A 144,179-nucleotide genomic window follows, 5' to 3' on the forward strand; every position below is an offset into this window, starting at 1 on the left:
TGGCTTTTAATAAATACTAAGTTTTTCACTGTATAATGGCTCCAAATAATGATGAAAAAATTTGAGCATATTTCCTAATGCTGAATAGTATCAGTTATGAAAAGTGCAACTCAAGATTAACTCCCTTCTTAGTCTCTTTTTTGTAGTTCAGGTTTAAAATTCATACATGTCTCTTTAGAATTCTCTTGTGACTTTTGTGTTACCTGTAGATAAAAGAACTCAGGTAATAAAAATTTTCACAAAGGACGCTTTGAGCTGGCAAAACGATTGCAGATGCCTTCTTTGTGTGTAACTTGCTGTCTCTAGACAGTACTGCTAGCAGCAGAAGATTTTTTTCATTGGTAAATCAGTGTTGCAAAAGATTTGGGAGTGAGAAGTTCATTTGTTTGGACACCCTGTTTGTGATGAAGAAAGAAAGGTCTTAACCTGCATAAAGAATGGCTCATTGTGTTTGGTCATATCCCTGCTTGTACAAAACAGAAGAAACCAGTAGTATGAGAAATTTCCAGATAGTGAGTATGCAAAATGTTTGAATGCTGGGAGAAAGAAATTGTTGAAGTAAAGTTGATGATTATTTATTTTCTTCAGAGAATCTTAAATGGCTTTTCTCTATTATGTAAATTTCTCTATTATGTGAATTGAAAGTTGAGGTCTATAGTGAATTCTTACATTAGGATATATGAGAGAAAATAACTCAGGAAGGTAATGGAACACCTTGATGAGGAGTGATAGACAAATGGCAGTAATATGGGTATACATATAGGTGAACAGTTCATTGTGTTAATCCCATATCTCAAAGGATAATTGACTAACAACCTGAAGTTCTTTATTAGCATTGACATGAAGACTGCATTTTTACAGAAATGTAGCCTCTTCTGCTAGCATATACTGTGATTAAATCTACCCAAAAGTATCTATTAGTTGACTTCATACAACTTACTGTGAAGGCCAGGTCATATGATTAATTTGTCTGGAATAACCTGAGCCATTCTAATTTTTAAATTTCTCGTATTAAAAATAAATTGTGAGATAATTTGATTGCACTGGGCATTTAAAGGGAAAATTTTGAAGCGTATTAGAAAATGATGAATGTGAGTGATTTGTTTGTCTCCACTGAAGAGCAGGGAGGTGACAAATCAGAGTGCAAGCAGTTCAGTGGCTATGGTAGGCCAAAAGTGCTGCCAAGTTTAGATATGCATGAAATAGGATCAAGACATTATTCCAATAAATCAAAAATATAAAAAGGTATGGGTTATATAAATACAAATATGTGTAATAGGTACATACATACTTGGGCAACGTAGTTACTTTCTAATTTAAATCTAATAAATACATATTTCTGTAATGTTGTTTGCCTGGGGTTGAAGTAGGTCATAAGTGATTGTGCCATGACTTGGACTGTCATAGAGTAGGTGTTTATTTTGCTGTGGGGTTTTTTTGTGTGTGGTGTTTGTTTGTTGGGGGGTTTTGTTTGTTTTTGGTTTTCCATTACTAACTGTAAGCATGAAAAATAAATAAATGCAAAGGCTTTTAATAAAATAAATAAATGCAAGGCAAAAATAAATGCAAGGCTTTTTCATAATGGGTTCCTTGTGTATCATTGTTTTTTGTGGCGTATCTCAAATTCATCCCTGGAAATAGTCATTAGTGTTTCTCACATGCGGGAGAAAAATCTGCGCGAAAATAGAAGTTGCCATCATCTATTCCTGTGTCAGGCTTCATCGTTGAGCAAAGAAAATGGAGCTACCCACAGGTTTTCTTCTGTCTGAGAGCAGGAAACAGCTGATTTAGGGCTCTGCATGTTTCTGTAGGACCGTATGACAAACACTGTGACAGTGGTGACGTTGATGCATCATGTGAATGTTATATACATCGGCATGCATTGATTAAAGGATGCCGAAGATAGGGCATTGTAGCAGTGCTTTAACTTAGCTGGGGGATGGGGATTGGACAGAAATGAAACAAGTAATCTGAAGGGATAGGTCTTTCCAGGTTAGAAGAATGTTAAACGTTGGAGAAAAGCAGGCATTTCATTTATGCTATGTTTTAAGCAAACTGTATTTTTCAGAAATGGTTTTATTTGTTTCAGAAGTGATTTATTGCAGCCATTATGCTGTTTGAGATGTGTCTGATTGCAAGATGGTGTCAATAGCTCAGCAAGGTAGAAGCTGCACTGTTGGTGCAGGTCTGACCTGCTGTGGGGCTTGCACTTGATTCAGTACCCTGTTGAAAACAGAATTGTTTGATTCCTTCCTATAGGCAAAGCAAGAAATAGGATGGGAAATACAAATACCATTATCCCCTCTGATAAAATACCTCTGTAGGGCATTTTGTTTTGAGAAATATTTTAAAAGAAAATGCAGCTGTGTTAGGTTGTTAGCACAAACTCCTGGCTTTCCTTTGGTCTTGGAATCATTAAAATACTTGGTTTTTGTAACTAAATCTGATTCCTGTGGCCTTTTGTTTTGCACGCTGCTTGCAGGGATTGGGTTGTTTATTAATCTGCTGGCTGCCCTGTGCACTGATTCTGGCTGCACAACCACCTTCTCAGCAAATCGTATCCCGTGTGTTCCTCAGCTGCTGCCATCCTTAACACATGCAGGAAATGTCTCCTGGCTGGCTGAACACAAATTCCAGCTGGCATCACCTCATGGCTGAGCAAACCTGGCAGTGTTGCAGCCGCACCAGCTGTGTGCCTCAGTTGCTGTGTCTCAAGGCCAAGGTGTGGGGCTGCAGCAGAGATTGGAGGGCTGAGGCCGCGGGGATGCTGCTCCTGCCCACAGAACGTGAGCGTGGGGCACGAGGGGGTGTGTGCCTGGAGCAGGGTGGTGAGTGGGTGAATGGAAATAACAGCTCCCTCTTATCTTCATCCAAGATGATACTTGCCAAGTGCCGAGTTAACAGCAGTGATGGGTTTAATGATTGACCTCGCTATTGTTTTGCCCTCAGAAAACTTGTTCTGTTAAACTACTTCTGAGTTCTTGTACAAAGCTTACTGGTTCAATTAAATAAAATTATTATAAAATATTTTGTACTTAGCAGTTCTAGTTCACCATTTCTAAACCATTATGACTATTAGGCTTGTTCTTTAAAATAGCACTTGCAGTAGTCCCATTATTGTCAGTGTTCTGTAATGACATTTTTATTTCCTTAAAAATAATCTGAGAAGTTGTTTTGCTACCACACTCCTAATAGGAGACTCTTTTCTGACTCTGTGCTCTATGGGTTTCTGCTGGTTTGCAAAATTGATGATACTGGGAGTAGTTCTGGTGTTTGCAGAAAAATTACTTATGTATCACATAGAAGAAAGAGGAAGCATAAAATTACTTGCCTGCTGTGATGCTGAAACATTCTAAAGCTAGGCAAATATTGTGTAGAAAAATGAGAGAACAGATGAAAATTCACAGCATGTCAGCTATTTGTTTTCTGAATTATGAGTACTCATTTTTGTCAGAAGATCTCAAGATTCTACTTCCTTCATCAGGGTTTTGTAAGGCAGATTCCAGCATCATGGAGTTCTGCCTTTACCGATTGTGTGTTGTGAAGCTGTTAGGCTTTCTTCTTTTTGTTTTTAAGTGCTCTATACTATTGTCAACTTTTTGAAATGCAAAGGTCGGACTTGGTGTTCTTATCTGCATTGTTTACCGTTATACTTTCAAGTGATTGCAGAAATAGGGGTTGATATGACACAATATGGTTTTTCAAGTGAGAAAGAACTTAGGTGACCCCTCATATCTCATCTCAGTTTAACATTAAATTTTGGACATAGTCAACTTCAGCTCTCAGCTTTGAGTTTTTTAGGGGGACAAATATTTTTTTTCCCACTTTCCTAGTTCTGTGTTCCTTTTGGAGTCTTACAGGAAGAATGAATCACACAATATGTGTCTTCCATTCCAGGGAAGACATGAAAGCACCCTCCCTCCTGCCTGTCTTCTCTTTTAGATGATATTTCTCTCATTTATGAGAGTCTGGAGCTGGTCTCCTTGTCCTTGAGATGTTCCAGAATTGAAGGGAGCAGGGGGAGAGCAAGAGAATGTAACGTTAGGGAGCACATGGAAGATCTGAAGTGGTTTTGCACGCGTTTTTGACAAGAATATCTGTGTTGCATTTGTCATGTATTAATGTTGCATTTGGAATATGGCCTGCAGCTATTACTGGAATGATCATTTAATTTAGCTTGGTAAAGATTTACTTTCCCAAACCATTATGTTGCCATTATGTAGCAAAACATCAAAATACATTAGTCAAGTGATAATGTCAGCAGCAGATCTGCAGTAAACAAACAGCCAAGCCACCACCAATGGTTCTGGGAGAATTGAGCTGATGAATCCTCGTGTGCCCAGCCTTGTGTGTCTGTTTGGATGAGGGCTGGATGGGGTTTGCCCTGTGGCTGAGCAAAACCCGCCGTGGGCCCTGGGACAGGCAGGCCAGGCCAGGCTGCTGGGCTGGGGCCGCCCTCCTGCCCGGGTGGTGTCGGGCTGCTGTTGGATCTGAATGTTGGACAACTCTGTCCACTTGTTAAATTTGCTTTAAAATGGCTGTCAGACCCAAAAATCTTCATCTTGGGATGAAGATGGGTTGGAAATGGGCAGAATGTGATAGATTGCTTATTACCAAAGCATGATGGTATGGATGCTTTTCTGGAAATGGGCTCATGGCAGCCTGCTTTTGTCTTTTGATTTGTTGTTTATTTCAATGCATATTGGATTTCCACTTGAAGTAATCAGAAGGGACAGATTAGTGTGTGAATCAGAAGCTTCTGAGTGGGCAAAAGGATTATTATTGCTTGTATTTTAGAGGCACACACACTCTGAGGCTGTTATTGTTTACATCATAAAACTGATCTGTTTCCTAAGAAATACCAATTATGTATGTCAATAGCGCATACATTAAGAAATTATAAATAGGCAACTCTTTTTGGTGTAAAAAAAGCAGATTGAGCAGAGTAGCTTACCTTGAGGCTGTCACATAGTCAAAACTAAGCTAATTCTAAGCAGTATTTCTGTTGGCTTGTGATGGATGATTGCAGAATTAGATGTTTAGCTTTGACACTTTGGACTTTTTGTTGATGTACATTTTTCCCTTTTGAAGTTTTTAAAGCAAATATTGTATGTTCTAATTGCACAGAATTGAATTTATCTATGTGAACAATGCAAACCGATTATGATAATTAGAATTTAAAAATTAATATAGCTGGATTTTAATAATAATTTCGTTCTGACCCTAGAGGAAAGAATTTAATTTTTTTTTTTTTAATTTATCATAATCTGTAGAAAAACAAGCAAGCAAACCCATGCAGCAGCTTTCAGCACAGGGCTTGGGAAAGCTCAGAGGCTATTCTGTCACCTTTTCTAAAAATCAATGCAGTATAATGTTACGTGGTGTCTAGGCCTGCCTTTTGAAATGGAATAATTACACATTTAAAGAAAAAAAAAGTACTTTTTCTTAGCATAGTGGAAGAAGTAGATCTTGACTGGACATGAAGCCTTTATTTCAAGGCTAAATCTGTAGTATGTGCCAACTAGCTGGTAAAAAAGCACTCTGTGTTGATTGGTTTATTTAACTTTCTTCCAGCAAAATAGCAAATTGTGCTGTTGTCCTTCTACTGCATGAGAAGAGCCTGAAATAACAGAAGCTGTTATGACATCTCTCAAAGCCTGCCTTTGTCAAGGTCACAGTTCTATTTTTGCTGCATTTTGTGCAAACAGAGATAGGTACAGTAGGAATGTACATTTTATAACTAAGATGCTGAGTCCCCCAAAAGTGTAAAATGAAAATGCACCTCCCACACTTTGTTATGCAAAAACATAACATACATTGGCTGATTGTTAGCCTGGATCTGTGTGCTGCTCAGCTGGCTCATCGGCAGAGACAAAGCTCTAGAATTAACCTGTGCATGTTCTTTCTTGACTAGCAACCCAAAATTTTTGAGGAACACAGGTAAAAGATGGGAGTTCTGCCTTTAAACCACATATGTAATATTTATATTCTTAAATGTGTGGAAGCTTTATATAAGTGGGTTCTGCTGGCTCATTCAGTTCTACCAAATTTGTGTGTGGTTATGCTGAATATGTTGAGATTAAGAGCTCTTTCTCAAGTGTATTTGGAGCAACAGAGGGTGATAAAGATGAGGGTGTGCTTTGGAGCCAGAAGTTGATAGAGGTATAGTATGCTGAGCGTTATTAAACACGTGGGTAGTGTGTTTGAATCTGGGTGTGTGCTGATGGTTTGAGTGTGGGAGAACACTGGGAAGCAACTTCTGTGCTTGTTCTGCCCATCTGCATTCCTGGGCGTCAGTGAGCTCCTCCTGTGGGGAGGACAAAGTTCTGGATCCTGGGCTAGATGGACACTTTGTCTGAGCCTTATGGACATAAGGACTCCTGTTACATGGGATGTGCTGGGCAGGATGGCTGCTGGATGTCCTGCTTTTGACTGGGACAATGTTATTTTCTTCCTAGTAGCTGGTGCGTTGCTGTGCTTGGGATTTGGTATGAGAATAGTGTTGATAACACACTGACATGTTGGTTGTGGCTAGGTAATGCTTGCTGTAAGTCAGATGCATGCCAGTTTCCCATGCTCTGCCAGTGAGGAGGTGCACAAGAAGCTGTGAGGAAGCATGGCCAGGACAGCTGACCTGAGCTGGCTAAAGGGATATTCCATGCCATAGAGTGACATGGTCACTGTATAAACTGGGGGGAGTTACCTGGAAGGGGACTGATCTGCTCCTCAGTAAGCAGGTGATGAGAAATTGTGCTGTGCATCTCTTTTCTCTTGGGTTCTATTACTTGTTTTTCCTCTCCTTGTAATTTCAATTATTATTATCAGTAATAGCATATTTATTATTATGCTATCTATTTGCACTTATTAAATTGTGCTTATCTCAGCCCATGAGGTTCACCTTTTCTTTCTACTCCTCCCTTTCCCAGTGGGTGGTGGGTGCATGGTGGGAGCAGTGAGGGAGTGGTTGCCAGCTGCAGTTAGACCACGATGCTGTGTCATGTGGAGTGAAATTGTAAAGTGACAATGGATAAAAATGCTTTACCTGTAGGAAAAAAAAATCAACTGTTCAAACAAAATCCAACCACTTTACACTGAAGTGAGCAATGCTGTTGTGAATGTTGTGTTGGCTGTGCTAAACTTGTGGGGACAGTAAAAAAGAGGGGTACAGAGAGGAGATTGAAGTTTTCTGCATTAGCAGAAATGGTGTTTAAGGAGTCATTCTATGTAATGTTAGCAGCAGAAAGAGTAATAGGAAATGTATATCAAATTCCATCAGGATGTTTGGAGCCTAGAAGAAAGTTCATGTAATGGGAAGGAACCAAACCCTGTATATCTGTGTGTGTGTGTGTGTATACATATCTATATCTATGTAGATATATATATATATATGTTGAGATATATATATATATATATATCTCTGTATATATACACACACATATAGATAGAATGATGCTTTTTGGTTTTACATGTATACATGCAGGTGAAAATTCCTGATATGTATGTTGCTTAATGTTAGTTGTCAAAGCATGACTAGACAAAAAATAATGAATAGGACAATGTATTTTATTTGCTAATAAGAGATCAATTTGCCTTTTTTAAAAAAATAGAATTAAACAGATGTTCTCTTGATGAACATCTTCTGTAAAGAAGTACTTGGAGAGGCTGCTTACTTAGAATTTTCTATATATTGTAATATTTATGTGTATAGTTAAGGTACTTCATTTATAATATGCTAGAATATACTTCTAAAAAACATTGGGTAGTTTACTTGATACATTTATTTTTAAAGGAAAGATACAATTTTATGGGTAAAACATATTGCATACTGTTTTTAGTGTTCTGAGATGCTAAAAATTGCAAGGAATTGAAATATTATATTAAATACCTGTACAAGAAAAGCCCTTATGTATAACAGGCTATCCAGTATTGTTTGCTTAATTTTTTTCTTCTTTTTTTTTTTTTAACTTTTAATAGGGAGTTAAAAATATCACTGTGTTCTACTTTCTGGTACATGCTCTAGTGTCTCCCAGATATGTCTGAATTTGGTGCATCTGTTGATAGATAAAGTAAGGTTGTATTGACAAAGATCCTGGGAATTAGTCTCAGACATATTTTAAATTAATGTCTTTGTGTCTTTCTGTTAGGTAATACAGTATTCATTGCAGGTCAGTTTGTCTAAAAGTTACTTGTAGTAATAACCATGTTGTGACTTGCTTGTAGCTGTTCATGTTCAGTGTGAAATACTTTCATCTTTCTGCTCACAAGAACATTATACAGTGAGAAGCAAGTATAGAGCAACATTGGCTTTTAAGACCAATTGCTTTTCTACTGGTGGAGAAACTTGGGTAAAACTGTTGCATTTGTTTGAAGCTTGTGATTAGCTTTATAGTTGGGTAAAACTTGATGTGGTTGAGCTCTGCAAAACTTCACTCAATTTTCTGATCTAAGGGTTGGTGAGTGAATCATTGAAGAGAGTAAGAAACATGTAGTAAGAGTGCTCTAGAAAGTTCTCAAAACATTTTCAGATCTTATCTGATTTTTTTTAACAAAAGATGGATTTACATGAGAATTAGGATGACCAGCAAGTTGCACGACAAACCTGCAGAAGAAACAATAGGAATGATGCAAGCTGTCCTAAGTCTTTTTAAGTTTCTTTAGGGGAGAACATATTGCCGTACTTTGCCTGGTGAAATGACATTTCTCATGAACAAGGGATGTGATGTGGCATGACTAATGTGCAGAGATGCAGTTGGAAGTTGAAAAGCATTGTATGGGTTGCAAGTTCCTATGTTTTACTCATCAATTAAAAATTTTCAGTCTTCCAGTCTGTGTGTAACTTGGAACTGTGGCTGACATAGCTGGAAGATGGTTATGATTCGTAGTTGTGTTTGAGTGCAACAGCAGCAAATTTCACTGCTCTGTCAGAAGACAGCTTTTGTTTCAGACTGAAATTTGGAATCAAATCAAGAAACTTAAGGAGTTTTGTTTTTCTTTCTTCCATTTCTGTACGTAACTTCAGTGTGGGTATTAACTGAATGTTGTGAGAAACCCCTACCATGTTGGTCATGATGACTGTTGTTTATTTCATAGAATTGTGGATTAGTTTGAATTGAATTTTAAAGGATATCTAGTCCACCCTGCAAAGAACATCTGCAACTAGATCAGGTTGTTCAGAGCGCTATTCAACCTGACCATGAATGTTTCCAGGGATGAGGCATCTGTCACCTCTCTGGGCAGCCTGTGCCAGTGTATTCTTCCTATAAGCACCTTTGTACCACTTCGTCTCCCAGTATAATACTGTTTCTGGATTATGAGTGTTAATGAAAATACAAAATAAACTATTGCTAAAACAGACCCTCTAATTTTTTTTTGTCACCAAAACACATGTAATTTAATGGTATATAAGGTAATCTGTAATTTCAAAGTTGGATGCTTTAAAATATACACTGGTTTATATATAGCACATTTTTCAGTTCAAGGTTAAACTGCAAATGTCAGATTGAAGAATAATTTCTAAGACCTTAGATTTTCTTAACAAATTTTTGCAAAATATTTATCTGGAAAAGAAAGTCATATTGCAAAATTGTCTTGCAGTGTCTCTCACTAGTTCACCTACATTCAGTCCTGGCTGTGATTTTCAGTTTGTTGAATGAATATTTTCATTCTAATTGGGTTTTGGATGCATTATGCAGTCTGCAGCAGGGATTGCACATCAGTCTTGTGAACATGAAATAAAGATGGTACAGTTCCTACATTAAACTCCTAAAGGATTAGTTAAGTTCCTGCTGGCATTCACTGTCCATTTGGACTTCAAAGAATATCTGGCAGATTATGTGAGGTGTATTGGCAAATCAGTTCTCACTAGTGTGTTGTTGTGAAAATGGTATGTAAAACTAGTTTTCGGTATGTAATAACACTTTCATAGTTCATCTAGTTATAATGTTGGAACACTTTTATAGTTTGTGTATGTGTTTTTTCTTACCTTTGCTCGAATCAGCTTAATAGTGGACAAAAGGTGTCCTGTTCCTTTTACACTCAGCTATGTTTTAATATGTGTATTTGAAAATTACTTGCCTTTTTCAGTTCCTTTGAAAACAGCAGCAATACAATTGGTGGTACTGAATTTTGAATACATAGCAGTACATGCAATGGAAAGTATTTGATGTATCATTTTCCAAACTTCTGTGCTCATAAAGACAAAAATTAGCTCTGAACTACAAAAAAAAAAAAAAGAGAAAAAAAATCAACCTTAGCAGATTAATTTTCTCTTTATAGGACTTGCAGTTTTTACAGTGGTGTTTACAATTGTAAATTCTAGGCTTTATTTATGTGAACAAGTATTCTGGCTACTGACAGTAGAATTTATATGGTTGAACTGCACACTTTCAAATAAAAAAGTATGTGTTTGCATAGAATAAACATTGCAAAAAAACCCTCAGGCAGAATAAAAGTGTAATTACAGATTCCTGTTATGTAATATTTTGTAGAAATAATTGGAGATTAAACTCTATTGAAATGGTACTTTATTCATTGGAGAAATGCTTATGATTTTTAATTGAATTTTTTTTCCCATTTTCTTTCCAGGTATTGCTTTGTTTTTGCTTTAGGATACCTCACTGTGTGCCAAATTACTAGGGTCTATATCTTTGATTATGGACAGTATTCTGCTGATTTTTCTGGGTAAGGAGAAAAATAATCTTCCTATCTTTTCCTGCTAAGTGGTACTGTATCTGTTGTTGTTGGGGATTTTTTATTGGTTGCCCAATATTAATTGTGTCAACCTTTAAAACTTTGGGAGAAAGCTGAGCATGTATGTGCATATTGGCACACATGCAAATATATGAGTAACTGTGCTTTAATCATACAAACTGAGAATTTTTGTGAACAATTGTTCTTGTTAGAACCACCAATGTGTTATCTATTGCCTCTTGTTCCTGAGTGGCATAAAGGATTTGGTGGCTATGGGAATTTTTTCTCTTTGATTTTTCCATTAAAGTGTCTGCTACCATCCTTGAGACATGATGAACCTTGAAGTGTGTCTGGTGTACTTGGTTGCCTGGCACAGTCTAATACCACTTTTTGAGGAAAATCTGAACGTTTTATGGAATTTAACTTTTAGTTTCTTTCTTTTTTTCTTTTTATGTTAGATGTTCCAGAAGGAGAAAGCTAAGGAGACAGGCCCCTGGGTGTTGAGGTAGTCACAGAGAGCTTGGAAACAGAAAGGTTTTGTCTCTGTGTGCCCTCATTATCTCATGAACTTATACCTATATTCGACTTGAACTGTATAGGAGCAAAACAGAATTAAATGGGCAAAAAAAAACCCCCAAAACCCACCATATTGGTAATTCTTCTTTCTGTGCAGACACAGAGAAGTGAAGTACAGCATTTCTTAAAAACAAGTTTGTTGCTGTGATAGTGCTTTTGTTAATTTAAAGGAGAGTGTGTATTCTGGACGGGAAAAAAAAGAGATGAGGAGTATTTGCTAGTCTGCTTGAAATAACGCATTAAGTTCTTTCCAGGGATGCTGTGAGTGGCAGTGGTCTCTGTAGTTTAGCATAACCTTTGATGGAATTGTACTTGTTAGCCTTGTTACTTCTCAGTCTTTATTGGTAACAGGCCTGTAGTCCAGAAAATTAACTTGTAGGCTGAAGCCAAAAGCTTTTATGGTTGAGTTCATCTTTTCTGTCATCTTTATCTTCTTACCTTCTAAAACATCTTTCTACATTTGTCTTACATCCAAGTGTCTGCCTTCAAGCCAGATATCCAAGTTCCAATTGTAGTTAGCAGAGATGTGATCGGTGTGGACAGTGGAGGCTGGAGGGCGTTTCAGCTGACCCACCACTAAGTGTGTACCTGAGCGTGAACTGGGTCACTTGTCAGATGCCCCTGACTCTGGAATCCATCTCCACTGGCTGTAATGAGAGCTTGCAGCACAGTCATGTGCATAAAAACACTGGATTTACTGATGTTGAACTTAATTTCACCACTACTAGTGAAACTGTAATCCAGATGCTGTCCCTTCCAGTTCACTGTAGGGCCAGAGTGTACAAGCCTGGCAGTGATCAAAGTTCTGAACTGACTGTGCAATTGCACTTCGTCGTTCTCATTCTCAAAACAATTGGTAGAGCTTTAGCACGCCATTGCTCAGATGGGACTGTACTGCTTTCAGACGTGGCTCTGATGGTTTGGTGGTAGCTCAGAGATTTCTGTTAGGTCTAAACACATCCGAATATTCCCACATCCCATCCCTGGAGAAGTTTAAGGCCAGATTGGATGAAGCAACCTGATCTAATTGAAGGTGTCTGCTCAGGGCAGGGATGATGGAGGTAGATGATTTTCAAGGTCCCTTCCAACCCAAACCATTCTATGATTTATGAGCTCTGTGCTCTGGACAGAACTGTTCTGAAGCCTAGATCCAACTCTCTGTATGTTTGAGATGGTAGATTTAAACCACTCTTTCATGTACCAGTTTGGGAGCTTGATGTATGCATATCACATTAAATCTTTGGCATACACTGGATGTGCTCCCTTGATGCAAGACAGAGATTACTTCCAAAACAGGAGAGAAAGAAAACTTTCTCTGGTTCTGGGAGAACAGAGTAAGCTCAAAAAAACCATAAAGTTGTCTAACTAGCTGCTGAGCTTTAGTATGAGCAAGTTCTTCTAAAGATGTTAGCATGAATTTGTATAGTGGTTAGCCCCAAAAGAGCTTTAATGTGTGTTTACTTAGATATTTCTCCTAGCATGCAGTGCTTGCCTGAGGTGGCCAAGCTGAGAAAATCTGCTCAAAATGTGAAGAAAGGTCTCAGTGCACTGACAGTGGAGGAAGATGGGGACACCTCATGCTAGAGATGCAATTGCTTGTGCAGAGCTCTGTGGTCCTGGCTGCAGTACTAACAGATCCCAGCTGCCTCCTTTGCCTTTCTGCCAGCACCTAAAAGGGATTGTTAAAATCCTGCTTCACAGCCTCACTGTGCCAGGAAAGACTCTTCCTCTTTTAGTGTCTAGATTTTTGCTTTTCGGCCAAATATTTGATGATACTGGAATAGCCGCTTCAGGAGAAAAAAAAAAAAAAGAATACCAGGGTCTGCTATGATAACAATGACAGATTTATCAGCTGGAATTAATGTAAGGGCTGACTGAGTTCCTCCTGGACTCCATCCTTCCACCAGGCAGGACCCATGCTGTCACATGTCTGCTTATAGAAGCAAAACCCATTATGTTTAGAGTCAGTTGGGGATTTCTGCCAGCACCAGGCAGGCCTACAGATTAAATGCTAGAAAAAGGTATGAGGGATTTACCAGACTATCTGTTCCTGTTTAGTCTTCTTCCTTTATGACCCTCATGTGTCACTCTAGTCTTGATATCAGGATTTTGGGGCACTGGTAGTACCACAGAATTTTTTTCCCCTGATTGTATTTTGAGGACTGGAAATAACTGTGTGCTTTGAAACCATTTTAGTCATTCCCTAAAAGGAAAATCAATTTGATGGACTGAACCATATGGCAAAATACTGGTGTAGCCCTATTAAGGAAGGAGGATTTGATGGCTTTTGGATTTGTGTTTCTGTGCCAATTTAATATATTATAAAAATGCCAAGTGCACTCAAGATGTGAACAAAACTAAGTGTCCATTGTACAGCATTATTATTTTATTGTGAGGGGTTTTTGGTTTTTGTTGCTTGTTTTTGGTTTGGTTTTTTTTTGTCTCCAGCTCAGATACTTCTAGGTAAATTCAACCCCTGATGTGTTTTTTGAGATCTGTTTTCCAAATTAAATTTCTAAATTGTAGTAGTTTACTTTATGCATTCCCCATTGCTTCCCTACCCCAGGGAGGTGGTTCATAATGTTGAGATTCACATCAGGCAAAAGCTCTTAGATACTATGAAAATGGTACAATTTCCTGGTACAAAACTGACTTGGCTAGCCAGGGCAGAATATTTCTTGGACAGCTGAAGATTCACTCAAGTGTTCTAAATTCAGAACAAAGTGAACTCTGTTTGAGCCAGCATAATTTTGCTGGGTTTTTGTTTTGCTAGGTATGTTTACTTGGAGCAAATTATAACTCTTGATGGAAAAATCAAAGATAGAATCAGGTGTTAGTAGAAACCATGGAAGTGGTCTGCATAGCTAAATAACTTATTTTAATTTTCAAAAAGTTTAATATTCAACTTTGTTATAATTTTCTTGTCCTTTGCTTACTGCTGCTGTATCTTTTAATGAATATAATTGCTTTGTCCTTTCTTCTTTACTCTTTTCCCTGTAAAAAAAATAAACTATGTTAGTAAAAAATAGATAAGAAACACTTCAGCTGTATTTGTGGAACCTAATGCAGCAATAAAAAACAGGCGTTATCAAATACTGCATTTAAGGCTTGAATTCTTCTCATTGCATTGAAAACTCTGCAATGGTTTGAGTGAATAAACTAAACACTTTGTTCTTGCATTGAAGATGTTCTAGCTTAGAGTAGTTAACCTGGACTCCTAATATAAACTTCCCCTGGTATTTATAAGTGAACGAAAATCCTGAATTTGTATCTGAATTGTTCTTCTTCCCTTTTTTTTTTCTTGACAGTCCAATGATGATAATTACACAGAAGATCACTAGTTTGGCATTTGAGATTCATGATGGTAAGATTTCTTTACTGTGTTTAATTTTCCATACAAAATAAATTTTACCAAAGTTCATTGTGAGTCAGTGAATTACTTTGGACCAATTTTGTGTTTCAAGGCCAAATAAATTTCTGTGTCTCAGTTGTTTCACTGATGCTTATTAATGAAAGGCCTGAGAAATGTTGCTTGGACTCTACAGAAGCTCTAAAAATGCTGACACTGTGCAGAAGATATGACTTATCAGAAGACCAGTGACACTTCTGCAGTCAGTGTCTAAAGAGCAATGATATTCTTTTGGGCTGGGGTATTGACTGTGAGAGTTAACTAAAGAACTTCCAGATTCAGAGACCTCCGTTGCTGACAGATGGATAGAAAAAGCACATGTCATTTCAGTTGTTGAGCACCTTTTGTTTTAAAATGCTAATTCTTGAGCACTTCCCTTGTTTGTGCCATATATGCTGATTTTTATAAAACCTTTGTGTGTTTCATTTTGTTTAGTATCATAATTACACTCACAGTTAACAGATTGCTGTAGAGATTATCTAATTATGTTTATGTCTTCTGTCAGACATATCTATCAGATAAGTAGGCCCTGGTTGTGACAATGAATCCTAATGTTGGCTTTTATGGGTAGGATACTGGGTTTTTAGTTACCTCAAAATTCAAAGGAGTAATTTTCATTTTCAAGTTTGAAAATGTCATCTCATAAATCCGTCCAATTAGCTTGAATCACTTTGGAGCTACAGATGTCAGCTGAAGATTTGGGAGTGTAGACACCTGGATGAAGCCACCTGCTGTTCTGATATTGTTTATTAACATCGTGCATGAAGTTCAATGTGTTTCTGTCTCAAATGCACCCTGGCTTTAGTGCTCTTGGTGTTTAGTTTTTTTTCTCTTCCTGTTAAGTGGCACTGTCTAGAGAAGCCTGTGGGCAAAAACTTTCAGGAATATGAAAAGTTGGGAAAAGACCTTTATAAAGTATCTTTGTATGAATGAAACTAAATAATGCTGGGCTTATTTAGTTGGTCAAAGACATTGATGTTCACCTTCCAGAGAAAATATATTCAGAAGTAGTAATTTTGCAATCTATAATCAGCTGAAGTACAGAGAACACAAGTTAGTGGAAGCAGGTTATTATAAGGAAGTAATAGTTCTAGTATCAAGCATGAATGCTTCCTCTTACTATTATTTTGGTAGGGGAAAGAGCTATTCTGAATTTGCTGACATCATGCACAAATAGTGGAGTGGTGGTGTGGAACAAGCATGTGAGTGTTCCTGGCAATCTTGAGACACATGTTTCATTTAGTCAGCTCTATTCTTAACTTTCATCATGAACTAGACTAGATTTTTTTCCTACTTAAATTAATTCAGATAATTTGTATTTTCTTCTGGATTTCTTTATGCACTGATTTTTTAGTGTAAGTCTTGACATTTTGTTGCTCATTGACCTCTAAATTCTTTGTCAGCCTTTGAGTAGTAACTAGCAGTATATTGGAAAAATTTCTCTGGTTGTGTCTGCAGTTTAGCAGATTCCTTGAGTTGGATGATCACAGTTGCAGTTGTGAACATGACTTTCAAAAGTTGATGTGACCAGTGTGAGTTCAGAAGCAGCTGATAGTCTGGTGTCATGAGATGATGAGAAAATATGTGCAGGGGAGACTAAAACTGCATTAAAGCAAAATTTTTAAATCTTAGACAACCTAAAAGGGATCCTTCATGAAAAATTAATGAAACAGGCCCTGCTGTCAGTGGGCTTTTGTTCACTGTACAAAAGTACATGCTTCCACTGGAAATTACTTAGAGATATAGGGACAGGAGAGGAGATAATGTTACAAATAATTTTAAGTGATTAATGGCACTCTGAGCCTCTAGTCACATCAGCTTGGCTATATTCAACACCAGTTACTTTATTTTCTTCCCTTATTTTTTACCAGTACATTCAAGGAGTGTAATGAAAATAAACAGCCAGAAAAAAATGTTGCTGTGTTGGAAGTTGCTGGTAAACTTCAAGATTCCAGTGGTAGCTAGGTTGGTTTTTGGTAAAGGCCAGTCTTCTGGACTTGATCTTTCCATGGCAGCCAGTTTGTTGTCTTCAGCTGGTTTCATTTGAAGGTCCTGGAGTGAAATGAGTGTAGCCACAAAGACCACTCACTTGTACTGCATATTCAAGTGTCTGTCTAGCTAAGTGGATATGCTTGATTCCAAGCTGAAAACTAAGTACCCCTATAACTGTTATACCCTTTGCTCTTACTGTGAGGAATTTTTTAAGCAGGGAAATAAAATGCAAATTGCATGCAATTTGGATTTGATGATCCTTGGGGGTCCCTTCCATTTCAGCCTATTCTGTGGTACTGTACTTCAAGTTTGCTGTATAATACAAACATTCCAGAAGTTTGCATGGATCACATACTTACACCTGAAGAGATTTGGAGTATGCCTTTCATGTATTCTGATTTACGTTTTGAACTTCAACCTTTGATAGTTCTTACCTTGCAGTTCCTTGTCACTCAAATGAGCAATGCCAAAAATGAGTAGTCAGTGTGTTAACATTTGCTTTGCATTTTTTGCTGATTACCCCTGGCATCTCACAAGTATATTCTAAAGGCAGAAATGTTTTTTATGTAATTTGGAAACTGCTGATGTCCATATTAATTCTTTATGGCAAGATTTAGATTTATTTATGCAACACTTCAGGCAAATAACAGAGTTAAGGGAGAAAAAGGAATTTTATTTTTATTAGAATAAAAAATTTGCAGCTGTTTAACAAAAAACATTGCTTTCTAATATTTCTGTTAATTATATCAGCGAAACTGCCGTGGTGTGGTGCTGTTTTCGGGTTTTTATTTGGTAACTTGTTGCTTTCTTATTATGGTTAGGATTTCCTTTTAATGCTCTGTCTCCATCTACCTCTTGATTTTCATTTATTTTTTTAATGTGCTCTCTGTTATGATAGTGACAGTATGGTGATTGTTTCAGTATCAGTTACCAAATTTTTTTTTTTATAGTATGTGTCCTTAGCAGTTAAAGGAATTATATTGTATTTTTCCCCTTCTAAGTTTTCAAGTATAGTTTTGTGCCTGTGTTTTGCTTGTATGTCTCTCTGGATATGAAGACTTGTAAATTTTCTTGCTTTTTTTGTAGGTTTTTTCAATTTTACTCAGTGGGCATTCTACCTATTTGCCTTTGTTGCTGCCAGTGTGGCAATAACAACTAAAACTATTATTGTCTGTTTTTGGATCTTAAAATGTTTTAATGACAACAAGAATTTGGGCTCAGCTGGTGATGCATTTCAGAACTACAAAAATTGACTATAATTGCAACAGAGCCTGTGATTGGATCTATGTTTATTATTAATATATAATCCTATGTCTAGGCATTTTTAGTTACTGATTAGCCAGATTTCCATAGAAATACAAAAGTGGGTAAGTTTAACCACAAAGCTGGGGTGATGTATTTGTAAACACTGTTGTAGTGAGAGCTCAGAAGCAGTCATGATATCCTATAATAAAGTCTGTGTGGCAGGACAGTGGTGTGTGCCTAAGGGTTTGTTACCATTAGCATATGGGCTCTTGAGAAGGAATGTAAAGACTCAACTTCCTCATGATGTAGACCACTTGGGAAATTTTTTTTTTACTGATGATTTACGTAATTCTTTTACCAAGGAAGGAACATAGGAGTATTTCCTGCTTTACAGATGAGTAGATGGAGTTCCAGTTGCTGAGTGACTAAATTGCTTCACCTGTCTAACAGATGTTCAATAAAACCCATTTTCTCTAATCTCTGCTGTGTGATTTGGTAGTAAGAAGGACTTGCAGTTGTTGTGGTAGTACCTTGCTTTAGGACAGAAGAAAGAATTCTTAAAATCCCCAGAGGAAGGCTACAAAACCTCATGAGTTCCCTAGCAGCAGTGTGCTGATGAAGTGGGAGTTCTTCATCTCCAGTGTGTAGTAGGTAGAGAACAGCTGTGGTTTATCAGGTCTGTGTTCCCATGGGCCTGGGAAGTAGTCATTGTGTATTCATTAATTCATCTCATATTGAATAAGCAGCCATGGAAGAGCACCTTTTCCATGTTTATTTTCTGTGATTCAAAAAATCTTAATGGTAGCTTCCTGAAAGCTTTCAAGAGTATGACAGAGATGATCATGTTCTTGCATGCTGTGCTAAGATGATAAATGGGCCTTCAAGGCACTCGGAAGGCATTTTAAAAAAAAAAAAAAAAAAACAACAAAATGGGAAATCCACTAACCTGACCTCAAAGAATCTGCTGGCTGGAGGAAAACCTTTGTGAGATAGGGAAATGAAAAATTAGTGGAGGTGCACTTGGATGCAGTATGTTTTAGACAGCAAGTGCATTGCTCACAAAGTTATTTGGACCTTAAATAACTTCGTATGTATGTATGTACATAACTAAAACCTGTTCTAAATAGACCATTTCTTTCCTTCTACCTCTCCAAAACCACGGATCATATTTCAGTGATTAGATTAATCTCTTTCAGGTTTGAGGTTCTTTCCTCCTTTTTTGTCACACATTTGCAATATGAAATATTTCATTTGACTAATTACCTTTATTTAATGACTAATCTGGCTTTATGCAAGTTCATTTGGATCGCTTCCTCTTTCTGACTTCAGGGTAGAATACTTATGTGGAATATAATGGCAAAGGAGGCTCCTGCTCCAGTCAGTTTACATTGTGTGGGCTGTGAGAGACTGAAGGCTCTGTATGAGACAATTCACTAGCTATGTGGTGGGATCTACATCCATCCATAGGTGTCTTTGTGTTAAATTTCTGTTTGTATTAAATTCAGAGATTCACTACCTGGGAACTGTAATATTATGGCCTTACAGGTTACAGAATCTTTCAAAATGCTGCTTCCACATTTTTTATTCAGTACCTTTATCAGCATAAAAGTTGTTGCTACAGAACCAAGGAGAAGATTTGAAAAGGAAATGATGAGGAAGAGAAGGTGATGCCTTGTGAAGGCTGACCTAGAAGAGAGGCTAGACAGAGCTAAAGAATGAAGTAGGTATTTATTAGAACGCCTCAGTGGTTACACCCTGGGCAGCACAAGAGCCCAGCCAGGGCTACACCCAAGATGAACCCAAAATGGTCACACAATGGACAACCGGGCACGGGGTCTCACACTTTTATAAGTTCTGGTCCATTAGCATATTGGAGTTAATTTTCCAATTACAGCTTTAGCCCATTAAGTCCCTTCTTGTTTTTCTCTCTTCAGTCCATCGCTCTCAGGCCTGAGATCTGGGTTGGCTGTCCTTGGTCCCCAGTTAGAGAAGGAATTGTTTTGTCTCCCTACTCTGTGAAGAGAGCTTACCATCCCCTAATATGAAGCCCAGACCCACACACTAAAGAAGCACAGAATCTGGAAAATAGAAAAGCTAAAACCTCAGGCATCAAAGGTGTGCATGAAGTTAGGGGGTGATAATTTGTTCTTCAGTTTCTTGCCTTGAATGAGTCTGAATGAAGATAACTTTTGACTGTGAAGGATCAGGACCAAGGAAGGCATTTTCCCAGGCCATATTGAAAGAGAGGAGGTGGCAAGTTGGTAACTCCCTCTGTAGTCTCAGCTTCGTTGAAGACTTAAAGTGTGGTTTTGAAGTCATAAGTGTGTGTAAATCATGGCCACACTGGAGTCACACACTAAGACAACAGAATTTCCTTCTTTGTAGACAGCAAGTGTTTCCATGAGTCATAGAATTAAATTAGCTTTTACTTGCCCTCAGCTCCTCAATCTTTTTTTTTTGTCACAAGGCTGACTGATTTTGATATCTAAAAAAAACCTGGCTCCAGTTGAAACTTACCTTGGATCAAGTATAAGGGCTCCCCTCTGTGGATTTTACTAGCATCAAGCATTGAGTGGGATTGAAGGCAACCTTTCTATGACAGGAGGACTGTCTTCTATAGAAACACCTATTTTTATAAAGCACATTAGGATTTCATATTTATATTGCCCTGCTCTTTTGTCAAACTTGATTAGAAATTGGCTGCTGGGTTTTAAGCACTGCTGTGGAGGAAGATAATTGAAGTGTGATCCCATAAATTTGATTTGCTTTAGGAAGCTATGAGGATAAAGTTTTTAGTACTTGCATTGGCAAAGAAAAAATGCACATATGAACAGCAGGAAATGGCTGCATGTGGGAATGTCTGAGCCACTAGAGAAGGCTGCAGGAGGAGCTGAAGTGGTCATTCTGGCAGGCAGGGATGGCTGGTATTAGTCAGGGCTGTCTGAAGGAGAGAGCTCTTACTTTTTTTGTTCCCCTGAATTGGTGTGTTTCATAGTAAATGAAATGTTGAAAGTCTTATTTTTTACTTTTCTCTTTCACAAGAGTACAGATTTTGAAGACTATTTTTTAGGATAGGTTGCCAGCATTTCAGAAATAGCCAGTATGGCAAGAAGGTAAACTCACTCTGGATGCTGAACTTAGACTTGGACTGCCCCCTTCTGCTAGCAGGGGTTAGAACTTGTTGTTAGTGCTCAGGAAAAAGGCTGTGGCACCCTTTACTGCCTTACCTGCTTCACTGGAGCTTGGTCACAGCCTTTACTTGCAGCGCAAATCTGTTCTTGAGGTCTGCTGTAAGTTTCCAATTGCTGAAATATCTCTTGGACTGGGTTCGTTTTATGCATTGAAACTGCAGTGACTATGGCTATGACAATGGCTATGTTTTGGGGCTTGTCCTGTTTCCAGAATTGGAAATAAAGGGTTTTAAAACCTGTAGACTTTGAAGTCTATTTGAATTAATGTAGGAGAATTGTTTTTTGTTAACACTTTGAGTTGTCTTAATGCTTTCCTGAAATCCACGTGATTTCACATTTAGACACTGCTGGATATAACTGAACATATGAGAGTTTGTAATTTTCTCAGTAAGAATTGTTTGATCTCACTCCAGCAAAAATGTTATGTGACATAATAGCTCTGAAATTGCTTGAGGCATTGAGAAATTACATTGCAGCATGAGGCTTGTTCTGCTGACTAAAATGTGGGGGGATTTAGCTTTTCTTTATTTTTTTCTTTTTCTTGTCCTCTTCCCTAGGAATGTTTCGGAAAAATGAAGACTTGACTCCATCACAGAGGTGTTTGGCTGTAAGGTAGGCTTTCAGACATTCTGCTTTGGGGATGTTTTGTGTATTTTCTTAATGCTCTGTGCAGTTTCTATGGCTCAGGTTCAAGACAGAGTTTACAAGCTCATGTAACAGATCCATGTTTTTATATATTTTTAGTTTAATTTGTACACCTGTTCTTCTGAAAAATATCACTAAGGAGTAGATTTTGTAGTTATTCAGGAAAAAAATATTCTAAGTTCTATGCAGTGTATGCAAATGAATGCCTTATCAGATAGGAGGCTAGTAAACAGTACACATATGAAGTAGCTGGTGAAGAAACATTGTTAAATTCGGTTTTTCACTATTTAACTTGCCTTTTCTCAGTTTTTTTATTCAGGACACTTGAAAATAGTATGTTGCTTTGGGAAAGAGAATGTTGAGACATTTGCTTTAATTGAAATTATTGCCAGTTAACCCAGACCTTTGTTTATTGATTCAATTGTTGAGGGAAAAATAGAGAACTTTATACAGTTGAACACTTAGGAAAACAGCCTTCCCTTTCCTTCCTCGGGCTCAGCTTCAGTCAAACACCTCTGCTGGGCAAGGAGAGACTCAGTAGAGTTCAGGAGGTCTGTCTCAAAATGCCCAGTATGGACTGGAAAGAAATGCTGTGTGTAGAATGTTTCAAACTGTGATTCCAAAAGACAGACAAACTGCTCTTGTCCATGTGGTTTTTACTGCAGTTAGAGGGAGCAATGGCATGGAGTATGACTTTTCCTACTGTGGAAATCCTGAAGAACTACACAATCCATCTCACGAGTTGCTTGTCTTTGAATTACAGACGCATGCCAAGTCTACTGGAGTATTTAAGTTACAACTGTAATTTCATGGGTATCCTGGCAGGCCCGTTATGCTCTTACAAAGACTATATTACTTTCATTGAAGGCAGATCATACCAACTGCAACAGTCTGAAGCAAATGGGAAGGAAGATACAAAGTATGAACAAACGGATCCTTCCCCAAATGTAAGATGTATGACTCTTGCAGTGCTGATGCTTATGGAATCATTGCATGGAAAGCTTGGTTTGCACTCTTCATTTACAGGCGTAACTGCTGAGCTGAATCTGGAGTTCATTCATCAACGGAATAGTTCCCTGTTCAAAAAGTTATATGCTTATTTTTTAAAGGCAGGTTTTCTACATGGATTCCAGTCTCAATCTTGTGGATAAAAGCAGATTAATTTGGAGCTTCCTAACAAGCTTATGTGGTAAAAAGCCATCTTTAAATTAAAACTGTTCATGCATGTTCACTTCAAAGCATATACTGTGCATAAAAAACCAGTCATATGTAACAAATTGAAAAAGTCATAGAAATAGTTTCATTTTTCATGCTTGCAGTCATGTAGTGAGGTATTAAAGGAGGATTTTGATCTGAAGGTGTAGTGAAAGATGTACTAGCCATAACACTATGAACAATACTTCAAGACACATAAGTCTTTTTTTTTCCTTTGGTTTATTATTGGAGAAGAGACCAAATGCATAGAGAAGATAATCCAGTTGATCATGCCTTACAGGAGAGATTGTATGACCTGAATTTAAATCAAAAGCTCACAAACTTGTTACTTTTAAAATTTAGTCCAATTAGGTTAATGCCCAGAGTATTGAATATTATTTTTTCACTCTTTTCATATTGTCTTAAATAGTAATGTATCAGGCATTTAAATTTACATGTGCCTAAGATAATTCTTACTTCACATAAGAGGCAGAATTATCATGGGGTCAGTTGGAACATTTCACATGGATGGCTTTTGCTAATTCCAGCTCCAGTTGCCCTTGTTCTGCTTATCTTGTGAGAACAGCTGTTGCTGGAGCAGATGGAGGCGTTCCCACATGTAGCTGCTTGTCTTGTCCTACCATCAGAGGTTATGGCCCCACAGCTGGGCCAGCAGGGAGTGCATCCTAATCACTTGGGGCATCTCCAACCACTTCCATCCTTGGAAAGTGGGTGAGGACTCTTTGCATGTTCCGTTCTACCCATCTTGTGTGATTGTGGTAACTTGCACAGCTGGAATCTAAACTCATGGCTAGAGGATGATAACACTTGAAGGAGCTCCACAAATTGACAGAGCATATGAGCTCACACAAGTGAGCTGTGAAACATAGGAAGGGTGAAAGACACAGAGAATTCCTTGTGTAGATCAGCATCACATGGCCCATGCTGTGCTTTGATGTGTTGTATTGACAAAGTCACAGGCACTTCTGTTTCTAAACATTGTTTTGGCCCAGTAAAGTCTTGTGTACTAAAATCCTATTTCTGCAGAAAAGTGTTATGTAGTAAAATTATTGCAAATGAATGGAGGTAAACCAGACCTGCTTGTATCAGTACTTCTGGACACACACCCACTGATTGCCTGATAGGACTTCCTGGCTTTTTACCACATAATCTTGCTAGTAATATGGACAAGGTCAATAGAAATAAATATATACCTATGATGGCTTCTTCTTTCAGGTAAGTAGTTTTCCTTAAAATTATTTGCTCTTAAGATGCTTGAAACTTTTGCAATTTATGCTGCATTAGCTTTTGACATAAAAACAAAGAGAAGCTGTTTATGCTCCTGATACTTCATCTCCCAACTGGTGTTAGAGAAATCTGGCTGCATTTTATAACACCAGTGAGTATTGTGTGCTTTTGGAGAAAGATGAATGACACAATTTTACTGCATTTGCTGTATCAATTAAAATACTCTTTGTCTTGTTCTAGAAGAGTGTTTAAATACCATTGACTTTATATTAGTACTTTAAATTTGTTATTATTTCAAGAAAAATAAATTTTTAGGTAACTCAAAAATTTGAAATGTAGTGGGGATCAGCAAATGTTAATGTCATAAATAAAAAAGAACTCTTGAGCTGAGTTACAGTAAGTTTCATTTCTTGTTAAATACAATTACATAACTGAAGTAGTTCATGCCAGCCTCCTCCTCTATACTGTGTGTTCACTGCATGATGTTAACTTGGATTAGTACTTTTGCTGTGTTCATTGCATGTTAAATGAATCAAGTCACCGTATTAAAACTTACTTCTTATATCCCTCCTATTGTGCCTTTTTGCAAGCTATCAGTTGTTGGTGCTCAAAGTGGTGTCAACTCTCAGAAATTAATATCTGTCTTTGTAAGTTTCTTTTTATTATGGCTACCCTTAAAATACAAGATTCCTGTCAGCAGATTCTGCTTTCTTGCTTATTATGCAGAATCTTCCTACAGGTTATAATGTTCTTGCTTAAATATCTGTAGTTTTTGTCTGAGGTACCAACCTCTCCAGAATAATGTGCTTTAATACGGTTCAAAATTATGTATTATGTACTGATTATTTATCAAATCAAGAACAAGCTCATTCAAATAAAATTTTTGAAGATTCGTCTCTACTTTTTTAAATCTATTTTTATATGTTATACATGTTCATGCAGTAACTTATTGCTAAAATTTCTGAGCTCTGTGAGTGTTTTACATTTATTTCTTCAATTAGAATGCTGCTCCTGAGCCCCTTTCTCCAATTAGGTATCTAGCTTTCAACCTAATTATATTCCCATCTAATTTTTTCACATCTAGTTTTGTCCTGGCACTGTCTTCTAGTTTAAGTACCTCCTTCCCTTCCCAGTGTTGATCATATTTCATATTTTTATACAGATATGCCCAGTTGTTTATCAAAACTGGATGAGACAGGTCTTTTTACCTTTTTGTTGTAAAATAATTTGTATTTTGTGCTTCTTCTGAAGTCAAAGTTATCTTGCATCTTATTGTCTTTTAATTCCTTAGCAGAACAGTTATTTTGCTATGTTGAAAACTTAAAAGAGTAAATGAAATGAAACTTCAAATTTCTTCATCCTTGTAAAAATCGACCGACCCTCCTACGTGACTGCATTTCAGTGATTTCCCATTTATGCCTTGGCAAAGGAAGGTTAATTAAGTAATAGGAAGTGAATTAATGTTTTACCAAATGCATTTCAATAGGTAATTGAAAAATTGAACAATGATTTTGTTGGTTTCAGTAGTTTGAGTCAGATAATTTGATTAGTCTGAAAATAACTTGTCATGAAAAAACAAAACAAAAAACCACCAAAGCCTACCAAACATACCACCACACCTTCCCACCAAAAAAATTTCCAAACAACAAATGCCTCCCCTCAAAATGCCAAAAAATTAGGTTTTGATCTGATTTGTTTCTCTAATCTGACTCAGCCTAAGGAGCACGAGCCAAACCTGCAGGGAAGGAGTGGAGCGAGGGCAGGACTCCTTTGCATTGCAGCCTGTGTTTGGCTTGGCCTTCAGAAACTCTGCTTAAACCAGTCTGGAAACAGCAGCTCCCCAGCTTTGTAGAGGTGGGAGATTTATTTCCACCACAGTTTTCCAAGGACACTGTTATCCCTGATTCTGATCCCTGTAAGTGCTATTAGCAAGCTGGGATTTATAATTATTGAGTGAAGTAGTGCAGTTAAAAAAAAAAAAAGTCGTGTTTATGGCAGAGTACTGTATGAGTTCATTTTTTTTTCTTAAAATAAATTTTCTTTAAACCCTGATGCTCTTTTGTAAAAGAGGTGTTTTCAACTCCACAATTTAGTTAAGAACCTTCAGAGAAATACAAAGTATATTTGGTGTTGAATAGGCAGGTGAGTGCCATCTAACAGTTTGCTAACAGAAAAATTGGCAAATAGAAGCAGTGGCACAAAGCAGGTCTTTGAACAGAGATAACATTATAAGTGGCCAAAACATTTTTTGAGACTTTGTGGTCATCTTCAGATGGAAAGAACCTATTTTATGTATTCATACTTAGGTTTTAATTTACATGTTACTGCTACCAGCTTATAAGTATTGTTCCTCTTGCAGAATTGAACACGACTTGCAATTATAACTTAGGCCTTAAAATTAAATCCTTGCAAATGTCTTCAGAACTTGGGGTGATGCCTTCTGATATTTACAGATACCAGATTTTTGCATTTGTCAGATACTGCATACCAGAATTAAAGATTCATTACTTGTAGTAGTAACTGATTTTATGAACATACATTTCTATTGAAGATCCTGAAGGTGTTAAGCCAACTGAACTTTCCTGCTGCTGTAGCAAAGAGAGAGATTATTAATAGTTCTGGAATAACAAAGGAACACTTAGAAAATTAATGCTCTTCACATTAAACTCTTGTAATAGAATAAAGTATTAAAATGAAGTTAATTAGAAAGCAAGTAGAAACAAATAATTAAGCACTAGCTTTAACCATTAATAGGTAGTTGCCTTCTGAATTATCTGGCTGATGTTTCATTTTAAATCGCTGGGATTCCTGATCCTCTCTGAGATGAGCCAAGTGAAATATATGCAATATCCAAAAATACCCTCACTGTTTTACAGCTTTTCCAAGTCTAATTCTTTAATCAATTTGTACCACTTCTTACATCTGTGCAAGTGGGTGAATCTTTGATACTGTGTGTCTTGCCAAAGTGTGTGCTTTCAGCTGGACATTTACTGCCCCATTCTGTATCATGGAAAAAAATTGCCCTTTATTTTGGAACTAGATGTTGAGCTGAACTCTCAGTGAAGCAGGATGTTATCTTTAAAAGTTTGGGTGGGTGTACTGGAAGCAGCACAGACAGATTCTGGTTATATTTTTGTTCAGATGCTTCAAAAAAAAGTAGATTGATTGTTTTCTTGTCAAGTTTAGTATCTGTATAATTGTAATGTAAAATAAAACAGTAATGTTTAAATATTGAGATTACATAAAATAAAAGCTTGAAAATTACATTTCAATGAATTAGCTCTCAAGCTTCTCTTGTTGGTGCTTGCTTTAGTGTGTTACTGGGGTCTTTCACAAAACATGGTGTCTGCCCTTCAGATGTGGATCAGACTAGTGACTTGGAGCAGCCAGTGTCAGGCATATATTGCTCTGTATATTTTATAACAGAACCTTAGAAAAGTTCTACTGAAGATACATACTCTTTCCTGTGGTGGTTATAGCAAAGCTGAGTTTTGAGAGAATTTGAGTAGGTCCTGTCTGAACAACACACTTGGACATATCTGTGAGCATATTATTTGTACCATTGGAGCTTGATCACTCTGATTGGGAAAACAGGTCTATCTAGAACTGATTGGCTGAACTTTGGGCTGAAATTCATAAATCATTTCAGTATTTTAGTTGGTTTAAAATTTAGATGCTTTGATAACGTAACAGAGATGAGTGATGTATTGAGTTGGGCAGAAATTGAACACCTGCATTATGCCAAAGGGTCCTGAAAAGCAACTGAAGTTTTGCCATTGTTCTGGAATCTCTGCAGTAATAATCTTACTTTGTCCTAGATTATATGTTTTGTGTTATGATGTCTTAACAATTTAATTGCTTCAGTAATTTGACAAGAAAATAAGAAAAAAAACCCTGACTTGCAACAGGTGCTATGGTTATTAAAAGGACTTTTAGAGACTCACTGTAGTCAGACTGGATTTATTGTGTTGACCATGGGAAGTGATGCTCACAACTTAATCAATATAACAATATTCCTTAAGTCGCTATAAAACAGATTTTTTAATAAACTATTTTAAAGTTGCTAGTATATATATTACTGAAAAATTAACATATGTATATGTTATAACTTTCCTTTATTTCCAAAAGATAAACAAAAAAAAGAAGCTTACAGAATCTCCCTTAAATTTTCAGATAGCTGTGGCACAGAAACTCTTGATCTGTGGGCTGTCCTTACTCTTCCACATGACTATTACAAAAACTTTGCCTGTGGAATACAACATTGATGATAACTTCAGAGCTACAGCATCATGGCCTGTAAGGTTTTTCTACCTGTATGTGTCTCTTATGGCTGCCAGACCCAAGTATTATTTTGCATGGACTTTAGGTAAGTACATGCTTAAAAATATAATAATAACCAAAAGAGTATTGATGAGTATCAAAGAGTACTGAGTCATCTGAGATGTGCACACTTAAGTGTGTATTAAAAAGTGCCAGTGCCCTCTTGAGGCCTTAGGAAAACCTGATTGCATTTAAGTCTTTCAAGGTGTTAAGTACATTGAATAGTGTCTCTCATTTTCAGAAACGATCACTCTCTTTTTGGCGAGTGATAGTGTTTCAATGACAAGTAACTTTAAAAAAAGAAAAAATAGTAGTAAATCTAGTCTGATGTATAATCCTTCTTTTTGTTTGTGTTTTTTAAAAACTTATTTTGATACCTTTATTTTTTGGCATATCTTCAAAGATAATTTTAACCTCTTTCTGTGGTTAGTTATCAGTAATTTTCTTGATGTTATTCAATCACAAAGGAAAATGAATACTTTGGAATTCAGGTACATGATACTGTTGTAATAGTAGGTGGCATTTTCAGAATTTGATGGGTGACACTTCAGTTTTAGCCTTTGTTTACTAAAAGTTTGAATGACTGGTGGGATAACATGCTTAGTAACTTATTTAAGACACTTGAACAGTTTAAAGAATATGTTGCATTTCCGTTCATGTTGCTTGTAAAAAAACAACGTGTACAACAGGAAGATGTTTTATTTCAGTAAGCTGACATCTTGAAAGTGGCTCACACAACAGATTTCATCAGCTTCCTCCTCCTCTCCAGTTTTACATATTAGTCTGATAGTTCTTTTGAGAGAAAATCTGTGGGAACAATGCAATAAAGAAAGCTTTAGGGTAGCAGAGCAGCATGACTCATTTACAGCTGCTGGTTTCATTCCTGGTCAATGAATTAAATGCTTTCAGCTTGTCTGGATAGAGTAGTTCTGGGGCTTGCTGTGGAAATAAATACTTTTGAATATTGTGCTCTTATACACCCATATCATCATCTATAAATAGTAGTTGTCATCTGAAAAGCGAATAATTTCAGTTGAGCTTTTTTTTGCCTTTAATACTTCAGGTGGATTCCTCTTTGTGCGCTTGCTAGCAGTGTAGAGCTAGCATTCCTCTGGTAAATACCAAAGAAAATAAACGATGCCAACTCTGTACTTCTAGTTTGTTAGCCTTCTTTCTTCCACTTGTCACATCTAAACTTGTAATGGTAGGAGTAGAATGTGACGGGCTTTAACAGTTTTACTGGATGTCACACCTTTGAGTTGTACATTTCTATTCTTTACACTTAAAAAAAATGTTAATGAAATTAATTGCTTAAAATGAATACTAAAATGCTGGTTAATAAAATGAGCACTTAATCTAGTTACAGTCTTTGCATTCTAGCTTGCAAAAGATGATGGAGTTTGTGTTTCCAGCTGTTTCTAATTGAGCGTGAAACTATTGCCCAGTATTTGAAGTTGGCATAGCAACATCAGATGTAAGGCAGCAAATTTTGTTACTTTCAAAGATGTTTTTAAAAGAAATTTCAAAAGGAAGTAAAAATATTATAAATTCAAAGACATGTCATTTCCTTGTGTGTGGCCATCCTAATTTGGAAAATACAGTTGAGGAAATGTTAGTGTCTGAACTAACAAAGCTCAGACAAAGCTGATGAGTGACGCTGACAGGCAGTAGAGATCCCTTGTATTTTCATGCATAGTCCAGATGACAGTAGCAGCTTTTTCTCCTTGGGAAAAATATTGTTTGCTTGGAACGTCTGACCTTTGACATGCACTGTAAACACTTCACATTCAAAGGTGTTGTAACAGTGGCCTTGTGCCATTAGTGGAAGTTTGACGAGCTCTGCATTCCTTAGAAAATTACTGGTTTTGTCTGTTAGGTTTGTGCTGCTCTCCGTGGGGTGCTGTGAATGTGCACCTGCATGGAGGGAATCACACAATTTAATCTTTATGCTTTAAGCATCACTGTTGCTGCATAATGAAGACCAAAGACATGCATGTGAACATTGAGCTGCTGTTTCAAATCATTACAACCAGCTACTGTTTTGTAGTCTTGATGCATCTCATTGAGTTTGTTTTTCTGTCTGATTGCTCAAGCAAGTCTAAGTAGGTGGTATGGGAGACAGGGAACATCTGTACTGTGAAGTAGCTAGTGCTACCTCTCATTCTTATGCTTTTGTGCAAGTTTTTGAATTGGAGTCTAGTGTTGCTTGGATTTGCTTCTGTTTGTTCAAGTGATCCTCAATATTTAAGAGAAAAAATAAATGTATTCTTTAAAACACGATAAATGTTTTTAACAAACTACACGTTGTGTGATGCACAATTTGTAATACAGACAGTTTATAATTAATTTGTTTCTTCCTGTCTTATTGCAGCAGATGCAATTAATAATGCAGCGGGGTTTGGCTTTAGAGGCTACGATAAAAATGGAGGTACACGTTGGGATCTAATATCAAACCTGAGAATCCAGCAAATAGAGGTTTGTTTCTGGTTCTTTAAAAAAAACCCACATGCCCATGTAGGTAGTTACTCTTAATTTCAGTAACTTTTCCTACATATTTGTTCCTTTAGATAGTGAATATGTTCTAAGTCAAAAATTATGTGTTCACACCTTTATAAAAGGGTGGAAATAGTCTGTTTTGAACATGTTCTACTTGTCAATTGACTTCCAGAATATTCTGTGCTTAGAAGTAGTTGAGTAAATAACTTCTTCAACTCATCAAATATGGGTGGGAGGATTTATAATTTATACACAAGAATTATGAAACACATTGTGATACACGGCAATTATGGAAATAATTAGTTTGTTTTACTTTACAGTTTTCCACAAGTTTCAAGATGTTTCTTGATAACTGGAATATCCAAACAGCTCTTTGGCTCAAAAGGTATTTATTTCTTAAAGGAATTTTTTTTCCACTGAAGTTTCTGAGATAAATATTTCTTTGAAGATGGTATAACATTTGAAGCTAACTCCCACAAAATTTCACTTGTGGAGGAGATTCTTCTTGTAATACTTGAAGTAAAGCCTCTGAGTTTAGGACTTCTCTCTAAGTGTAAACTATCAGGTTATGATAGAATCTGTTTTTCTTCATGTGCCATAGAGAACCTAAAACTGTTAATCTGTGGAGGTGTCTTTTATCCCTCCCTTAGCATTCAGCCAGTGCATGTTGCTGAGAGCAGCAGGCAAAGTGTCCATCTCAGCCTCTGAAGGCTCTGCATGATTTTTAGCCACAGAGTGATACAGGAATTTCCGTATGTTCTGTGAGAGAACTTTCTGTGCTCCTTCCATTATGAATGTATGACAGACATCAAACCCTACAATGTGCTGTCAGCAAAAATTCCAAATGACTTTCTCCCAGCTGCACTCTTTTTCCTTGTCTGGGGCCAGGTACAGTGCCCTGTGAATTACATCATTCTGCTTCTTTGTGGTAAGGAGAAAGTAGCAGTGTTCTTGAGTAGCTCATGGGTGTTGTTTCCCTTCTTCCAGTCAGACAGTTGAGTTTTCTCCTATCCACAGGTGCAAATTTAACTGAAACCCCTATCTTGGAATTTACCTCTTATTCTAGGATAGCTGACAACTGGATGTCTCTTCCATAAAATTTCTTCATAGTATTTTCTCTTTCTTCCATAATTTCATCCCTAAATATTTTGCTCACCCAGTTTAAAAAAGAAATTGAATTTTATGTGATTATTCTGGTTGGCTCAATAGTCAGTGGAATCTATTGCTAGGACAGTCAACAAAAAATTGAATGTCTGCAGGTATTGAAATGTAACATTTCAGAAACGGAATATGTAATTTAGCTGTTTTGATTTAGTTAGAGAACAGAAGTTTAACAGTATTAAAACATAATAGGACTTTCAAATCTCCTAAACAGAATGATTTTAAACAAAAATTATTAGTGAAGAAGCATAATATTTCTGTTAAAAATCAAAAGAAAAAAATGCAAGTCAATTGCTCAGGGTGATGATAAAAGAAGATGTGAAGAAAATTAAAGCATCTCTTTTAATAAGTATTTTTAAAACAATAATAATAGAATACTTGGGGATGGTGTAAATTTATTCTGTCAAAGTGAAAGGGTGTGGAAAGGTGGATGTTCTGTGAAAGTTTTGTTGCAAGTAAAATAGGTCCATAAACATCGGTAGAGAATGTATACTTGTTGAATGTATACTTTGTTACTAATCATTTGGTTAGTTGCAATGCTCCAACAATTTGCATAGAGGACAAACTCATGGATTACTTTAAACATCCACTTTTAATAACTCACTTTTTTTACCCTTTATAGAAGTACCTAAAACTTCAGCCATTTATCTCACATGAAAACCAGACATTAGCATTTTTTCTGTTCTTTTCTGAAAATCGTAGAAACAGAACCATCAGAACCAGCCGTTAAAGCCTGATTGTGGTAAAAAACAAACTTGTAAAAAACACAGTTAATGGAGCTACAGATGACAAAGAGGTTTAGTAAATATTTAATGTAGATCATGGTATACAGCAATTTAAAGGCATTATTGTTACAAGCATGTAAGCTAAAATAGATATTTATATAGTAGCATATATCAACAATATATAGCATTAAAATGTTTCCTGCCTGGGAAAGCTGTTATGTTCCCCTCAGCCTGTTCTTTCTCTTTTCCAAAGAAACCATCTCATCCCATTTGTCTTTGGTCATGTTTGCAAAACCTCTGTGGTTCTTGTTGCTCAATTCTGACAAACCTCCTGTCTTCTTAGAGTAGATGTAGTACTTCTGCTAAGACCTTCAAGATTTTTCCCTGGCTTTTTAGGGGCAGAGAAGATTAATTTGAGTGGATTAGTTATAATTATTTTCTTTGGGTAATATTGTGATGTATCAGAAAGGGTGTTACCTGTCTTTTTTACAGCAGCAATCTACTGTTGATTCATGCTTAGCTGATACTCAGTGTTTCATACTGTTGATCCATATTCATACTCAGCTACACTTTTTGAGTAATGTTACAGGAATGGTATTGGTTTGTGTCTTCCACTTTTCTTGTTAGATGTTCTATGCTTTGGACTTCATCTTGTTGATTTCAGAACATCCTTCAAGTCTGCCAGGATCATTTTGAATTCTAGTGCTCTCTACTAAGAAAACAATGCCAATCTCATCCATCCCACCTTCCACCTCAAAAAAGGAAGGGAAGACAAGGTGGAAGAAATACTTCTCAGTCTACCACCTAAGTTAGTAAATACATCATAAAACCAGACTGCAGACAGTACCTTGCTGAACAGTTGATGCATCTTACCACTTATAGAGCATTATGGATAACCTGAACCACCTATATTTGAATAGATTTTCTCAACCTGTTGTGATGACCATATTTCCTTCATTTGTTTCTAGGATTGTCAAATGAAGTATTTGAACATGATTTATTATTGCTAAATCCATGGGAGCATTTAAGTTTACTTTTTACTCTTTGAAATTGAAATCTGAGGAATTTTTTTGTACTGTTTTACCTCACTTGCATTGATACAGCTGAAATTTGGTTAGTTAATTTAGTGAGTTTTGTTTGCTCCTGAATGCTTTCCAGGGATAATTTCAGTACTTTAAATCACATAAAGATTGAAGACATATATCACTTTATTAATGAGGTGTAATTAGCCACCAGTCATAAACATTTAGAATTAATAGCAGTATTAGAACACATAACATTTCATTTCATTTAGTGCTTTGGTGTAATAGACATTTTTAAACACTCTTCTGCAACTAATCTCAAGCAGATTAAAAAGCACACATGTATGTACACAATTACATGTGAACTGCACCTTCTCTTCTGAGGATGGATGGGATACAAAACCCTGCTTGCATGCACTGCCTTTGGGAGATGTGGGTGCTCCAGCTTGGTGTGAATCTGGTGATTTCACATGCCCCCTAGAAAAGCCTGGCACAAATCCATGTGCCTGCAGCTGACAGGGATGAGACACTGGCATGATGCACTGCACTGACAGGCCCCTGTCTGGATGCAGCTACTCTGTGTCTACCAGGGATGCTCTGTCTTGGCCAAGACAGAGGTCATTGTGTTGGTGGGGTGACTTCTGGCAGTGTCAGCTGAGGTTTTGATGAAAAGTATTTTGCTCTAAGATGTCTCTGACTCGGTGCACATTTTCCCAATGCTTTGCTACTCCTGAGGCTGATAGATTCATTGTCCAAAATGTCTCGATTTACTATTCAGCCTGGCCAATGTGGCTTTTCTCTTTAAGGTGTTTTGAGCAAATGACCTCAGACAGTTTTAAGTATTAGGCCAGCCCCATGTTCTCATCTTAATTGCCACTGTGAGTGAAGCCCTTTAGCAAGAGGGGGTTGTGCACATATCCCACTGAAGATCTCATAAGATAAAACTTACCACATCTATTTGACTGAAATAAACTAAATTAGGAAATTACACTTTTAATCTTCCCCTATTCAGATCTTGTCTTTTTGCCTTCTGTTCTTCAACACAGACTACATCAATAGGTTTCAGTATTCTTTATGTGGAAGTTGCAGTAGTTAGATTGGTAGTGGATGTTGTGGCTCTTGGTATCATTAGCTTGTCATCTTTGAATAACAGATGTGCATTCTCTTCTCTCTCTCTGTTACTTGCTGTGTGGTTATAAAACCTTTTTACATATTCATGTCTATAGCCTTTTTAGTTAAAACTCATTTTTGTATGTTAGCCATAGATTTGTGCTCATGCATGCTAGTGGTGTTTATTTTTGCTTTGTTAGTTTGTATCTGTTTCCATATTTCCTATTGCTTTTTTGGTTTTCAGATCATTAAAGGCATTAAAGAACTCTTGATGAAGCCATATCAGGACTTTACCATGTTTCCTATCATTCTTCCACATCATGATGGTTTGTCATTGTGTCACATAATGTTGTCTTCTAGAAACCACCTTTCTTGGATTCCTTTTTCCCTTCTTCCTTCTAGAATTCCTTATTATAGGATGTTGCCTAGTAATTCAGTCTCAATTTTAAAATAACAGAGTTCAGCATTCTCCTTATTTAATACTCTCTCAGCACTAGAGAATTTATTACAATTTCATTGTCATGCTCACCTAATTGTGTCACACAGACACTTTTTCAACTGTAGTTTCTTTATTATTCAAAATTGAAGGTAGTTATTTGTTTTCCCCTGTTCCTATAAGCTGCTCTTATTTCATGGAAAACATACCTGACTCATCCCAAGAATCTGGCAGTGGTTTGTGCCTTCCAGTGCAGCTTTTCAAACACATTCTTTGATGGCTCAAGATCCCTTATTAATGCCAAAACTCATCTTTAGATGCTTGTGTATCACTTCATTAGGAATAAGGACAATGTGTGATGGCACTGAGCACAAGTTTAGCACTGAGGGCTGGAATCAGGAGCTGTGAATAGCTTTAAGTATTTTTTTAAGCCATAATATAGTGACAACACCATTAAATAATAGAAAACTGCAATTGCATTGAAACTTCTTTGTTGGAGATGAAACTGGTAAAAGTATAAATGATAGCTGGGAAGACTGGGTGATTTGTTTCATGTTACTTATCTTGATTTGTTTCTGACTTGCTAGAGTGTGCTATGAGCGAGCCACCTTCAGCCCAACGATCCAAACCTTCATTCTTTCTGCCATCTGGCATGGGGTTTATCCAGGATATTATTTAACATTTTTAACAGGAGTACTAATGACATTAGCAGCACGAGCTGTAAGTACCAACCAAGTATCTTCTTAAATAATAAGTTTTGTAAAAGCAAATTGATCATGTTCATTGCTCCAAAGATGCCCTTTACTGTTGATACACAATCTGTCTGATAGTGGTGTTTACTTTTTTTGCTTATGAGAACAATGGGAATGATTAATGAAAAGGAGGACTTGATTGGTGGAAGCAAACAAGACTATACACAGCCTATAACATTTTTGTGGCACCTTTGTATCTTTTGTGGAAGCTCTTCCTCTGTATTAACTGTTAGCATGGTACTGTTAGCATGCTGAACAGGTTGATGTTAACTAAAATAATTTTGAAAAAATCAGTGATGATGAGTAGCTTATTTGGTTGTCAATGCTATATATTTCTAGGGTCTGCCTCATCCCTAATTTCTCTCCAGTACTATTGTAAGGATGATAACTAAAGAATGTTTCCCCTCAAGCAGCACATAAAAATCTCCAGTGCAGTTACTATTTCAAGTTGGTCAGCCAGTAGTGCAGCCACATTAACAAGCTTTTGCAGTTGCTATTCACAACCATATGGAGACAGCAAATCTGCCAAGAAATCTCTCACTGTTCTGCCTGAGAAAGCTGTGTAAGAACAGAGACAGGTTTATCAGTCAGTCAGTGGAAAAGAGGAGCAAATTGCACATCAGATCAGAGCAGCATAACAGCACTTTTTTTGTTGTAAGAACCAGGAGAGTGAGAAATGAAGCAGACTGCTCTGTGGTTGCTGTAATAGCTAGGGGAAGGTTGTGCTTCAGATTTAGATTGCTACTACATCAATAAAACAAATGCTTCTCTTTTTTTCACGAGATATGGGTATAGTCCTTGTTTGACAGAACTGACTCCTTTCTTTACAATAGATACAGCTTTCTTCTTCTTCCAGATCTATCACAGGGAACTTTTGACATTTTTTGACATTTGTCAGCCAGGGGCTGGAGCAAAAGCCAAGGTTCTGGGACAGTTCACAGATAAAACTTGTTTACTTAGTGAGATGAGTCCAGTAAATTGGAGTGCTCACTGCCCTTCATCCTGGGCTAGACTATATTGTATTCATGTTTCCTAAGTATCTATCAATAGGCTAGTAAAAAAACGTTTTCAGTTTCTGTACCAACAGATACTTAATATTAACTAAGATATGTTAGAGCATATTTGTTATTTAACTCTACTAGCCTTTAACTGCAAAGTTTGGCAACAGTGATCCACACTTTGTTCTGTTATGCCTAAGCATGTATCCAACTTATTTTACTGCCTTTAATCATTACAGATTTCATAACTGGGTGTTTACTAGTGGCAGCCATAGATTTGTGTTAAAAGTTGTTTTCCAAGTCCTAAAATACAAGATTAGAAGCAATTTTGTGAAGCTTCATCTGGGTTCCACAGAACTCAGGAACAAGTCCTTGCATGTGACCATAGGAATAACTAGAGGGAGATGGCAGAATGAAGGGTATGTAGCTAGAATTACTTGTTTGACTTAGCTTAACTAAGAAAAGACTGAGTGGGAATGTGGTATCTACAGGGCAATTAGAAGAGGAAGAATAACTAGAAGAGTCAAAAAGAGTTTTTTATGTAAATAATTAAATCAGCAGGATCTAGCTACGGATATGTTCTTTGGAACGAGGAGTTCTAAAGAAACTGAGGGTTAAGGAAGCTGAACAGTGTACTCTGGTGTGCAGCTTTTTTACAGAGAGCACTGCTTCAGTGCAGGTGACTGGGAGGTGGCAACTGTGATATCAAGTTGGGGTCAAAGGCTGAACTGAGCCCATCTTGGTTTGTCAGCATGTAAGAGTGTGAGCAAGGATAACAGTTCAGTCAAAGGAAAGAGAGGCAAAGATTTACTGATGTCTTTACAATTATAGACTTAAATAAAACTGAACCCAACCCTATGTGGGATTTGGAATTGGGTCTTTTAAATACTTCTGGTATTAAACCTTTTGAGCAGAATTTTAGAACAAAAGAAGATTCAGCATAGAAATTTGAGTAATTTTGTAACAATCCCACTTAATTGATCCCACTTAACTTGAAGTTAAGAATCCTGAAATACGTAATTAGAACTGATATTTTGTATATTCTGATATATACCCTACTTTCCTTAAAATATATTTTATTAACAAGTGTATGAAAATGACTTACTATGTAGAAGCTTTTGTCAGAAACATTCTGGCCTTCACTTACTGCAACCCTCTATATTTACAGAATGGCTTGATAGAATACAATGTCTTCCTCATTCAGACAAGCAGTGCAAATTTGCATTGGATTTAGTGTAGGATTAATTTACTTAAATTCTGTTTCAATTAATAAATGCTTAAATTCCCATGCTGAATGAATTGCAGGGAATTTGAGCCTATTCTTCTTGAAGTTGATAGGCATTTTGAATAGTTCAAAGATATTTGACCAAACTGTAGCACGTAAATTCATCCTATGACTTTTGTGTCAATGCAACAAATTGAGCTCTCAGGGTTTATTCCTCAGCTAACTTAGTATTACCTGCTTTTTCAGATAAGAAACAATATCAGACACTATTTTGTTGAATCTCCTGCTGTTAAACTATGTTATGATATTGTAACATGGATGGCAACTCAAGCAGCAATAAGTTACACAGTTGTGCCATTTGTACTGCTCTCTGTAAAACCCTCTTTCACCTTTTACAGGTAAGCACATTCTACCTGTTTCCTTTTCTTTCACTTGGAATAGAAGTATTTTCAGTGGCAGAGGATTTCTAAAGCTATTTTAGTGATACGATTCTAAGATTGATTTGTAGCTGAGTGAACTGTATTTCTAGTGCTTGAACAGTGTGTCTTGTGCTGCTCACACTTTCTTGTCATAACAGACTTATTTTTCAGGGGTAGGGGAAAAAACCCAGACAAAAACAAAACCAGAGGATACCTTTGAAATTACTATTTGCCCTTGAACTATTTCATAGCAAGACTAGATATTAACTTCCCAGAAATAGCTTGTGAAAAAAGTTGAAAGCAGACTTCTGTTCACTTTATACCTTGTTACAGTCCTAAATAATGTGAGAGGAGACTTAATTTCTAATTTTCTCCGTATTTTACTTTTCTTAAATGAAATACTAATGTTTTCATATCTTATGTGCAAAAGTATATCTGTTAGAGTGGCTACAGTTTCATTGATTTATTATTTCTGTTTGTTTTTTAGCTCCTGCTATTTCTGTCTTCATATTGCCAGCATCCTGGTGTTGTTGGTATTTCCATTGAAAAGAACTCAAAAAGGAAGTAAAAAGCATGAAGGTGTCCAGCCTGTGTGGTCCAGAAAACTAGAAGAAGAAAGTCTTTTGCAAAAGAACAATTATTCCACAACAAATAATAGTTTCAGTCAGAAAGAAGAAATAACCTGCAGATATCAAGCATTAAAACAGTGATTGAGGAAATACTATGATGAATATATTTTGTATGTTTTCAGAAACCCATTTTTAGCACCTTTTAAAGGGGTTTGTATTTGTTTGCAAAGATATTTAGTAAGAAAAGAATGCATTACCTAGGAAAATCACATACAATAGCAAGACTGGAAACAAAACAAATTAACCCCTCCCATGCCATGTCCCTGTGGGTCACGCCTTATATGAAGATATTACCATTATTTCAATGGGCACTCAGGACTTGCAACGTATGTCCATAGGGTCATATGTGTGCCCTTTGCTGAATGTACGTTGTGTATCCCAAGGCACTGATGGGGTGGAATAAAATTGTGTCAGTCTAGGATTAACAAATGGAAATTAATTTTTCCAACTGAATGACTTGCCTTAAACCCTCTATTTACTGAAATATTGTTTCTAAGTGGGTATTTCAAGTTTGATTTTATGTGGAAAGTATTTCAAATATATAACACTATGTGCTATAAAGAAGATAATGAGAGGAAATGCAAAGTCACTAGAAGACTTTGGAGTCTTTCAAAGGGAATTGCAATAAGCATCTCAGTATTTGGAGGGTTTTCTTATCTCAAACCTTTAGAGTACATTACAGAACTGTAAACATTGATGCCAAATTATAGTTAGGTTTCTTTGATAAAGAGTATAATTACTCTGAGTGGATTTAAATGGCCCTTCTGAATGGATTAAAAACACCTAAAGAGTTACCTTTTCCATGGATTGATAGCTCTAATGTAGGTTTCTTTTACTTTAAAGTACCTAAACCCAATAATACACTGCCAAGCGGGCTTTGCAGCCAAAGGGGGAAAGACAGCCACAAGGCATGGAAGACAATGTGCAAGCACTGGGATTTCAATGAAAGTGCAGTTTTGCCCTTAAATACCATAAATACTTGTTCTAGAATAGAACTGTTTTACAAAAAGTAATTTTTAATACTTAAAGTTATTTTGAATTTTCAGGCATCAGTTAGTTGATGATGCTTTCAGTATAAAATAGCAAAATTACCTTGAAGCTCCAGCACACTGGTAGTCAAACATGAAATGACTATCACAACCAATTTCTATATGCTTGATAATTGATAAATCTTTATCCAAAGAAGTGTGTGAATTTGAGGAAAAGCTTTTTCTTTGAATTAGAATTTTAGATGCAAATTTCATGTCATATTTCTGGGTAACAGAATGAAAGAAAGAAATCCTTCAGAACATCTGACTGTCTGAATTATGGAAGTGTGTCAAGGAAACAATGTAGTGGTTATATCTATTTCCAATCATTCATCGTGATGATGGTTAGTGCTAGAGTACTACTGTTAAAGGGCTACATTTTAATTGCATATATTCTGTATTTTCCTATAATTTTTTTAAGTAAACACAAGATGTTTATCCATGTGGGGTTTATTCTTAATTTTAAACCAGATACAAAATAATACCAGAGAAAAATAATGCAGCTGGTTGATTAATAACTAACAAATAATTGAGAAAATTTTGTCATAATATTTTGAAACCTAAAGTTTTAATCAAATATCTAGCTCCAGTTGAATGAGTATTCTTACTGCCATAAGTGCAATGATGGTCCTCAGCTTTGGGGATATTGCCACATAAAAAGCTTCACAGTACTCCTTGGAGAACCAGACCATAAGTTAGGTCAGAGTTGTTTCCTTGCTGTCATAATTCTCTGGCCCTTGGCTCCTCGCCTAAAACTCCAGGAGGAAGAGAAGATAACTTCCCATATGTGTAGGTTAGCACTAATTAATCTACTCAGAAAGGGGGAACTGAATACGAAATGAGAGTGGATGAGTCTGTTTAGGTGAGGAGGGATGTTCATTGTTTCAGTGACAGCTGTATTATCTTCAAGATAAAATAATCTGACTTCTAAATCCTTACTTTGATTGCCCAGGTAGACTTTCCCTTACGTGGGGTTGTGGTTGTCATACACTTCTTTGACACCACATTATGGTTTTCTTTTTGTTACTAAATAAGGGTATGCTAGTTTGTTTGATCATCCTTGTTAGACACAGAATCAGGAAAGACATTTTTTTGCATTCTGTACTTGAAGGGACATTTACATAAAACAACAGAAAAAGATTTGCACATTTCTGGGTGGATAAGTAGAAATAGGGTTGATTTTTTTAGCATTTGTTACTCTGGAACTTAAAATTCTTCTTATTGGTGCAGTCTCCAAATCTATTTTAAAAAACCACTTTTGGATGCCAGTACAATGTGCTGTTTTCCTATTTATGTTCTCATACTCTTGATTTACTGTTTTGGCATGTGTGCCCATGTGTGCTGTGGAGGCTTACTAAGTCTTCTTAATGAAATATGGAAAGGGCTGTAAAGGCTCCCGTAAAATAAGGTTTAGGGTAGTGCAGTCTGGTACTTCAACATGAGTGAATTCAGAGGTACAGTTTTGTTCAGAACTTCTGTATGTAGGGAAGTTGAAATAACTAAGAAAATACATGCATGCTTTCATTGAGCACAGGTGGCAAAATACAGGTTTCAAAATTGGACATGACTTTTTTCTTTATGATTTGAACTCATTAAATAATTGCAAGAAAATTGACAATTAATTAATTCTGCACAGAATTTAAGTATAGTGTCCTAGAATTTACCCTTTAAATGCCATTGTTAAATATAAAAGTACTTTGAACAAAAATCTGCTCTTCACAAGAATGAATTCTCTTGAGGATAATGGAAAGAACTGTTTTATTTTAATGGCAGCACCCTGATTTTAGTCAGTCTGGGGTTTTGATGTTTCTTTCCTGCTGCTTTACTAATTTTCTACCTTCCTATTACACTGGATCCTTTTTATCCATTCGGTCAGAAAGTCAAGAGCAGCCAGCCCTCATGCTTTAGATAATTTTTAGATTTTGCACACATCATTTGATAATACTGAATTTGAAAGGATGGCAGTGATTTTTATTGCTCTTCCTGACAAAAATTGTAGAAAGTATATTTCCTATAAATGTTTTGGACATGAAGGAAACATGGTTTTAAAAGTATTATTTCACTTATTAAATAATGTATATCCAAAAGGTAAAAGTGTTTCCTGTATTGCAGATCAGCACACTATGAAAAGTAAATGCAACATATCATTCATAATTTTACGGTGCTTTGCAAATATTTGCCTATTGTGAACAGTTCATTCAGGCACTTAATGTTAGTTAGTAAATGTAGTCACCCCAATAGTAACTATTTGCTTGCTTAGCATTTTTTAACATTTATGATTCTGTATTAATGAGAGAGATATATATTACATATTTAAATAATACTTTCAGTGGTGCCCACTACTGTTGTAATCAAAAAGGCTTTATTAGCTTTGCAGTTACAGATATGCCCTTCTTATTCAGGAAACTTATTCTTCCCTGGCCATTCCTTAAGTTGACATGTAGACAAGATTTCAGTAATTGGTGACATTTGAAGATGTATTACATGTAAAAATATTGGTATGCATTTCAATATGCTCTTGATTACAAATCACACTTTAGTGAGAAGGTCATGAAGAGACCTTGGTGTATTCCCTGCTCTACACTGACTTATGATATAAGTTTTACCAATATAGTAAATTATTTATTAGGGGAATTTTACACTTGAAGAACTTGTTCTGTTTCCCCCAGGGGAATAAGTGATATTAATATAAATGCTAGACTTGTATGACAGGATGCACACTAGGTAGTTTTGCCTCTTTTGATGGCATTGATTTGGATAGTGGTAAAATGTCTTCTGATGCAGAGGAGATGTTTGAGATCATCACCTCCTGTCTAATTAATATCAAAAGTAATTTTAACAAAATCTAGATTTTTTTTTTTTTCTCAGAAGCTTTGCAAACAAATTGTTGACAATTTGCTTAAATACATGGTCAAATGTGTCTTCATGTTTGCATAAAAATATGTAACTTGCATATATGTAAACTTTCACATGTTCAACTTCATAAGTTGGCCTTGAAAGATAAAGAAATTTAAAAGCACAAGTTACTGTAATTTGGGCTTTCATTTCCCTTTAATTCTTTCACTTTGTTATTCTCATTGAATTCTGAAATCAGGCTTGAGAATTTAATTTTCATTGAAAATTTTGAAATACTACCATCTATGTAGAAAAGTGATCAGTGCTAGAAAAACAGATGGAAATAAATTTGATGCAGACTATGTATAAAAAAATACACCTTAATTATGTGCCGATTCATGACAGCATTTCACTACATGATTAACCTTTATGTATTTATTTAGACCCAATAATACTCTGAACTGCACTTGGTGTATTTTTTAATTTTCCTGTTTAAAAATCAATTGACAATAAGTACTTCAATAAGTATTTAAATGCTGCTCTAAATAAGTAAGCAGGCATGCTAGTGAATTGAGCCTACTCTCATAAGATTACCAGGTCTGTCTGCATCTCAGCTAGTTTGCGCTGAAGTCGAACTTCATCCTCAGAGTCCTGGTGGAAAAGGATGGCAGTGGAGGAGTCTCTGGTCAGAACGTGTCCCATCTGTGGCTGGAAGGGTTTGCCACAATTCCCACAGGGAGCTAACCCTGTGTGCAGAGCTTGGCAGAGGTTCTACTTGCTTGTGACCCGGGCTGCAGCTGCTCTATACTACATCTGGCTGGATTTTTGACATGTTTGCTGACTTAATCTAGACTTTCTGCAAACACCATGACATCCAGGCATCCACAAACTCACCCTGCAAAGTTACAATTACAAATACTGCAACACTTGTTTGTTATGGTGAAAGCTAAATGAAAAAAAGATTTCTTAACTTATTTCAGAATGGGCTTTTTGTAGGTTTTTTACAAAACCTAACCTCAAGTGTATCCATTTTCATCACATTAAATATTTAAACCACTGTTTTGCTCGCTTTAGGTATACAAATGTGCAAAAGCAAATGTTGCCACTTTATCATCATTTGTGCATTAGCTGTGTGTCCAGTGACTTAGACCTGGTCTTGGTTGTAGATGGTTTTAGATTTTCTGAACCCATGTGCATATCCATATAAACATTGCATAAATTTTGAATTGAAAAGCTGTGTGACTTCAGACTGAGATCTGAGGTAGGGCTACTTCTGGAGGAAGGTTTTTGTCTTGCTAGTGACTCAGTCCAGCACCTTATTCCAAACAAATCTCTTGGCAAAAGAGACCTCTGCACAATCTTCTTCCTTCCTTTTGTTCTCTAAGGGGAAGGAACCCCAGGCTGGATTTTCATTTAGGTTTCATATGAATAGATAGCTGGGGTCCATGCTCTAGCCAGATCAGACTTGAAAACTGGGACAGTGTAATTTGAAACAAAAAAAAAATAGAGAAAATAGGGTGCTTAGAGATTGGTAATCAGAAAGTGCAGCACTGCTTATTAAAGGTGCAACAATTACTACAATAATTTAAGGAGCATTTGCCTATGCATCTTTTGCCTTTCTCTGTGTTTTTCAGTTCTCTTTACATCTTTTCTTTGTACCTTCTTTTGTCCAGTGGTGTTGACTATTTCTGTGGAGAATCTGCTGGTGTGTCTTACTGTGACAAAGGTGTCAAAATGCTACAATAGTAATTAGGTAGTTACTCTTAAATCCCAGACCTCAGATGTGTTCTAGATCAGTTAGAAGAGAACATTCAAAATGTATTGGATGAAAAATAGTGTAAGATGGGTAACATAGCATTATTCAAATATGTTGTAATAAGTTATTCAATTTAAGAATTTAAAATATGGAACTTTATTCTTTCCTGCCTTGGTTACACATTCAAAGGAATAGTTTTACCTCAATGCAGAAGTAGTTATGCCTCCAACCACCCGTATGTTAAAGTGAGAGAATACCCCTAAAAGTGGATAGCTACAGTATTCCTAAATTTGACTTTCCTGGTTCAGATTATAATACATTGTCAGTGAATTTCATTTTTATTATTCCAAAATATATATTTTTTAAAAAGTGTTATTTTTCAACAGATCCATGAACTAAGTGTTGGTGTATGGTAAAATTAAAATACCACTGTTAGTTACACTGTGATTGTGATATTTTAATAATTACTTATTTCTAATTTGTCTCAGCAGTGCTGCAGAAGCAGCATGCTGTTATGTTTTAAAGGTGTTTTTAACTTGCCTATAAATGTTCTTTTCTAATTTGTGTCTTTAAATCTGATTAAACTGTAGTTTAAAAAAAGTGAACTTGTTTTTCTAAATTCTTTGCTGTCTGTCTTTAATGAGTGGTGAAGAACAAAATTATTTTAATGCAGTTTCTCCTTTTAGATTGCTAAATATACATTGCATGCATTTACACTGTTATTTGGAATGTTCTAGTTCAAAATTGCATTTATTTAGTTTGTTTTCTAGAGTTTATATACAAGTATATGCATATAATTATTTTTCAGTAGAGCTAGTAAACAGAATTTTGAGTCTAGCCTCTTGTTACTTAGGAAAGATGCTAAAGCAATTTAAACCCTCCATCTCAGAGCATATTGCTACCCGATGAGCACTACTTCTGGATATGACAACTGTGGTGGTTTTAGTTTGAGAAATGGAAACCTCATAACTGAGAAATCAAATTCGGTGCTTTGAAGAAGGTGTTGCTTTAATTGCTGGCTCCAAAGAAGCAGGGCTAAATGTGTACCATACCTGCTTTTTTTGTTTGTTTGGTTCTTTGGGGTGGTGGGTTTTTTTGGGTTTTTTTTGGTTTTTTTTTTTTGTTTTGTTTTGTTTTGTTTTGTTGTGTTTTTGAAACTCAGCTACCAGGACTCTGATAAGGCAGTTTCTGTTGGCTGGTGACAGTATGTCAAAGCTGGCTGAGACTCCTGGACCTGCAGGTTTTTACTGTGTGAGCTTAGATTGTTGGAGAAAATAAGAGATATTAGGTGTCACCACTAAAGAGGAGCTGTTTCTATCACTTCCTGTCTCACAATGAATCATTTTCTCTCTGTGTTTTGGATTCTCTTTCAGCAAGCAGTATCACAGGAGATGAAAATACTTGCCATTCCAACACAAAGGACTACAGATACAATTTTAGGTCTGGTGTTGTCATTTTAACCAGAAGTTAGTCTGCAATGGAAATTGCCTTCTCAAATAACACATTCACAACAGAGTTAGTCAGGAGTATGAAGTGTCCTCATGAACTAAACATTGCTGCATTTAGAGAAAAACTAATTTGAAGAGAATAAAATAAAACACAGCTTTCTGCTACTAAGTGTTGTAAATTGTTAAGTTGCTGCACAGAAGGAGTCATAATTGAGAACATCCTGGACCCAGCAGATATTTTCTTGTGCCTGTAACTAACTTAGTTCTATCTCAGTAACTTCCTGATAACATGCAGGATGTTTCAGTATAGAATACAGAAGTAGTTCTAGGGGGAGATGTCTTCAACCTAATTACTAGGTGAGAGTTGGAGATCTGTCCAGAGTTTGGCAACCAGAGCTCTTCCTAAGGTGGTCATATATAGAAGCAAAGGAGTTATTTCTCCATGGGGGCTGCATATGATCTTTCCAAACTGAATAAATAACAATTGTGCCATGTTTCACTGCCTATGTGAATTAGTCACTGGTGGGAAAGTGTTGCTCCTAATCTAAGCATAGGGTAAAATTTAGAAGAGCACAAGGATGTCAGGAGCTGGATCCATCTGTAGCAAAAGTGGATGATAGTGAAGGACCATACAGAAAACTGCTTTTTCTGCCTCCATATTCACAGTGTTTGGACAGTTCCTTTTTATGCAGGAGGGAAGGAGCTACTGTTTCTGTCTGAAATTTGTAACTACATGGTGAGAACACAGCTAACACCTGATGAGTGGGAACACGGGAATGAGGATTTGGGTGATGGGAGATTATGAAGTGAGATACTAATACACATTTTTGTATAAAGTGTGAAAAAAGAGTAATACCTTGAAAGTATTTTAAAATCTGTAAACCTTAAGAGACTAACACAGGCAGTCTCGTAAGACTGTGGTTTCTCTTAGGTACACAAGATTATATGGGTGCCTGAAGCATCAGGACCACTCCTCCTTACGTAGTGGCCCTTATGGATATGTTCAGGTTGGCACTGAGAGCCCTTTTCAGCCCCACACTAACTGCAGGGACTCATCCTCCACTTGTTCACATTTCATTTCTGGAAATAACTGTAAAGAAGGAGAATGTGTTTTATGTTCTTAATTTTTCCCAGTTTTTCAGCTGAACCAATGTTTTGGTGCAAGATTAAGTGGATTTAGCTTTTGAATTTCACTGCTTGTGCCTTTGCTTTGTATGAACAACTTTAGAGCAGGTAAGGAAGCTGTGTATTTTATCAGGGTGTGAAGACTTCCAAGGTCATTGGAGAATTCATGCTTAAAAAAATGAGCAAAGCCCTTGCTGCATGGTTTCTGGTTTATAAGTATTTGGGATATAGAGGAAGACCTGTCAGATGTTTCTTTAAGAAGGAAACAGTCATGGTTCTTTACTGAGATTGAAAATCTCAGTGTTGTAAAGAATTATATCAATGCTTTGACCCTTGAAACTCAGTAACCTTAGAAACAAGCAGTATTGTGGGAACTGTGCTCCTTTCCCTGGCTGGTTTGTTGCCATCTTTGGTTTGTGCAAGGTTCTGTGATCTCCTGGGGAGATAGTATTGCTGTAGTCATCAGAGGTCATCTCTCATCCAGTTGTCCAGATGAATGAAACACATCCATTATCGTGGATTTGGACTGTGCAGAAGATGGAAGTTTTCAAAATACCCATGAAGTTGCTTGGACATCTGGGCTGTGGGGGAGTCTGAGAGAAGCTGGTGGGTCTCAAGGCATGTGGTGGTGTTGCAAAATGTGCATTATGTCAAAATTATCTTAATCAGGATGTACTTGATATTTGGTCTTTATATACTTTCAAGTCTACTCAGCTAGAAAGGAGACGTAATCAGTAGAACAGATAGCAGCTAGCATCCCTTAGTCAGGACATCTGAAGCTAACAAGCTGAAAGGATGAAGTATATCAAGATGTTGATGTATGTCTATGTTGCCACCTTGGCAAAAGAGTCAAGGTCCATAGATCCTATAGTTGGTCTATCTTCATTATTATACTAAAAATCACTCATGAAGGTCAAAAAGACCCTGCCCATGTGAAGACCCTTCCCCTGAGCATGCACAGAAGTCAGCTGGGGTTATGTAACTTCTATGAAAATTACAACCCAGCCATAAAGGAGGAGCTGCACTTGGGAGGTTACTGACACAACCTCTGTGTACAAACCACAGAAACATTAAATGTTTTGAGTTGGAAGAGACCCATTGGAATGATCAAGTTCAAGTCCTGGCTAGAAAACCCCAGGAGTCACACCATGGGCCTGAGAGCATTGCCCAAACACTTCTTGAACTCTGTCAGCCTTGGTGCTGATAACTCCCCTGGAGAGCTGGTTCTAGTGCCAACCACCCTGTGGGTGAAGAACCTTTTTCTAACATTCAGCCTCCCGACTCAGCTTCATGCTTTCCCTCAGGTCCTGTCACTGTCACCACAGAGAAGAGATCAGAGCCTGCCCCTCCTCTTTCCCACATGAGGAAGCTGTAACTGCAATGAGGCCTCGCCTCACTCTTCTCCAGACTGAACACAAGGGACCTCAGCCACTCCTCGCATTTCCTCGGCTCAAGGCCCTTCAGAACCTTCGTTGCCCTCCTTTGGACGCTCTCTAACAGCTCAATGTCTTTCTTATACCGCGGTGCCCGAAACTGCCCCCAGGGCTCAAGGCGAGGTCCCTTTCCGCGGCGCTGCTTTCCAGCCTCTCGATCCCCAGTCCGTCCGTACATCAAGCACCGATTATTCACTACCCTTTCCCCCCTTCTTTTCTATCAGAAAGCACCCGGGGGGTGAGTGCTGGTGGCTCTCCAGGGCGGTGCCACCCTCTGGGCTGCCCAGCGCTGCGCTCCGGCTCAGCCAGGCCCGCCGGGCGCCGCCGGGCCCAGCTGAGCAGCGCTCGGGGCCGCCGCCTCCCTCCGTGTCAGGCTCCTGCTGGGCCCGGGCAGCCGCCGCAGGGGCCGAGTGCGCCGGCCGTGGGGTGAGTAGCGGCGGGAAGGCGGGGGGCACGGGCCGGCGGCGGAAGGGCAGGGGAAGGGCACGGGCTGTGGTGGAGGCGGCGCTCCCGCTGCCAAACAAAGGGCGCCGCGGGGCCGCTCCGGCGGGGCCCCGGGGGAGCGCTGCGCTCGGGCGGTTCGTGGCCGCCGTGGCTCGGGGGCCTGGTCCCCTCATGCCCCCATCCCCTCAGTGAAGGGCCGCGGGTCGGGAGCGGCGGCGCGCCCGCTCCGTTTTGCCCGGGGTATCCCTGGGCTCCGGCGGTGCCGTGACCGCGCTCGCTGTGCGGGTGCCGGGGGCACCGCCCCGTGGGTGAAGCGTTCCGCAGGTGCCACGGGCACGGCCTGGCGTCCCTGTCACCCCTGTCCCGGGGATGGAGGAGCCTCTTGTGCCGTGTTTCTCTCTTGCTGGCTTGGAAAGGTAGATAAGGGTTCGACTCGTCGGGAAAGTTTTTAACATCGAGTTTCTAAGGTAAAGAATGACAGAACGACTGAGGGTGGGAGGAACCTCCCCGGGTCATAGGGTCCAGTCCTTCTCCTCGAATAGGGACAGCAAGAGTGGATCTCCCGGACCGTGCCCAGAGGACTTTGGTGTGTCTCCAAGGAAGGAGACTCGGCAACTCTCTGGGCAGCTTGTGCCAGTGCTTGTTCACCCTCTCAGTAACAAAGTGTTTCCTGATGTTCAGGCAGAGACTCCTTTGAGTGCAGAGAAGGGCAGCGAAACTGAAGGGTCTGGAGCACAAGTCCTGTGAGGAGAGTTTGAGAGATTGTGGGGGATGTTTAGCCTGGAAGAGGAGGCTGGAGGTGACCTTATCACTCTCTACAACTACCTGAAAGGAGGCTGTAGCCAAGTGGGGATCGGCCTCTTCTCCCAGGTAACAAGTGATAGGACAAGAGAATGTAGCCTCAAGCTGTGTAGGAGGACGTTTGGGTTGGATATTAGGAAGAATTTCTTCTCAGAAAGAGTGGTTAGACATTGCAATGGACTGTCCAGGGGGATGCTGGAGTCACTGACTCTGGAGGTGGTTAAGGAAAGACCACTTAGTGCCATGGTCTAGGTGACATAGTGGTGTTCAATCACGGGTTAGACTCAATGATTTCTCAGAGGTCTTTTCCAGCTTAACTGATTCTGTGTTTCAGTTTCTGCCCATTGCTTTAGGTCCTGCCACAGGATATCACTGTCTTAAAGGTGGTGGGGGCTTTGCCACTTTGCTTAAAAATTGGTTGGAAAAGTGATTTCCTCTCTATAATTTTGGTAAAGGATTAATGATGGAGTAATGTAGTAACATGTCTTTTGCTTGAAAAATGTTTGAATTGTTACCTGATTAATTACCTGCCACTCCTCCCCCCCCCCATCAAGTAGTAAAGAAATTGACACAAAAACAGAAGATATTTTTTTGAGATCAGAACATTTAAGAAAACCCATCTTTTTGTCTACTGGATAGCCACCTATTCTTTGTTCTGCCACAGTGTTTATTTAAAACAAATTGCTTATTAAGAAATTAATATCTGCTTGAAATTCTATGTGACAGCTTATGAAATGATGCCATATTAGTTTAAAGTTCCACATCACACCATTCACTCTTTTTAAGTGGAAACACTCCGAAAGTTAGATTTTTTTTGTCATATAACTTGTGTCTGTGACTAACATGCCCTTGGATTTGTGATACAGAGAAACGTGTTGGCCATATGAGACTGTGTAAGATGACATTGCAGACTTTCTTGTGCTTTTGTGTATTTTATACAAATTTTGACAATTGATTTGTGTTGCTTGGCATAATTTTAAGAAACCCCTTAATATTGTTAACTTTCTGTTTGCTTTCTTTTATATGATGTATTTAAAACCTGAAATAGTGATTTGTGGGCCTGAGCACCTTGTATTTTGTTTAGGAATTGAATTTTGTCTTAGAATTCAGATGTTCTTAGCAATATGTTGCTGTTCATTGACCATATTTAAATTTCATCTTGAAGGTGGACAGATTCCTCTGATAAAGTATAAATCCTGTTGTCAGCTACTTCACACATTATTTTAACTGATTTTTTAACCAGGGTGGAACATAGGCATGTCTGATAGTTGCTGTCGTCTGACAACCAGCCCTGCATTTTAAATATAGATTTACATTTTTCCAGTCTTTTATGTGTAATCCCCAGCCTCTTTTGTTTTATTAAAACGAACAAAAAAGTCCATCACTACAATATTTGGAAATGGCCATTGCCTTGAGTGCATAAGATAGAAAAGAAGGACTTGTGTATTTCCAATTTTTCCTGCTTCTTACTGTGTGCAGTTTTGATGGTTACAGTAGAGACCTCCTTTTATGCAAATTTTTTTTAGTTATATTAGTTTCAGGTTTCAAAAGAAGAATGTCTGTGTGTCTAGCTGTAGTTCACTTTTTGTCTCTTTTGGTATTTTAGAGTTACATAATTTTGTTCTTTATGAGAAAGTAACAAAAAATAAGGTCATTTAAAAAAAATCTTTTCACCTGGATAACAGAAATGTGGTTAAGAGAAGTAGAATAAATGTTCCCAGACATATAGAGAAAAGCAGAAATGCAGCATAAGGTCATTAGTCACACTGGAATTTCAGACACTGGAGAAGAAGTGTGGGTGTTGACTACTTATGGAAACTTAGATTTGTTATTTCTCTCTGACTCTGGATACCAGCAATTAATATTTTTAGAGACTCATTTCAGCTGTTCTGAAAATTTCTTATTTAAACAGAATCCTGGTTGACTCAGTCCCAATAGAAAGAATATTTTAAAATATTTGCCACTTCGTGTGATGCCTGACTTTTGTTCTCTTCATGTTTAGGAAGTATATCAGTTTAGGAAGGGATTACAGTAAGGTGTCGTAAAGGCTGAGCAATCCTTTTGTTAGTAAGATCCTGTGTGCTGTAAGTAAAGGTGATGTTTCAGCATGGTATTAATTCCTTTATGCCATCATAAAGCATAAAAATGTGTGGGAATATGAAACTGGCTTATGTTCGTTTTTTATAATAAATTTCATGTGTACAGTTCTTACGTTTTAAATTTTAATTTGAAAAGATGGCATTTCCAGTTCTTAAGGGTGAAATGCTGTGCATTTACACATTGGAGTTGTACGTGCTCAGATTTCAGCAGCATAGTAATTATTTCCTTTTATAGTTGGCTGAAAGATCTGCCACAGTGTTGCATGTTGGGAAGGTGGCTTTTGTGTCTGGAAAAGGAAGGAGGAATTAAAAAGTAGGCAACAGTTTTTTCATTGTACGATGAAAAGTACGAATTTAATGTCATTACTGTCTTGACTTTTTCTTTTTTTGTTTTCAATAGGTATTCTCAATAATGCTAGAGTTGTTGACCAGTTCTGATATTTATTCATAAAAGATCACTGTTTGCACAATAAAAAAAAAAATGCAGAAGTTCTATGTAAAAATTGTGATAGTTGGAAAATTTAGTGAGTAATATTTCTTATATAGTTAGGAACTGATAAGAGGTTCTGAGGATACGTAAAATACCTGCAGATTTGAGTTATCAGGACCTCTGCTGTCAATACTGGTGCTGTTGAGAGAAACTATTTTTTTAAAATTGACAAATTTTTGCAGTCTTTCCAAAACAGTGATAATGTTTGTCTGCTTCAGCTCAGGATGCAAGAGCCTTACAAAAACAGGTTAATCCTGTGCAAACATTGCCTTCACCTGAGCATTTGTGCACTTTATATGATTTCATAGTTCTTGGTGTGTTGTTAGTCTTGTAAAATACCAGGATTTGCTGCGCAAGGTCATTGTGAGATTTTCAAGCTTGAAAGTTTGGATTGTGAATGAAGAGCAGGTTTTTGCACTGGAAATTAGCTCATTTAGATGGGAGAGAAAAATAACAGCATTTATCCTTATTGGAAAGGGGATTGGTTTCCAAATAGAATCCTGGTTTTAACTTAAATTTTTGTTATAGGTCGTGAAAATACTTCTGCTGTGTCAAAGAAAGTAAATGTGTTAATTGAGCAATTAAGGACCATTTATGTATAGGGTGATACTGGTTTTGCACTGTATTTCTGAAGTTTGTCGGGGATTAAGTTCTCATCCTTTAATGTGGTCAAGAGTAAGCCTTAGTTTTCTTTTTATTCCGGGGTTGTTTGAAAAATATATCAATATGTATTTCAGGAGCTTTTTTCATTAGAGGAACCAGAGTAGAATTACTTCTCTAGCCAGAGATTGTTCCTCAGAGTCTTGCTTCAGTTTTTATGATTATTTAAAAGAAATCTGAAGCATTGGAAGAAATCACACTTTAGTGACCAGCACTCCTGTGAACTTTGAGTACAATGCCTGATTTTCATAACATAGTAACATACATTTTGTTTAATAAAAGGGTGGACTGTGACTGTATTCAGCTGATGTTGAGTTGCTGTCATGAGTGTATCATGAACAGACCCAGTCAGGCTTATTTCAGGCATGTGCTTTGTTCTTGGTGGGGAAGAAATAAAGCAAAATCTCCAAAAACCTTAATACCACCATTTTTAAATTTATCTTTGTTTCTGGAGTGGTGGGGAGAGTTTTGTTTGTTTGGTGGTAGTTGTTATCCCTAAACTGCTTTCCTAGTGCCCTCCAGTGATGTTAATCTTTAGGATGCTCTAAGAAGCTTGCCTGAAAAAGGGCAAATAAAAGCATGAGGGTATAAAATGCGTAGTTATAGTATTTGATCTTGTGATTCTTGTTTTTATCAAGTAGACCGTTACTCATTCTAAGAAGGGATGTTTTGTGACAGTGAAGCATAGGGGATAAGAAATATTAATATTCTTGGACATGTTTCACTAGTACAAATCTTTTATGATTTATAAAGGTAATATTAACATGGAGTTTATAAACACATCTCTAGATGTGTTCACTGACATCAGGTGTTTTGCTGTTAGTCAGAGGTTTAAGCTGTCCCTAAGGATTCAGCTCTGCATGGAGGCAGAAGGTGCAGTCACCAACTAGGATTTCTGAAGCAGGATGCTTATCTACAGTGCAGCAGGGCTGCCTCTGCCTTTTGGAAATATTCCCATAGGAAGATGAAGGGAAGAATCGTACTTTGAGGAAAAAGCAATGCTGTGTTTTCTTTCTTTTCACACTAGCTAAGAATTAATTGGTGAAGTTTGGATAGCAACTGCAGAGTATAAATCATTTGGTGAGACATTTTTAGTCATGCTTTGGGGATGTTCTTAATACAGTTTTCAAATTTAATATTTGGTATGGAAAATAGCATGGGGATTGAAGGTAAAACTGCAGGAGAGAAGCTGGGAGATAGCACAGGAAAAGCAAAAAATGCCTGTGGTGTCGGTGGGGCTAGCAGCAAATCACATTTCATGGATTTCTTTTGTCATATGTAAAAAATAATGGGAGGAATACAGGTGTGTGTCAATATCTAATGTCATTTAGGTGCCTGAGAATATCTGAGACACCTGCATAAGGCTGTAAGATGCTGCTGTAGGCTGTAAGGGAGGTGGGCTGTCCTGGACTGGCAGCTGGATGCCAGGCAAGATGCTAACTTTCCTGGTATTTTTAGTGTCTGAAATGGCAAATAGGAGCCAATGTGTCCACACTGAGTCAGTAAAATGGCCATTTCTTTTCAAACCTTTTGTATTTTGTGTGGATTAGTGGGTTTTCTGTTTTTAAGTTTGCAACCTCTCAATTGGCTCTTCCTCCTACTGAAAAAAATGGAGACAAAAATATAGCACCACTGTTGTGCTGCTCACCCCCTTTGATGGTAATTTAACTGTATGGTAAACGTGGCAGACCTTTTGTGTTCTTAGTTTATTTATAGCTTTCTTGTGGGACAGACTGGCTGCTTGGGCAGTGCCTAGGAAAACTGCTGCTGGGCTTTATGTATCAAATCTAGATTGTTTTTCTTACTGGTTTTAGGTGTGGGTTTTAAACAATGTCTGTAGTTTCTTTTGTCACTGGACATTCATGTGCCCCTGAATTTCATTTGCACATACAGAGAGCTGCTGTCATCTTAACTGGGGTATCAACTGGCCTTATTTTGAACAAGGCATTTCTGTATGTGAGTCATCTGATGGCTGCAGTGCTGTAGGTGAGCTCAGGTAGTATCTAACATACCTTGACAACAGTGTGTATGACTATATATTCTTGCTTGGTAAAGGAGAAAGGATGGTGTTACAGACTATGTAAGCAATTTAAAGTGGAGCTGGATTATTTGATTTAAATCTTCAAATCTAAACTAACTTCTCTGTGCTAAGCACATTGAAGTTCTTGCCGGCTTCTTCTCATCTCTTTTTTTCTACTTCATTTGGAAGCACAGAAAAATTCATTGTCTGCTTTGATTTGAAAATAAAAGTAAGTATATTTTCCTGGGAAACCACTAGTCTTTGGCTTCTCCCTGGGAGAGAATAGCCTAAGCAGTGGACTTTAGCTAACACTAAACTGGAGGTTTTCCTCTGCTGTTACAAGAAGCAGCCAGAGAGCATGATCATGTCAGCCACTGGTGAGGAGAAAGGTGTGAAGGGATGGTGGAGTCTTGTATTTAGCCCCATGACCTCTTCTGCTTCCAGTGAAACTTAAATTTTGACTCAGCTTCTGTCCCTGTGTGTGTGTAAATTTGGCACAGTAGTACTACTGGTGCTGTGAATTACTGGGCACAGCTTTTTAGGAAGTCTGAAATGGTTCTTAGTGGTTGCCTTAAGAAAGAAAAACCTTTGCTGTCTTGCATATTAGAAGTTAAAAACATAATCAGTTAACAGAAGCCATGTTATGTTTGACTCTTGAGTTAACAACATGCCATCACATGCAGGCATGTCTGCATAAAGTTGGTGATAACTGATTAGTAAGTCGTGTTTCTCAGAGTTCCATATGGCTGCAGTTTAGATAGCATCACTGTATTTTGTAATGCTGATTAGTCTCAATGCTCTTCTTATACACATCAAGGATAAGGATTATATTTAAATAATTAGTATATATAAAGTATGTAGCATATACAGATATTCCTATAATAATGTATATACTTATGTATATGCATTCCATTCAAAATATTTATTTAGACAACACAAAACAGTTAGAATAATTTCTGTGATTTTCTAAGAATTAGAGAGAGTTAAGACTTTTCATGGAGAAGTAGTGCCTTTTAATGCACATCTCTAAAGTGTTTTGTTGAAGAGAATGGCAGGTGTTTGTACCCAGCCAATAACTTAGTAGCATATGCAATTCATGCTTTCTAATGTCAAATGTCATAGCTGTTACTTATGCTTTGCTGTTTTTTCTCTTTCCTGAAATACAGGCAAGCTTTGTTATCTAGAAGCCCTTTAAATAGTGTGTGAAGATGGCGAGTCTGATGAGTCAGAGTCTGTTGACCTACGTAGAAGAAGGAAATGTTCCTGCTCTGAAAGCACTTCTTGAGAAATGCAGGGATGTTGATGAGAGAAATGAGGTAAGATGATTTTTGAAAAAGTCAGTTTCACATTGCAGTTTATTAGCTGTAGAATGAATAATCAGTGAGATCACACTGGCTATTTAATATACAAATTTCAGTTTTGTTTTGAAGTGATTGCTTACCTTTACATAACCTGAACACTGTGTGTTTAGTCTCTGACAACACCTCAAGCATCTTTCATAGTATTTGCTTTCTGGAGTGTTCTTCTGAGCTGGAAAATGCAGCTCTATCCTTGCTTTGTGAATGGAGTTTATACCTGTATTTCTCTGGCTAAGAATTGTTTCTTAGTTCACAGATCCAACTGCATATGCCCTGTTCATGTTGTGATGAAACCTGGTATGATGATAACCCTTGCCTTACATCGTGGTTTTAAGTCAAGAGATACTTTGTTTTACAAAATAAAGAGCTTGTATTGCAACTCAGATGAGCATGTGCGCATCTAGGTGAAAAATAGGTATCCAAGAGGCAAGTCTAGAGTTTACCAGGAGTACAAAAAACTTGTGAAATAGGGAGTTTATATGACAGTTATTCAGAATCTGTTATTTTGCTAGATATTTCAAATCTGCATAAGATGGAAAGAATTTTTTTTGGAAAGAAGTTCAATAGCATATATTTCTCAAACCCAAAAAACATCATGCAAATGTGACAACAATGTACAGAATTTAGCCTTACTGTCGTTATTAGATCTGGTTTCAGTTAAGACAGTTTTCTTTCATTGTTGGCACATTCATTCCATGCTGTGTGTGCACATATGCTGAGGCATTTCAGATGAGAGAATTTTTAAGTTTCAGAGCATACACGTGAACCTCACCACCTGGCATGTAGCATATCTGAGAAGCGGAATGTCTGTTTCCTGTGCTGGCAGTTCCTTTCAGCAACATGGCCGAAATCAGACAGATCGTACTGATTTTATCAAGTGTCACTGCCTTCATCTTCTTTTCTAAATTTTTCTTCACTTTTTGGTGGGACTAAATGTAGTCCTGGGTTTCATTAGCTGCCTTTTTTGCAGAGATCAGTTCCCCGATACCTATTGTTTTCAGTCGTTTTATCTGTTGCATTGGGGAAGGTCATTTGTGCAGACAGACGTGTGTGGTTTGCATCAGTTTCAAACCCCTTGCGGGCATGCTCTGTATGTATAATGAGAGAAATTTGTTTAAATGATAGCTCTTCCTTGGAAATCAGTGGCTTTGAGTGCTGTTCAGTTTCCAGTTTTGGACCTGCCAAGACATCTTTTCTTCTTGGGTAAAAAGAAAATACCAAAAGGAGAGTGCCTTTGGAGATCTAAAAAGATTGCTGGCAAGCTGAGGTTTGCTAATGCCAGGACCTCCCAGGCTGCAGTGACTTGTGACTTGGTAGGATCACCCACATTGTTACCAACCCTTTTTATCTCCACTGTGGTCAGTTGCCAGAAAAGCTTGGATGTCCCAGTCAGTTTGTGTGTGGATAGTTTTATTGCATTAACACCACCAGTTTCAGTTAAGTGGAGCAAGTCTCAGCCTCTCTGCCTTTCCTCTGCACATCCTTCCGCTTATGTGATTTTTTTCTCTCTCATACCAGACACATGAATTAACAGCTAATGATAGAAGTGTGATGCCTTTCTTTGTGTGATGCAGTTTGATCCTAATAGCCTCCATTTTCCCTTGATGTGCCTTTCTTTCTGCTCTTGGTACTGAAGGAGCTTCTGCATGTTCAGTTCTGAATCGTCTGTTCTCTCACGGGTTGTGAGAGCCCTAACCTGTAAGGTGACACTACTAATTGATTTCCCCAAAAAGATGCAGTTGTGCTCCTTTTTAATTTGATTATTCCAGCACTTACACTGAGCTGTGATGTACAGATAGACAGTACTTGATGTGTGTGAGAGAAATATGAGCTTTTAGTTGTTGTGGAGTGTCTAGATTCTGAGACAACTTTTGAGAATTAATCTGGAGGTCACAGATACAATAATTATCTTTTGTTTCTGTGTTGGTGAAATCTTTGTGATGGTTGCTAAAGCCTTGTAACATTATAACATTATAATATAACATTATAACATTATAATATAACATTATAACATTATAAACCTTATAACATTATTTACTTACATTTGAGAGTCATTTAACAAAAAGAGAAGGATATTTTCAGTGCCCCTATAGAAAATTTTACATCTGTCTCAGAAAACTAAAGCCAGTCTGCAACTGTATGACACTTTTTACAGAAGGGAATAATTTTACTATCCACGGCCTCTTCTTATCCAGACATACTTTTATTTGGAATGTATTATCCTTTTGTGTTACCCACTTGTGGAAGACAATCAGTGTGATAACAATAGTAACTGGTGAGAAGGAGGTGAGAAGAATGGTCAGGCTAAAATAGGGGGTTTTGCCAAAGCACTTCTTGGAAGGAATCCTGGGAGATTACCTAGTTCTGTGTCCTGACGTGGGTTGGTTGGAGCCGGCTGGAATTGCCTGTGTCTGATGCAGGACAGTCCCAGCCTCTCTTCACAAAGATTCAGTGCAGTTCCCTGTGGACATCCCAACCAGACACCTGTACTCGGAGCAGTAAGGTTGCTGTCTGCCCAGCCTGTCAGTGCCCTCTGGATAGCAGCACAAGCTGCTCTCAGCCACTCCTCCCAACTTTCTCCAGGCTGCGAAGGTGCTGCGGGTGCACTCTGTGCCATTGCCCCAGTCCTTCATGAAAGGGTTAAATAGGATCCCACTATTGATTCCCTGCACTAATGACTGGCCTCCAGCTGGACTTTGTACTGCTGATCCCAGTGCTCTGAGCTCAGCACTGCAGCCAGTTTCAGTCCACCTCACTATCCATGTGTCTAGCTTGTACTTCATTAGTGTCCCTGGTTGTTGTGGGAGACAGTGTTGAAATCCTTGCTAGATATGGCATAAACAATGTCTCAGCTCTGCATCCACTGACCAGTGATGTTATCACAGAAGGAAGAGTGGTCAGTCAGGATTTCTGTTTTCTCCTCCAAAGAGAGCTGTTCTTTTCTAAAAAGTAGCATCTTATTTTCTCTTGATTTTTTTGAGCATTTTAATTCCTTTTTTTTAATGACCAGACATGAAACTACTTCGTGTTGATACAAAATATAATTTAGGATCTAAAAGAAATGGTGTCCTTTTGAATGTATACAATGTATAGTAATAACAACATAAACTTACAGAGGGCATAATTTTTCTTTGTGAAAAATTACCTTATAAATGTAATTACATAAGGAACAGCGGATGGGCCAGAAAGCATTTTTGAAAGAATCCATGCATTTCTGTGATTATGTGTGTGTAAAGAGCAGAAAGAGTCATCAAGTATCTTTAGTAATTGTATTGTTAATAGTTTCAGTTATGGAGATTAGTGATATTACTGGATTGTGATTCTGCATTGATTTTTATTCGTTCCAGGGGAACTCCTGGTATATAGCTCCTAACACGTAGCTTTTGCATTATTAAGAAACTAGTTAATTTGGGTTTTCTGTATGGTGGAGAGAAAAACCAGAAGCGAGGTCAGGAAAACTCTTAATTTTTAAACTTGTAATTAATAAATTTACTGTTAAATTTAGCAAGTTTTACTTTTCAGCATACAGAACAATTGCATCTCAGAAATTTGCTGACAAAAAAGTAGGCTGATGGAAGGGTGACAGATTCTAACCGTCTTTAAAAATACTTCTGAAGGCAAATAAACTGGATTTTCTTTCTTTCATCTTCCCTGAGATGAGACTGGCTGCTAAGAAGCCATGTTGCAGAGGACAGGAGTGATGTCTGTATTTCCTATGCTGTGAGATAAAAGTGGGGTATATAACCTGACTATTTTTTGCAAGGTTTTAGCAACTGTTCCTCTGAATCAGTGTGCATGTTTTAATGGCCATTATGGTTTTAAGGTAGATACATTCTTTATTAATTTTTTTTACAATGTGAATGAGTTACTCCAAATTGTAGAAATGTAACACGTACTGGAGATGTCTTCAGCAAGGAAATAATTCAAAAAGATAGATATTTAATAATGTAACTTTTTTCCTTTTAGTAGCCCTTTTTAATGTCTGAAATGTTAGAGAATTTTTTGTGTTTGTTTTATAATCTCCTATAGGACAGGATATTCTCCATTTTTATTGCAAGTATGCCGTATGGTTTCAACACCACTCCTTCTTACTACTTCTCAGTGGCAATTAAAAATGGAAACAATGTTGCTCTGTAGTTTCTGGGTTTTTATTGTATGGGTATGTGTGTCATTTCATCATTTCCCAATGCATCTATTTTCCTGTCACTTTGATTTCAGAATGGCCAGACTCCACTTATGTTGGCAGCTGAGCAAGGCAATTTAGAAATTGTCCAGGAGCTTCTCAAGAAGGGAGCTAATTGCAACTTGGAAGATGCAGTAAGTATTAGTGTTTGATGTGATGGCACCTAATAGTGGAAGAACAAGAAATTTCAAGAGGCAGGCGAAGAGAGGGAATTTAGGTTAGTGTTCAGCTCAGGGGAGGAAAAGAGCAGGTGGAAAATGATGACGTATAAGAGACATTTTATACAAAATTGCTTAGCTCTTGTATTTCTCTGAGCCCTCATGAAGAGTAGGGATATTCCTCAGATGTTTAAAACATCTTGATCTCTGCTGAATTTGCTGGTGTTTCTTCTGGGAAATCAGAATAGAGAAATACAGCATCAAGGATGAGGGCCAGGTGATTTTGATGATCTCGGTGTTGTTGAGGAATGTCAGTGGGTTGGATTTTTATTTGTTTGGGGTTTTTTAATTTGGTTCTGGTGTTTTTCCAGTAAATACCTAGAGAGAATTTAAGTTAAAGGATTATTGCAGAACAGTGACAGAGGGGATTCACATTTATGAATTGTCTTTGTGCCTCAGCAAAAGAGGTTGACTCCAGATGAAAGATGCTCAAAAGGGGTGAATAGAACAGAGATATTGTTAGAAAGTTTTGAAAGATCTGTATATTCCAGTGAGGAGTGATAACCAGGAAAAGGATATCACTTGGTTCTTTTACTTCTGCACTTAGTTTAAGTGTAGCGGCGTGGAGATCCAGGAAAGGTCTTCTGTGGAATCTGTCACCTAAAAAATCCAAAGCAACCAAAACCTACCAACCAACCAAGTCTGTATTGTTATGAGACATTTTATTACAGTTGCTGTAAATGCCACAATTTCTATACTTCTGGGAAGAACAGCTACCTTATAAACTATTGCTGTATTTTACAAGCGTGTAGCATATAAAAAATCAATCCACACCTGGATGAGCTTTGAGCAGTGAGAGGGAAATAAGCATAATGCAAGGGGAAATGTGTCTTCCTGAAGTGATCAGAAGTGTGAAAAGCTGTGGTCCGGATTACCCTGCATATCAGTCCCTTGAGTGCTGTCACACACTATGTGGAGACTTACTGCCACTGATTTCTGTGGTCTTGGTTAGCATCTCGTTCCCTCTCAGCAGTTTTTAATACCTTGACCTCATTTTCTAATCCTTTGTATGTGCTGCTTCCTCCATATATTTATTAAGATAACCTGCAGTGAACTGAGGAGTGGAAAGGGCTAGATACTAGGTAGGAGAGCACATAACTGGAGGGGAGATTTGGAGTAGTTGCTCTGTATATATGTATGTATACATATATGTGTGTATAACTGGCATGCTCTGAGTTTGTTAGTACTGTTACTATTTTTTTAATGGACAGCTGTTTTAAGGGCTTCTGTATTTCCTGTTGTGGATGAAACATTTGAAAAACAAGGTTACTTGTATTGAAATATTGAATATTACTTTATAACACTTTTTCCTTTTTTTTTTTTCTAGGATAACTGGACAGCTCTCATTTCAGCAGCTAAAGAAGGACATGCAGCTATTGTAGCAGAGCTACTCAATTATAATGTCAGTTTGGAGCATCGGGATTTGGTATGTGTTGGCTTAGTGTAAAAATAAAACAGAAAAACAGTTTTGTGGGTTGGAGATTTTCAATTCCATAAAACTAAGGAAAGGTCTTTCATTTTTACATTATATACCCAGTGCTGCTGAAATGAAAAAGAATATATAGTTAAATATTGCTTTTTACACCTGTCAAATGATTGCTTTAGTGTTAATAATGGCAGTTGGTTTACTAGGGCTGCTATTCCCCCCTTAATTTGCTTTGGAAAAAAGCTAAACTGAACAACAGTTTGATTTTGGGGTGTGTTTTGTGTAGTGAGAGTTTTTTGCAGGAGGAGGATTGGTTTGTGGGGGTTTTTTTTGGAGGTTTTTTTGGGTGGTAGTGGCTTTTTTTTTTTTTTTTTAAGTATTCTGGTAAAATAAACATCTTTCCCAGAAGATACCTGTCTGTATTTACTTTTACTCCGGACAGCCATGATTGCTCATACAGCAGTCCTTGTTTTCAGTCTCCTAACGCTTGCTTTCATTCATCGTGCCAAATTTTTATATGAGAAAGTGGACACTACAGTCCAGCCCATCTAAAGAGTTATAAAAGCTGCTGACATGAGTCTAAGGTTAGCTGGCCCTGAAGAGCTATAAACTGTCCCCATTGACAGAAGATTGAATTAGGTATCTGCGAGGACTAATTTTGTTCTGCTGAAGTTAAAATGTGGAAAACCACTAGGGGTGAGTTCAAGTGCTTCCTTTAATTGAAGTTCCACTCTGCCTGAAAGCTGAGGCATCTTCACTAACCAAGATTTTTTGGTTAACGTTAAGCACATTCACATGGCCAAATGCTTGATTTCTAGACCTCTGCCAGTCAGAGGGATCTCTCACATCTCCGAAAGTGTATTATAAAGAAATAAATAAAAACTATGCTTACAGTTATTGGAAGCATACTGTTATTTTTAAATGATACTTGTTTACCTGACCTGTCAAATGCCTTAGGCAGTGAAACCTCATTGTCTCCTAGCTTACAAACTTAAATGAGCACACCAGTGTAGTTTGAAATTAATTGCTTTTATTACTCCCTGCTACAGAAATTAAAAGTAAACTTTCCATGTTAATTGATTTGGAATCTAGACTTTGTTTTAAGATGTTGATGTGTTTCTTGTTTTTTTTTTTAAATCCAGTGGTTGGATTTGTATGCATTTGAAATCTCAGTTCAGTGTTCAGCAACATTAAGAACATGATGTTTTCCCAAGTTTTGCATGTAACAGGAAATTAGTACTTCCATGCAGGAGCTTATTATTTATTCTGAATAAATTGGATTGCAACATTGTATGGTCCGTCCTTACTATATTTTGAATTTGCAGAATAGTCAGGACAAATACAAAATGAAATAAAAGTATTAGTTATATTTCTAAGTATTTCTCTGTTTTTACAATCCTTTGAATTGTGTTTGCTAGGGAGGATGGACTGCCCTGATGTGGGCATCATACAAAGGCCGTACTGAAGTGGCTAAACTGCTGCTTGAGAAAGGAGCAAATCCAAACATCACAGGCATGGTAAGTTTTAGTCTTAAACACCTCCTCTTCCCAAATGTTTGAAGTCCTGAATTGTACACTCATCTTATTATCTTGAGCAAATATTTTGCATTTTTTTCCAGTAGGACATTTTTTACTGCACTTTATAAAGAGGTTACTTTAATAATCTGTGTGATTGCCACTGGCTTTTTTAATAATTTTGAATTTTTTTAAATTGAAGCAAATGAGTATATAGCTCATACTGATATTCAAATTATCAGGAGAGGAAATCATAGAAAAGATAAGTAGTGTATCTAATGTTATTTGTATAACAACTGTCATTTTTCTGCATCTGTAGAAGTCAATGGAGTAACTAATGTGTGCAATGTAGAAGCCATAATTTGCTCTAATTGTTTCATAATAGTTTAGATTATATGAACATATATCATTCATGTTGGAGAATTAAAAAACCCTAAGATTTTGAGATATAGTTAACTTGTGAGCGTTTTCTATAAAAGTGTAGGCACTGAACAATGTGTTTATACTGTCAGATCTCTGCTGTTTGAGGCAATGAACAATGAAAGAAGAACCGCAGTGGCCAGAACAACCTTTGTGATGGTTGATTTTCTGAGGTTTATATAAGCAGTGTCTGTGTGCATGGCACAACTCCTCTACAGTCCTGATTACTTAGGGGTATTACACAGCTGTCTGTTGCTTCCTTTCTGCCTTACAACTGTTCCTATTAAGACAAGAATATGAATTTACAAACCTTGCTTAAAGAGTTATAAACCAAAACTGGTTCAAAACAGTGGACATCTTCCTGGATATCATCTAGGTAATGTAATAGATAACAATTATTGGTAATGTAATTGGAATTATTTTTGTATATTCATTCTTCTGTGGGTTTAACTTCTCTTGAGACTTGTTTTGTTGATGTAAAATAATTAAAATGCGTAAGACTATTTATTTGTTTTTTAATTCTAAGCAATACAGTGTTTATCCAATCATTTGGGCAGCAGGACGTGGCCACTCAGATATAGTCCATCTCTTACTGCAGCATGGAGCTAAAGTGAACTGCTCTGACAAAGTAAGTTATACCTATATAACATTTAATTTCTGTAATGTTTGATGAATTCCTTGTGAAAGGAAATCTATGAGTTCTTGATTAGAAAAACACTTGCTGTTATATTTTAATTATAAAATTAGAGTAAGCATGCTAGACTAAGTTGTTATGCTTGAAAAAGGTTTTTCCGTAGTATGCTCAAGATGGTTGTGAACCTATTTCTATTTTCAGAGCTATTGAAAACCTTGCTATCCTAGGTTGTATAGAAAAATAATTCTTCCAGCTGTCTACAAAAGAAAAATGGAAGTGGCTTTTCAAATGCTTGTGTTAATTCGCAAGACCAAATTACATTTTTGTGAAAACTAAAGCAATGAAATATAGGATAAATACTAGATTGTATGGGATGCTAAATACAGACAGAAATATGATAAAATGTTGTGAATGTTTTTCTAGTATGGAACCACTCCACTAGTTTGGGCAGCAAGGAAAGGGCATTTGGAGTGTGTGAAATACCTGCTCCAGATGGGAGCTGATGTTGACCAAGAAGGAGCTGTAAGTAACTGCATTTTCCAGTGAGAAGTACATCTGTGTGTCCCGTTTGGGTTTTTTAATAAAACAAATACCAAGAAATACATGAGACAAGATGAAATGTTGGTGTTGGAGTGTTTTGCTTTTCAGCTATTTGCTGACTGCATGTGAGAGTTACTGAAATTTCTTTGTGCCTTTTAAGAAAACTATGATGTAACTAGAGAGTTGTATTGACAGTGGACACACCGGTATGTTAAGTGTTAATTTTAATGGCCATAAATTAAATTAGATAATTGTTATCTGAAGGTTAATGCTGTCAAAATGCATTCAGTATCCATGCCTGATACATCAAATATCTTGTTCCTCATTTGAAAAATAAATCAAACATAAATCATCTTTTGAAAATAATAATGGTGACTGCAACTTTTCAGAAATTGAATTTTTTTCAGAAATTTCAGGTGCATATTGGTTTTAAATGAAACAGATTACATTTAAATTGCTTGTCAAAACAAAAACAAAGTCCATTTAAAGTTAAGTGGAAGATTAGGAAAACTTTTGCTATTCATATGATTATTTGTGAAGTTCTTCAAAAGTCCTCTTTTTGAACGGTATTGGTAGACCTGGGTGCTTTGATAATATTATGTTCTCATGTGACAAGATTTGTCATGTGTGGCATTCAGGAGATAGAATAAACTGGTCTGAACTTTACTTTGTGCATTTGAAGTTTTCTTTACTATTGCTCTTAGTTTATTTCTTTGTTTTTAAAAAGCCTGTTTTTTTGGTGCACTTCAAAGCACAAAACTGAAGTAGCATTTGGGTGATTAAGAGAGTGATGTCAGTGAGTGTTCTTATTTGAATTGCTGATATAATGATGATTGCTGTATCCACTGTACAATAAAATCTTTTGGTTTTATTTAAAGAATTCTATGACTGCACTTATTGTAGCAGTGAAGGGTGGCTATACTGACTCAGTAAAAGAAATACTGAAAAGGAACCCAAATGTAAACCTAACAGATAAAGATGGAAATACAGCTTTGATGATTGCATCAAAGGAGGGACATACTGAAATTGTGCAGGATCTTCTTGATGCTGGAACTTACGTGAACATTCCTGACAGAGTGAGTCAATTTTCATCATAATTGTCATTTTACATATATATATAGTTAATGTTTAAATACCAGTGTATGCAGATTTGTAAATACGTGATTTCTCTGGCTTTCTAATTTTTCTGCCCTCTAGGGGTGTTTTTGTGTATTGCTCTTTTACAAGCATGTTAAGTGCTAAATGTTGCTATGTGAAGGTAAAGGATAAACTACTGAAACTACTCTTTTTCTTTGAGATGCTTGAATTGAGAACAGAGGGCATCTGACATGTCTGTAACATAATACTGAACAAATCTGTAGGTTTGGGGTCGGGTAGTGCTGCTAAAACTGTAAACCTTGGATTCTGTAAAAAAGAATGTATTCAGCATGTACCTTTATCTTTTACAATGAAACTTTTTACTAGAAAACTTGCATATATGAGAGGAAGACTTCAGCTTTGGGTTAAGAGATGTAAATGTAATGCTGTGTACCTGAGCATAAGTGCATTATTCACTTATGTGAGTAATGTGACATGAGCAGTGCCCACAGTGTGAATCTGCTTGCTGGCAGCTCAGGATTTTATTTGGTTACTTACACAGGTGCTTTGGACTGTCTGCAGTGCCCTCTTGACAGGGAGGTGTTTCTGAAGTGTCAGAGACAGGTCAAGCACTGCGGCCTTGAGGCTGTAGTTGGTCAGATATGTGAACTTAGATGTCTCTATCAGGGTCAGTGGCTTAGTTCAGAGGGGTAATATGTTTTTGACGCTGCATAAGTTGGATTGCTTGGGGTTGCAGAGAATAGAGAAAAGCTTTCTAATATTTGCCTCATAAATTTAAAATTATTTTGGATGCATTTCCCTGTATTTCAAGTGTCAGTGCATTTCTTAGATGGCAGTGTACTGAGCTATAGTCATGTCACAACAAATTTTACCTCAGGGCGCATATCAAAGCAAACTTAAAATATTTAAGAAAATACATTGCAGTGCCTCTTAGCACCTCTTTTGCCACGATGTTCTACAATGGTCTTCATTTCTGTGCTTTCAGGAGGAGAAATTACAGCTTTCAGCACAGCTGACTGCATTCCAAAAATACACCTAACAATGAGTGCTCGTAGTTCCAGATGCTAGAGTAGGTTTTGATAAAGAAAATTTCTTGGTTTGCAGCCAAGTATGTAATGACTGATTAATGGGGCATTTCCTACTGCTGAGTTCTCTTGAGTTCCACACCTGTGATTTTGCTATGCTTTTATTTATTTTTTCTGTTTCATCCTAAAAGGAGTACTAGGCAGTTTCAGGAGTATAAAGTAATTTCTGAAATTCTGACATGTCCTTAAGTGTGTTAAAATCAGAAGCCTTAAGCACAACTGTAACTTTGTTTTATGTACAACTCCATTTGCCACAACAATTTTTTTTTTATTTTGATCTGAGATGAAATCAGCCTTTTGCTTTTTTCTTTATAATAGCATAGTGTATGTGAACAAGATAGCAGTCAAATCTGCAGAAAAATAGAGGCATAAACTTATTTAAAATTCTTGAGGAGCTTTTGTCAGCTGTGAAACATCTCAAAGAGACAGACAATAATCTTGTTTGATTGTAAGTAGGTTATTACTATGAGTGTTTGGTCTCCCTGTTTAGCTTTTTTCATATTTATTATTAATTTATGATGGGTTTTTTAAGATAGTGGTTTAAGCTAGACCTATTTATGGAGTGTTTGCTTTCCTGAACAATTAAAAAAAAAGTCAAGAATTTTTTCTATTATATCCGTTTTTTCAGAAATGGTTCTGTTTTCTGTATCTTTCTTTTTTAAAATGAGTGGATATTTCTTAATGTAAATAGGCATAGTGCATATTTACAAGCTATAATTCATTCTCTATTGCACTTGTTGTTGGTAAATAATGTTAATTCATGTTAAATATTCTTTCACAATTTTCTTTTTAGAGTGGAGATACAGTGTTGATTGGCGCTGTTAGAGGTGGTCACGTTGAAATTGTGAGGGCTCTGCTCCATAAATATGCTGATATAGATATCAGAGGTCAGGTAAGTTCAACAGTGTAAATGTTAGAGTACTTCTTCAATAGGATGATGATTTATACCAAATAATTACACTGTGTTCCTGAAAACAGGGCTTTAAAGTTTGCTCTGTTTACTCTGTAGGAAATTCAAAGTCCATCAAACAGTAAAATACACATGTTGCTGTGCAAGTTTTAAGATATAAAATACATGTAATTGTAATGGCTTGTTAAGCACAGTTTTTTCATTTAATTGTATAATGGTTGAAAAGCAAAAGATGTAAACTGAACTTCATCTGCACTACTGAACAGATTTAGAATAATGACATACTTTAAAAGACACTTAATATAATGATTTTAATGATATTTTAAATAGAATATTAATGAAATGTCATGCACCAGAGATTATAACTATTGCCAGAGCAATTCTGTCACTGTGCTTGGTTGGCTCTTATCTTGACCAATTTTCTGTGTTGCTTTCTGTTAAACACTGTTAGTGATTTCCATGTTTTCTACCTACCCCTTCTTTCTTTTTTGTCCTTTGATTAAGGTATTAGTTTTACTCTTCTACTGGAAGCTCTCTCATTCAGCATGGTACTTGTGTTTGTTACATTCAACTTGCTTTCTTTGCTTGAAGCTATTCAAATCGCTCTGCTTTGTTGGCACCTGGGTTCTGCCAAGTTGGTACACAAAACTAACTAGTCACTGAGAGCTGCAAAGATTCAGTGCCTGCTGCTGCTGCAGAGTGTCTCTGAGAAGCCAACAAGTTTTTATTCTCAAGAAAAAGTAGCATTTGAATCTCTTCCTCTAACCTGACATTGGCAACCCGTGTGTCTCAGCTTCTGGCTGTGACATGGGTTTGAAATCTGAAGCTTTTCAACATCTTGCTGTGACCGAAGCAATACAGAAACAGCAGGAGGATGCAACGTCTTTGGTAGCAGGGAAGCTTGTGACTTCTGGCAGTGTGAGGCTGCTCGAGTGGCAATTTGCAGTGGTTATCTAGAGAATACTCTGCAGCCCTACAGGAGGCACAGCAGGAGTCAGTACCATCAGAGCAACATTTTGGCTCTGCACTTCAGATCGTAGTTTAGGACCAGTATCAAAATTAGAGATGAGTGCTACTTCCCTGCTGGGAGCAACTTCCTTGCGTTTGGCAGTGCAGAACCTGCCTGCTGGCCTGTTCTGGGGAGATGTGTTGACTGCTCAGATTTGTGATGTTTCAGAAATATTGCTGAGTCTTGACCAGCCTTCCAGCAGCAGTGTTCCTTGCCGATCATTCATTCATACAGTCACTAGCTAGCAGATACCTTCAGCAGATAAAACATGACTGAAAGGCCATTGAGAGTGGGTCCTGGGGTGGGTGAGGGCTCAGGTAGGGTTTTCCTCAGCCCTTCTGGGAGGGGGAAGGACCCAGCTGGGAGCACTTGGCTGTGTAGCTGATGTACAGCTCAGGCTGATGTCTGAAGCTCACTGAAGGACAGAGAAGATGAATCTCAAGTGATTGGAGAGGAAACAAATCTTACTGACTGGGCTTGTTAAACTGTTGAGAAAGGTTTTAAACTCAGTTTGCTGTGAAGCCCATGAGTGGAAGAGAAAGAGCTGCAAATGAAAGAAGCAGGAAAGGTAGAAGGCTGCAAGGGACACTTTGACATTGCTGCTTAGAAGCGGGTGTGTGTTCAGAGGCTATTCTTAAATGTCTCTACACAAGTATGCATCAAACAGAAAGAGTCATGATGCAGTCACTAGACTAGAGAAAGATTGTGAAAGTCTTCCCGTATTTGAAGACTTTCTGGGCAGCACGTATCCACACATCACTGGGAGAACAGATGACAGAAGCAGATTTGCGGCTATGAACCTTCCCCCAGGTTTACTGATAAAATGTCTGGCTGATCAGCATTCTGGTACTTTGTGTTGACTTTCTTGTCCATCTGCTTTTATAGCTTCCCAGCTTCCAGGACCTCTGAAAAAAAGTTGGTTTATTTCATTAGGTAATTTGTATATTTGAGTTAGAATTGAATACTTTCATGTAGTTTCAGAAACTTTTTCAAGATAAGTTAAGTCTGCTTGGATTGTTAAAACTCCTAACATATTTCACAAAGGTTTTCAAAATGGATTTATATTCCTTAGCCAAATTTTCATCCTACCCTCTAAATTCTTCTGTTGTGCCAATTTTATTTGTTGACCTTTCCCTTTGCCTTCAGCTGTGCTAAAAATTGCTGTATTATTGCAATTTTCAATATATAATAGTTGTACTTTAAATACTGTTCAAATGAAACTACTGTTAGTGTTTAATACTCTTTTTTTTTTTTTTTTTAGGATAATAAGACTGCTTTATATTGGGCAGTTGAGAAAGGAAATGCTACAATGGTGAGGGATATCTTGCAATGCAACCCTGATACTGAGACGTGTACCAAGGTAACAATTAGAATTTTCATTGAATTGCTTTTTTTAATATCAGTTCTTTTCTCAGCTCTTGTGTGATGTGAAGATCATACCACATTCAGTTTTTGTGAAGTGTTGGTACCTTGAACACTGTTAATTTTTTTTTTGTGAAGTAAGGCTTCTCAGCAATAGTATATTCCCTGTGTTGATAAAATATGATTTGCTGTTAAATAGCAAACAGGGATAGCAGGGAGCCTGTGGATTCTGTACCTCAGCATCATTGATGTGACCAGCAATGAAGAGTAAAGAGCAAGTACTACTGGAAACTGAGGAAAAAGTTTTCTGATATTACTAGGCATGAGTTCAGGCATATGCAGCAGTCAGGAAAAAGAGTAAGAGAAGTAGTTGGCACAGCATTGAAATATTTTCAAATATCTTGTATTATATCTGAATTTTGTCTTTCTTTATTTGACATTGTTATTGACAGAAATGTATTTTGTTCTTTGATTCTAATCAATCTAGAACTGGATCTGGGATACTTTTTCACAGACATAGGTGCTAAAGTGTTGTTGCTTGCACAGTAGCACATTTAATTTTAATTATCTTAAAATTTTTTGGTTTAATTTGTTACCCAATCACTATTTCTTTTTCTTGGTTTTTGGGTATATGGAGATCTTTATATTCATCCTACTTTTCCATTTTAGGATGGAGAAACACCGCTTATAAAGGCAACCAAGATGAGAAATATTGAAATAGTAGAGCTTCTTCTGGATAAAGGAGCTAAGGTCTCTGCTGTAGACAAGGTAAAGAATATTTGGTCTTTAGTATATTTAATAATTTTAGTTTTGCAGCAGGGTTTTGGAGAGAGCTGTACAGAAAGAGAGCTTCCCATGTTTTCCCATTAATTAATTAATAATTAAATAGACAATGAGACTTAAATGCTTAGTCTCCCATATGTTTAATAATTAAATAGAAATTTGTTTCCACCATTAGTATATTGTTGGGTTTTGGTTTGTTTTGTATTAGGGTGCTCTTAATTACTTGAAAAAAAAAATCCAGGTGAGAAGTAAAACTTTCACAGATGAAACAGCTAATTCTTAGTACACTTGAAGAAGAGCATAGAAAATGGCTGTCATTTGTCACTAATGTTAGTTTTTGATTAATAGACATGAAACTAAAGGATGCCAAGGACAAATACAGCTGGTTATTGCTGTCTTCTTATGCATTACCTACTTTGACTGCAAACCTCTTAAATACAGGAACATTTATTTGGTGCTTTTTTAATCTCTTACTTAGGGCAAATAAGTGATTATATTGATTTGATGCAATAAGAAAGCTTTTACTGGGAAGTTTTTGGGGAAGTCTGAACAGACATTGAAACAATTCTAACAAGCACTATCTCTTGTTCCAAACAAGTCTCTGACTTGTAAATGCCTGTAGACATTTGTTTCTACACAGAGACTACAGTTTTCATTAAGATATTAATAAGCATTTAAGGAAGAAGGCAGTGTCTGAGGTTTAGCATTCTAAGAACTGCTTTTTCACATGTCTTCTCTGAAACATTTGTAATGCTTTTTCAAGGGCAGAAATGCTTACTGTAAGGCACTGATGCTTTTGAAAGTGCCCTAAGATTTATTTCAAGGAAATAATGCTTCTGAAACAGTGTTCAACATATAGTCTGTCTATTGTCTTAGGAATTCATGTTAGATATTACTAGCTTTTCACTTAATTGCAGAAAGGAGATACTCCACTTCACATTGCTATTCGTGGAAGAAGCCGTAAACTTGCTGAATTACTCTTAAGAAATCCAAAAGATGGTCGATTGCTTTATAGACCCAACAAGACAGGAGAAACCCCTTACAATATTGACTGTAGCCACCAGAAGAGTATTTTAACACAGATATTTGGTGCCAGTAAGTATAAATATTCTTTTTTTTTAATCACTCATATATTGACAATCCAGTTTATTCAATTATGTATTGAAAGACAACTACAGATCTTTTAATGTTGTAATGTTGCATCTAACAGGAAGGCTTAAAAATAATCAATTGGGAAAAAACCCCTTCACTCTAAAAGCCTGGCAGAGGTAAAATAACCTTTTATTTTGACTTTAGGTGTTAGATACTACGTGACTTCTGTTCATCACTTTGTTTTTATTTGGATCTTGCTTGTGTGGGAATTACTTTTTGACTTCCTGTGGTTTGGAGTCTTGAGTCTTGTAGTAGGCTTTAATAGTTGTGATAATTATGTATCATTTATGTGGATGATTTAAAATTCCTTTTGAACAGGAACAGTTGTGCAAAGAGCAACAGCTGTTATGGGGCAGGAGTATATATACAAATATGGATAAATGTGGCATGACTTTATGTGTGAAAATTGTCATACTGAAGAGCTTTCTTAGAGCAAAGTTGTGTAGCACAGTGTTTGTGTTGCAGGACACTTGTCTCCCACTGAATCTGACGGTGACATGCTGGGCTATGATCTGTACAGCAGCGCTTTGGCTGATATTCTGAGTGAACCAACCATGCAGCCACCCATCTGTGTAGGCTTGTATGCACAGTGGGGAAGTGGAAAGTCTTTCCTGCTTAAGAAACTGGAAGGTAAAAGCTCCATTTAGTCTTTTCAGTGCTTACAATCTATCTATGAAAAGCTTCACATTGGAGTTACTAGTTTTTGTGAGGGTTGTTGGTCCATGTAATGTTGTATCTGGTCTCTGTTTCTGTGATGAAAGGGTTTAAATTTTACTGTGGTCAGTTCATCCATAGATTGCTTTGTTAATTTATACAATGTCAAGACAGTCTTTAAATGCTTCTGTCTATTTTTCTGTGAGCTTCCTGCAGCAGTGAATCTACCCTTTAGGTACTGCAGAAAGTCTGACTGCCAAAATACGCCTTGCTGTACCTGTTTGTGTGTCAGATCAGGTTCAGACCTCTTGTGCTGCAGTATTTATTTATTGTCCATCCTATGTGTCTTTTTCTTTTTAATGCTTAAAAGCAATTATCAGGCTATTAATATTTTATTCTCTGTAGTGTATGTTCTTTACATCTAGTTTTCTTCTCCTTTCCTTTCCTTTCCAAAATAATTTCTTATTTTGAGTTTTTTGAACTTTCTGAAATGACAGAGGAAGGCAAATGCAGTATATTAAATGAATCAATGTTATTCCTGGTGGAAGTAGGCATCTTATTTAGTTTTAGCATTTTCTTATAAAGGGTGTTTTTCTGAGATGTTTCAGTATAATTCAAAATAGTTCTACCAATCTTGGTGTTTCTTACTTTCTGTGATTTCTCTATTAGCCAAAATGGTATCCCTGCATTCATTTTTTTCACCTCCTGTTCCATGTCATAAAAAAAAGCGTATATATTTTGACTGTGATATTTGTTGCTGATGAGCTGTTACATTTCTAAAGCACTTCCTCAGTGTTTTCTTTCTGTTCCTCATTCCTGTTTTTATTTTGGATTGTGTATCTATTATTTCTTATTCCATCGAACCAAAATAAGTTCCTTCAGGAATTCCTGTTTTTGTAAATAAGAATCGACAAACAGAAATAATACTGCAGCCTTCACATTGTACTCTTACGTCTGACTATTTGAGGAACACAGTCCATGTTTCAGTGATTGAGATTTTGGAGGTTGGATGGGGTTTTTTGACAAATATGGTGGATTTATTTTTCTCAGTCATAAAATATATTTTACACTTTTACAGGAGGATTGCATGACTTTTAATATGCTTTCAGAAGTAGAAAATCTGCAGCAAGGAATCTGAGTATTGTGTATTTAAGTATTTTCATTCTTGCATGGATGAAAACTTACATTTTTGTACTGATGTTTGAAGAAGAATTCAAGCGTAATTGTCTTTTTTGGATCAATAATTGGGATAAGTTATACAGTCTGCTGGAAAAGTTCTTTTCAGAAATGATCTGTTCTTTAGGGAATTCTTATGTTAACTGGTCTTTGTGGTTTTGTTTCAGATGAAATGAAGACTTTTGCAGGACAGCAGATTGAACCTCTGTTTCAGTTCTCCTGGCTTGTTGTATTCCTCACGCTCTTGCTGTGTGGAGGTTTGGGTTTACTGCTTGCTTTCACTGTGGACGCAAAGCTTGGAATAGCAGTGTCACTCAGCTTATTAGCTGTTCTCTACATTTTCTTTAGTAAGTCTTATATGGAATTCATGAAGGTTTCTATCTACTTTTGGGATTAAATATTGCTTTGTAGATATGCATTTGCCATTCAGAAAAAAATACTGAATGGTTTTGTAGATAATAAGACCCCTTTGGATCTTTTGCTTTGTGTGTAATTTGTGAGAGGGCATTCTTGAGAACAAAGAAGGATTTTGTTTATTAATTTCATTGTGTTACTCTTACCATTCTCATTTTTAGCCTAACTGCTAAAATTCATAACATTTTTACAGAACTCCATACTTTATCTGTTCAAACTTTATGATTCTTTCAGCTGTCAATGTTGACTAAATTAAAACCTTAACATCTTTTTAATATTTTAGCTGTAATTTACTTTGGTGGCCGGAGAGAAGGGGAGAGATGGAACTGGGCCTGGGTGTTAAGTACAAGGTTGGCAAGACATGTTGGATATTTAGAGCTGCTTCTCAAACTCATGTTTGTGAATCCACCAGAACTACCAGAGCAAACCACTAAAGCTTTACCTGTCAGGTTAGTTATTTCATGTATTTACTTTTGAATAAATCAGTCAGGCTCGCTCTGATACTTCTCAAAATGTGCGTATTAATGTGCATGTTTAGCTTCATATGAAAAGTTATTGAGATTCCTGTTAGAAAAACAGTAGCTCTAACTTTTCAGTGTAAAGAAGATTTTCTTGAGAACACTATATCTGCCAAAGTTGGTGAAAGTGCTTTTTAGAATTAGGGGGTTTGGCTGTTGCACTAATGAAAATTCATACCAGATAAAATAATAATTTATGTATGTTATGTATTTTCTATGTTTAATGCTTGTTCCACTGATTACTTCTGTTAAGGTTTGAGGGGTTTTTTTTTCCTCCCTGTAAGTAGAGCATCAGACTGTTCAAAGCTTCTAGTTTACCTGAAAACAAGAAAATTTGTGCTGTGTGTTTGAAAATTTAATTTACTTCTATTGCTTAAAGGCTTCTCTTTTAGCCTCATGGTGCTTTTATGTCATTTTGTGTTTCTATATATTTTTAATTCTCTATAAATATTTGAAAACAGATCAGAATGCAGTTTTGAAAATATTTGTCAATATTATGGTTTGACAGCGTAAAGATATTTTCATGTTTTTCTTGTCATCTGAGGTACTATTAGTGATGTGACAATTTTTATCTTTTCAAGTTTTAGAAATCAAGTTTTAGAATAGGAAGTGAGGCAAAGAAGAGTTTGATAAATGGGGAAGTAATTAAATTCCATATCGATTTAAAAAAAATTAAAGTGTTTTACATTTTGTATTATTTGAAAAAACTTTTAACTACAGAGATGCAGCAAGACTTTCGTCTTAGTTGCCATAAAATATTTGAAGTTTTCTGAAGTACACAAAATACGTGCTTTTTCTCTTCCAGATTTTTGTTTACAGACTACAATAGACTGTCCAGTGTAGGTGGAGAGACTTCACTGGCTGAGATGATTGCTACCCTCTCTGATGCATGTGAAAGGGAATTTGGTTTCCTAGCAACAAGGCTATTTCGAGTTTTCAAGACAGAAGATACACAAGGTTGTTTGTTTTTTTTTTTTTACCTGAATGACATTTCCAGTTATTCCATTTCAGTGCACTGTTACCAGGGCTTCTGTTTTTTGCCTTATAAACTCTTTTTAGAAATTGTTGTAGCCATGCAGAAAGTCATAGAGAAGAGGAAACTCTTTGTTTGGAAGAGAAAAAAATGCCCCATTTTATTTGCTAATTTTGATTTTATTAATATAATAAAGGAATATCTCCTGTGAAGTATAGTTTTCAGAAATGTCAGTGGAAATGTATATTTATATTACATCCTTTTAGATGCAGCATAGTTCCATAGCAATTAAGCCAACGTGTCTGAGTCTGGTAAAGGGAAATGTATGTTTTTGTGGATTGCTATGAGAGGTTTGTTTAGTTTATTAGATTTTAATTTAGAGCTTTTATGAGTGACCACTATGTATTCTTGGAAATAATAAATGTGTAGAACATGTTAGTCCAATCCTATAAATTGCTGTGATTAGTACTAGTAATATGGGATGAAATGTATCTACTTGATCCTACAAGCTTTTTCATTCTGTTTCATCTGTAGATTTCTAGAAAAAGAAATTCGCAGAGTAGAGTATGATATTTTGAAGAGGGAGTACTAGACCTTAACTTGCAATTAATCGAGGATTTATTTATACTTTAAGTTTAGTATGTGTCAGTTACTTCTCATTTCTTTTTGTCCACAAATAGAGGAAACTGTCACCTCTCACAAAGTGAAATGTTTAGACTCTTCTGTCCTGCAGAGGCTGGAAAAAACACACTATGTTCGCTATGTTCAGCTGTGTGCTGAACACAACTTACTCCTCATTGTTCTTTTTCAAATTCACAAAGTGTTCTTTATGAAAGAGATGCGTGGATTTTTTCACCCTTTTTTTCCATGTTAGGTTCTGCAGTTCCTCTCCTTAATCTCAGTGAAACAGTGATGCTGTAATTTCTCCTGAAGATATCTTTGGGAATGGCAGTGTAGTGCTGGCTTCTTGTGATTATTTGCAGTAATCATCTTCTCCCTTTCGTTTGTAATCTTACATTCACTTACATTCTTTGCTCTGTTGCCTTTCTGTGCTCTGTCTAAATATCTAATTGATTTTTTAATTTTATCTATTTGATGATTTTGCACATTCTCTCCTTTTCTTTAGTTGTTTACAGGTCCAGGGTCATAGGTTTATTACCTCTCGATGTTCACAGACATTCCTTAGAGGTTTATTTTTAGCCTTCTGTATCTTAATTTTTGTTATTTCTGTAAACTCGTAGACATGCCTCTTTCAATTGTCATGACATTGTTCATGATATTTAAGTGTCCTGCTAATCCAGTTCTGTTTCTTTTTAGTAAGAGGATACTTACATTTCTACTTCAGTCTAGAACTGAATCTAATTATATCTGAGTTGTTCCGCTTCATTTCTTGCTTCTCACTTCTGTCATTATGCATTTCTGTTGCTTTGTCCTGCAGCACAATTCTATGAGTCACTTATGTCAGCAATGTGAAAAACCTTTTCAGCTCATGCCTTGGTATAGAGAATAATGTGGGCCACATATAAACCTTGAGTATTCATTCTATTTAGCATATTAAAAATTAGGTTTTCTCCCTGCAGTTCAAATTCTGATATTATTATGTAAGTACCAGGTTCCAATTTAAAACTGAGTAGTTCCTGTACTGTTGTCCTACAATTTATTTACATAAATACACTTTACAAAGAGATGCCACAAAAGGGGTGATAGCACTGATACAAAATTGTCATTTCTATCCAGTGTGGATTTCTTGAAATGATGGAAATAAACTAAAGATTAAAGTAATATCTCTGCTTCATAATTTCCAAGAATTTTGGCAGATAATAGATTTTTTTTCTCCACTGGTTTGTGGCTAGGTGGTAACACTGCAGTAAGCTTTTGTGCCAGTTAGTGTTTTATGAGAAGTATGCAAATTAATAGATTTTTCATTCACCTGTCATTACATTGTACATTAACAGCAATACCTGTTTCCTAGGTAAAAAGAAATGGAAGAAAACTTGCTGCCTCCCATCCTTTGTGATTTTCCTGTTCATCTTGTCTTGCGTTGTTTCTGCAATCACCCTGTTGGCGATTTTTAATGTGGAGTCAGCCAACATGACAGTGAACGTTATTCTCATAACGGTGACCTGTATTGTTGGTTTGGCCTTTTTCTTGAATTGCCGCACGTGGTGGCAGGTGATGGACTCGGTTTTGAATTCTCAGAGAAAACGTCTCCACAGTGCTGCCTCCAAGCTTCACAAGCTGAAAAGCGAGGGCTTCATGAAGGTGAGCATTTGTATGAATTGGCCCTTAAAAGGAATGAAACAAACCTCCAAACATGGGGCATTATTAAATTGGGGCACCATTAATTTAATCAGGCCAAGTCTCACAACAGGAGAATGAGACTTGGTGGGATTTTACTGAATGGAACACTTCTGTGCCAGTGGTAATTGTGCTTAGTATATGAGATCTCTCTGCTTAATCATGATTGTTAAATTTGGGATTTCAGTTTCCTGACTTTATTTTTGCTGGGAAGAAAGCAACACTTGGAAAACAATTCTCAATTACCATTATTTCATAAAAGCTTACTTTAGGTGATAAGATGAGAAAGAATAACTTTGAGAATCTTCTAAAGGTGTGAAAACAAGCCTAACTTTGTCTGCAAGACCTCTTTGCTAAGAAAGGAATTCTAGCACTGAAAGAACATTCCAAAACACTCCACGTATTTAATGAGAAATGGTGGAAAATACTATTGTTTTGCTGGCCTGTATCTATAAACTGATAAATATACTCTCAGGCTGTCATCAAATAGTGCTATATGCTCCTCTTTGAAAGTAAATTGTAGCATTGTGATTGTTAACTTTGTAGATTACAGCCAATATATTGTATAAAAATCTGTTGTACAAATATTTTTCATACAGTCATAGAATAGTTTGAGTTGAAAGGGACCTTTTAAAGGTCAGCCAGTGCAACCTGACCTTGAATGTTTCCAAGGATGGGCATTCACAACTTCTCTGGGCAATCTGTACCAGTGTTTTACCATCTCATTTTAAACAAACTTCTTTCTTATATCTAACCTAAATTGACTGTCCTTCAGTTTTTAAAACCATTCCCCCTTGTCCTTTTGCAAAAGGCTTTGCTAAAAACTTTGTCGTTATGTTACTTACAGGCCTCTTTAGGTGCTGGAAAGCCACAATAAACATCTCCCCAGAATCTTATCTTCTTGAGACTGAATAATCCAAATTCTCTCAGCCTTTGATCACAGAAGAGGTGCTCCATCTCTCTAATCATCTTTGTGGCCTCACTCCAATACTTTTGTGGACTTGCTCCAATACATTGGTGTCATTCTTGTGCTGAGGAGTGCAGAGCTGGATGCAGGACTGCAGGTAGGGTCTCACTAGAGTGGAGCAGAGGGATCCCCTCCCTCACCTGCTGCCCACACTGCCTTTGATGCAGTCCAGGACACGTTTTGGCTTTCTGGGCTGCAGGGCCACATGGCTGGGCCATGTCTGGCCTCTCACCCACAGCATCCCCCAAGTCCTTCTTGGCAGAGCTCCTCTGCATCTCTTCATCCTTCAGACTTGATTGATACCAGGGATTCAGTACACAGGTGCAGGGCCTTGCACTTAGCCATGTTGAACCTCATGAACCCCCTTCTTGAGCTTGTCCAGGTCCCTCTGGATGGCATCCTGTCCCTTAGGTGTGTCAACTACACCACTTACCTTGGTGTCATCTGTGAATTTGCTGAGGATGCACTTGATCCCTTCATTCATGTCATTAATGCAGACATTAAATAACACTGGTCCCCGTGTGGGCCTCTGAGGGACAGCACTTGTCACTGATGTCCATTGGGATGCTGAGCCATTGACCCTTTATTATTTTTTGCATCTCTTGATAAGTTCAGCTCCAGCTATGCCTTGGCCTTCCTTACCGCAACCCATCACAACCAGGCTGTGTCCCTATACTCTTCCTAGCATACCTGTGCTTGCTTCCACTGCCTGTGCATTTACGTCTTGGTCTTTGTTGTGACCAACAGGTCTCTACTCAGTGCAACCAGCTTTTAGTCTTCCTTGCCAATTTTCTTGTACCTGGAGATTACAGGATTTTGTATTCCATGGAAAGCATCCTTAAAAGATCTGCCAGCTGTATTGTCCCTGTGGGCAGTTTTCCAGGGGGTCTGTTGACTATCTCTTTGAAGAGCTAAAAGTTTGCTTTCCTGAAATGTAGTGTGCTGACTTTACTCCTTACCTGACCCATATCCCTCGGGACTGCAAACTCCAGCAGTGTGCAGTGTGATCCAGCAGTGTGATCACTGCAGCCCAGGATGCAGCTCCAAGCTTGACATCCCCAATTAACTCACTTACATTAGTGACCATCAGGTCCAGTGTTGCTCCCCTTCTGGTAGGGCTTGTCTGTTACCTAGCTGAATTCCAGCAATCTCCTGGATTGCTGACAGCTCATGGGGCTACATTTCCAGGTGTCGGGGTCATCTGAGTTCCCTGGGAGGATGCAAGCCCATGAGCATGATGCTTCCTGTAGCTGGGACACAAAGCCGTTGTCAATAGGCTCCCCTTGATCAGGCCTGACACAAGCCCCAAGGTGTCATTTATTGGTCTGGTCTTCGCAAATTTTTATGCACTGACTCCGCCAGTTTGTGGCTGCTTCTCAGGGGCATCTTTTTGTGATCTCTCCATCTCTTGATGTAGAGGTCAACCTCTCCTCCCCTCCTTCCTCTCCTGTCCCGTTTGAACAGCCTGCAACCATCAATAGTTGTACTCCAGTCATAGGATTCGTGCACCAAGTTTCTGGAATGGCAGCTAGGTCACAGCTTTGTGGCAGCACGGTGGCTTCCAGCTCCTGCTGTTAGTTGCCCAGTCTGTGTGTACTGAGGTAGAAGCACCTCAGCTGGGCTGTCAGCTGTGTCACCTTCTTAGAGGAGCACCCTTTAATTCTTTTGAAGTATTTTGGTGGTGTTTCCCTTTTGGCTTTTGTTACCTCAGGAGCCTCTGTCTCATCTCTGTAAGACTTCCAAGTATGCTCCAGTGTGTCCAGCACATCTCAGATGAGGGCTCTCACTAGCCCTGCATCCCTCTAACCTTGGTGTGTCATACCAGTTTGTTGTGGGCAAGCCTGATATTATCCCTCTCCCTCTTGTTTAAAGCTGTGTCAATTAACCCTGCTGGCTCCTGGTCAAAGGCTCTCTTTGCCCTTTGAGAAAGGTGAATCCCTTCTGATGCCAGCATGCCTAGAGCCATGCTTTTGCAGCACAGAAGACCTGATTGTGTCTTGGTACTGTGCTTCTTGACAGTTGTTTGTTGAGTGGTATTTATCTGACATAACTTCAGCCTTTAGGAGTTAGATTCACCCTTTGCCATCAAAGGAGAGGAGCAGGTATTTCAGGAGAGTTGTTCATCTCATGTTTTATGTCATCTTATTGTGCACATTTTAATGAATCTACTGGTTAAAAGATCAGATTTTAATGTCTACTTGTTAACTGCTGAAGTTAGGAAAGGCAAATTCCACCTTTGTTTCTATGTTATGGTTGGTTGTTACATGTGTAACAATCTTGAAAAGCTTAAATCTTCAGACTGCATATCTTGAATAGCAATGACTGAGTATTAGAGTAATAGCATAATGTGCTTGGCTGGAAGGCAGACAAGAAATTTTGCTGTACATTTTATGCAAAGCTGTGTTTGAAGGCTAGCTGAAGCTACAAATGCTCTTTTATTTTCTTCTGAAGTAATGCTTTACTGTTCATAAATACTGTTTTCTTAAATAACATTGTAATGGATTTTAAATAAGAAGAGTTTGTTATATCAAAGTGGAATATATGTTTCTGCTGTACATTTTTGTTCATATAGGAAATTAATATTGGAAGTGACATTTTAGGACTTTTAGAGTATTTGTAAGTTTATTCTTGTAATCTTACAGAAGTGTTTTTGGGACAAATAGCAGTCTGCAACAGGAAATATATGTATTTTTATCCATTTTAGGTATTATAGGCATGTCCTTCTTTGGTTTTTTTTGTTTGTTTTTATAGGTTTTGAAATGTGAAGTAGAACTGATGGCCAAAATGGCTAAAACCATTGACAGCTTTACTCAGAATCAGACAAGGCTTGTTGTAATTATTGATGGGCTGGATGCTTGTGAACAGGACAAGGTTTTACAGATGCTTGATACTGTGAGTTGGATCATTTTATAAAGATAAACTCTGGATTATATGTATGGTCTCTTCCACAAATGAGCTCAGATACATTAGTTATTGTGTGTTTTCTGTAGAAAGAAAGCTATGTTGTGGTAATTAATATTTGTGTACATTGGCATAACTATAATGCTAAGAGTGATGGGTTTCAAAAGTTGAAAATTAAATTGCTTGTTAGCACTTTTGAAAAGGTTTGAAACAATCAAATATAAAGTATGGAAAATAATTATTCTGTTACACAAACTTAAAATGTTTGGAGAGTTTTTCATATTTTTACCATTAAAGTACTTTAGATGAAAAATACTTAAATGCTAAATATTTGTAGGGAACTGGAACATCACTGCATGATACGTCCTTGGTGATGACTTCCACTGTAAATTCTGCTGTTAAATTGTTGAGCTTATTTTTAGCCGTGGATAAGTTCCTAATGTTAGATATCTCATATAGAAGGAGCTGACATCTCCATACATCTCTTGGCCTCTCAGGTTTATTCCTTGAACAGAATGAATATAAACTGTTGAGCCAAATGGTCAAGTGATCTGCAGCTACAGTTAGCTGTTACTAACAGGATGTACTGTCTACTTTTTTACAGGTGCGAGTCTTGTTTTCAAAAGGCCCATTCATTGCGATTTTTGCAAGTGACCCACACATTATTATAAAGGCAATTAACCAGAATCTGAACAGTGTTCTACGGGACTCAAACATAAATGGCCATGATTACATGCGAAATATTGTTCATTTGCCCGTTTTTCTGAACAGCCGAGGGCTTAGTAATGCAAAAAAACTGATGGTAGCTTCAACAACCAATGGGGATATTCCTTATGCAGATAATGCAGGTAAGGTTCTGCAGGAGGGTGATATGAGCATTACAAAACCAATGATCCAAAATCTGTGTTTTGGAAGAAACTGTTTAAATAATTGACAGATCATTGGTATTATTTTCATAGGTCAGTCAAATGTATATGATTGGAGAAAATGCCGGCCTTTGTTTTCCTTTCCATAGGATTGCATGAAGAGGTTGACAGGAGAGTTTCTCAGAACAGTCTTGGAGACATGACCAAGCTTGGTAGCAAAACTGCTCTCAACAGGCGGGTGAGAAGGATTTTTAGACTAAATAGAGATACTGGTAAAACCTTTTTTTCTTTTCTGGTTTTTTTTTTTCTTTGACGTTTTCAATAATATCAACTTGGAAGACTTATCAGACCATTATTTTGAAATTCTTATAAATGATGCATGTAAGAAAAGTCCATTCTTACATCAGTAGACTGATGCTCTGTCAAAGAGGAAAAAGTTTGCTTGTTCACCAAAGTATTCCTTTCCACAAAAAATTAAATACAGCTCTCTGTGAATGCTGTGGTGATACAGCAGATCTGGTAGGAGCTATGGTCTGTGTGTATATTTTGGATTTTTTCTTGTGTAAGCCTGACATCAGCTTGTTGCAGGATGTTGCAATAGGAGACAGTAACTGAGTTTATCAAAACAGTATGAAGTACTAGACTTGTACTGCAATGTCTACCACATTCTTTTCCTGCTTTCTGTTCTTTCATATTTACATAAAATCACAAACTGGTTGAATAAAAGGTATCTAGGAAAAAAGCAACACAGAGTCTGAGGCTACTGAGGTTTGTGAGCTGCCATTGGTAGAGACTTCGGGAGCAGAGGAACCTGATGGTCACTTCAATTTTTACATGTAGTTAGTAAATGGATCATATTAACTCACTGGAGAGACAGTAGGAAGTGATGATGGAAATGCTGAAAGTAGTAATCTTTTTAGAAAATATTCTGCTACATCACTCTATTTTGACCTCTCAGAATTCATGTAGAATTAAAATATGTAACTCTTACCACTTCTTGGCTTCTATGTAAATAATGTTCAGCTTCTACACAGGTAAATCAGAATTAAATTCTTGTATGTTTGATATTATCTGGCAGTTTCACAGACTTACTCACAAAGACTCTAACTTGATTATCAAGTAAAACTGAAGTATTTGAAATACATAAAAGCTTTTGATACTAATCAGTATTGCTTGGGTTTTTGTTTCATTATCAGGATACTTACCGAAGGCGCCAGATGCAGAGGACCATTACCCGCCAAATGTCATTTGATTTGACCAAGCTGTTGGTTACAGAGGACTGGTTCAGTGATATCAGCCCTCAGACCATGAGGAGGTTGCTAAATATTGTCTCAGTGACTGGTAAGCATGACATGCTGGTGTGCAGTAAACAGGATTGAGTTTTTGAATAAATCAGTCCATGTGTTGCTTTTGAAAGTCATTCTGAAGTAAACTCTTCCAGAATGTAAGAAAACATTATTGACCATTCTACATGAAATTTGAAAGATACATACTATTTGTTGTTTCATTGACTTCATTTGGGAGACAAATTGTGCTAGTCTGCATTTTTAGGAAATTTTATATATTTTTTTTAAATAGTATAAGAAAATTACATTTTTCAATTTCATAATACTGTGTTGTGTACAAAGATTATAGATGACATGTGAAAAGGTAATCTGTGAGTGGAAAACCAAGTATATATCCTCTTTATATATATCCTCATATTTTTATATGAGTATTTGCAGTTCTTTTTCCCTAAATGATTTGTGTGAGGCTGATGAAAGCATTTTGTCACCCATTTTTCTTCAATAAAACACAGTCAAGATATTGGTATCTCTGAACATTAAAAACTGGAAATAATGTGGAAAGGGCTTACGGAGGTTTAATAAAAACATGTTTCGTGTAGTAAGTGAATGGGGAGTAATTATTTAGTGTCTTTCCTATTACAGACACTAGAAGGCACTGGGTAGCCCTACAGCTACCCAGAGCAAAGAAATTGAGTTACTTTTCACACTGTGTATAGTCAAGACCATAAATCTGCAACAGATCTCAAATTCTGGGCTAATGTTTTAAATAAGTATGCTGTCTCTTAGCTTGTTACTGCAACTTGTAGCATGTAACCTGTCTTGTTTTGGCAAATTACAGTGCAGTTATGAAAGTATAACAAAATCACAAAATGTTAGTTGTAAAATTAAACTTAAAAAATTGTATTGGTTACATGTAATTATAGATATTAATAAAGGACTTAAAGAAAATTTGCTGAAACTTCAAATGCCTAAATTGTAGCATTAACTTTTTAGAATAACCTTATTTGTAACCTTATTTGGTTTTTAGAATAACCTTATTTGTAATTTGTACCTTACCCTACTAACTTAAAACAGTCTTTTTTATAGCTTTGAATTTTACTATATTGCCTTTGAATTTTACTATATTGAAGTTGGCAGTTGTATACTTAACTTTTGACCACATTTCATATGCCAGTCCATAGAAAATCTGTCAAAGTATTAGCATGAAATTCTGTGTTTAGATGGAGAAATTAATGCTGTATGAAATTCTTCATTGAATTTGGTTGAAGGAAGTTAAGAATCACCAGTAACAGGATGATAGTAATTAGTGTTTAAACTGGGGCTGAAGTTGACAGTTTAGGAGTCTCATTATTTGTAAGGATTTTTATTAGACTGTAAAATTATATTTTTAGATGCAACTTGCAATGATTTTGGATTTACTGAGCTAAAAATATAATTTTCAAGAAGTTCACACATCAGATAATAACAAAGTAACATAGCTGTTACTTTGAGGGGAAAAAAAAGTGTCTTTCAAAAGGGATTAAAATCCTCAGTTTTCTTTTGTTCTTTCTTGTTCTTTTTTAGGTCGTTTATTGAGAGCTAATCAAATCACATTCAATTGGGACAGACTGGCAAGTTGGATCAATCTCACAGAGCAGTGGCCATATAGAACATCATGGCTCATCCTGCATCTTGAAGAGACTGAAGGTGTTCCAGATCACCTGACTTTAAAAACCATCTATGAGAGGTAGTCATTATTCTGGCAATGGTGTGCAATTTCAGTGATTAAAATAGTGATTGTTATTAATGATCACTAGAATAACATGGCTTTCAAACATTTATCAGGTTGTAATCTAAAATTCCCACAATCTCACCCTCTTTTGCTGACTTTTGAAAACTTCTAAGTGAGTTTCATTGCTATTTGATGCACCATGTATGAATGAGTGCTTTGTATTTAAACCAAAGAGAACTGTACAGGTATTCTTTCACAAGCAGCTAACTGCACTTTTGTCTCTTGATATCCTGTTCATCTTTACCTTGGCCAAGCTACAAGTTGGGTATTTTTTCCACTTCTTTGTTAATCTGAAATAAGCTTGGCAGAAACTGGTTTTACTGATAAAAATCTCTGAAGGTTTTGTGCTTAGCAGGTGTACTATGGCAATGCCATGTGCTGCAGTTAGGGATGTGAAAAAGAAGCATGACTTTCTCCATTTCTGCTACAAGTTGCTGTCCAACAATGTCTAGGTATTGCTACTGAGAACAAATTGCCCTGTGTTGCCAGTGAACATCTCTCTCCAGAACCCTCTGCTTGTGAGAAAGGTCCAAATCCTGATGGCAGTGTGAGGGATGGAAGAGAGAGATGTGAGTGAGAGTGGGGCCTATAGAAGAAAAGCAGAATCTGAGAGTCAGAGTCAGGGAGAAGAAAGAAAGGTTTGACTTGAATAGGATATAATTGAGATCAGATGAAAAGAAGAGAAGACTGTGACTGATTGAACAAGTTACCAGGAAATCTGGAGATTTTGCAGGGTCCAGGGGAATGAACTCGGAGAGAAAATACTGGAAGTGTGCTCTGCAGTGAAAGTCAAGGAATAAGAGATGAACTGTGTGAGGGTCTGGGATGGGCTGAGAATGTTTGAAGTGTTGGAAATGGAATTAGGATTGTTTGAGAAAGATTGAATGAGTTGTATTAGTAAAGAAAAGTTGAAGTGGAGTTAGGATCTGAACACAGAAATCTCAGAAGGTAGAGGGAGAAGGGTAGATTGGGGATGATGAGGTTGAGGATTGAAGACAAATTAAGAGGGCAAGTAGTAGACTGAAGCAGTTGACTGGCTTCAACTGGAAGATGGTTTTAGAAATACCAGACTTCACAGGTAAATTGAGTGCATGATTAGAAAACACTCTCCTCTAGAGTATGGACCCAGTTTTGGGGTTTTGCATTTCCTCTGTGAGTATAATGTACCTGTGAAATCAAAGGTAAAAGCACAGGGAACCAATCTTTCCATTGTGCTTTCACACAACTAGTGTCACAAATGTTCATGTGATCAGCTAAGTACAGTAATTTAGAATCATCAGGAATTCCCTTTCCTGTCATGCTTTTCCTTCAAACTTCTCTTTATTTAGATTTCTGTATAGCATGTTTCACAATTTTATATTTTAAGTATTTACCCAACAAACTCATTACAGTTTTCTGATTATTGGAATCCAGAGTAATAAGTCACTTTGGGATGATTGACATACAAAGCTGTCTTCAAGACATAACAATGTTTGTCTTCTGATAAACCAGAGGACGTATTAGAGACCTGATTTATTTTCATAAATGGGTGCCAGTACTTCCAGTATTCATGGATGTTAAATCGTAGTAAACTAACATAAACAAAATAAAAGGACATTCACAAGCTGATGTGAATAAGTTACTTGGGTTCTGGATTGTTTGTTGTTAGAACAAACACTTGAGCTGTTGATGCTTAGTGCCAGCTGGTGCGTGTCATGGTTTATTGTTAAGGTGTGGAGGAGATTCATGACTGCTGCTATGTTGTACCTCTTGCTGTGCAGGTTGTTTGGGAGTGATACAGCCACTTGAGTAATCTGCTAGTTCATAACTGACAATTACAAGTGTATAGGTAATTTTTTAGGGTTTAAAACCAGAGTATATAATGGGAAGAAACAGTGAAGAACCCTGTGCAATGTATTGGAAAAGGGTGATAATCATATTTTAAGGAAAGCTGTTTGTATTCTACCTGCAAAACCAGTAAAACAAGGAAAAGGAAAACAAGACCAATAATCAGGATTTTCTCTTGAGCAAAAAAATAGCAACAGGATTATTTGATATGAAAATGATAAAGCTAAAAAACTTAGTTTCTTTATCTTCTTAACAATTAAAAAAAAGTTCTCTAACAATAATGTTGCTGCGTGCTCAGGAAGAGAATTGATGTCTCTCAGCCCCTTTTGTTGAACCTGTGTAAGGAACTAAATATATAACTTCCTGAAGTAGTGACAAAGCTGAGGTCCCATCTGTCTGGTGATTTGAGTGATCATCTTTATCATATGCTGAATGTGAAAAGGTCTGTGAACTCTTCTCTGGGATTATATAGAGCTCTAAAAATTCTGTTTTATCCAAAGTAATCCTTTCTGTGTCATTGCTATTCTTTTTATCTGCAACTGTTTAAAGTAACTTGACTCATATAACTGTTTCACTATCATTTCAAAGTCAGTTCCTCTTCTATGACTTCAATTTCAGTTTTCTAAGTTTTATTAGTGTATAGAGCAGCTTTCCCATTTGGAGTCTCATAAATAGGTACCAGATTTTGATAACTTGTTCCTGTACTGACTTTGTTACTTGTTCTTTGCTTTTTATTCTTCAAGGTTTTTTAAAAAATATCTCGATATTTTAGATCAGAATAAAGAATATAGTTTTCCTAGTATTGAATAGTTTTTGTCAAACTACTTTTATTGTGACACTGCAGTTTTAGGGTTGCTGCTTGGACATCTCATCACTGAAAGGAATCTTGTAGGTTCTATGTTAAATATAAGAGTTTCACACTGGATCACTTTCTCTCTGTAAAGAGTCCTTTGATATTACAGCTGCTTTTCTAAATTTTAAAATATCAAGTGTTAAAAAGCTTTTGAATCGCCAGAATTCCCTTGCAGTGAGAACTCTCCATTGCCTTCTCCTCGGCTGCAGACGGGGTGGAGCAGAGGGTGACCGCGCTGGACTGACCAGTTACAGCTCCCTTCAGGGAGGAGCTACTCTAGATGATCGGTGTGTGCGCTGAGGGTGCAACGGGGGCAGTTCACCCCTTGCTGCCCTACAGCCGTGTCCCCGAGGCGGGCTGTCCCCAGCCGTGTCCCCAGGGCGGGCTGTCCCCAGCCGTGTCCCCCGGGCGGGCTGTCCCCAGCCGTGTCCCCAGGGCGAGCTGTCCCCAGCCGTGTCCCCGAGGTGGGCTGTACCCAGCCGTGTCCCCAGGGCGGGCTGTCCCCAGCCGTGTCCCCGAGGTGGGCTGTCCCCAGCCGTGTCCCCAGGGCGGGCTGTCCCCAGCCGTGTCCCCAGGGCGGGCTGTCCCCAGCTGTCCCCGGCAGCGCTGTGCCGCAGGGACTGTGCAGCGCGGCGCGGTGCCGGCAGGTGGCGCTGCCGGCTCGGCACAGCCGCGGGGAGCGCTGGCGCCAGAGCTTTGGCTCCCGGTGTTTCCAGGAGAAAGCGATACTTTCACAACATGCAAAACATACGGGAAAACGAAAAGAATCGGGTAGTCAAGCGCTAAGAAGCAAAAGAATAAATATAGTCTTTAGTTAATTCTCCTCTGTGCAGGCACAATGATATATGATTTCCATGATTATATGCTATTTTGCCTCCATGAGATTCCCATCTTGTAATGTCCGGGATTTAGTTTTGCAAACTGTAGTAAAGGAGAGGGCCATTTTCTGTCACATTGCAGTGCTATCTTTTGGAGTTGAATGCAGTAACTCTGGAAAAAAATGGATACCTCAATTTGGTAACTAAATAAGTATACCTGTATCTCTGTGCTTTGATTTGTCTTTAAAAATAAAGCTAACTAATATATTCTTGTTATGAAGGCTTGTTGGGGAAAGTAAATTTGTCTTTTTCTGTAGATACTGTGAAGAATATCAAAGACTAAATTGATGAGTATGAAACTAGGTCTGTCTGAAACTAGGAGAAGTGTATCTTTCCTGTTTCATACTATGCAGAGATGAAAAACCTACTGAATATTATATTAGGAACTTTATTCCAGGGTCTATAACAAAAAACCCAACACACAAACAGAAAAACTACCCTCATAAAAAAACCCACCAAAACCAAAAGAACATAGACTCCCCCTCCAAAACAACAACCAAAACCAACAACAATGACAACAACAACAAACCAACAACAACAACAAAAACAAACTATAAAACCAATTAGAAAATCACCAACCAAAAAAAACCCAACCCAAAACAGAAACCCCCCCTCCCCCCACAACCCTCTAAAGAAAATTAGGTTTCAATTTGTGACACAGGCACACCTCTACGAGGACCTTTATGAGCTGGAGTCACTCAACATCTCTTATAGTAACAGGTAGATGTTCTCAGTCTTTTTTAGAGAGGAAGAAACACATGTTTTGTCACTGTGACAAATTTTGTAAAGAAAATGCTAAATCTCCTTTGTTGGCTTTCAGTTTATATGCTTGAGAAAAATGTCTTTACTCTTTTTACTTCCTTAAACTGACCTGCTGTATCATCTCACTTCTATCTTCTCATTTCAGCCTCTCTCTACTTGTCTGGTTGGTCTTGCTTTCCACCCGGTATATTTATTATTAGTAGTATTTACTCCTTCCAGTAATGTGTTGCCTTTTCTCATCGTCAGGATTTTCATGTAGTCTCTCTCCTTACCAGGTTAAGCTCTTAATTCTGATTTTGTTGCTTCTTCCCCTTTTGTGTTTAGGTCCTTCAGTGGTCAAACTCACTGTTATCATTACCCATCTCTCCGTCCTGGTCTAATTTAATTATCTTTACCATTTTGTTTATAGCTATGACATTGAGTTAATATTCCTCTACATTTATGTTGTGCTGCATTCTGTTTTATGTTACTGTAAAGAGTCAATTTTCTGTAATACCAAAGTGGTTTGCAGAAGTTGCAAAAGGCAAATTTTTAGAGCTCTGAAGTGGAATAAAATATGTGGGCTTTCTGCAAATAAATTTCTAAGAGAATTAAGTTGTCAGATTAAAGTAAGTTTCTGTTGAATGTTTACAACTGAGACTTCTCAGACTTGTAAATTAGCCAGCTATGGGAATGTGCTCTCTTGTGAAGGCAAGTAAAGCATCCATGACACCAGAATAAATGACAGTGCCAGATCTAAATAACTGAAGCCCTTAAAAAGCCAAGTAAAGGACAAAAAACATGTGGCTTGAGCATGTTTGCAGCAGGAAGATAGAATGACGTTCAGCACAAAGTACAGCAGCAAAGGCTACTTTAATTCTTAGATATATGTGTCTAAATTAATTGTAGCCAGTGCTGGGACAGGATGTGTGACAAGTTTCAGGAACCTTCTGGTGCTGGTGAGCAAGATGTGTTGTTCAGGCAGGCAATGATGGCCACTGTAGAAAAGTTCCAGTTGGCCTTTGGAAAGAAAATGGCTGGGAATGCACTGTAGGCTACCAGAGCAATTTAATGATCTACCTGTTACAGGGTCCTTTGGAAAGAAGAAAGTTCGTATGAAGTTGATGACAATCCGTGAGAATTTCCTTATGGTCATGCTCAGATACCAGACATTCACCCAGGCATTAGGTAGATGTGTGGTAAATATTGTCCTCTCTCTTCTGGGGTTGGATCTAGGTTCTGTATCTTTCTGAATATAATTCTAGCCATTACCAGCTGAAACTGTTAGAAGTGTAATGCTGGTGTGTCTGAGGAGGTAGTCCTAAGAGAGACAATGAGATCAGTGCTTAAAGATGCTGGGGAGGGGGGGTGCTTGTCCCCCATGACTAAATATACAATTTATTTAATGCTGCTGAATTCAGGTGTTCACACAACCTTCTATTCAGGTGCTTCCTGCTGGCTGCTTTGAATGCTAAACTGCTTTTTGGGCTTGATGTCATGAGGGACAGTCCTACCTGTCATTCTTTGCCCAAACTTTGATCAAACTGGGGTGTTAAGACAGGGGCTTTGAGCAAAGTGGAATATTAAGACAGAACTTTCTGATTTTTTATGAGGATATTTGCAAATAGCTGATGGTCCCTAAATTCTGCGACTATTTTTATATATTTATTAAAAATATTAGAACAGAAGAGCTTGGCTCAGGATAGAAGAAACTCATGAGCCATCTGTTCAGATTACGATCTCCACCCTTCCTTAATCTCCTTGAAAATACGCTTTTTGGGAAGCTGAGGGAAACTATGGAAATCAAGAACTCTTTGATTCTGAAAAAAGAGATTTCTCAGGACAAGAAAATGGTTATACTTTCCTCAGAGTTGTAGGTAACCATTATTTAGAACTTAGCAACGTGTAATTCATCCATCACTTGGGCTTAATTTAACCTCTGTGATAAAGTCTTCGTGCACATATGTGTGCATGCCTACCTATGATGGATGGCAAATTGGATGGCAATGCGACGTGCCGAGGCAGGACACACCAAATTTAGAAGAATAGCATAACAGCTTTCTTTAATTCAGCATCTTTTTCTTTTTCTTTTTCTTTTTCTTTTTCTTTTTCTTTTTCTTTTTCTTTTTCTTTTTCTTTTTCTTTTTCTTTTTCTTTGTTAGGGGAAGGGGGGTGGTTTGGAGGGGTGAGGGGAACCAAAGGATCTAAGCGAGCCATAGCTCATTTATTACTTTAATTTTAATGCTTTTGCAGCTCTTACAGCATTCCAAGGGATGAATTGTGGAATATATATGCTTTGTCTAATTTATCAGAAGGAATTGTTGTTTCTTAATTTTTTCAGTTCCAGTCCAGTTTCAGCACTGGTATATGATTTTGCTTGGGTTTTTTTCCAGTCTTTACTGAAGTTACCCCTTCTTGAAATCAACCACAGAACAGTTTTTCTTTTATTTTTTTCCTTTTTTTCTTGAAATTAAACTGGTAGAGACGAATTTATTTATAAGTGAAACCACAGTTCATTACTATAGATTTGGAGTGCTATAACATGGTTTTACTGGTGACATGTTTTCCTGATAGATTCAGATCTCTTGTGTAATACACCCATGGTAATCAAATTAAAAAATCACTTAGATTAAAACATTTTTCTGTTTCATGTACGGTGGAATATTTCTCCTTGGTTGTTTACTACTTCAATTTAAGAAAGTATATTTATAGCATACTAAAAATATCACCAAGATATAAATGATATGAAATTATTTTATTAAAGAATTTGATTTCATACAAAAATAGTATTCTGTAGCACTAGTAGTAAAATTTATTTTTCTCCATATAAAGGCTCATTTATTTTTATAGCAATTTGATGACACATCTGCTTGCTTTATTCAGCTGAAAAGAAAATGTTGGTTCTTGGTGTTTTGTAAAATTGCTTTGTTAAATTATTTTCAAAATCGTTCAACTTTTAACAAATGACATTTGATACTAACATTGGAAAGCAATTTCAGCTAATTAAGTAGATCCTTCTATAAACCATTGGAACATTAAGATGACAAACTGTTCATTCAGGATTATTTTAATTGGTACAATTATTGTAATTTTGTTGCAATTATGTGTTGAGCTAAAAGCTTTTGTTTAAATCATTTGAGGTTTTTTTGTTAATATACATAAGTGAGAAGAAAAGAAGTAAAATAAAAACTGAAGATAAGCATTATCTGTTTACTTTTTCATTACAGTGCTTTAGACAAATATCTATTGAATTATTCTTTTAGAAAAATATGTTACATGCTTTCAGCAATTCTGTAGAAATTTTAAACGTTAAAATTGAGCAAGATCATTGAAATGTAACTTTTCTGGAAGGTTATTATGTTAATTCCAGTTTTGACACTGTTTAAATACCTTTTAAAAAAAAGGGTGAAATGAACTTCTGAGGGATTTGTGAGTTGCTTAATGCCTATTGATGTATTAATTTAAGAAGTGTAGCTATTTAGTGATTATAGAAATTAAAAATGAAAACGCTGTGGAAGGTGCCACATTCATCACTCTGATGATAATGTTCTCTGCAATCATCTTTGCCCAGGCCAGGTTTAAATAAATCACTTCCTTTAAGTAGACAATTTAGTATTGTAGACCTCACAGTGAGGCATTACTTCTAAAATATTTAACCTGCTTTTTGTTTTTCTGCCTCCTTTTATTGCCTCTTACTTAAAATGCAGGGCACATAAAGTTATTATGTTCCTTACTGTGCTAATAGTGTGGTCTCAATGTTAAAAGGCAATGTACCAGTTGAGTAGTAGGTGGTTGATGCCCACCTTTTTTCAAATTCTTTTGCCTTTTGTAATTCAAATAGCACTGCAAAGCTGTGAATGAATCCGGGCATTTGTAACTGCTTTAACACTTTATTTTAATCATAAAGTATGCCAGAGAGTTGTTTAAAGAACAGAACTTTTTAATATGGCTCAGTGACAGTGTGTGATTCTGGGTGTGGGAGATTAGTTTAATAAATACCAATCTTTTAAGCATCAGAATGGGTTTTTTCTTTCTGAAATGATCAAAAGCAGGAACACTTCAGGAGGAGAGGTGGAGAGGTGGTTTATCTGCTGGTACTTGAATTGAATAGAGTAAGTTTTGCAAATCAAGCTTTCCTGAATACCTATGGTAATAGGAGTTTTTAAATAGCTAATGCATCTGTTCAGTGAAGTCTCTTCTGCTTAATATGCACTGAGGGGACTCGAATTTTTGTCTACATAGATATATCAAACTATAGCTTTCTCTTTTTTTGGTCTTTATAAAGATAAAGCATTTGTTCCCTTATGTTATATTATTGAGTGTGTGATGACTTTTTATTCCTGTCTTTATATAAATGGGCATATATATATATATATATATAAACGAATGTTCTTTTTCAGTGTCCAAGTGACCTGTTGCAATTTTCAGTTTGAGAGAATATTTGTAGCACAGTTGCTGATATGTTGAAAGTACTGCAAAGTTCCTGGAGCAGTTTGTGTGAGAGCCTTTAACACTGTCAATATATAGACCAGACATGAGAAGAGTGGGATAAGTAACTTCAGTGCAAAGCACAGGATTTGATTATTAGGTATTAGAGATCAGACGTCTAATTAGCGGACTGTTAAGCATCACAATTTCATATTGCATTCCATAGCAGCCAAGATTTTCTACTTTTGTGTTTCTCAGTATCAAACCTGTAGAAATTTTTTTCTCATTTTTAATGACAAATTATTTCATTATTTTAAGCAACATTTTTGACTTGTACTATCTTGAGAGGAAAAAATTAAAAAGCCCATGATAGATAAAACATGACATGCCTTCATGCTCATGCCTTCTGTTGCTCTATTATTTAATAGCAATTAATTGAGTCATTTGCTTTTTATGGAGTGAGAAAGTTAAATTACTCTTGTCCATACAGTTGCTTACTCCTGTAAAACACTTGAGGAAAAAAAATTAGGTGTGCAAAGATCAATTTGAAGCATTTTTTTGTTTTCACCTTCAGGGAGAGGGGTTTGGAAAGAGCAGAGAGAACAGCCCTTCAGGGCATGAGGGCTTGTAAAGAAGTCAACCTTCCATCAGTGTGGGAACAGCAGGGTTCTGCTCCATGAGAGAGGGTGAGCTGGGAGCTGAGGAGAGCTGCAAGGCAGGCACGGCACTGTGAGCAAGGGGAGCAATTCCTCAGTAGCCAAACAGGAAAAGCAGAGTCAGAGACGGTAACCAGGGACAGCCAGCAGCCCCGTGGTGTGTAGCCACAGGGCACAGCTCAAGGGAAGTTAAGCCAGTGGTCAAGGTCAAGACCAAATGTGCATAGATGTATCTTGGAGGAGGACCAAGGGCAAAGGTCTGAGCTTAAAAGCTGTTCTTAGCTCAGGCAGGAGAGCCCTGCAGCGAGGCTCCTCACAGCTCTTGTCAGCACAGCCTGGTTGTGCAGCTGCACTGGGTCAGAGCCAGTCTTGAGCAACTGCCCCAAAAGCCCTGGCTGGGGGAAGAGGTGGGTAAATCCTGTTGGCATATTCCAGGGCCTGACATAACCAGTGGCACAGGCAATGTGGACACCTTCAGTGCGGATGAAGGTGGTTGATTTTGGCTGTTGCCGTTTTGCCACCTCCTGGCAGGGTAGTGAAGGAGATGGTCAGTAGGTGCAACAGCTTAGCACCTTCCTCTGAGCTGTGCTGACAACATTCAGTGCTGGACACACTGTCAGACCATGGTTGGTTATTTTCTAAGTCAGTCATGGAAGTACAAGGTGAACGTAACTAGAACAAATTTGAATCTAATTTACAGAATGAAAGACAAGATGATGTGCCTCTGTGTACTTGTACTAAATTGTCTATATTTGAGGAAAAAGCCAGGAATAATTAATCATTGTTGCAATGTAACTTACTCCAGAATGAAAGAAGTTTTTAATTTCAGCTGCTCATGGAAAAGCGATGTGAAGAGTAATGGAATTAATTTTTAAGGTTTGCTTCAATCAATGAAATGTTTTGTTTTAGCTTCATTCCTTCTAAATTCAAGTAGTTTCTCCTGGAAACAGACGGTCCGTAACACTGACACTTTCTGATGTTTCTGATTTAGAAAGTAATTATTTTGCCTCAGGAATCTTGCCCCAAAATGAAAAAAGTGTGTTCACAGTGCTTTATTTTTAGATCTGCATGCTTGTATTTTAGAAAAAGTAACTTCTAAAGTGCTTTAAGTGCTAACCTTTTATTTTTTTATCTGAGAAGCGCAGGCACGTATGGTTTTTGTGGCTCTTTGCCAAAAGATTATCATTTACATAAATATTTCTTTCAAAGGCGTAGTTTAAGACATTGAGCTCAGGAGGTTAGAATAGAGACTTCAATCTGCACACCAGCAGTGGGCTATTGGCTTCTGAACAGTAGCTTTGTTCATCGTATTTGGAACACTGTTCGCATTCAGACTTAAGTAGAGCTGGCATTAAAAATCAGCTAATTTGTTTCATGTGATTCATCAGCTGTGTGTTTTATTTAAATCTATGTCACATTCTCTTTTGGCTTTTTATTTTGAAGATTGAAGTGTTGAAGTAGGCCACTCTTTAACTCTTCAGTTTCTGACTTGAAAAGTGACTTAATTTTTACTTTTCCAGTGTTAAACTCCTGTATGTATATAAAAAATATATAGAACTAAAGAGTGCATTAAGGATCTTGGTTTTTTTCACAATCTGATCTTTGATTTAAAACACACACATTTACAGTCAGTTTAGTTGTAGTTTTATATAAGGCTAAATAGAATAACATAAGGTAGTAGCTAAATATTAGTGTAAAATATGCATTTCTCAGATTCAGTAGAGTATACTAGTTTTACTTTGATATTGCCAGTGTTCTTATTTTTTTTCTTTTGGCCTTTCACTCCTTGAGGTTAGGACTACTTTCAGCTTCTACTAAATTTCTTTAAACTCTGCCAGAGAATGAACAGTTCCCATTATTTGAAATTGTAACCTTTGAGTGTCTTCTCACAGAAGCACCACCTTTTATTCTCTTAAGGCTGGAGTCTCTGAAGCCTTACATACATTGAGCTTCCCTAAAGTGGATAATCCAGCTGCCATCTGGACAATGTCTCATAGCTATTTGTTCTGCAAAAACTTTGTTAGAATAGGCTACGCTTGCTTTTATGCTTTATATTTGTTCCATTTTTCCTGTACTATAAAGTAACATCTCACTGTGAATGAAGTTATTCACAGACACTGTTTATGACAGCATGGTATGGCAGTATTCTCCATCTGTGAGGTACATGGTCCGTTTTTTTCTGGTAAAATTTATAGGAATTTGTTAATTCTACTCTTAGTGTATGGCTAGAATGTCGTAAAAGATCAGATTGAAAGATTAACACAGCTGAAATACATTTTTAATGCAATGGAGTTTCACTTCAAGCATGTAGCATTGATTCTCAATTATTTTATTTTTCTTAACATTAAACGCTAAGTATTCTGTGTAAATCTGCCACTTTTGTCTCTGGAATAATCCCATGGTGCATAAAATTGTACTTTCTGTGGAGGATTTAAAAATAAAGATAAAAAAAAGATTGTTGCTTTTAAAAAGCAGACAAATTGTGAAATAGGGTAAGATTGTTCAGCTAATGGTAGACTTAGTTCATTAGCTCTATTAAAAATACAATTCAATTACAACCAGTTGGGGGTTTCTTTTAAGTGTTTTTTTTTTTTCTTTTCAAAGACACAATGTGATTGTGAATTTATTTAATGTAAGAGATTCCTGGTGTACTGATGATTTACTTAGTGTGCATGAGTCTGCTGCCTCCCTTTCCATCCGTGCATCAGTATACTCATTTCCTCCATGACAGCACTGGTAGTTGCCTTAGCTCTTCTAATTGTCCAGTAGTCGGAGAAAATACACTTTCTTTGTTCTGTGCTACCTTCTTCTTTTAAGCAAGTTACAGAAGTTCACAGAGCAGCCAACACATCTATGCTATTCCCTTTTATCATGGAGTTGTAGTCTTAACATGTCTTTGAAAAGACCTATTAAAAATCATAATTAATTTTTTATATTTATGTGAAGCATTTTTGGTTTTTTCTCCTCATATTTTTTTTCTATTTTTACTTTATGTACAGTGTGGTTACTTCACTGGTATCCATATAGAGTGGTGTCACAGTCACTTTATAGCCATTACTGTAGCTGTGCTCACTATTCTCAGTGCATTCTTTCACTGTTTACATATTTATGTGAGTACTTTTTCATTTTAGTAATCTTTAATTTAGATTATCATTTCTCATTTGGTATGTGATACCAGTACTATGAGATGAAACATCAAGTAAGATAGGTCCAACAGTGTCAGCCTCCATCACTTGCTTGGTAGGACCTTTTTATAAACTTCCACAAGACTAACATTTAATCCTACTTGTTCCTTTCTGAAACTCCCCTTTATACCACTGCTCACAAAACCCCCACTGTTGCTTGACAATAGTCATAATGCATGAACAGTCCCTTACACTGATCATGTCTCATGGTTTTGTTGTTTTCATTTGTTTGTGGCTTTTTCTTAGAAGGTGAATTGCTTGAAAGCAAGTGGTTGTTTTCCCACTTTTTACAATGAATGCACAGTTAGATTTTGATCAACTTCTAAGATGCCTGTTCCTGTTACAAAAAGTTAGTTTCAGAATGAGATTGTTTTTCCCATGGAATTTCTGAATTGGGTATAGGAATTTGAATAGATGTTTGGGGTTAAAGTTCACAAATATTAACTTCTCCTTACTTGGGATTTGACATTACTGATGTATGGCTTCCTCAGCATTTCTCTGGAGCATACCATTAGTTCAGATTGTTCAACAGTCTGAAGTTTTTTGCATATTAGAAAGTGTTACATTGCTCTTTCTTCAGACAGCACAGCTTTTTATGGGTTCTCTTATTTTTCAGAGAGCAGGGAGAGTGGGTGCAAGTGTACTAGTATTTCACCCTAGAATATTACTTTGTAAACTGAAGTCATACTCTAATAAATATGGTTTATGATGTATCTAATTTCACCCCCCAGAATTTCAAAGAATATTCCTACAACTAAAGATGTTGAACCTCTACTTGAAATTGATGCAGATATACGGAACTTTGAAGTATTTTTATCCTCACGAACACCTGTCCTTGTTGCACGTGATGTAAGAACCTTTTTGCCTTGTACAGTGAACTTGGATCCCAAGCTACGAGAAATCATTGCAGGTGAGTATGCTTTCAAATAAATGGAAAATGACAAATCTGTTATTTATTTTAAGTAGAGCCACTTGGCATGTCACACAGGACGCTCATTTGTTCATCAAATCATACCTTCAGATTGTCTGATTTGACTTCAGTAAGAGACCATTCAGTTTCGCTTAATAGTTTTGCTGTAACAGCCAGACCATCCTGGTCCATGATCTTCAGAGGCACAGAGGTGAGACTGACAGGTCGCTAGTTCCTGAGGTCCTCCTTGCTACTGTTTTTAAGAATTTGTAGTCTCTCCATCTCTTGATGTAGAGGTCAACCTCTCCTCCCCTCCTTCCTCTCCTGTCCTGTTTGAACAGCCTGCAACCATCAATAGTTGTACTCCAGTCATAGGATTCGTGCACCAAGTTTCTGGAATGGCAGCTAGGTCACAGCTTTGTGGCAGCACGGTGGCTTCCAGCTCCTGCTGTTAGTTGCCCAGTCTGTGTGTACTGAGGTAGAAGCACCTCAGCTGGGCTGTCAGCTGTGTCACCTTCTTAGAGGAGCACCCTTTAATTCTTTTGAAGTATTTTGGTGGTGTTTCCCTGTTGGATTCTGTTACCTCAGGAGTTCCTGCTTCGTCTCTGTAAGACTTTCAATGGACAGATTGTTTCCGATGTCCAACATGAATGTCCCCTGGTGCAGATGCCTTTTGCCTGTTATGGGGAGAATACAGAGTCCCCTGGATCTCTGCTTTTTTCTGGTGGCTGTCTCAGGGAAGCCAGAGCATGATTCCAGCAGTCTCTGTCCTCTGACTTTCTCATGCTTCTTAATCTTTCTGCTTCCTTACTTAACTCTTGCACCAGGCTGGACCAGGGTTGTCTGCCTGATCATGCCTCACATATCTGTTGTCTCTACTACCATCCAACACTGATAGGCGTTGGATGACAGGCTCTGCCCCCACCAGCCTGAGACCTGGATGGGAGGTGTGTCTGTGTTGTCACTTCCTTTCTGGTGAGTGCAGAGGACTGTGGGTTTGTGCCTTGCATGGATGCCATATCTGAGCTCCTTCGAAGAGGATGATGAATACCAAGGGGCTCACCTCTTGGTTAGGGTGACTGCACCCTTCCTGCACCCTGGCCACTCAGGCTACCTTGTCACACTCCCTGGGCTGAGGCTGGTTGGGGGCCTTTTTTCCTTTGGGAACTCCCAGGTCTCTGTAGCACCTGCTGTAAGAGCATTGACAGTCCCTGGTGAATCAGAAGAGGCCCCTGTGTGCTGGGATTTGTCACTCTGCCATGGTGCAGGCCAGTCTTGGATCTGCTTGTCTTGGAGAGTGACTGTTAGGTTCCTTTATGCCACATTTAAAAAAAAATCTAAATGTTTAGAGGGATTTAATATGCTATATAAGTTTATGTGATAAACCATCCTAACTTTCCTAAAGACTCCTGTGTAGATGTGATCATCAAGAGAAATCAACCAAATCCAGCTGAAACTTGACCTTCTTGATATTCTACTTGATGGGTTTTGATTGGAGTTAAATATATAAAAATGTACTGTAATGAATTGGCAAACAAATAAAAACTTTTCCAAGTACTTCAAGCAAAATCATATTCTTGTTACCAATTTATTTTTCAGATGTTCGTGCTGCAAGAGATCAGATGAATATTGGGGGACTTCCTTATCCCACCTTGCCTTTACATGAGGCCCCTGCTAGAGCAACATCTCTGTTCAGTCAGCCTTCCTCAGCTTGCTCTTCTACCACCTCTTTCAATGGGCCTTTCAATAGCGGAGTTTTGTCCCCCCAGCCTCACAGCAGTTACTACAGTGGTATGACAGGACCTCAGCATCCCTTTTACAATCGGGTAAATAATCGAGATCCAATTAACATTCTTCTGATTTAGTCTGGTAATACTGCAGATGTCATCTATTAAATATTAAAATACCAATGCAAGTTTTATTTAGGAGTGGTGAAAAGTCCAAAAGCTGACAAATTTTGCAGTAACGTTCAGTCACTGTTGTTTGGGGAAGAAACATGGTAAATGGCATCAGAAAAACAAATTACAAAGGAGACAAAATAATTTTGAGACGCTGCTCTTTTGTAGGATATTGCAGGGCTTTTTGGGTTGATGTTTTTTTGTTTGTTTTTGTTTTGTTGGAGGTTTTTTTGGGGGGTAAACTGTGCTCAGTTTTTCAGATGCTCACAGACATTGTAAGGGATCCCGTCTTTTTTTGGTTACTTTTGTTAAAACATACAGGAACTCAAGTGGGGAGTTAGATTATAAGAATGTATGTCTGTCTTCCCTTTTGTCTCTTTTTAAAGTTTTTCCGTGATCTTTTCCCTAAGCTGGTGTTGTACTCATTTAAAGGAATTAACCTCAACTGCATAAAACATACATTTTTGAGCTATTTGTGGGCCTCAGAAAATATAGTCCTGGGAATGGCTCACTTGAAAATTGAATTAAGTGCTTTACTGTATAGTTGAAGAGAGTCTAAACTTTCTGGTTTTGTGGGATGTGTTCAGTATTTTTAAACTTTATCTTTCAAACTTTTTTATTTTTTAAACTTTTTATTCTGCAGTACTGTCATGAAAAAAAACACAGAGGGCTGATAAAAGTCATAGCGTGCTTCTATATACAGGAAATAGCTTCAACATTAAGTAGATTTGACTGTAGATGAACATATAACCTATTAAGGTGAAAAGTAAATTGAGTTATTAATACATCAGTGTTTGTTAACCAAAACGAAAAAATATATATGTAGGCCAGAACTTTTTAAGTTATCTATTCTAAAATGATTCTTCAAGACAGTGACAGTATGCTCTTTTGTTGAAAATAACGTAAAATAGCATATATTTAGAACACTGATAAATGCTTGACACATGAATATTTGTGTTGATACTATCTCAGCTTAGTCCAAGTAACTGTTTTGTTGGAAGCCCTGATTTTTTGTCTGTTTTGCCCTGTTTTGTGTTACTGTACATGACAAGGTTTAAAGTCAGGGGTGATAAACTGTTGAAACCTGTATTGGGGTTTTTGGCTCCAGTAAGTATTAGAAAAATAATTATTGGTGAGTCATAAGCTGTTCTTACAAAGAGTTTATTTGTTCATTTGTGTTAAGGCTTACAGACATGCTTACTTTTTTGCCTGCTGAAGACTAAAATACTTAATTTTGGCCTTTCTCACTGGAATTTTATACTACCCTTCTAAAGTATAATTGTTTTTAGTGTGTCACTTAATAAATATTGTCAGAGAACTGTATTCATTACTCTGGACTCATAAAGGTACTGTCATGAGTACCACATACTGAGATAAGTGATAAGAAGCTTTTAAAAGTAGAAAATTCATCCTGAAAAACTGTTTTCTTCAGTATTTTCAATCATATTTCATTTCTCAGGTTTTTGTAAAAATGGTATTTAAAAAAACAAGCAGCAACTGAAGAATAGACCCCAGTAGAAGTTTCTGAGAGGTCTTGGATACTGGTATGACACAACACAATGGATTCAAATACTTCTGTGGAAATGGGGGGATTTTATTCAAAAACACCCTCAATTCTTGGGGATATGTGCCATATTCTGACCAGTAAATGGTTCCTGTCCTGTTGTCTTTAAGCATTAATTTATGCTTAAGAAAAACCCCCTTGAGCTGTTGAGGAAAAGACTTTATTTTTGGAAAATACTGGGTTTTTTATTATGTATGTTTCTTCTTTTTTTCTTTAGATTCTCCTATGTCATGGACCTGGAACTTCCAGTGATGTAATCTATTAATTTTTGGTTTAAAACCCAGTTCTCCCTCTGGTTAGCTGTAAAGAGAAGATTATGGTCCATTTAGAAGCTCTCCAGTTTAGCACTCTGGCTCTCAGTATAGGGCTAAGCTGGACATGTGTTGTTTACCACTGTCTAATGGCCAGGCTGAAAGCTGAATTCAAGTTCAGCTTCTCAAAATTGCTGCTCTCATGGATCATTGTGGAGATGATGTTTCTTACAGGGAAGGTCAGAGCAGTAGACAAGTCTAATTGGGATTTCCTGGGTGGGAACGAGAAATTATGGTATGTGAATACTTTTTTTTTTTTTTTTACAAGAGGAGAAAATGATATGATATCTTGAGCAAATAATGTTTTGCTACATCTCTTAAGCTTTGTAGGCAATCTGCAGACTTGAAGAGCAACTGTGCACTGGTTTATGCCCAATATATATTGATCTCATGTTTTCATGATACCTGTATTGTAGTTCAAATGAAGATTGAGTCTGAAGTGTTTGGCCTGTAATGGAGAATTAATTCCACAACTGGGAAACAGTGGAGTAGCTGAAATGGGCCCAGGCGTTGATTAGAAGTTATGAGAGGATTGTGGGATAATTGCTTTAATGGACAGACTTTTTCCATTGCTTTGTAGTCTGATATCATGCAACCAGCAAGCTCCCTGTGTGTGCTCTGCAGTGAGAGCTGGGCACTTGAATGCAGTCTGATCATTAAGCATTTCACGCTTGGGGGTTTTCCACATGGTTTAGGCTGTTAGTGAAAAACTGAGGCATTAAATGATTCTGTGGTATTTTTTGGAAATTATTCTCTCTCCAAAAAAAAAGTTTGTATTATTTGTAGAATGTGCCTTATGACAGTGGAATAGTTTTAATTCAGTGAACTTTCCTGCATCATTCTATACTAGTCAAAAAATGTAAGGCAAAGGCTGGGTAACCAAACTCCCCCGTTTAGATTAATGGTTACAATGAATATTGTGTAACTTCGTATGTCGGAAAATCATATGAAGTTTTTGTGGTAATTGTGTGAAAGTGCTCAGAATCTACCTCTAGCACCTAAGAATATGGAACCATTTTCCATAAAGTGCTTGAAGTTGTAGCATATGCTATCTACAGAAATTATATACTCAAAAATTAAACTTGAATTTCTCAGGTTATTTAGAGCTGCTTCTGAATACATAAGTTTTTAAAGTCCTTATTGGCAAATCTAAAGTGGAATGCTTCAACAAATTTTACTCCTCCTTCATAGATTCTCCCTGTAGTCATAGAATTATTTACTCTGTATTGAATTTGGTGCTGTACACTAATCAGAATCTTGTCATGTGCAGAAACACAATTCAGATAATATGTTCTCTTGTGAAGTATCTGGATAATACAGTTTTGAAAATGCTACACATAGAAACATCAGAAATCATTAATACAGCCATTGTTTTGAGATTTCTTTTTTGGTTTCTATGGTGTTTTGTTGGATTTTAGGTTTTGGGTTTTTTTGGGTGGGGGGAGGAGTTTTATTAAGAATTGGGCAATGAGTTGAAAGCAACGAGTGCTGTAATTCTGCTTTTCCTAAAGTCTAAATTAGCACTGTCCCTTAAATGTTATTTGTATTGAACAACATACATAATGTATTTCCAGCAAAACAAAGCTCCAATACTGTCTGCTATAAGTATCTGTTCATATGTTTATAAAATCTAGTGTTTGTGGAAGCCCCCAGGTTGGGTGCCATAGATATGGGAAGTTCTAGTGATGCTCTTATGTATCACACTTGTTTATTTGGTGCAATTGTCTTGGCTATTACAAATAACTCAAAGTTTTACTGAGCACCTGGTTTTTAGTTTAGAAGGTCAGAGAATGACATTGTCAGAATTATTGTTAAATTATCCTTTTCCCATATTGAAAGCAGATGTTAGAGTGTAGCTACCAAAACCATTCTGACTCTGTTCCTCCAGAAAACTATACCAGAGCACCCATTGGCTTGGAGGAAAAAAAAAGGGGTCATTTGGAGTGATTTTGAAGAATTCACTCCAGAGCTTTTGATTGAATTCTGCTCAATGGTTCAATGCAAAAATAAAGAAAACTATTAGTAATTGTTCTTTTTTACTTTATGAAACTCAACTAGAGGATGTGTTTTGTTGTAATGATTTTTATTTTATTATTACATTTTGATTTGTGTAATTGTTTGTCCCTTTTTTGTTACACCTTTTTTTTTTCATAGCCATTCTTTGCCCCATATCTTTACATGCCAAGGTATTACCCTGGCAGTTCTCATCTCATCTCACGTCCACCACTAAAAACGAGTTTGTCCAGAGATCAGAACAATGGCCTAGTAAGTATTTTGAAGGGTAATTTCAAATACTAACCTAGACAATAAATATAGTGAGTAATGAAATTGAAGGTTATTAATGATGATTCTCTGTTAGACAAGTATAAGCTTTATATTATAATTATTTTAAGCAAAGGTGTTACTAACATGTAATGTAAATGTATTTTGTTTTAACTTTAGAAATTCCTTACAGAGGAAAACCAATTCTAGCATCCATGTATAAAAATTAGAGGAGAATGACCTGTGATACTGGCAAAAATATATTAATGAAAATGTCAACTGTACTATAGTACCAAAATAGATGTAGTGATGTAATAAAATGAGTGCTACTTGTAAATTTATGTTCAATTTTTTTTAATAATATGTCACAAATTCTTTGTCTCTGTAGAAGATAAAATTACGTCCTTTAATGTTGTAAAAAATACTAGAAACCGGAAGATTAAATTTAAATATTAAAAGAAATATTTTCAATATCTGAGTAAAACAAAATACATTTTATCTTAAGTGTTTTTGCAAGTACATATAATTCAATTTTACCCATTAGAAGGACATTTTCTAGCTCACTATAGAAAAATAAACTTCCTATTTAACAGTATTTGTTTTACTGACAGATGGCTGTTCAAATGGAATTATGAACTAAGGAAAGATAAAAAAGTAAAAGCCTCACTTGTTGGTCACTTTAATTCTAGGGTATTGATACAATGAGCAAGGCTGTTAAAAGGTGGTAAAAGCTTTAATCACTTAAAGAAAACAAATGTGTTTCTGTTGAATTGTGTATTATTATGAGATCATTCTCATTCACTGTTTACTTCATAATTTTTGTTGAGCCCTTGATCATTTTACCCAAACCATAATATTTTGTTGTTGTTAGGATGTTATCAAGGAGGATGCTGATGAGGGGCTTCCTTCACCCACAGACCCCTCAATGGTAAACGAGTAGTCATGTGGTGTGGAAATTTTAGCATCTCATTGCTTTTTCAGCAGTAATGAGTCTGCATTAATCATAACTGCAGTTCACTAACACTGCATCAGTGGCTTTGGTGGGCAAATAGAGTAGTTGAAAACTAATGTAGTTCGTGAATGAATTTAAAAGCTAATATTTCACTTGTAAGATGTACTCTGTTTCCCCCTGTAGTTTTCCCCTTGCCTTTCTCAGTAGCTGTGGTGAGCTTTCAGTCAAGTGTCGTGGTAGCTGAGCAGAGTGTAGAATGACAGCTGGTCATTCAGTGCTTAAGTTTTAGAAGTAATTGTGTTTTTCTGCTTCAGTCAACTCTCTCCCAAACCTACTTCTACCTGCAAAGCTATTGCAGGTAACACAGTATAAGACAGCTTTGATAGAAATGGAAAAATAAAACATTGCTGATCATAAGCTTATTCTTGAGTCAGAATGTTAACAGTTACCTTTTCTATGACTTGTTTTATCCTAAGTATTCATACTTAGGATGCCATCTTTATGGTATATGTTTTAAGTCTAATTATGGTAATCATGTTTTATACCGAGACAAAGAGTTTAATGTGACTGTCATGATTCTCTTAATATTTGTTGCCAATAGTTGCTGGCAAAAATTATAGTTGGATTGCATTTTCTTTTTCTTTTAGTAAATAATTACAAAAATGTCTTTCTACTGTTGTGCAATGAAAAAACAATCAAATCCCACACAGATTCCAAACTCTGTCTAAATGTATATAACTTTCACTGAGAAACCACATATGTGCAGTGCAATGGAAAAGGTATGCTAAGTTTCTCTCCCAAGTCATTTTTGACCTTGTGTGAAGGAATGACTTTGGAGTAAGTTTTCCTTTGGAAATGCCATCCTTGTGTTTGATTCTTTATCTCATTATCCCATTCTTTTCCCAGACCTTTGAGACTTGCCAGTGCAAGGAAAATTAAGGACTTTCTCAAAAGTATTGGCATGATGGCTGAGGATTGTGTGTCTCTCTGAGTGTGACAAGGCACACAAGCCTGGAAAAGTGGGATTTAGTCTTGGGGCAAAGTAGTGAATGAGTTTCAGCAGCAGAATTGGAACTGGGTGCCTCTTCTGCTGGCTGCTGAGTGTTTATCTTACTGCACATTTAGATGCAGCTTCAAACAGCAGTTTAAAAGATGCCTGTAAGTTAAGTAACCTATTGCCTCTAATTAAGAAAATACATGAATTATAACATTAAAAAATATTGAAATATTTCATTATCATTGAAATAATGATAATGGAAGATTTTGTTAGATCTGTTTTTTAATTTAATTTATACTGTCGTGAGTCTGTAATGCAACATAACAGATCATACATTTTTGTAAGACTTAGCACTGTTACAATGATGTAAATCTAAAACTTTGAATTTTTTTTAAAGTCTCTTGGTAAGTTGACAAGAAGGTTGTTAGTCAGGATATGATATGTGATGTCAGGGTTTCATCTACTCTAAATCCAAATCTTTTATGAGCTTTATTGAATTTTCCATGAAAGGAAACAATATTATAATTGTTTTATGTGCTACAATTATCTGTAGATGATGGGTACAATAATTTCATCCAGCTATTTGGGTAGCTCTTAATTGATGGGTCGTTGCTACTATATAAGTGATCCAACTTATTAAATGGTTTGGTGCATGCAAAGTAATTAAATAAACAAAAAAAGAACTGCACAAAGTAGTTAATGAACACCAAGATGTGTAATTGGTTTGGTGATTGAAAACAAGAGGAGCATGTAGAATCAAAATTGTCTTTCATGCTAAACTGGCAAGGAGCCAGAAATGTTGCAACTCCTGTGTAAAATAGAGAATAATCATTGTTTTGAATGTTTGAGTCATAACAGGGCAAAAAACCAGGATTACTCAGGAGTATAATTTTTTTTTCATACAGATCATAATTTCTCCTTATTGCATGAGTTGACAGAGCTGTGTGGAGGCTGTTACGTGATCTAGTTATGGGTCTGCTGTTGTTGTCAGTCTGATGTTGGAGTGACCAAGTTCTGAAATTCCAGACCACCATCATTAGTCTCATAATATCTGTGTAAGTCTAGGTTAGCTTAATAAAAATCAGGAATATTTTGAGTATAGTCATCCTGTATCAAGCATTTTACTTTAGCCACCTTCTATACTTAGATTCTGTTGCTGATGATAAAACTTGTCTGTCTCAGACCATAGTATACTTTCTTTGCTGAATGGATCAAAACATAGATGTCAAACTGGTAAGTTGACCAAATACCATCTATTTAGTTGTATCAGCATGAAGGTGCATTGCAAATTCTTGGTTATCAGCTTGAATCTCTAATGAAAATAGTCTTAAGATGCTGGCCTTTGTCTACTGTGATGGAGACAAACATGCATTTCTGCTGGTTTTACTGTACAAATGCTTATTTCTGAATAACTGCAAAAACTTCTAGAATGCCCTTTTGACGAGTTTGTAGGTAGATTGCAGTGTTACCGGTCATGGAATGGTAACATGGAATGGTTCACAGAATCCCCTTTTATGTTAGAAATCAAACTAGCATTAGGAGTGCTTATCTGTCATAAACTGGATTTTGTGCTTTAGTTTGCATTGTTAATTTTGACTTCTTAGGAGGTGGCTTGTTCCAATATAATTACTTTGTTTAAATACATTTTTTCATACTGCACTGAACATATAATTCATTAAGATGTAGAATTAGGTTTGCTTTGAATGAGGACTAATGTGGACCAGAGCATGTAGTATAGATTAACATAGAGTACTTCTTAAGAAACTGGAAGTACTTTTCAAAAGTTTGAGCATGAATGAAAATATATGGCATGGGAGTTTTCTTACAGATTTTCCAGTGCTTTTGTGTAGCATTTTTGTGCTTTGAATACTTGTGCTTATAAGAAATAACTTTTCTATTCTGTGGGTGGTGCTGTTTTGTTTTTGGGGCTTTTTTGGGGGGGTGGGGGCGAGGTGTGTGGGCAGATTTGGTTAGATAGAAGTTTGAAAAGTTATTTGAGGTATATTGGTAGTATAATGTGATCTTGAGATGGCAGGAGAATGTTTCATTAAAAGGAGGATTTTCTGTCAGAAACATAATCTAAAACCTTTATGCAAAACAGCATATAGCAAGTGGTTTTTTTACAAATGCAAAACAGAAGAGTCTGCTCATGAAAACAGTATTTGTATAGCATATCCTAAATGTATATTTTGAAGACCTGTTTTAAAAGTTTCATCACATTATGAAAATACTCTGTGTCTATCCTAACCCTGATTTCCTGTTTACTTCAAAGCATGTTCTCTGTATGTTCAACCTTTGTGATGTCACTTTAAGCTGTTGTTTTTTTTTAATTCTGTTTTGTCCTTTTCTCAAAGCTGTGTAAGTCTGAGTTAAACAAAAACAGACAGGTACAGCCACTTCGTGTGAATTCTCATTCAGTTGTTTCAGAATCATTCCAGAAGCTATCATACTGGTGCTTCATGCTGGGCTGTCTGTAAACTAATGCTCATTACTAGCCTTGAGGTTTGTTTTGACAAGCTGCTTTTAGCTTTTGCATGGCAAATACTTTTCAGACTAATGTTCTCTAAGCATCTCTAACAAAACCACTAAGGCTGAAAAATGTGTCAGTTTAAGTACAGTTTTAATTCACTTACATGATGACAATATCCCTAAAGCTATTACATTACTTATTCTTCAGAGAGTGCTTTTCATAAAGAATGATTTGGATTAATGTGCATCTATTTCAAACAGTTCACACTTTAACAAAAATAGTCTAAATATTTCAGCTTTTATGTATCTTTTTATACACTGAAAGCAGAGTTTCTAAACTAGGTCTTAATGCATGCAGAAAGAATTGCTTGTCCTTGATTGTTAGAAAAATATTTTGATCTGAATGAGAATCTGTTAAATTAGAAGTGTTTAAAACTTTTCTTCATTTATTTCTGGGTGTATCATAGATGATGTATTTAATAGATTCTGAGAACAAAGGCAATTGCTAACATATGTTGCTTGGGGACAGTTTATTTTAGTGGTGCCACAAAGTAATTTTGGCTATAACAGTTTCTTTTATTTTAATTGATAAGCCTTCTTTCAAAAAATAATTAAGATTTGAATTAACTTAGTATCTTATCTTTGTTGGTATATTATCTAACTCATGCCAATAGTAAATAGTGTGTTTATGAGGAAGTAATGGATCAAACTGGTATTCTGAAGAAAAACCCACAGTGATCTCTTAAAGAGGAAAATTAAAGATGTTCATAAAAGAGGTACATGATAAATAGATTATGGGTGAAGCTTCATTCTGTCATTTTCATCATTTTGGTGATTGGCTTATATCCTTGACATGATACAGATTTTAGATGTGCTAAAAATCAGACTAAATTCAGACCTAAAATTTGTCCTTTAGATGCCTATATGATAACTAATTGGGTATTGTAGGTACCTAATTAGGGAGACATTGAAATACATCTGAAATGTAGCTGGCATGTCCTCTAAAGGATTACCAAACCCTCGGTTAAGTGCCTAGACTGAAGTGGAACTAAAATGTTGAATTTTTCTGCAGTAATTTAGGTAGATTGCCTTCCCAGAAAATGGGATATATCCTTTGTTTATTTATTATCAAATTGACATGACATTAAAAAAAAATTAGGAATTATTAAAGAAACAAAGATTGGTGCCCCAGCTATTTCCAGGCAAGTGTGTGAACTGCCAGGCTCAAATTCCCTACAACCCCCAGTAGTGTTCCCAAATGAAGCTGATAGTTACACACTTTAAAGTCCATTTCAAGGACATCTGGTGGAGAACTTTGGGGCAATTACATGTAATGTTACCTAAACTTTGAAACTCAGAGTAGCTTAGGTGAGGAGTGTGCCTAGCTCCCCAGATCAGGATATCTTTGATAGAAATAAGTCAGAAATAACTCTGAGCTAGTAGATAATGGAGTTTTGGATTGCTGCCTTGGAATTACTAGTTGAATAAATTCTTTGTAAATACCCTGGTTTAGATAATTCAGATAAGGTTAATGGCATTCTCTGTGATAACTCTGGGTTTTCACAGGGATTGGGATCTAGTAGTTTAGTAATTTATTTAGTAATTTGTATAAATTCTGAAAGATTAAACATCTTCCAAATAATTAAATAAAAATGGGAGACAATATTACAACTCCAAAACCAGTCTTCATTGGTGATTTGAGGAATATAATAACACTTGATTACCTGGATAGTCAAAATGCACTTTTACGTCCCAGGGCTTGTGCATGTGATGATGACCTCTGTAGCTTAGAAGCTCTTTTGCATCTTCCCAAAATGAGCTGTTCGATGCACAGTCTACAATGCTGCATCCAAATCTTCATGTTAAGAAAAAAGGGAAGGTGCAACCTCCCTCACAAGTGGAGAGCATACAAACATTTTTTAACTAGTAGAACTGATTCTAATTTTGCTTTTTGGAATTTGGAATCACGACTGTAACTGCATAGGTTTCCCATCCAGGGGGAATGTGTTTTATTTTAAAGAACATACTGCCTTAATATACTGTCTACCTGCAGATGCATTTGTTTTAGTTTTACACCTTTTCTTTGAAACTCCCAGAATCTAGCAACATTAACATGACAACTCTTGTGTTACAGAGCTGAATTATAAATAATTTCTACCTGAACCTTGCCCAGCATTGGGGTACATGAAGCATCCTCATAGTAACCTGTAGGGCATTTGCAGTGCTGCTGTTTCAGTACTGTGGTACACAGTCCCTTGGCTGATCTTGCATAAATAGAGATGAAGGAACCTTTGCAAAATGAACAGATATTGTTAAAATTACCCAATTAATCCAAGTAGCTGAGGAGTTATCTTTGTTGTGAGTGTCTGAGTTTTAGGTCATCTTTGTCTGATAATAAACCAGGAGATTTTAAGACGGAAAAATCTAAGTTGTTATCGGCATTATTTGAGAAAAAACCCCAAACATCCCAAAAGCAAAGTAACTACTAAAGTTAGGGGAAAACTTGTGAGTGAAACTGCATTGCAAATTGATTAACCTGTACTTAATATTTCTGATTTTTATGTTTCTTTACTTAAAATTATGTAAGAGAGGTTTTTTGTCACAAAGACAGGACTCAAGGTGCTGATTTTTTTCTCCTATAAATATATATAATGAATATTTCCCAATATATAGATATTCTGATAGTAATTAAAAATGCCTGTGCATTGATATTCTCATCTCTTAATTTTAAAATAAAATTGAACACAGCTCGATTTGTGTTAGTGTGTATTGTGAATTTCTGGGTGTACTGAGTACTGGAGCAAGTCTTATGTGCACGTTTTCTCACTTACAGGGAGCAGGCACAGGGTCAGCCACAGGAGTATCCCATGTATCTCTGAGCACAATGAGTGTGGAAGCTGTGTGTGAGAAGCTAAAGCAGATAGATGGTCTGGACCAGAGCATGCTACCTCAGTACTCTGCAACTATAAAAAAGGTATCAGCTGAATTTCATTAATGTGTTTAGTTCCTAAACATGGAGATACACAAGGAGAGGAAAATGTTTAGTTACCTCTTTTCTTGAAAATGTTTATTTAAATATGTCAAATGTTAAAATAACATCCTAAGTTCTGTGCATGACAAGTTTGGGGGACATTTTAATACAAGCATTCATTTCTCTGTTGAAGAGGACAAACACTCAGAAATATAAATGCTGATGAGACTGGTTATTCTGAGAAATGAAGCAAGAAAAATGTTTTCAAAATTGCCATGCGTAATGAAAAAATGAGAAAGGGTTTCAAATGTGTTCTGTATCTAGGAAGCAATATCCATTTTTTTTTTTCTCTGTGAAAAATTGGCACATCTGTTGTAAATGAGTGGTGAAGATGGTTCCATTTCTTTATCACAGTCCACATCTATTTGCTTCAGAAAAAGGTCACTGTGTATTTTTCTGTCTCTCCTCTTTTCTGCGATAGATACATTAACACTGAATTGTTTTTTGCTCTTTAACCCTTTTTTCACCATTCTGTGTGCTCTTTTTTGCAAAGAAAGAAGGGAAAAATGTGAAGGTTGTCATTAGTGTTTTTGCTGAGCTCGCTTTGTCCTGGAACCTATCATATCTTAAATAATACAGGAAGGATTTGATTCAAGAATTAAGAGACAGGTTTATCATAGGAAGCTTGAGCGAAGTTACTTAAAGCAAGAAGTAGGATGTTAGATTGCAGGTCATTAAATGAAGCTGCAAAAAATTTTAGTTGCTTCCTTTGCTCCACAGTGAAAGAAGGATTTGCTCATCAATTACCTCTAATGAGATTCCTTTTATTTATATTCTTGCATTTCTTACAAGGGATATAATGAAAAAAGAAGGAAGAAAATGGCTCAAATTTCCTGGTTTGACTAAGACCATTTGCTGGGATATGGGTACAAAACCATTGAGATCCCTCAGTATAAGCAGAGCTCATAATTTGGGTCTTCCATTTTCTGGCTGCTCTCCTAAGACATGGTTCCTCTTTTACATTCTGTCCATACACTGATACATGGTATAAAGAGAAATACCTCTCGCTGTTATGTAATGAAAATGGTTCTGTGTTGAATTTGGTGCTCCTGGAAGTTCAGCACTATATAAACATGTCGAGTGTGAGGAATCACCTTTCTAGAATATAGATCTTGTTTAAGCACTTCTGTGTTGATCTCTGATTGACGATGAACATTAGAAAGATGTCTAATCTTCTATCCCTGGGAATTTCTGATGATGGGAGGAATGTAAGCCTGTTTCATGCAGAGAGGGAACTTAATGGAGGTAGTACTTGATCTTAGATGCCTCAAGCCAGGGGTCAGATGCTGCCTGGGACTTCATTGTCTGATTATCTTCAAATGCTTGGGTATCTGCAGTCCATTTCTGTCCTAAGTTGGAGAAATGTAAGCAGATCAGTAAGGCTTACTGTCCCTGAATTTTTCCACCACTTACATGTTATTTCCTTATGTCTGTATATTTGCCTTTTTTATACACATTTTTAATGTGTTTAATATTTCCATTTTTTTTCCATGACACATAGGTGTTTTTTGTCCATCAGCAATTATCACTAAATATACTTCTATAAAAACATACGGTTTTATATAGAATTTGACATAATAGTTACTTTGGGAAATTTCACTAGCAGTCTGCATTCAGCCTTACATCTACCTTTTTAGTCTGTTACTGCCGTGCCGTTATTCTTGTACCCATAATTTACATTATTTATTTTTTTAGGCAAATATAAATGGCCGTGTCTTGGCTCAGTGCAACATTGATGAACTGAAAAAAGAAATGAACATGAATTTTGGTGACTGGCACCTGTTCAGGAGCATGGTAAGACTTTCTGTTCAGGTCATCATAAATTAGTCTTTTTCAATCTGAGTCTTTTTTTCTTTCTGTTAGCATCCTTGTTGTCATCATCTTTAAGTTTGTAAGTATTGTCTTAAAGCATGAATGCATCTGCTGTTTTGTTACTTTGTCTTTTTGTCTTAAGCACTAATGAGTAACTGTTTGCCTATGAATTTGCATCTTAATTGATTGTGAACTCTGAAGTTTTACATCCTTATTTTGTGGGATCTGTTTTTTTCCTGTATGGATTCCCTTTTTGAAATTTGCTTATTTTAATGAAATGGTCAGAACTTAACTATTTTTTAAATCTCTGTCCTACTGTTGAAGTTAGTCAGGGAATTCAAAGTACGTGTAATAATAAGTGCAAGGAACTGGGCAGCCAGGCTGTTACAGTGAGGGTTATGCATGACAGAGAACTGAGTTTTCTCTTAAGTATTTTTAGATTATTGCCAGTTTTCTTTCTTGAAATAACAGTGTGTCTCTCAACTGTAAGTCAGTCTTGAAAACACCAAGAATTGCATGATGAGATTTATTGTTAGATACAAAGTGGTTTTGCTTTAAAATTTTTAATTTATCGCTTACTAGTTTTACAAGAATTTAAGTATCTTTGTGGCATGTGGGTTCTTTCAAGGGTTTGAGCAGTAATTAGAACAATTTGAAATACAAAAGAATTATCAAGTGATTTTTCTTTGTACTTTTTCATGGTCAAAACTGCATCTACAGGTACACTTTTGCAGCTCTGAATTCCTCATTCCTATTTTTAATGGAATTCTTGTTTATCAATTTTGAGAACTTCTTCTATTTATGTGATTACATTTAAACTGTCTCTCTTTGCATGTTAAGATACTTGAAATGAGAAATGCAGAAAATCAGGCTGCCCAGGAAGATGCTCGTGGAGCAACGGAGCACGGTACAGCTGCGATTCCTCACAGTGACCTTGCTCGCCGTCCTGGCCATGGCACCGAGCTGCCTCACACCGAGCTGACAGGTCTGGCTGGTCAAGCTCCCTACACACTGAACTTCAGCTTTGAAGAACTCAACACAATTGGTCTTGATGAAGCTCCTCCACGCCATAGTAACTTAAGTTGGCAGGTATTTAATACAGAAATGTATTCTGCTTGCTTACATGTATGGAAAAGAGGGTTTTTTCCAGGCTTGTTATAGATAAGTCAAGAAATAAGTCTCTAGGATAGTTCAGATGCTTTCAGTTCTCAGTCTAGGTAAAGCTTAGTTCTGCAGAGATGTAAACTCTAACCATACTCTGAGTTGAAGTCTTTAATTTTTGCCATCTGAAAACTGCTCATCTGTTCCAGTAATCACTCTTCATGACAAAAAACCTAAAGCTATCCTGCTTTTCTCATCTAGCCTAGGGTGATGTCTTCCAAGGCTTCTGTATTTTTGTGTTATTCAGGGTTTGTGTATGAAATATTTTAGCTATGTGCTAAGCAGACGTTAGCCCATTCAACAAATATATTTGTTAGGTTTTTGAAAATAGACAGTGCTCCACGACATCAGAAACTTGTCCTTATGTATAATCTGTTCGTAGATTCCAGAACTGACATCCTTCTCCAGCCATGGTGGTCAGTTTTCTTCTGCATCTTATGACACCATGTGAAGAGTTGGGTTTCCATTTGTCTGTCCTTAAGAAATAAGACTAATCAAAATAAGACTTGGTGGCTAAGTAGTGGTTAGAATTCAAAAAAAAAAAAAAAAGAAACAGCAAATCCAGTGCAGATTTTCAAAGGAGCCCTTTTAATCTCTAAAAGTAAATTATCAAATCTTGAAGGTGCAACAAAATACAAAGACACCCCAAATTCCTAACTATAGGTGATACTTTCAATAATCAACATTGTGAAAGTGGGTTTGGGATATATATCCTAGAGATGGATTTCTATCCCAGATAATTCTGAGTGTGTGCATGCATGCACACACAATTAGGATACTAATTACCCTAACTGCCCATTTCCATGGAGTATCAATGTATGTTTTTTCTAGACCAAAGTGGCATTACACACATTTGATGTGTTTGAATAAACAGTGCTTCTGATGCCTATATAGTTATCTAAAGTTGAATCAAAGGAATGAGAAAGGTGGTTTGTCCTTCAGAAAACATTAGAATTCACCTGTTAGAATTTTTAAACTCAATACTGACTTTATTTCAGCTTCTCTGTTGTGGTGAGTTGGCCCTGGCTGGATGCCACGTGCCCACTAAAGTTTCTTTATCACTGTCCTCCTCAGCTGGGCAGGGGAGAGGAAACACAATGGAAGGCTTGTGGAACAAGATAAGGGTAGGGAGAGATCACTCACCAGGGACCATCATGGGCAAAGCAGACTGCACTTGGGGAAATTACTTTAATTTGTTACCAGTGATGTCAGAGTAGAGTAGTGAGAAATAAATTCTAAAAACAGACATGGGGGCAAGGAGGGTTATGTATGTCAGAAAACTGATTTTTCTGAAAACAGATATGTGCAATGGAATTATTGAAGTATGTATGGTAGAGGTCTTTTAAAGACGTTTTTGAGATTTGTTCAACATTTAGATGAATTCTTGCTGTCTTTCTAATATAAAATGCAAATTTTGTAAATGTATGAAATGTATTAGAAAAGCCCATCTTGACACAGAAATCCAGTCTTTATAATTATATGCTCAAAAGAGTCTCAGATGCACTGGATAAAATGCTTGTTTTGTGGAAATTTTTAATTACGGGAGCGAAGAATAAGAATATTTTCTCAGTTTAGTTTGTGTGTGTAATTCCATATATATGTTTATAGCAAGCATATTTAATTATAGTGTTTACAATTTCACTTGCATAATCTTATTTGCAGCAACAAAAAGAATAATTAAATACATATTTAATGCTCTGAGTTATTTCATGTAAGAAGATTAATAAAAGTAAAAATAAATAGTTCATTTAACTGTTACCTTTTTCTCTTCTTTTTTTTTCCCAGTCACAAACTCGTAGAACTCCAAGTCTTTCAAGTCTTAACTCTCAAGATTCTAGTATTGAAATATCAAAGCTTACAGACAAGGTGCAGGCAGAATACAGAGATGCATATAGAGAGTATATTGCTCAAATGTCACAGTTAGAAGGAGGTGCCAATTCTACCACAGTAAGTGGGAGGTCCTCCCCTCATAGCTCAAGTGCTTTCTATATGGGCCAGAGTACGTCGGGGGGCTCCCTGCACTCCAATGCAGAACAGGAAAAAGGAAAAGATGGTGAACAGAAACAAGATGATGGAAGAAAGTCCTTTTTGCTGAAGAGGAATGATGTTGATTACAGTACTTCAGGAGTTTCTACTAATGATGCATCTCCTTTGGATCCTATAACGGAAGAAGATGAAAAATCTGATCAGTCTGGTTCTAAGCTTCTGCCAGGAAAGAAGTCTTTGGAAAGAACAAGTATTTTCCAGGCTGCAGATTTAAAACTTAAGGGAGTTACTCTCCGGTATCAGAAACTTCCCAGTGATGAAGATGAGTCAGGAACCGAAGAATCAGATAATACTCCACTTCTTAAGGAAGGTAAAGATAAGAAAACAGATATCAAAATAGAGAAACAGCCCAAATCTCCAGAACATGGTTCTGAACCTATTAGAACCTTCATCAAAGCAAAGGAGTATTTGACAGATGCCCTTCTGGATAAGAAAGATTCGTCTGACTCTGGTGTAAGATCCAACGAAAGTTCTCCAAATCATTCCCTCCACAATGAAGGAGCAGATGATTCACAGCTTGAAAAGGCAAATCTCATTGAGCTTGAAGATGACAGTCACAGTGCAAAAAGAGGAATTCCACACAGCCTTAGTGGCCTTCAAGATCCAGCTGTGGTTCGCATGTCTATTTGCTCAGAAGATAAGAAAAGCCCTTCTGAAAGCAGCCTGATAGCCAGTAGCCCTGAAGAGAGCTGGCCAGCCTGCCAGAAAGTCTATAATTTAAACAGAACCCCTAGTACAGTCACCTTAAATAACAACAGTGCTCCAAGCAATCGAGCTAATCAAAATTTTGAAGAAATACAAGGTATCAGAGATGCATCTCAAATTATCCTGCACCCTGGCTCAGGTTCCAATTCAACTGCAGTTCAGAATGAGAACCTGAAGACGGTTGCTCACAAGCGAAGCCAACGTTCAAGTTATACCAGGCTTTCAAAAGATTCATCAGAGCTCCACACCGTTGCAGCCTCAGAGGGGGCTGGTTTTGGAGAAGAGAGAGAGAGTATCCTGTGAAAAGCAGCCAGGATGAAAAGAGTATGCTCATGAATTGTTGCTTGGAATTCTTTGTCAGTCTGTGCTTACATTAATCTCTGTAGTTCAAGCTTTCAATATTGTAAAAGAAGGCCTAGATTATTTTCAGTCATTTTCTCTGAAAGGAGGAGTAATTTTTATGAGAAGCAAGCTACTTCAGACCTTCCCCACATGTAAAAGCAGTAGTTGTCAGCATGGAAAATCAGTTATTTGTTAAAACACCGTGCAAAGGTTTGGTCAGGGGCAGATTTTACAGAAGTATGTTTTAATTATGAAAAGTACAATGTGATTTTGCTTTTCTCTTGGGATATGTATTACTTATCCCATCTAAACATTCCGTTAATTCTCTATGTTTGCAAGTAAAGTTAATGGTGTCCATCCTTGCCATTTGATGTTCAAGATGCCAAAACATCGAATAGCACAACCTTACCAAACTTTGCATTAATTTATGAATTAATGTGTGCAACATAAATTACATATGTTGAAATTTGAGTGTTAAGGTATTTGTTCGGCTATATGTATGCTTTTACTCTCTGTATGTTCAGTAGTTACTGGTGAATTTGTGAACTTTGGATAGAGTGGTGATAAGGTTTGTAAGGAATGTTGTCTTGATGTGTCACTGGAATTGGCAGTTATTTATAAGGTAATACCTTATAATTGACTTAGTGGAACCATTATTTATTATAGGTACACAGTTTTGCAGTCACTGAATAGATGGTCTCCATAGATGCAACCACCAGATTAAAATACTGTAAGGATAAAGTATGAATATGATGTTTGAATTTATGAAGCAATTGTGGCTGTGTATGGTTTTTCCTTGGTACGGTGTTTATCATTAGGTCATGGAAAGAAAAATAAGCAGTGTTTGCCATTTTAAAACTAATGCATACCTTTTGGAATCTTGTCATAGCTGTTCTCCAGCTTCTTTATTTCTGAAGTACAGTGTTTGAAGATTTTTTTTTAATCATCTAAGTAATGTATCCGAATGATGTTATAGCAAATACTCGTACTGTCCAGTGAAATCTGCATGGTTTTGAGGAAGAATTGTTCAAGCTAGAGTCTGCTAATAGAAAGAAAATAAAAAATAAATTGGCATGTTGGGCTTGTGTCCAAATTTCTTTTTATTTGCAGTACTTTGTTTCTTCGCTTGATAAAAATGTTAAATCCGTGTTCTTATGGGTTAAAGTACTTCACAGATTCAATTCTTTAACATGCATTAAAACAATATACTTTTTAATATAATACTAAATAAGTATAAAAATACATTTGATAAATGAAATTGCCAAAGCAGACGTTTCTAAATTAAGTGCTGTGAGCTGCAGAGAAGTGGATACCTCTCACTAGTCCAGAGCAGTATTCCTGCTGTTTTGGCAGTCACATGTGCTGGTAACTCTGCACAGCTTTGCTTGTATCCCAGTGCATCTCCAACCAGATGCTTCCCAAGGGACCTTGTGGTCTTGACCTTTGTTTTCCAAATCAAAAGGATGCATTTTCTATGCCAGAGTCAACAGAAGTGTTTCTACATTTATCTAGCCTCTCTGTTTTTTCAGTCCATGGATGTCTTATACTTACAGGACTGGAGATATGATCTATACATTTCTGGATTTGGTTGGTATGTTATTTGGTTGAATTAAAATTTACTCAGTGTTACAGAAATACTGGAGACTTTAGTGCACTATTAGATTAATAGTTCAGCCAAAAAGCCTCCGAAAACAAAATATTAAGCCCCCAAAGCCTGTGTAGCTTCATAATACTTTGCCAAATCTTTCGGAACAGTTTTTTGGGTTGGGTTCTTTGTCTTAAAAATAAGAGTACATTACTCTGCTCTCAGACATTTTTTGGGATGTAAAAGCTTTTGACAGAAAAATACTTATAATCATTGTTTTGTAAGAGAAGACAAGTATAGCTTTCTTCATTTAGACATATAATATTGACAAAAGATGGACATGGGATGTGGGTACCTAAAGTCATTTCAGTTCCAAACTGTGGTTCCATCCAGTTTAATGGACTGCTTTAGCTGCGTTCTTTAGTAATGCAGGCTGTACTTTATATCATCAAATGTGTTCACGGACTTTTTATTTAATGCCTTCCTAGCAAAGTTCCTAGAATAGGGAAATATGAATACTCTATGGCTAGTTTAAGAACAGCATGCCATAAAGCTGGTTTTTAACAGGACAGTAAATATAACTGGCTCTCAGAATCCACTTGCATAAAAATAACTAGAGAGAGTGAATTCTTCTAAGTGTTTTTATACAGGTGTTCATAAGCTAACAGGAGAAACTGGTAGTATGATAAAGGGAGAGAGGAGAAAACAAAGAAGGAAATTAAATACTTAATACAACAGAGTAGCAAGTGTCCTTTAGTACATAAGGGAAATATATGTTAGTTACTGTAAATGTTTAATGTTTTTTTCACACGTAGAATATAATAGAGTAACATTTGCAAGAATTAAAAATACACTGCAGTCTCCTAGCTGAAACTTGGGGGTTTTTTTCTCTACCGCAGTTTCTATGGCTACTTGCTTGCATAGTTGCACAATTTTTCGAGTTAAGAAACCATAAACAATTTCCAGTGTTGAAATATTTAATGTTAGCTCTGTGACTTGTGGGAATCATGGAACCCAAGAGTTCCATGGAAAATGGAAATGAATGAAAAGTATAAAACAATAAGACAACTGCAAACTTATTTCTGGTACTCACTGCTTTCCAGAACTCTTGTAATGATAGTTTATGTATCCACTCTAATTTTGGATGGCTGAATGTACAGGAACTTGAAACTATGACTACTTTGTCTAACTGAATCTTAAGAGTACAGTTTGGTTTTCCTCATGTTATGATGCCTGGATAGGATTGCATGGTAGGGTGAAAATAAACCACTTTTGGAAAGAAAAATTGGATGCAAGTAACATTCCAGGTTTTATATGAGACTCCTGTGGCTATTTGCCAGCCTTTTCCAGGATTGCAGTTTGAGGAAGTGAGAGAGGGAAGTTCTTACATTTCACTTGTAAAACTTGCAACAAAATGATGGTCTGGTAAAATTCTTGGAAATCTGGAAAAAAAGTTTCCATTTTGTGCCTGTCCTGGTCACTCTGGGATATTTGATCGCCCTGTGTGACTTTGCTCATACAGCAGAATAGATATGGGATAAGTAAGTAAGTTGATAAGTTTTCAGACCCTAGCTTTCTTAACTTTTCAAATACTGTTACATTTTTTGTTTCTTCCCCTTTTTTTTAATGTAATCTTTGGGAAATTTTCCTGAGACACACTTTGCATGGGTTTATACAAAATGCTGAAAGTAGGTAGTTTCTCTTGTGGTCTGGGGCTCAACTGTTCACTTCTGTCAACAGAATCCACAAAGCCTCTTTTTCACATGTGCAGCTCTCATGGGAAGCTTTCTGGACCTTGCTGTAAGAATATGGGAAGTTTTCTGTACGGCTACAGGATAACACAAGCAGAGGAGCCACAGTTCAGCATGTTGCACCCTGTGGCCTTGATCATTTTGATCAGCTTTGTCATCTGTTACAGGTTTGTTTAAGTTTCTAAACACATTACTAAGAAATTGCCAAAGAAAAATAAGACCTGAATATTTGAAGTCTCATAAATGAAAACTACAATAGTGGTGAAATATAAGTGTTCCTACCAGTTAGTGAATTTTCAGACACGAGAGAAAAGCATTGTAGTAATTGGTGTGACATAAAGACTGCTTTTGGGATTTTGGTCTTTTCTGTGCTGTATAGGAGTTGTAGTGAGGTGGACTTAGAGCAAAATTCCAATTCCTGTTAAGCAGAGACTGGAAAGACTGTGCTAAACTTACATGCTGGTTTCTGGCAGCCCTTGTGCATCGTATTTTCTAGATTTCAGTTATATTTCTTAAGGCCCATTTCATTAGATTAAGGGCAGGGTGAGCAAAAATTTTACTTAGAATCCTTCTTGGGAATACAGAGCAGTTTCATAAGTTTGACATATTCTCACAGGTTTCTGAATTGTAAGAAACTGAAGAAAATAAAAGGGAAAATGGGTGCTCAAAAAAATTCATCGTGTAAATAATATCACACCATGTTTCCAAGCTTTGAGTCTAACATTTATATTTTCATGTGTGGGTCTGACTCTTGTGATATGCTTAATATTTTGGTTAAGTTTTGGTTTAGAAGTTTATGCCCTATCTTCCATGAAGTAAGACTTAGAGCTACAGGGTTCTTTGCAATGATTTTTGCAGTCACAAGTGATGTAGTTCTTAAAAAAGACTGATACTGACAACACCAAATATTTGGGCCTTCAAAAGCATTAACAGGTGGTGTTCTTGCCCCCAGATTGTTGTGATGCTGACAGTGGATAAACTTCTAAAGGAAATTGTGTTGGCCAATTTCCTTCTCTTAGTTTATCGTTATCTTTGGGTCACCTAAGGGGAAGGAAAAAAATCCCTGGGATATTTTAGAAGAAAAAAGACTTTTGGAGAAAGAAAAGACAGGTGAGAGATTGTGTAACATTTTATGTAGCAAAAGGTTACAACTGAGAGTGCTACAACCCACCCCCAGAAAGCCTAGGGTAACGCAGATTCTTGTTAATGGATGTCTTGGGGCAGCTTAGAGTAAAAGACCCTGAATGGCTGGTGTTTCTAAATATATGTAGGGTTTATTGCAGAACAGTTTGGTTGCAATGGAAAGCAGGTATGTAGCTATTTTGGTTATTATTGTCTATATTAATATAGACAATATTAATTTAAATATATTAATTTAAAATATATAAGGAAGGGACAAGTGTAGAAAATTCTCACCATCAAAAGGCATCCTTACTCCAGTTGGTAGTTTCAGTTATAATGTCTGGTAGTCAGAGTGGTGGTTGCAGACCATCAGGTGGTGGGAGAAGTCACACAGCACCCCCTGAAACACTACATCTGTTGAGTTTTCATCAGCTCTGGTTCAGGTGAGAATGGGAACGCCCAGGTACCTCTCTTGGGGTGGGGAGTTTCACACTGGATGATGATTGTGGATTAAGGTTGTGGTTCACGGGACACTTCAGAAGCCTTTCACACCCTTAGAGCTGTCTATGTCAGCCCAGTAGAGTCCATTATGGCCCATCAGCAGAGATGAAAACCTTCTGGCTGAGCGAATGTCCCAGTACTTCCCCGGCAAGGGAGCTACCACAGCTGAGTTCACTTTAGTAAGGACACGAAGACATTCCCCGGCTCTCGGGGTTCGCCTCTTCCGTTGTTCGACACCAGCTGCAGCCTGCAGAGGCGTGCTCCCCCTCTGCGCCTGGCCGGGCGCTGTGCACATCGCCGGCTTGCCCCTGGGTGTTGGAGCTATCAGCATCACTTGTGGGTACATTCTTCTCCCGGACCTGGGATGATTGGACCACAGCACTCCTTTATCTTATCTCAAGTGCCTGTCACTGTCCACGCTCCAGTCAGTAGGCGAAATCAGGGTGGGCTATGCTGGTTGCAGATGAACTTTCTAGCTTCTTTGCTGTTTGCTAGAGTGGGCAGAAGTCCTCTGATATTTTTTACAGTGTTTAAGCCATTAACCATTTCAGTCTCTCACAGAGAGTTGGTGTATATTTCTTTTAAAGATGAGATTCCAGCAACGGAGTATACTTCTTGTTATGTGACTTCTCAGCGCTGCTATTACACAGCACAGTGTTCAGGATTCTTTCATGTTTCAGGTCTGAGTACTGAAATGGCATATCCTTGTTGCTTCTTACAGAAGTAACCTGGATTGCAGAATTATCTTTGTGAGTAAACCAGTGTCTGTATATCATTACTGGAGTACAATAAGTTTATTGTTTGTGAAAGAGAAGGGGAGGAAAGGAATGTTAGTGGTCCATTATAAGATTTTTCTTTGTGCCCAGGATTTCTCATGGTAGAAAACAAAAGGAAAAGTTTGAATAGTTTGTACATGTCCCTGAAACCTAGAAATAAAAACAAAGGCATAAAATATTGACTGTGGGGAACAGTTAAACTAAAATGGAAATTTTGTGATGCCTTACTGCCTTGCCTCTCTAATTAAACCACAGGGAAGCAATCAGCAGAGATTTAAATTTTTGGTTTGAATATTTCTTCTGAAATAATGTGATGGTTTGTGCTTGGTTAAAAGCAATACGTATTCTTGAATATGTTTACATATTGTGGTACCATCAAATCTTCCTCATTTGTTATAGTACTTTTGAGAGGCAGCAAAACTTTCCTAGGTTCATTTTGGACACCAAAAATCCTTTCCCACCTCAGCAGTGGTAGAATACAGAATCATATGTATTTTTTAGGAGAGTCCTGAGCTTTCATCTGCCAATCAAAATGGACTTTTGTTGAGAGACCACCTTTATTTTACGCTCATTGAAACAGTAGAAAGTCCTGAAATCGAAACTGAAGATTCCTATTAAGTTGACTTTTTCTCATTACCCAGCTTTTTTTTTTTTTTTTTTTTTTTTTTTTTTTCTTCCCATCCTCCTTACATTCCCTGACTATAAACCTTGCAGCCTGTTTATGGTCCTGTCCTTTTGGTAAAACCCAAGATTCTAGCTTTGAATGATTCCAGCTTTAGGCATGCCAGGCATTTGGGACTGGGTATATGTTTGCTGTCCCTTATTGCTGGACATGCTCCTGTCCTGTTTTGCCCCCACGCCCTGTGTCCAGTGCACGAGCACACCGTGTACTTGGAACTGTTTCAGTTCTGCCTCAACACCTGACTGGTAGCTGGGGCTTTGTTTGCTGGCAGTGTGACTTACCTTCCCAAACTTTTTCATGATAACCTCATAACTGCTGTACTCTGCAATTTTTTCCACTTCAGCAATGGCAGAAAATGCTGTTGTACTGCAGTGGTGGTGGTGTTTTTTACTTGGATGAGGATATTTAATTGGTGGGATTTTTTACCCCAGGAAGGTTTTACAGCCTAGGTAGGCTTTAAGTTCTACAATCAATTTTTCTCTCACTTCTCTCCATCCTCCTGCTCAAGTCCTGGAAAATTCACAGGACATATCCACAGTCTACAAAGCTGGTTTTAAAATACATTTTATCTGATATCTTCATTGTGGATGGTATTGTGGACACATCTTTAAAAAATGCACTAATTTATATCTGCCAATGGAAAAAAACTTTCAACTTTCTTTTGGGGGCGGGGGAGGGAGGCGTGAATCTCCTTCTTTGTTTCTTTGCATCTGTTCCTGGTAAATAATCAGGCAATGCTTGCTCATAGGATAAGGACAGTTGTCAGCTCATCTACACCCTAAGTAGTCTGTTAAGATTGTAGAACTTTATAGTTGCACTCAGGAAGGGTTAATTTTCCTCCTGGTTCTCCAAGTTATGCCTGATGATGCAGGTCTGAGTGGCACTGCAAATAGTGTTATGGACATTTTAGCACTTGCTTTCAAGTAATCTGAAGAATCTGAAAGGTTCTACATTTGTTTAAAGACTCAAGAGTCAACCTTTGGTGTTCAGATATTTTTACTCTGAAAGATAAAAAGAAATCTTGGTTTTTTTTTTTTTCATTTTCTATAAAAGACAAATCATCAAACCATAAGCCTATTTAACCTCCGGACATATTTACACCTTTGGAATATAAAGGAGGGCTTAGAGGTTTTGTTGTTCCAGGATGCCTTCTGGTCTTAATTTTCAACATCATCTTTTCAGTAGCTTCTTTCAAGGTGTGACGAGGAACCATGAATAATTTCCTCTGTTTTCACCATCTGTGCTACCTTCTGCCTCTCTTCCATCTGATGACAGACTAGCTCAGCTTCATCAGATCTTTTTATATGCTAATATGAACCAGAGTCTTTAATTTTGTTGTCCATGGCTACAGTGTTCAGTAATTTTTATTTTTTGTCTTCACATCAAATTTCAGGTCTCTTTTTACAGTAATTTCTTTAAGCACCTGGTGCTACTTTGCAAAACTGAGATCCATAGAACTAATTTATCTGCACAGACCCATTACTCTCAAGCAAAAAATACAATGGTGATTCATCCTAGATTTGCAAGAGAAGGTATTTATGCTTAAAATTCAAGTTCAGGAAAGTAGTCCCACTTCTGTAATTTTCCAGTATAGGAAGGGGACAGTTGTTTTATTCTCATCCTTGAAATTATTTGGACTTTCAGAAAAAATTAAGATTACTTTTCTTGGGACTAGTCTTTTAGCAGAGACCTGCCACTGCTCATCTGAGATGGACCATGACTCTTGCTGGAGTAACTGGCTTCTAAAACATAAGATCAGTTGGCTCAGGTTCTGTCAACTACTTTATGGTTCTTCAGTTCTTGGGGTTTTTTTTGGTGTTTTGTTGGTTGGTTGGGTTTTTGTTTTGGGGTTTTTTTGTCTGTTTGTTTGTTTCAGGGACAGTAGATAAAAAGAAACAAAAAATCACTTATATTTAAATAGCCCCTGGTGTTTCAGGGGTGGGTAGAAAACGATCAGTTTTCTCTTCAGGAATCTTATCAGACTGTGGAAAGGTGGACAGAGTTTGTTGCGGGTTTTTTTGTGGGTTTTTTGTTTGTTTGTTTTTTGTTGCTTGTTTGTTTGGTTTGGGTTTTTGTTTGTTTGATTTTGTTTTGTTTAGTTTGTTTATTTTTTTTTTAATCTGTCAGTAACAAATCTCAAAATAACATCTCTATCTGATCTCGGATCTGATGAAGAATTCTTTACCTGTTCTAGTCCACTCACCCTTCCTATTTCAGTGTGAATACCGGGTGTCTGTCAGGGTTAGGGTACTGATGCTCTTTGCTGTGGGAGAGATCCTTATCAAAAGCATAAAGGGCTCTATGAAAGAATGCACTAAAAAGCCTTCTGTTTCTTCTCTCTTGACTGAGTGTCCAGATTTTGGACTTTCTGTTGGAGCTAAAGAAGCTCAACCACCCCGTTGTCTGCTCCACATTCACTTGGCAACGTTACCTTGGTGCACCAGCCACACATGTTCAATTCAGTGTTCTCAGAGGTTCTCTAGGTTGAATAGAATTGTTTCCAGCATGGAAGACCAAGAGAAACAAACCAGGTAATGATCAGGGCTAGGACTGCAGGACAGAACCTCAGAGGAGTTTACAGCATTGCCATTCCTGATCACGTCTCTTCAGATTGCAGCATTGTCTGGAGAGCAGGTGAAATTCACACTTAGGACTGTCACTGCCACTGTCACTTTTTTAGATAAAGTGAAGTCCTATAGCTTTTCCCCTTCCCAAGCAATTCTGTTTTAACTAGGGAATGTAGTTTTATGTAGCCTCCCATTCCTAAACCATTCTTTCGTGACCAGGATGATAAGAGGGGGTGATTTTTTCTTCACAGGATCAAGTCAGCACCATGTTAGTAGCAAAGCAACACTATCTGTAAAGGCTGCTCAACAGGATGATGATTTATGACATGTCTAGAGTGGTACTTGCCATAGTGGTGCAATTCATCAGAACTCTGGCAACCCTTGAGAGTCTCCACTGCAGATAGTTGTGAAGCTCTTCTCTGCTGAGAGCAGAGCCAACAGGCTTCGAGCTGATATTCAGCAAGAGTTATGGCATCACACAGGAATCTGGGGGTTGCTGCTGAGCTTCTAAGATTGATCTGTGAGTCAATTGATTGATTTGAGTCTTAAAATGAGGACTGTGACACCTCTTTCCAGGTCACTGAGAGTAATGCACAGAGATGTTTAAACATACATTTAAAAATGGAGAAAGAAAATATTCATAGGTTGCACTGAAGGGCAAGTCTTTCTGAGAACTCTGAGTTCTGTAGCAGAGCCAGGGCTGAGATGACACAGCACCTGTAACTGAAGTATGTGTGAGGATGTGGTGTGAACACACGCCGTGGGTAGTGCAAAGGTTGAAAATTCTTAACTGCCTGGGAGCATGTGCAATTACAATATAAATATGTAAATGAACAACACTTCTAAGAAAGTAAATCACGGCTAAAGAAGAGAGATTTCAGGAAAAAAATTACTGAGGATAGTCATTAAAATCTTCCATGTTGATGCTATGTAGCACTGAAATGTATTCAACTCAAATATCTTAGAATTATCCGGATTTGAAAATTCTGAAGAAAATAACTTCAAAATTCACTCATGTTGTAAGACCTTCTTTTTAATGCTTTCTGAAAAGAAACAAGTAGAAATAGAAAAAAATCCAAGATAAATTGACTCCACATAACTGTTTGGCTTGTATATTTTTCTTCTCTCCAATTATCTTACAAACCAAAATTATTATGGGGATTTCTGCAATACTAAGAAATCAATAATTATTTTAAAAAAACCCAAAAAACTTTTGAGATCAGAAGTGAGGGGTTCTGAACATTTAGACCTTTCTAGCATACCAAGAGTTTTTTGTCCAGATTGTAGCTTAAGCATACTTATTTTTCTTTCAGAGTGGTTTCTGTTGAAATTATGGATCCAGTCAAAATAATCTATAAACTATGATCAATTTTTTTGGAGAGACAGTTGTATCATGGAGATATAGCTAGTAGAAGATAGGAGAGGAGTATCTGGAATCTTATTCAAGCCAAAAAGGGAGGGCCTGGGGAACTATCTTTATTTGACATCTGGAAGAACTTTATTTATCAAGCTTTTATTATTCATTACGTGTTTAGACTGCAAGTTTGAAAGTTAATATTCAGTTTTCAAGAATGACCCTTATCAAATTGCTCCAATTTCCTCCTGTGTCTGAGTAAGCAACTTGCAGAAGATGGATACAGCAGATGTGATATGTTTGACTGCAGTAAGACTTTCATCACTGAAGCTTAAGCAAATCATGGAATGGAGTGAAAGCTTACTGCTGGAAAAGGTAAACCTGGAGTGCCCATCAGTTATCTCATGTCAGAGTAGGGTCGTCAGTGAGAGTCTGTTTGGTCCATTCTTGTTCAGTACCTCAATTAATTAGCAACATTATTGGTGGAATCTCAGAGTTTGCTATTGTCTGAACCTGCCTTATCTCAAAGGACGGAATTATTGATACACAGAAGACTGTAAATTAACATGATGCCATTCAGTAAAGGCATGTATAAAGTATTGCGCTTACAAACGTGAAATCATATCCACAAATATAAAATGTATTATAAGCCACTGAAATACTGCAGATAACAATAGGGTTTTAGTGTGGCTACTAAACCAGTAGATAAGAAGATAAATAATACTGTGGAAGTGAGAGGGAAGAAGGGAAATATCTGATGGGTGAATTAATAGCAGAATTATCCAATCCAGGAGAGGTATGTCCTGCTGCTGAAGGTGTACTGTGTCCAGACCTGAGCAACTTTAATAAGCAATGGAGGACAATGGCAAAAACATATAGAAAACATGACTTTACAGGTATGTAATATTGGAAGAGTTGGATTTGGAGGAAGGTGGAATGAACATGATTTCTTCAGATGTAAAATATTGTTACAAAAAGATTATAATCTTCATCAGTGAAGTACAAAGTAATCAGCTTCCAATTTGTGGTGGAAACCCCTCCCAAGTATTTTGAAAATAAAAGCTTTCTACTGAAGCAATATCAGTGATGCTAAATTGTGGAATTTCATTCGCTGGGAGTGTTTGAGAGTAATGTAAATGAATTGATCATAAGATGACCTCCTGCCACTCTGGTTTGCACTTCTTGGTTTTACATTGCCAAATGCACAGAAATTTGTTTCAAACATCAGCTGTCACTGTGTTCAGCACTGATGGGACTCCCAAAGGAAAAACAGCATGTGCCAAACTATATGTGTTCCTGGGAAATTCACTGATGAAGTAGGCTCAATGTAAATACCCATGAAAGAGAAAAAGTTGCCAAATTTCCCCTTGGAGCAGGTCCATGAATGGAAGTTCAAATGTAGAAGGTCCCGCTTTGAAATAGAAAGAGCCAGGCAACACAAAGATAGCAATAAGCCAGACTGTTCCAGTTGTATGGGATACAGTGGCTGCCAGTTCAAGTGGAGGAGCAAACCAGTGTATTTTGCATATCAGATTAACAGCTCCTTGTTCATCCTTGTTGATGGTCAGACTTCCAGTCACAAATATGACACCTGTATTTTGCACAGTGACCTCATGCCCAGCCTACTGTCATTTTGGGTGTTTGCATTCATCTTACAATGTTATTAACATTGAAAATTAAACGTGTGGATCTTGGAAGAATTGAAGTACTTGACATAAAATCCTGTTAGCTTTCAGGCCAAAGAAACTGCTTTTACTTCACCCAGAGATTTGTGGCTGGCAGTGTTTATGATTTCTCCCTGGTTCTTTTTTCTTAGTGATTTAAACAAACTTACCTAAATCCTTCCAACGGGATAAGAACCATTCTTTGGCATATTGCAATGGAATCTCTCCTGTTGATATTGATACTGATACTCTGTAAAACATAATGCTGCTCTGGGAGGGCTTCTGGGCCACGTAACTCCCAAGTCATGACTGGCAATTGTTTGAGTGTGTGGCAGGTACAATTTCACTTGATAAATGACCAATTTTAGTGCCCAGGATGCTCCCATTGGTAGTATTACAAAGGTAGCCCAGCATGAGACATACTAGTTCATAAGAATTCCTGAGAGGGAGAATGATATTTTCCATTTTTACAGATGCTTAGAAACATGAAGGAGTGAAATGGCTTGCAGAGATCGCATACGAAGTCTGTGGGAAATTTGGGCTAAGAGCTATGTCTTATAGCTCCCAGTTCAAAGTCTTAACCACAAGATCGTGTTTCCCCCCACATCAGTGAAGCCCTGTTTCATCACCTTCAACAGCTGATAAATTACTGGTTTGAGCTGCTTAAATGCCAGAACTTTGAAGGGAAAGGTAAGAAGTTTTTGTGGCTTATAAGTGTTTTCATGGACACCTTAAATCATTCACCAACTCTATAAGAATCTAATGAAATTAACTTTCTTTCCTGACTTGTAATTAAGTGCTTAAGAAAGCTGTGGAAGCCATCAGTTGATCAAAAAAAAGTACATATCAGCAATAGTTCAGAGACTAAGAGATAGTAAATTAATACTTCTAAAACTTGAGATTGATTACATTTATAAAACTCTTTATTTTCTCTCCAGAAAACAGAAGAATGTCTATAAATATCTCTTCAGCAAAACATTCAGTTGCTTAGAGGCATCTGTCTCTGAAGATCTTTTTGGAAGTGTGCTTCTTTTGAGACCTTTTTCTGTGATGATTACATCAAACTGCCACACAGCTACCTTACATTTACCTTTAGGTCCCATGTGACACTGTCTCAAAGATAAGGACAGATATCCACAACTGAATATGTCACATAATAATTCCAAGTATACCTCCACTGAAGCCCTTAGGCATTTGTTTTTGGGCATGTCTATGTTTCAGTCTGATGCTTTTAGGTCAGCTCATGCCGATGATGAGGATGACTGAAAAAGCTGTTTGAAGCATCAGGAATTGCAGCCAGCTTGCAAAGATTTAGGTGCCAGTACAGCCTTGTCTGTTCTCCATGGTTGTCCTCTACACTGAAGTCTGTCCTGGACAATCTTTGGTGCTGGTACCCAACCTAAGAGAATGGAAGTTTGCTTAGGTCTCGCTCACGTACTGCAGTCATGCTTCCCACTTGTACTGCAGAGGTAGCATTTTTCAGGATTGGAAAAATGCTGGATCACCCCAGGACAACTCCCTCTCTAACCTTTGAGTTACTGCATGAATTAATGCCCTCAAAGATAGCACTTACAGAACTGTTTTTCCTTTATAAGTCTGAAACTTGTATATCAAAAGGACCTGCTGTTTTAGTTTTCTAGTGAATGGCTTTCATTGGAAAATCTGATTGATTAAGAAATTTAGATCACAGAACTCTTGGTTTTAGTGTCAGTCCTCCTTTCCTCTGTCATTTACTAAAATCTGTTCACCATGTCTATTATTTTTGACATAATAATAGTCCTTTTTGTCCTCTGCTGCATATAGTTCTGAAGGAGAAACCCCCACTTTTTATTCCTAATGTAAACAATATTAAAAAAATGCTCCTCATTACATATTCACATATTTATTGGTAACACCCTGAAATCATATGTGAGGTTATAAATGTTATAAATACATGGGATTTAATAATAAATAACACTAACTAATAAACCCCAACATGGAATCTAAAAAAAAATAAGTTCTCAAAGCTGACCTACTTTTTGTTCTCTCTGCTTTTAGTGAATTACACGCTTCCTATGATAATATTTTATTGTTACTTTATGCTTGGCAGGAATTGTGTTACTGAAGGTGATTCATTCATAATTTTCCTAGCAATTGAACCTGCAAAAGGAAGTTTTAAAGAAATACCCTTACAGCTAATTATCTTATTTTTCCCTAGAAAATGTTAAATTTAGTCTGTTATGGGTGGTATAGTTATCAAGGACTAAAATCCTTTATTTTCCATAGGTTATGCAGTGTGAATAATATCTAAAATGGAAAAAAAAGAAAGAAATCATTTATGTTCTGATTAAGGCACAAGGCTGCTGGAACTAGCATTTTATATTTGTAAATACTGTGGAATTAGAAGAGGGATTTTTAGCTCTTTCTTAAAACTCTTCAGGGAGGCTAAAGAATGAATCTGTCCACCCCCTTCCCGAGTTCACAAGACAAGTAAGTTTTACATACTTTTGTTCTAATAATCTTCTTTCTCGTAGAATTTGTGTCTGAATGCACTTTCTACACTGCAAATACACTTTCTTCTGTTCTGCCTCTTTCTTACATGGACACGACTTTTTTACCTCATTCTTTGGGTATTCCATGTTTTCATTACCTGTGATTCCTTGCATAAAACCTACTTTTCTTCCCTTCCTCTGGCATAATAATTTTCTTCAGAATTTTCTTGTGTGTGTGTGTGCACATGATAACACTTCTTCTTTTTGTTCTGCATATCCTTCTTGACTCATTCTTCCACTTGTAGTCACATTTTCATTGTTTTGTGGCAGGGTGTTGTCACATCATATTTTTCAGTGGAAGACAAATAAATCCTGAAGTACCTGCTTTGTTTTCTCACTTTTGTGCCTGGCTTCTGAGTTTCTTTTTCTATTTGAAAAATTTTGGTTATTTTTAGGCTCATAACTAACAAATCTGCTTCCTTCCCGGCTGCCACAGTCCAGGAAGTTTCTGCCTTTGGATGTCTCTCCAGAAGTGCTCCCTTTCCCCTTACAAGTACTGTTCAGCCACCTTACTTTCATATTTTCTGAAAATACTGCTTACCTCAAAGCCCTGTAAAATAGAAATAAAAATAATAGTAAGTATCCAAAACTGCCAAAAGACAACATGCCATTAAATATTAGTGACACTCTATGTCAGATATTCAGATTAGGAGAATTGTTTTCAATGCTATCAATAAACTGCTAATTGCATGTTGGATGTGGTGTGTACATAACACACAGTTTTTATGTATCTGTTTACTACAAGGGTCCAAACTTCTACCCTTTTTAACTCTAAGCATAGCTTTTTCTTCTAAAATAAACTTTTAAACTCAGGTGCATGAATTAAAGAAATTCAGTCAAAAAATTAAATCTTCAAGGAATTCTTAACATTTGAATGACTGAGGAATCAGATTTACAGTGGAATTTAGAATTTAGTTTTATAGGTATTGTGATGGTTTGATACTTACATGATGAGGTCCAACCAACAATTACAGCTTTTTCTGAAAGAAAGGTAAGTACAACACTGTGATAATGAGAGCAAAATGGGAATTAGGAAAGATGAGTAAAAAATGTGTCCACCTGTGTAGCACCTTCATATCTGCTATGTGCTCTAAACCAGCTTTCTAACAGGAGCTGGACTGAGTTTATAGACTGGCATGTGATTTACTCAGCCTTCTAACTGTTCCATCATTTGAAAAGTACTAATGGGAGATTTACTTAATGCATTTTACACAAGCCTTTTAAACTCAAAGAGGTAAATCCCTAGCAGTGGCACTGTATTCTCATATACTTATGGGAAGAAATACAAAAGCACTGGGAACATACTTTTCCAAGAAGTTGTGAAATGTAGCTATGTAGCTTGACCAGTCTTCCTGAAATAGCCTGCCCATCTTATTCCTGTATATATTAACTCATGTAGACACTGAATCTGAACTTTAAAAAATACTTACATGTTCATATTCTTAGTCTGTTTTTATTTCTTGGGGTTTGGGTGTTTTGGTTTGGTTTTTTTTTTTTGTTTGTTTGTTTTTCTTTTGTTTGGCTTTTTTGTTTCATTTTGGGGTGTTTTTTTGTGGATTTTGTTTTGTTTACTCTTGTTCTTGAAGCAAACATCTTCTACCCTGATGAATGGAAAATAAGAATCTCTAGTAGTTAACCTCCTGCGCTACAATGTCCATGAGAAACATTTCCTCCCAGTTCCATTGAGGTGTCTGTGTGAGACTGTTTTTTCTAGAGGCATTAATATATTCATTAATATAAGACATTCATTAATATGTTACAGCTGGGTGTGAAGCTACTGGTCTGAACAAGGCAGAAATCTCAGCAGCCGCAGCAGCATCTGTTGTTGAGCACCAGTTCTTCTTTATTCTCTGCTTTCTACATTGGTTTACAGTAGACTGTCATCACATTCCTTCTCTTCCAGTACTGCACAGATTTCTAAAAGGTCACAAAGAGCTTGTGGATGGGCAATGAGGTTGACAGAAAATATGGCTGAAGGACACTCTTAGAGGTTTTCTGAGCCACTGCATTTCCCTGGGGTGCTGGTATCCAGTGTAGCCAGCCCAGCTCAGTTCTGTGGGGTGCCTGAGTGAGAGGGTCCATCTGGGATGGAGGCTGGGCTCTCCACCCCAGTTGAATGAAACTTGCACAAGACAACAAACTTCAACCTCATTGTTTTTTAAAGAACAGATACACTGCTTTGATCTTTTACAGTCTAATGAGCAGGAAATACTTAGTCTTATGTTACTTCTGTCCTCCCTTTTTCTTCCTGCCTCTCTCTCCCCCTTCAGAGCACTACGTCTCTTCTCAGGACAAGAGAAAAATAAGGTGACAGGTGTAACTCCAATAGGATATGCAAGTTCTGTATTGAGAAACAGTGCATCAAAGTGAACCTCCATGCCAAAAAATATGAGGAAAGCTGTTCTAGGAGCATGTGAGATGCTGAGATTGCATGGAGGATGTATAACCCAAAGCTGATCTTGCATTCATCCATCAGCATCAGATAGTGCAGCTGTTAGCAAGAGGTGGGCTTCAGTGAGGCAATACTGCTGGTCCTGTGTCTGCTCAGGTGCAAGATGGTAAGTATCCAAATAATTTGTTCTCCTCCAAATGAAAGAGAAATTCAGCAGGTTTACAGTCCAGTTCTTACAAAGAGAAGAAGAAGAAGAAAAAATACCACAAACAACTGTGTGTGAGCTTTTGAAGTTCTGCCATCAGTAGTAAAACTTAAGAGCTGTTTCAGGCTGTTAGTTTTAAGGAGAAATACCTGATCTATTCATAAAACTGTTAGTCACAGACAGGGTGTAATTTGTGGTGATACTAGAAATTATAGAAACGTACTCTTTTTGGCAAGTAATGCAGTTAGTTTAATTGTTTCAAATCTGGATAGGCCTTGTTGCTTCACATAATGTCATTTTATCTATCCCTTCATTGCATTCTTGTGAAATAGAAGTAAAATGCTGTCTTCTGGGGCAGCTAACAGCAGTAAGTCCACTGCAGCACTTCCTGTGCAATTAATTTTTCTCAGTTTGGCCCTATTTATAGCTCTTGCCGAATGCAGTGACTGCCCTTTTAAATATTTTTTTTCAAGACAAGCAATCAACTGAAATAAAAATTCCTCTCAGTTACCATGAGTGACTCCAAAATTAATTGCATTTTTTTTGTTTGTTTTGTCCTTTGCTTTTTCCTTCAATTTACCTTAGCTAGTAGCTCACACAATCGGTGACTGTTGCAATATCAGCTTGCTTCATTGAAATACTGTTCGCATTTGGCTCCTACACTTTAGAATTATGTTAGAATTTCTAACATAACTTAATGGCTGTTCCAGAGAGGAATATGGTACTGTGGGTAAAACAAATTTGATTTCAAAGATCCAACATTTTCATTTATCTGTAAATACTGATGCTTTTGCAAAACAGTAGTTTTACAGAGTACATTTGTGAAAATCTTTTTCTGTACAAAATTAAATGCCAGTGCTTTCTTTTGCCGTGCAACAGTTGCATTCTGCTATCCCTCTTCTTTACAGCTTCCAGCAAAAGCTATGTAAATAATTTCTTGTAAGTAAGCAAGGGCAGGGGTAAACACAGGAAGAGATTCTTACCCACAGCTAATTGTCATTAGCAAATCATAATTCTATCGCTTTCCCATCTTGCATTAATCGATCCCGACTGCAAAGTGTTCTATGGAAGAATCCTTAACACACACTAGACTGTTTAGAGAACATGTTTTACTTCCCAGCGTCAAGCACAAATTAGTTCTATCAAATGGTGCTTTTCTCACTGCGTTACGTGCAAAGCATTTGGTTTCAAAGCAGGGCTCTCGGCAGGTTTTTGCACCCGTGTCGCTGGCAGGGAGCGCAGCCCGCGGCTCCGGAGCTGGTGCGGCGGAGCGCTGCGCGGGCGGAGCGCGGTGCGGTGCGCGCCCGGCCCGGAGGGTGGCACTGCCCCTCCACGCAGCGCCCGCCGCCCGAAGGCGCGTCCTGCCCCGCTCCCAGGCAGCGCCCTCGGCCACGGTTTTGTCAAAATATTGGCCCCGGTTCTGCAAGTGGCTCCCGAAGGGTTTCGGTGCGATAGACACAATGCTGTTTGCCCGGGGGTGAGTAAACAAACCCCAGCCCGCTCTCTGCGTTTCCCTTACCTGGAGACGGGCTGGAGAGACTCCTACCGCCCGTGGGTATGAGCCTCCCGATTTCTGACTGGGATAAGATTGGGAGCTGGGCCATGTGCTATTAAGGGCGATATGCAAGAAAGGCGAAGCTTGGAAACCTCTCTTCCAGATGAGAGAATCCTCTTGTATCTCTGTTTCCCCGCCACCCCCGTGTGGAATTGTCTATTAGGTGTATTTGCAACTTTCATGCATAGCCTACTCGAAAACAAATTGCAGAGTTTAAATGTGATTGTCACTAAAAGTATTGTGCTATCACATACTTGATTGCAGGTCGTCGATCTGTTGTGTTGAACTACTCAGTTAACAGGACTATGGACAACAGCTGCGTACACAGACAGTAGATGGGCCAGGGAAAGCGGTGAAAATGTCACAGATTTTTCTGATGCGTTCTGGAGGGACAATGACAATGGTGTAGAATATAGAAATCCCACACCTTTAAGGAAACTTAAAGAATTAATGTTAAGAATAATGTTGGGCACTCAGCTTTGACCTTGCTGTTTATCTTTGAATGATAAAATCTTAAGAACAGAAACAATGAGTGAATCTCTAAGGGAGGACCTAGTTTAAGCCCCCAGTTCTGATCGTAGGATTGCATTGTCAAGTCGAGGAATTAGTTAATTCTGTAAGAGGAAAAATGTTTTCCTTTCTTAATTTACATTTTTAAAAACATGTTTGTTTGTTTTCCTGCTCAGCTCCCCACGCCTTGTAAATTGTGAATTTCTATTTTGGCTGTGCATGATAAGGAAATCGGTTTCATTCTACAAGTGTGTTAATCATCCTGTAGCTTAAAAATATCAAAGTGTAAACGCCGTAGTTTCTAAAGGGGTTGCTCTTAAAATAATTACAGTCATCTGACCGTTGCAGCTCTTTAATTCTATAAAATGAACTGTGGGTTTAAAGTGACTTACTGCTGTTTCACCCTAAAATGAGCAGCAGGGTGAAAAAGTAGTTTTGACGGTGAAATTTGGTGGCAATTGCATTGGATTGTTACTGGCTTGGAAGATCTCAATACTCTGATTCCAACCCCGAGTGCGCCGCTGTTAAGAGTTGGGTAAAATACACACAGGAAAAAGATACACACAGGGACTGAGGCGTGCTGATTTGCGGTAATGAAGTATTTCACTACCGGGCTGTCAGGGTTAAACGCTGACTGCACGGCGCTGGAGCAAGCCCTGCGCTCCGGGCTGAGACAGTAGCGAGCTTTGGCCACAGGAGGCACAGCCGGTGTGCGCCGCACGGAGCTTTCCCTAATCCCGGCGGGGCTGGGCACGGGGAGATGCAGATCAGCTCCGGGCCGTGTCCTTCCCTCCCCACCCCCCGGCCCGTCCCAGCTTTTGCTAACCTTCTTGTCTCCTGCCTGCACTGATCCTCCGGGAGGGCGCGCTTCTGCTCGGGCAGGGCAGCGCCAGCATTAAGAGATCAGAGCTGGCTTTCTCCCAGCCTACGTGAATGGATTTGGTGTCAAGGGCAAGGAAAGGCAGCTGCTGCTGCCCCAGAGCACCACCCACCCACCTGTTGGCGAGGGAAAGCGCTGCTGGCCCCAGGTGAGGCTCCTGCCTTTCACACGAAGAGGCCCCGGAGCACAGAAACCCCAAGCAGCTCCCTCAATCCCAGAGCTGTGCTCACCCTCAGCACCAGGGAAGTTTCTTTCTTTCAGATTGCAAGTGACTCTCTTAAATTCCCAAGTACGACCCACAATTTAACTTCTCATTTCGGGGAAGTTTATGCCTGCGCTTAAATTAGAATGTCATCTGATAAGGCACAGTTCCCACAACCACTGTCTTATGACAACTACACATATTTAATGAACAGTGGCTCCATGGGGTACAGTAAGTGTCCCTGGAATAATAAGGGATATTGCATCGCTTCTGAGGGCAAAAGAGAAAGAAGAAATAAACCGTTTCTGGCTTTCAGGAATTTAGATTCCTATTTCAAACTTAATTTAATTCTTATGGAGAGAGTCCCTGTAGGAGCAGCCAAAGTTTAATCAGTAACACAACAGCGATTTAAGTCAATTCTCAGTATCTTAGTCATATGGAGAAGCTGCTGCAACTGATTAGAAAGCCCATTTCATTGAAATATTGCATGGAAGCATGAAAATTCCAGTGAGGAAAGGCAACAGTCACTTCATCATTTTAGATCCCATGTTAACGCATCACCAACTCTCACATTCAAAGCCTTTTTAGAGAAATTTAATAGTTGGGGCACTAATAACCACCCACAACCCTTAATTCCGAGTGATTATTCCAAGCACAAATTAACAGATCTGGGCCATTACTACCCCGAACTGAATCATTCAGAGGGGTGGGAGGGAAGAAAAAAGGCAATACTCCATGGGAATGCTTCAGGATTAACTGCTTTTGTACATTTCCAAGCACTTTTGTCAATAGCATCCCTTGTGTAATAAGTTCCTTTTCTCGTTCCTTTCACACTGTTTACAGGCAGATGACTTAGAAGGTTACAATATACACCCAAATAAGATTTTCCAAGTTACAAGAATTATTCACTTCAGGTAATTTTATTCTTTATAGTCTCTACATATTTGAACTTTTACTTGATAAATTCATAACAACGTGTTAAGTATTTAAAAAAAAAACAACAAAAACAACACAAATCAAAGCCAACAGTTGGTCCCCAAAGAATAAAGCAAGCAATCAGTTCAATAAACACACTTGATTTATTTTGTATAAAAAGGGTTAAGTTTACAACTAAACTTTTATAAAAAGTTTAGCATGATTAAGTACATCATTACACTTTTTGCAGAAATGTGTATTTCTGCCACTATACAAGAAAACTCTAATTAAAGAGTTCACAATGTTTCACTCATATATATATATTTATATATAAATATATACACAGCATTCAGTCCTAGGTTCGTGTCAAAAAGGTAATTTCTGACCACAGACTTTCCTAAAAAACTGAACACTGGATCCTTCCGGTACTCACGCTCCACCTTTGGAAAAAAAGGCAAAGTCTGCTTTAAAATGGGCAACTCCTTGTGAGATTTTTGTTTCGCTCCCCACGTTGGGAATAGTATATAAAGGAAGCCTTCCAACTAGGGAAAGGGTATTTAAGAGTCTCTTCATAAATAACTAGGTTCAGTCCAAGTTGAAAAGTGGGGTGGGGATAAAGATGAATCTTGATTTTTTCTTCTTTATTCATTTTAAAAGTTCCTTTTACTTGAACGTGGATTTTCCCCTCCAGATACAGCTGAAAAATAAATTCAGCACCTCAAAAAAGAAAAAAAAAATCCTGTAGACATTTTCTTGTGCAAAAGAAAAAAAAAATCTCATCAGTGGAACACCTGCAAGAGATTGAAAAGAGGCATATTTAGGAGAATGCTAACAGGGCAGAGATCCGGACAGACTGGCGCCAGAGAGGAAGCCACAGTTTGAACATTTAACCAAACACTCAGAGATTGGGCAAACCCTGGCGTCCAGATGCAACACATACAAACTCACACACTCGCTCTCAAGAGCACAAATTGAACATAAAAATAACATACACTCCAGGGAAAGGCTAGAAAGAGGATTCTCAGTCCAATCTTTATTTAGATCTCTGTAAACGCAATGTTCAGAGGCGCCAGTCTGCCTCTTAGAGCAATTATTTGATTAAAAGCAGTCACTTATTTAACTGATAACGCAGACAATCCCACATCACAGAATTCAAGGAATTGCGCCAAGATTCCCAACTTAATCAGTCACTTTGGCCCAGGAAGTTAAGGCTCCAAGAACAGATAAGAATTTGCATTAAGCAGCGAGCAGGATCAGAGGAGCCTGTGCTCCTGGGTGAACCTTAGCGACACACACACACTTAGGACCTCAAGACTCAGTTTTCAGTCTCATTTCTTACTGATTACAAAGGCATCTCCTAATCAACTTTTAGGACCTATTTTTAGCACTTGCCATCACGCCTCCCACTCCCCGGGGAGGCAGTTTTTACCCGAAGTTTAGGAAAAAGGCGCACCGCACTCACCGTTTGATTCAGCCACAAAGTGCTTTGCTGTCGCTTGACATGAGCTCTGAGGGGAACTCGGACGCCTGCGAGAGAACAAGAGCGGGGTAAGGGCGAGCACTGACAGGGAGGCCGGAGCGGATCGTCCCGGCTCCCGCGGCGCGTCCGGGGGCAGCCCCGCCGCGGAGGGGAGCGCACGGCGGGCGCTGCCGCTGTCACCGCCTCCCGCGCTGGGGACACGGCCAGCGCCGCGCCAGCCCCCGGTGCGGCTCAGCGGCGAGCCGGGGCGCGGGGAACGCGCTTACCTGTAGCGAGAGGATGCTGATGTCTGTGTTGAGGGTGGTCAGAGGAGTTCTGGAGGAGGGGTTCTGCCCGGGTCTCTGGTGGTGCAGACTGACGATGCTGGGGTGCGAGTCCAAGGCGATCTGCAGGTCCAGGATGTAGTCGATGACGTGCTGCAAGATTTCCATCTTGCTCACTTTCTTGTTCTGCGGGATGCTGGGCACCAGCTCCTTCAGCTTGGAGTAGCAGTCGTTCATATTGTACAGCAGACTCATGGGGTCATCCACGGGGGTCTTGCTCCGGGAGATGCCCAGGTTGTGCTCCGAGAGGCCGGTTTTCCTGACGGACCGCACCGGGCTGAAGGCTTTCATGCTGGCAGGCGGGCGGAGAGCGCGGTTCTGGCGTGAGGGCTGGAGCCTGCGGAGCGCTGCACTGCCGCTCTGGCGCTGCCGGAGCTCGCACTGAGGGCCAGCGCTGCGCGACTGCTCTTATACGGCGGCCGCCGCCGGGCCCGGCCCGCGCTCGCTGCCATTGGCGGCCGCCGGCACGTCCATCACCGCGGGGCGCCCTCACTGGTGGGGCCTTCCGCCCGGGCAGCCAATGGCGGCGGGGGGCGTGGCTGCGCGCTCAGCTGAGGGAGTAAATAGTGCGCGGGGCTGTGCGGGGCCCGGGCCGGCCGTGCCGTGTTCCCGCCGGGCCCTCAGACACCCCTCGGGCCCCCTGGCACCCCCTCCGGCCCTCAGACACCCCTCGGGCCCCCTGGCACCCCCTCCGGCCCTCAGACACCCCCCGTGCCCGCTCCCTGCCCTCCGCCGCACCGCGGTCTCTGCACGGGCTCGCACCGGTGTGCGGGGTGGCGGCGCCGCGCCAGGAGCGCAGTGCGGGAGACGCAGGTCCCGCTGCAGCGAGGGCTGAGCCTGCCCCAGGTCACCGTGAACTGGAGCCTCCCCGCGGTGTTTGCACGGCAGCGAAAGTCAATGGCCGGGTTTGCAGCCAGCGCTGTAGGCTGCGGGTGTAAGCAGGAATGAAATAAACCAAGATTAAAGATAAAATAAGATTTAAACCCCACTGCAACTTTCTGTCCTGGTGAGAACGGGAC

The 144,179-nt window shown here is 37.6% G+C and overlaps 3 protein-coding genes across 6 annotated transcripts in view; 2 read left to right on the forward strand and 1 right to left on the reverse strand.

The window, feature by feature from the left end:
• Nucleotides 1-39,921, forward strand: part of MBOAT2 (membrane bound O-acyltransferase domain containing 2) — an 87,350-nt gene extending 47,429 nt beyond the window's left edge. Inside the window, exons 4-13 of the mRNA XM_041477923.1 lie at nucleotides 10,585-10,680; nucleotides 14,574-14,629; nucleotides 21,660-21,714; nucleotides 22,511-22,694; nucleotides 28,363-28,555; nucleotides 30,881-30,984; nucleotides 31,326-31,390; nucleotides 36,047-36,179; nucleotides 38,681-38,832; nucleotides 39,341-39,921. Of these exons, the coding sequence (XP_041333857.1) occupies nucleotides 10,585-10,680; nucleotides 14,574-14,629; nucleotides 21,660-21,714; nucleotides 22,511-22,694; nucleotides 28,363-28,555; nucleotides 30,881-30,984; nucleotides 31,326-31,390; nucleotides 36,047-36,179; nucleotides 38,681-38,832; nucleotides 39,341-39,563 (1,261 nt within the window). The 3' untranslated portion in view covers nucleotides 39,564-39,921. The remainder of the gene's footprint in view (nucleotides 1-10,584; nucleotides 10,681-14,573; nucleotides 14,630-21,659; nucleotides 21,715-22,510; nucleotides 22,695-28,362; nucleotides 28,556-30,880; nucleotides 30,985-31,325; nucleotides 31,391-36,046; nucleotides 36,180-38,680; nucleotides 38,833-39,340) is intronic.
• Nucleotides 39,922-49,422: 9,501 nt separating this feature from the next.
• Nucleotides 49,423-121,245, forward strand: KIDINS220 (kinase D interacting substrate 220). 4 transcript variants are annotated; one of them, XM_041477866.1, is made up of 30 exons: nucleotides 49,423-49,533; nucleotides 56,788-56,937; nucleotides 61,198-61,296; nucleotides 62,708-62,806; nucleotides 64,225-64,323; nucleotides 65,267-65,368; nucleotides 65,798-65,896; nucleotides 66,793-66,990; nucleotides 68,891-68,989; nucleotides 71,278-71,376; nucleotides 72,048-72,146; nucleotides 73,079-73,256; nucleotides 73,779-73,943; nucleotides 75,311-75,490; nucleotides 75,841-76,006; nucleotides 76,881-77,032; nucleotides 79,021-79,310; nucleotides 83,065-83,205; nucleotides 83,819-84,062; nucleotides 84,230-84,318; nucleotides 85,277-85,421; nucleotides 86,930-87,092; nucleotides 100,437-100,615; nucleotides 102,215-102,441; nucleotides 106,543-106,653; nucleotides 107,522-107,578; nucleotides 113,902-114,042; nucleotides 115,795-115,893; nucleotides 116,752-117,000; nucleotides 118,858-121,245. In XM_041477866.1, exons 2-30 carry the CDS (start codon nucleotides 56,830-56,832, stop codon nucleotides 120,124-120,126), a joined length of 5,346 nt encoding a protein of 1,781 aa, XP_041333800.1. In that variant the 5' UTR covers nucleotides 49,423-49,533; nucleotides 56,788-56,829; the 3' UTR covers nucleotides 120,127-121,245. The 4 variants fall into 4 exon arrangements, with proteins under 4 accessions (XP_041333800.1, XP_041333802.1, XP_041333799.1 ...); XM_041477865.1 differs by lacking the exon at nucleotides 49,423-49,533 and adding an exon at nucleotides 50,272-50,421; XM_041477867.1 differs by lacking the exons at nucleotides 49,423-49,533; nucleotides 107,522-107,578 and adding an exon at nucleotides 50,272-50,421.
• Nucleotides 121,246-141,502: 20,257 nt separating this feature from the next.
• ID2 (inhibitor of DNA binding 2) lies at nucleotides 141,503-143,562 on the reverse strand. Its single transcript, XM_041477924.1, has 3 exons — nucleotides 143,104-143,562; nucleotides 142,820-142,884; nucleotides 141,503-142,148 (listed from the first exon to the last, which is right to left on the reverse strand). The coding sequence occupies exons 1-2, from the start codon at nucleotides 143,449-143,451 to the stop codon at nucleotides 142,828-142,830; spliced, it is 405 nt and encodes a 134-aa protein (XP_041333858.1). The 5' UTR covers nucleotides 143,452-143,562; the 3' UTR covers nucleotides 141,503-142,148; nucleotides 142,820-142,827.
• Nucleotides 143,563-144,179: the final 617 nt, after the last annotated feature.

This window comes from Pyrgilauda ruficollis, unplaced genomic scaffold (assembly GCF_017590135.1).
Source record: "Pyrgilauda ruficollis isolate IOZ18807 unplaced genomic scaffold, ASM1759013v1 scaffold42, whole genome shotgun sequence".
Taxonomy (NCBI): domain Eukaryota; kingdom Metazoa; phylum Chordata; class Aves; order Passeriformes; family Passeridae; genus Pyrgilauda; species Pyrgilauda ruficollis.

Coding starts and splice junctions, on each gene's coding strand:
- KIDINS220 (XM_041477866.1), top strand. CDS start 56,830: ATGGCGAGTCTGATGAGTCAGAGTCTGTTGACCTACGTAGAAGAAGGA. Junction 73,944..75,310: donor CCTGCTTAAGAAACTGGAAG/GTAAAAGCTCCA, acceptor GTTTTGTTTCAG/ATGAAATGAAGACTTTTGCA. Junction 115,894..116,751: donor GGCACCTGTTCAGGAGCATG/GTAAGACTTTCT, acceptor TTGCATGTTAAG/ATACTTGAAATGAGAAATGC.
- ID2 (XM_041477924.1), bottom strand. CDS start 143,451: ATGAAAGCCTTCAGCCCGGTGCGGTCCGTCAGGAAAACCGGCCTCTCG. Junction 142,885..143,103: donor TCAGCATCCTCTCGCTACAG/GTAAGCGCGTTC, acceptor GTTCTCTCGCAG/GCGTCCGAGTTCCCCTCAGA.